The sequence below is a fragment of the Mesocricetus auratus genome, unplaced genomic scaffold (genome assembly GCF_017639785.1).
Source record: "Mesocricetus auratus isolate SY011 unplaced genomic scaffold, BCM_Maur_2.0 Super-Scaffold_100004, whole genome shotgun sequence".
NCBI lineage: Eukaryota > Metazoa > Chordata > Mammalia > Rodentia > Cricetidae > Mesocricetus > Mesocricetus auratus.
Window position 1 is genome coordinate 85,991,989 of NW_024429189.1, and position 144,179 is coordinate 86,136,167.

Below are 144,179 nucleotides of genomic sequence, written 5' to 3' on the forward strand. Positions count from 1 at the left end.
ACATGTTGTCACTGCCTTTGTGGTCAGTACCCTCATTGGTCTGGGTGTCCCCAGCAGGGTCAGTTCTGACCAGCTGAGCAGGCAGCGTGCCTGGGAAGAATGTCTTGCTGAGTTGTGTGCCTATGTTTTGATGGCCTCGTGTCTTGGCCATTGATGAGAAAAGTGTGGACTATAGCCAGGTTCTTCTGGAACCTGGTCAGGATAACGCAACAGGAGGGAGGTGGTGATGCAGAGATCTTGGCATCCATGCCCTGGGCCCTCTGGGGCAAAGCAGGACCCAGCTCTGCCTGCTCTGGAATGGACGGAGCGAGAAGGTGTGGAGAAAGCTATGTGACAGCACATATAGACCACCGTTCTTTTCCTTGTTTTGGTGAAGAACGGGAGAGTGAACCCAGGCCCTTGTACATACTAGACACGTGCTCTACTGCCGAACCACATTCTCAGGCCCATTTATCTTTTGCTTTGAAACAGGATCTTAGTAAGCTGTCCAAGCTGGTCTTGAACTCACCTGTAGCTCAGGCAGGCTTTGAACTTGCAAAACCCCTGCCTCAGACTCCAGAGTAGTGGGCAGCCTATCCTTTGCTACTTACGCTTAAGCTACCATTCTTCAAGTCATGTGCTATAAACAGTTCTAGACATGTTGGGGATGCAGCCTGAAGGAATTCCCCTCGAGGAATATGGAGTCTGGAACTGGTGGTGACAATTCTGCATGAAATGTGACCACCTGAACAGGTCCTCTGACTCAAGTGAATGGACAGCTAGGGAAGCCTGACTGGGTGGAGGAGCTCCAAATGATTCAGGGAACACTGTGTGCTTGAGGGGGAGACAGGTCAGATGGGCTAGTACACAGAGGGAACATCGGGCCAGACAGGTGGCAGCCCAGGGGCTGCCCATCAAGGTGAATTGTGCCAGGCTGTGGCTGCGAACTCCTCCTGAGTCAGCGGAGGGCCCTGGCAGATTGTGACTAGGGGAGGAATGTGCATAGAAGAAACCCTGACTGGTCAGACTGCAGGGAGAGCTGCTGGCTGGAGGTAAAAGTGACATGAACCAAGGTTGCTACAGGACAAAAGTGGGTCTGAGGGCAGCTTAGGGGTGAGACCAAGAGGGTTTGGTGCTAGGTTGGAGGAAGCAGAGAAAAGGACTGAAGACAAGAAGAGAGAGCAGATTAAATGCAGACTCCATTTTCCTCTCTCAAACTCTCCCACCGTGCTGAGGGGAGAGTCTCAGGGCCTCAATGCCAGGAAGCTCAGGAATGGAACATTGGTAGGGAGGCACAGGGAAGGGCCCTGGAGTCAGGGGGCAAGTAGGTATTCAGGAAGTCTGGGGCCTGCAAGGAGAGAGAAGCAGACAGCAGCTGAGGGTTATAAACAAAACTTTGTTGAGCAGCACAAGGGAGGATAGAGTTGGGTGGTGGCGTACGCCTTTAGTCCCAGCACTCAGGAGACAGAGGCAGGTGGGTCTCTGTGAGTTTGAGGCCAGCCTGTGAGTTCCAGGACAGCCAGAGCTACACAGGTTGTAGTGATATATTATTTATGATTTATTAAAGCTTGCCTGAGGATTCAGAAAGCAAAGTCAGTCACAAGCTATAGAGATCAGGTGGTGGTGGTACACACCTTTAATCCCACCACTTGGGAGGTAGAGGCAGACTGATCTCTGTTAGTTCAAGGCTACACTGAGCTACTTGAAATTGATCCAGTTCTAAAGAGAAACAGCTCACACAACGATGATCTCAGCACCTGGGATCACATGCCTTTAATCCCAGCCCTAGAGAGGTACAGAAAAGACAGGAGCTCAGTATCTCAGACTGCATTTTCTGAGATAGTCTCTGGATTCTCTCCAGCCTCACTGAGGAGAGCTGGTGGATCAGCCCTTTCAGCCTGAGCTAGAGGTAAGAGCTGGCGGCTTTGCTTTTCTGATCTTCAGCGCCACCCATTGGCTCCCGACCTGTCTCTGCATCCACTCTGTTGCAAGTACTCATTGCCACTATATCCCTGAGGAAACGGGGAAAATACTTCATAGATTCCCTGAGAAGCTCAGAGACCCCTGGTCCACACTCTGGAAATTCCTGATGGAGGAACATTTCTTTTTTTTATGAAAAAGTATTTTATTAAACAATGTTAGCCAGGTGTGGTGGCGCACGCCTTTAATCACAGCACTCGGGAGGCAGAGGCAGGCGGATCTCAGGGTTCCAGGTCAGTCTGGTCTACAGAGCGAGTTCCAGGACAGCCAGAGCTACTCAGAGAAGCCCTGACTTGAAGGTTTTCCTGTGGGTGTTTGGCCGCACATGTGTGCATCACATGCATGCAATGCAGGGTGCCAGAGGCCCCGAGAGCTGCAGCTGCAGCTCACTGTGACCTGGGAATTGAACCCAGGTCTTCTGGAAGAGCAGTCAGCGCTCGAACCGCTGAGTTCCAAAGACAGGTCACACTAAGTAGCTCTGGCTGACCTAGAACTTCCAAAGATCCACCTGCCTCTGCTTCCTGGGTGACTGAAAGTGAGTGCCTCCACGTCTGGCCTCAATGACAAATTCCTTTTGGTTTCTTTCTTGGTTGGAGGAGAACAGGAGGTGGGAAGGTGGGGTGTCAACCTTACAATTTCAGAGTTTTCAGGGTTCTCCTAAATCATCCTTCCCCAAACAGTAATTTCAGTGTGGCTTGTTGAGTCTGCAGCAGCCAGAGGGCCCTTGGCCTCCCCTGCTGGGGGGCAGACAAGCAGCCCATCCTCATGCTTGGGGACTGGGACAAAACGGCTTAGTTTTGGTGGGGCCCTGGAGAAATAACAACACTCACAGGTAGAGGAGGGAGTAAAACTGATGACATGAGTGTTCCGTGACATGGTTAAGGGGAAGGTTTTTGTTGTAGGTGAGGCAGAGAACAACCCAAGACATCTGGAAGAGTTCAGAGCAGAGAGGAAAGAGCAGACTGAATATGGCCAGCGGACGACTGAACGTGGCCAGCGGACTGAACGTGACCCGGGCTATCTTTGAGACAGGAGAAAACAGCAGGGAGTAGAGGAGAGAGAAAACAGTATGAGAAGCAGGACCAGAGAGAGAGAGAGAGAGAGAGACAGAGACAGAGAGAGAGAGAGAGAGAGAGAGAGAGAGAGAGATCGTTGAGAATAGCAGGGTTATAAGGAGAATGAGTAGCTGGGGGAGCCTGGGGGGGAGATTTGGGGGAGGAGGTGAGAAGGGCTAGGATGGACTCTGAAGTATGTAACAGGCACTTGAGATATTGAGGGAGTCTGGTAATAGGCACCGCAGACAGCCACGTGTTCCTTCTGCCAATGATAAAGAAAATGGAAATGACTTCTTTTGGTAGATGGGAACCAGTTTCACAAGTTCCTGAGGGATGCTGGCTTCCATCTAACTGCCAGAAATCCCCCTACAGTCCAGGTTGAGCCCACTTGTGGAATTTTGGACTGCCTTTTGGGGTTTGGGGGATTGGAGTTCTTTGGACCGACAGGGATTTACAATGCTTCAGCAGCTGAGGATCCAGATACCACCTTAGGGTGAGATAAAGGAGGAAGTGTTGTTTGTTTTGGTTGTTTTTTTAAACAGGGAAGTTGTGTTCTCTGGTGATGTTTTTGTTTTAGCATGTTTTCCCTCCCACAGAAGGATCTTTGTTTTTGTTCTTTTAGTTGGTTTTGTCTTCCTTAAAGGCACTTGTGTTTATAGTGTGAAAAGATACATTGAGGACGGGAGCTGGCAGGAACCTATTGTGACCCACAGTCCAGGCAAAGGCTGTGAGAACTACAGGAAATCCAGGGCCCAGAAGGCGGTGGGGGCCTGCCTCTTGGTTAACAAAGCTGAGGCAAGCAGGAGGGAGGAGACTGAACACTTGAGATTTGCTGGGGAGGGGACGCTGCCCCACAGGGCCATGGCCCGAGGAGGGTGGAGGTCACAGTTGATCTTGGTGAGCACTGCCACCATTCTGTAGCTGGTAGTCTTTGGGCAGCTTCCCTGTGTGGCCCACACCAAGTAGCAGGCAGGATCCCATTCCTTTGGGCGCTGCGTTCTCCTGAAGAGAGTGGGGGGTGCCTGTGCTGGACAAGCAGAAGTTGTGGAGAGAAGCCCACAGGTGGGAACACTTCTGGCTCTACCCCAAGTCTGGCTCTAAAGAGAGTCCTGGTACTCCAAAGCCTGAATCCCACTTTAGTGCCTAAGACTGAACCAGGGGTGGCAGAACCAAAGGAGAATGTCCCGAGGGCCGGGGGGAGCTCCAGGCACAGCCTCCTGCCGACGGCTGGTTGACCACATACCCACTATGCCCAGAACAGGCCTACTCTACTCTGTCGTCCTGCGGTAAATTATTTGTCCTCAGAAGTATCCCAGTTAATACCATGGTGGCCATAGGCTACTGGATCCAAAAAGGGCTACTTTATTAGCAGATTCCGATGTTATCAAAGGAGCTTAGCCAAAGCCAGCATGTGGCAGTCGTACTCTGCCCCCCTCGCCATAGCCGCCAGACCTTCACCCACAGCCGAGGGGCACGGGCCCAGCTCGGGACACTGAGTCTGGGTGGGGCCTGGGACGCTCTACCCCTGTCCTTCCTCCTGTAGACCATGCAGCGTTTGCGCTTCCTCCTCAGGCCCACCCCTGGCATCACCCTTCACCCGCCTCCAGGCACTTCCTGGGTTATGAGGAGGGCGACACACCTGCAGATTCAAACAGAACAGGGCTTCCTCCGTCTTGTATTCTTGTTGGGGCCATTTTAAGTTGAACTAGAACTTGATCTCCTAGATGGAGACCACCACAGAAAATTAGGAACCAAAGGTCAGCATGTTCAAGCTACCTTGGAACCTGAGGTCAAGATGCTCCGGCTATCTTAGCTTCAGTTAAACCGCCTGTTTGTCCAGAGTCCCCACCAGCCGCTGAGTGAGCGACCAGGACCTGGCCTTTGTTCAGCGCCTGGAGCTACACTACACTTGACCCTGAGTACCCGTGTGTACCCCAGCCAGAAACTTTGAGCTGACTATAAACTGTGTCTGGTGGGCTCCCGGCCACAGCACCATCTTTGCCCGCCCGTGCCTCCCTCTCCTCCCGTCTCCTCTGCAGAGGGACTGCACTGCGCGCCCTCGCTCCTCCTGTCGGCTCCTCTGCCCGGCACTTTGGGCTTTACTCTTGGCTTTTCTTTGGCTGCTGCTCGGCTAGGGCTCTCCCTGGGAGACTACTACTCCACTGCTTCAGACCAGGCTGCCCACTTGCCTCTGGCATGAGCCAGGGCAGGTCTCTAGCCCATGCAGTAAAAAAGCGCAGCCTGTCTCCACCCCCTCCCTATCGGCCCGCCCCTTCTCATCCTCACCCCGTGACCCCAGACGACTGCTGAGACCTTTGGACTCATTTACCTTCACAGCTCGTGTATGAAGTGAGGACAGACTGCTCCAAGACACGGTTGAGGGAAAGGTTTTATTGTAGATGTGACTGAGAGTTCAGCCAGAGGCATCTGGAAGGGTCCAGAGCCGAGAGAAAGGAGTAGACTAAGTATGGCCAGCAGACTGGACCAGGCCATGACGGGAGGGAGGGAGGGAGGGAGGGAGGGAGGGGGGAGGGAGGGGTGAGCAAGAGAAGGGCGAGAGAGAGGAAGACAAAAAGAGACCAAGAGAGCGCTTGGCCAAAATGGCAGGTTATATAGGAGTGGAGAGCTAGGGGAAGGGAGACCCGCGAGCTGGAGAAGCTTAGGGTAACCGGGTGGGTGAGATGGGCCACAGGCCCTGAGTAAGCCTAGAGGCCGGCCTGTCTTCCCTAGCTAACAGGCACCCCAGAGAGCCATTGTCCCTGTCCCAGTTTCTTTTGCTGACAGCTCTGAGGTTGGTGTATGTATTTTCAGTATTATTCTACCTGCAAACCTACCCACTCACACTGTCAGCCTTCAAGTTCCTGGAGCCTGGTCCTTGCTCCCGCTACGGCCTCAGCCTCTTTGGCCCCCACTCCACAATCCAAGCTTCCCGATGTCACATCCTGCTACCTCTGACCATCCAGCTCCTCCCAGCCAGGTGCCCGCTGATCACCCTTCACCCACCTCCGTCCCCTTCATCACCCATCCTGGTGGCCCACTGCTGCTGTGCCAGGCTGGCTGGTTCCCTTCTCTGGGATCCTCCTATCGGCCTGCTTACTTCTGTCTCGTGCCCATGTATTAACATGGCCTGCTTGGGTCCATTCGCACTAGTGGAACACTCCCGAGAGTAGGGAGTGCACCCTCACTTGAGGCACAGTACTGAGTCACACAGAGGACATGCGGGAAATGAATGCAAAGTCACTTACTACCTTGGAGGGAAGGAGCCCAATGAAGTCTCATCCAGAGGCAAGAACTCTGAGCCACCTCTCCAGGGTCATATTTAGTCTGTGTCATGGCAAGCCCAGGAATGTGGGCTGGGAGACGGGGTAAGGGCAGACCAGCCAGGCATGGGCAGTGCCTGATTCTCTCCTTCAGTCTGTGTGAGACCATGGCCATGAATAAGCCCTAGGAGTAGAGGAGCGCTTCTTACTGTCAGGTCCAAAGGGAACCGTTTCCCCCTGAAGATGGCAGGCTCATTGATTTAAGTCCAAAATTGGTTCAGTTCAAGCTGCACTATTAGAAGGGTTTCTGGCAGTTAGATAAAGGCCAGCCTTCCTTGAGAACTTGTGAAACAGGCGCCTGTCAGCCCAAAGGAGTCATTTTCCTTGCCTCTGGCAGAAGGGTCATAGGGCTCTCCATTGACAAATGCCTGCCGTGGTGGTTGCATATCAAAGTCTGCTCTAGCCTTCAGGCCCCTCCTACTCACACATGTTAGATATCTCAGAGCCCATCTGTCTCCTGGCCCTTCTCATCTCCACTATGCTAGCCCCCAGGTTGTTCCAGACCCTCCACATCCCCATTTATAATGCCTCCTGTCCTGCTAGTCTCTACTATTCCCTTTTTTTTGCTATTTCCTATTATTCCCACCCCCTCAGCCCTGGTCATGTCCCGTTCACTTTCTCCCTCTGCTCTGGACCCTTCCAGATGCCTCTGGAAGTTCTCTCATACCCACGGTAAAACCCTCCCCCAATCATGTTTCTCATACCCACAGTAAAATCCTCCCCTATCATGGAGAGGCAGTTGGGTGGCTAAATTGTGCCCCTCACTAGTCCCAAAAGTGGAGTGCTGAGCTGGAGCAGAGCCCATGCTGGGTGAGTTCATCTCCCAGCATGCCCAGAGCAGGTCTTTTGTCCTGCAGTAATCACTCTGACTGTGGCACCACGCCACCCCCCCCCTTATGGTTTCTTTTCTTGTCCTGTGTAGCCTGCTGGTGTTGGGGGAGCAGAGGACTTGGATCAGTACAGTATCCAGCTTGTGACTTTTTCCTTCACAGAGCCTACAGCCTGTTCCTGTCTTGTCCCCAGCCTGGAGAGGGCAGGAGACAGAGTGGGCACCGGCTGGGAGGGACACTGAGTCAGGGTGGGGGGAGCGAGTGCTGAGCTGTACCAATTACTATGCCACTCGTTCCTGGCCTGGGGGTCCCAAAGGGGCAGAGATGCAGGCCACTCAGAGTCTAGGAGGTGTGAGAGAACTGACTGGGATGCCGGGTTCTTTCCGTTCAGAATTATGCACCTCTGTTCTCGTTGCGAATGTCTCCTTCTTGGCAGTGTGGCCTGGGTGATCAGTCACGTACATGTCACCCCCCTTGGGGAGATGCCCTTCAGTCTCAATTCCCCACAGCCACCAAGGTCTGGTCTTGGTCCTGACACTTGTCCCCTCTCTTTGACATTGCCCACATCTATCTGGTTGGTTCCTATCTGTTTGGTACTGTGGGTGAAATTTAGGACCTTGAGACTACCAGGCAAAAAAATCTACCACTGAGCTACGCCTGGGCACCTGTCTCTACGTTCTTGCCTCCTCAGCAGACTGTGAACCCTGATGGGGGAGACTAAGTCTGTCTTCAAAGGTCCCGGAGGAGCCCGCACATAGTAGGGGTTCATGTCTTACCATTGGTGAATGAAAGACCACTTTCCCAGCAAGAGTAAGGTGGGGCAGGAGGGACATTCTAGGTTGCCACTCTGAAGAGGAACTATGCAGCAGAGGTAAGCTGGGTAGGGTTTCGAGGAGGAGAGGCAGATTTACCTAGGAGACTCACTCTGGACCCTGGACCCTGGACCCTGGACCCTGGACCTGGGCCCAACTACTGATCAAATGCGGAGAAAGGGAACCCGCTGAGAGTCTAGAGGTTCCTGCTTTAAGTTGTGGTTTGGGGTTTGTTTGTTAGTTGGTTAGTTTGGTTTTTCAAGATTAAGGTTTCTCTGTGTAGCCCTGGCTGTCCTAGAACTAGCTCTGTAGACCAGGCTAACCTTGAACTCATAGAGATCCGACTGCCTCTGCCTCCCAAGTGCTGGGATTAAAGGTGTGCGCCACCATCCAGCTAAACTTTCTGACAAGCACCTTTTCTCTCTGTTCAACTCAATTGTAAACTGAAATGCTGGACCAAAACTATTCCCTTTAGATTTTCAGTGCCCCCCCACCCCAACCCCAGGAAAGACAAGGGCTCTCACTGGGTGCTGTGGACGTGCCTTTAGTTCTTGCTATTAATGAGGCTGAGGTAGGAATATAAGGCAGCCCGGGCAACTCAGAGAGACCCTGTCTCAATAGTAGTAGTAGGAGGGCTAGAGGGGAGGGGGAAGAGGAAAGAAGTGGGGAGCATGGTTGCTCATGAATGTGACCCCTGCACTTAAGAGGCTAACGATGGAGAATAATGAGTTAGAGGCCAGCCTGGGCTACGAAGTGAAACTGTTTTCCAAAAACAACCAATAATCTCCCATAAGACCCACTTACCAGCTGTAGGTCTTGGGTGGGTATAACGATGCACACTTGTTATTTCAATAGTCGAGGCAAAGGCAGGAGGTTTGCCATAAATTCAAGGCCAGTCTGGGATACATGACAAGTTCTAGACCAGTGAGGTGTCTTATGAAACAATGTTTCAAAAAAACAAACAAGCTGGGCAGTGGTGACACACACCTTTAATCCCAGCACTCCTGAGGCAGAGGCAGGTGGATTTCTATGAGTTTGACACCAGCCTCATCTACAGAGCTAGATCTGGGATAGCCAGGGCTACACAGAGAAACCCTCTTGAAAAAACCAACAACAAACAAACAAACAAAGCAGAAAACAAAATGAGAAGAAAAAAAAAAAGACAAAAACTCCAAACCAGCTTTCAGTTATTCTGGGCTGTGATGTCCTCATTGGTAACATAAGATTGCTAACCAGGATTGTTCCAGGTTCTTGGAATGAGAAACCCTGTTAGTGGAAAGCACTCCCTACACTTCCAACTGCTGTATGGACTCGGAGCACTTTTCATGCCAGTGAGTGCCACGATCCATCTTACTACAGTGACACTCCATGAGGGCAAGAGCTGGTGTCCCCTTATTTGTTACTGCATCCTTGGTGTCTAGCTCAGAGCCTGGCTTATCTCAGGCTCTCAAAGGTTATGCTGAACAAATCGATGAGTTGGCTGGAACACATGCTACCTGAATAAATGAATCAACTCACTCATCAGGGGAGCTAGTTTTGACTTGGCTGGTGAGAGACAGCAGAGAGGGAGGTGACAGGGAACAGGGCTGGAGTATTCCCTGCTCCTCACTCCCCAGCCCAGGCAAAGGGGAGAGAGCCGGTTGCAGCCCGAGGTTTTTGCCTTGTTTATCAACAGTAAAGTTGTGGTTACCACACAGCCAGCAGCATCTGATGCTGCTAAATATATCTTCCTGGACCACACAGCCAGCTCTAAAGGCCACACAGACCAGAGACCACACTGCTCATTCTTCTGACTTGGGCCCTGGGCCTTGTCTTGACCCCAGAACCCTGCTGTCCCCAGGGAGCAAATAGCCAATCCAGGTCCTATGTAAACTGGAGTGGCTGAGTCCGTGTGGATAGTTTCATCTTGGACAGAGTCAGAAGATGAAAGGGCAGGAACTCTGTAACTGTTCAGCTGTGGGAGAGCAGAATGGCTCATCTCCCTTTACCCGAGTGTTTGTTTATGAGGAATATTCATTAATTTTCAGATGACATTTTACTTTTAAAAATATTATTTTATATGTGTGAGTGGATTATTTAAAGATCCATTTATTATTATCTTTATTTTGTGTGTATGGTGTTCTGCCTGCAGGTAAATCTTTGTATCATGTGTGTGCAGTGTCCATGGTGGCCAGAAGAGGGTGCCAGGTCCTCTGCACCTGGAATTACAGACAGTTGTGAGCCACCATGTGGGTACTGGGAATCAAACCCAGGTCCTCTGTAAGAGCAACCACCACTCTTAATCACTGAGCCACCCCTCTGGCCCTGTTAGTTTATTTTTGAGGCAGGGTCTAATGTAACTCAGCCTGGTCTTGATTTTACTGTGTATCCTAGGGTGACCCTGCCTCCACTCCCAAAGTACTAGAACTATAGGTTGTTGCACACCATACCTAGTTTTATGTGGTGCTAGGGATGAACTCCAGGGCTTCATCCATGCTATAAACTGAACAGGCTCTTGGCTAATGTTATTACTATATACTGTTAAGCAGAGGTTAAAAGAGCTGACTGCTTTTCCAGAGGATCCTGATTTGGTTCCCAGCATCCATGTGGCAACTTCACAACTGTGGATGACTCTAGTACCAGGGGATCTGGCGCCCTCTTCTGGCCATGAAGACACTAGGCAAATGTGATAGACTTAGTACATTCAGGTAAAACACCCATACATACAAAAGTGTAAGAAAAAATAGCCTTTCTTTATTTTTTAAAGGTGTGTGTGTGTGTGTGTGTGTGTGTGTGTGTGTGTGTGTGTGTGCGGCACATTTCTGCTATCCTAGAAATTGGAAAGTGGAGGCTGTTAGCCATGAACATGCCACTTAGCGATGGCCCTCCATTTTGACTGTTCCTAAAACTAAATGTCTTCCCAATTAAATGCTTTCTTTATAAGAGTTGCTGTGGTCATGGTGTCTCTCACAGCAATGGAGAGCCTAACTCAGACAAGTCCGTTATCTTCATGGCAGGAGGCATGCTGGCAGGCAGGCAGGCATGGAGCCGCAGAAGCTGAGAGTGCTACCTCTGGATCTGCAGGCAGCAGGAGACTGCTTGCTACACAAGGTTGAGTGTAGGAGACCTCAAGCCAGCTTCCACAGTGACACACTCCCTCCAACAAGGTCACAACTCATGACAGCACCACTGCCCATGGAACAAGCATTCAAAACACCACACTACAGGAGCTTGGTTTCCAGAACTGTAATAATTTATCTAGGTTCTTATCCTCCTTGTCACACCGAATCACGTGACACTTGTCACCTTATTTCCTCAGCTACACCTAGCAATGGTCAATCATGGGCCAAAATGAAAGGAAAAGTCAGTGCCCTCCCCTTCTCTTTCCTGTAACTACCCTCCCCATCTGTAATGATCCCAGCCTACAAGCTGCTACCTGCCTTCCTTCTCAGACGCCCATCCTGAAGACCACCACCTCCTCTCTCTAACAGCCCTCTTCCTTCTGCTGCTGTTCCTCCCCAACATTTCACCCACCGCCCTGCCAAGGCCAAACCTTTACTGCCTCTCCCTTCAGACCTGTCCACCTGTCCTTCCGCTGCTCCTGCTAGCCAACCCCACTCCATTCTTCCCCTCCAAGAGGTTGCCATCCCTGACCACCCCATGCCTGTCCACATTCCACAAATGTTCGGAATCCTCTGTGTTTAACCCCAACTGCTAAGAATGTCAGTGTCTTACTCAGGCCTGTGACCTGACCTTGCACGATTGTGTCACTCTTCCCTCCACTGTTTCTCTTGGGGATAGGAAGTACGTGCCAACACTCTTCATGCTGGTTCTCCACATGATCACAATGGGAATTACTAACCCCATTCAGATGATCTCCAGCAAGGGTCTATGACTGCATGCCTCCAGGAAAAAATGGGAAAAAGCTGCCCTTTCTGGTCAATTATGATAACATCAAAGCGATTACTCAGGGAGCTGGTGAGAATCTGGCCTTAGTTTTTTACTCGCTGACCTGAAACTGATTAAATAGACTAACTTTTGACAGGGAAGAGCGGAGATAGCAGCACTGATTGTTAGAACACAGCCCTGAAGGTTAGAGGTGGGCCACATACTCTTCAGAGACCTTATGAAAACAGGTTTTAAGTCTTTAATAACAGAGAGGCGGACCTTAACCCTCAAGTCTCAATGAGATCAGGCCAAATATCAAATTCTGGAGGCCAACTCACCAGGGTTCATTGCAGATAACTCAGAGAGTGATGGCCTCCACACTTTAGTGTGGCCTGTGCAGGGCCTGCCGCAGCCCTGCCCCGTGATAAACAGGGACACTGGAGATGAGGCTGTGATCAGAGGCACTGGTTCCCCTGAGAATGCTGTTCGTGCCAGGTCCCAGTCACCGGACTCAGGCTCGACAAACTTGCTGGCACTAACAACTACAGACAGTCGAGGAGGTCCAGGAGTTGAAGCCCCTACTGCCATTATTCTCCCCAAACCCAGGACAACACTGTAGTAGCTGGTGAAGCTTTTTCTTTCTCTTTTATTTTTCAAAAATTTTAATGTGTAAGGTATTTTCTGCCTGCATGTGCATCTGTGCAGTATGTGCACGCTTGGTGCTTTTGGAGGTCAGAAGATGGAGTCAGATGCCCTGGAACTGGAGTTACAGACGGTTGTGAGCTGCTGTGTGGGTGCTGAGAACTGAATTCAGGTCCTGTGGAGCTCTTGGACACTGAGTCAACTGTTTAGGTCCAGATTATTCCTTGTTATCCATATGAGTGAATTACTCAGTTCTGTCTGAATTTGCTGGACCTCACCCTGTCATAGGTAGAAGGCATTCCTACCTAACCCAAGCAGGTTGTTCCATTACTGTTTGACCCAGCCATTTTGGGCAAGCCTTTCCCATTCCTTCCTGGTCATTCTCTGTTGTCACCTACTTTTTGTGAGATGGAACATTCTAGAAGAATTCCATGTCTCTGTATCTTCTATCACAAAGGAAGTAACTCCTGTTCATTGCTTATTTTAATTTTTAGATTTTTGAGACGGTGCTCACTGTGTAGACCAGGCTGGCCTTGAACTCAGAGATATGCCTGCCTCTGCCTCCCTGTTGGAATTAAAGATGTGCACCACCACTGTCCTGCATTATTTTTATTTTAAAATTAAAATGTGACTCCATCACATTCTTCTTTCTGCAGTCCCCATGCTCTCTTCCTTGTTTCTCTGGCTATCATGACCTTCTTTGTTATTGTTACACATATAAATATATAAATGTGACCTACTCAGTCCATTTAGTGTTACCTGTATGGATATCCTCAACCACTGTTAATCTTTGGGTGTGTGATACCTTCTCCTGACCCCTACCATACCCCAAACTATAGTACTCTGCCACTTTTGTGTCCCTGCCTGGACCAATATTCCCTTGCCTGCCTCCTCCCAGCTGTAAGGGACTTGAACCTACAAATTATTACATCCCAAAACCAAGACCCTACTAACTACCAACTACTAGCAAGACCCATGAGCACGCACTCCCCCAATACTATTTTAACAGTCCAAAAGTCTAAAGGTTTCTACCCTAGTCCAAGCTTTACGCCTAAACAACTGAACTGCTGTTCTATATACCTGGGTGGTCTCCCACAGCCTTCTTCCACCTCTTCCACCTTCCCTTAATCAGTCCTAGATCTCAAGATGCTTTTTCTAACCATTCCCCTTGACCCTTCTTGTCAAGACCTTGTCATACTGATGACCTGGACACCTTTGTATAATAGCAACTCCAGGCTGTTTCACACACTTGAGATTCTCCAGACTGTTCATCCGGAACCTGATGCCTCTTTCTGCTACCTCATCTTCCCATCCTCCATGCCCTTGTCTCTTCTCAGCACCCCTGCCCCAAGACTCTCCAGCTGAAAGAAAGGAGAGCCACCCACAAAGACTTCTGGTATGTTCTCAATAACTACCTTACTTGCCTATCTGCAATGGGAGAAGGCCTCCTTTCCACTCTACCCAATGCATTCTATATGGGACATTAGCCTCTGCTTACCTAAGACATCTCTCTACTTGTTACAGACTGTACCATCACCTCCCATTGTACTGTTGGCTCCTGAGTCTTCTAGCAAAGGGTGCTCAGCCTGCCTCCCTTCCAAGCTGCCAAGCCTGAGGACATAATCCAGGACAGTCCTGCCAGCTGTCTTCACATTGGTGGCCATTGCTCAGGCTGTAAAGAAGCCCTCCCCACTTAGTCTGAGAGGGCACAGCAGTCATTCATGACCACTTTTTCTCTCTCAAATCCTTCTTCACTCTGGCTGGCCTTCCTCTCTGCAACTAGAAATGGACCTGCCCTATTCCAGATTGTTTTGCCTGTTGTCTTCATTTTGGTTTAAGTAGGAAACCCTTTAGCACAGCATGGTAACATAGGCTTAAAATCCCTAGGTACTTGGGACGCTGAAGCAGCATGGCCATGAGTTTGGAGATGGCCTGGACCATTAACGACCCCCAAATCTAGCAGTCAGATACTGTGGCAGCCGTCAGAAGCAGAACACTCAACTTGTCACTGGGGAGGGGAAATGGAAGCAGGTGGATGGTGTCAGCTTCTACAAACAGAAGCCAGCTAAAGTAAGGAAGAAAGGAACCACAGGAAGGGGCTGAGAGCTTGGTGCTAAGTGGGTTTCCCAGCATCCTCAAGGCTCCTTAAGTGGGCCTCTACCATGTCCCCTTCTTCCTTCTCTTTCCTTTGACACTTGGTTCTGGGGACTGCCACTTGGGTTGTTGTCTCTAAAGCCTGGTCCTGGGGCTATTTGTCTGACACATCCTTCTGACAATGGGTGGGCCAGCATTCTCACAAGGGCTGAAATAGCATCAAGTTTCTACTACTCCATCTTTCAAGACCTTTCCCAGGCAGACACACCTTCCTTAGCATCATCATTGCCTCATCCAGGAACTGGCACAGCCAGAGGCCCTGCTTTCTCTATCTGCCCTCTCCTAACGAGGTGAATGTGCATGGCGAGGATGGCTGAACTGGGAAACCAGCACTAACCACACTGCTACTTGCACTGTAGGGTTGCATCACCCTGGAGCTGTCTCCAGGAAGCACGATGAGAAGCCACATTTCTCCATGTGCACAACAAAGAGTCAGGAATCAGCGAAGAAAGCTGACCCTGAAGCAATTTGGTGGTCACAGTAACAGGCTTCACCATGCCTGGAGTACAGAGACGGGCCTGCAAATGACAGCAATCAATCAGACAGGTTGCCTCTGGGGACAGGCCACAGAAGCTCAATGTGTGGCTAAGGGAGAGCCCACAAGACTGTCCATGGAAGGAACAGCTAAACAACACATGCCAACATTCGGGGTCCTGTTGGAAATTGATTTAGACCACTTTCCTGAAACACAATCTACATTTTAAGATCCCAAGGTAGGCTGGCATGGAGGTGTGCTTGGAAGCTGGAGACGGGAAGACCAGGAGTTCAAGGCCAGCCTCCTCTATATAGTGAGTTTGAGGTAGGGCTGAGTTATTTAAGGTCCTGTTTGAAAAAACCAAAACCAGGAAAACAAAACAAAACCCCCAAATGACTCAGTGTAATTAAAAACTATCTCCTGATGGGATGACTCATGTTTCAATTGCTTTTTCTACTCAATAGCTTCACTCTCAGGCAGATTCCTTCCCTGGCATTAGAAGCAGAGTGGTTATATGCAGCCTGAATAGGACTAGCTGATCTGACATCTGTAAAACTCCCCAGAGCAGGCCTTTAATCCCAGCACTTGGGAGGCAGAGGCAGGGGGATCTCTGTGAGTTCAAGGCCAGGCTGGTCTACAGAGCGAGTTCCAGGCCAGCCTCCAAAACAATATAGAGAAACCCTGTCTTGAAAAACCCAAAACCAAACCAAAACAACAACAACAAAAACTCCCCAGACCCTAACCCTAGTGTAAGTTTCCAATTGCACATTGAAGGGAACCAAGCAGATTGCTTCTAGGGGCCAGATGGCGAGGTGCGCGCCTGCACGGGAAGCAACGCCTGCAAACACCAAGGCTTGTACTCAAGAAACACAGCTCATCAATCATGCTGCATGGCCTACATACTGGGCCTAGCCCAAGCTCTCAGGCACATGCCAGTCCAGGAAGTTTCCAATTAAGCCCTAGGCGGGGAACCTGTCAAAACAGGTACAGCACAGACCCTGTTTCCAAGGCTGTATACTTAGACCCATGATCTTAAACACCCATTTCCGTGGGCCTTCATGGCTGACTGCCGTGGTGAGACAACATTGTCAATGGGACTGCTATACGGATCCAGCTCACACCTTTATCTGGGCTTGCTGAGGAATGCACTTTTATCCCATCTGTTATTCTCCAGCCATTTTTATTTTTTTTCTGCAGTGCTTATTTATTTAACTTTTCATCCCATCTTCAAAGCCTTTAAAGACCCCGCCCCTTGGCCAGTTGCTTGTTTCCGGTGTTGTCCCCATCAAACACTACTCTGGGGGGTGCTGGGGCTTGGGTGTAGGGTGCTTGTTCAAGGCACTGGTTCAAGGCCCAGTGCTGAAAAGCCCAGACCAAACTGCCACAACCACACAAGCCACCCCAAACCAGCACCAACAGCCATTTTTATTTTTTAAGGAAAAATTGCCCTAGAGAGCTGGGATGCTTTTACATGTAAAATAGACATGTTTTGAAAGTGGGCAGATGGGGTATGAGACACTTGTGTTCAAAGTCTTCGATCTAAACACCCCAATCCTCTAACCTGGCAGAGGAGAGACAGGTGTGTAAGGACTAAAGCAACGAGCTAGCCTCGACATGGCATGTTAGGTCTGCCTTTAGGGGCTGCACTGGTGAACGAGGAACACTGTGGTATGTCTGCAGGTCCACACTGACCCAGAACTCACATCAATATGAGTGAAGCTGCTCACGGATCTCAGCTGTCAGATCCCCAGAGGCAGTCATTGTGGATCTTGGCAAGACCAGAAAGCTAGCTCTGCTGGGATGTAAACTGGAGGCCTCAGTCTGAAGGGTGAGCTGACTCACTAGGTCACAACCGCCACAGCAGGGAATGGAGCAGGAAATGGTTAACTGGGAAACTCATGCCAGTGAGCTTCCTATGAGGCCTCGGTCACGTTTACCAGCAAGAAAAACAGGACCCAGGTTGAAATGAAGGTCCCCTTTTTTAGGACTGGGACAGCAGCTGTTCAGCAGCCACTCTGTCTGTCTCCATCAAAGAGTACAGGGTGAGCCAAGGCTAGGGGGCCATGCTGAAGTCACTGGGAATAATGTTATGAGCCCTGCTCAGAGGTGATGCAAGAGCATGCTAGTGTTACAAACTCCATCACAGAAACAGCGACTGCCAATCTAGGCAGGCCGCTAGTGTTCCTTTCTCAACTGACCAGTCAGTTGTCAAAAGCATGGGTGTCTAGAATCCATAGGAACTCATTCTACTGTTTTCTTTAACAATTCTTACAAGTACTTTGGGACACTGTTAACATTTAGATTACTATCTAACTCTGCTAGGTCACACTGTCCACATCTTAGTCCTGAATCACAAGGAACCCACACCCCCAGGACCAACACTGCATGCCAGGCACTTGGTCAAGCCTTCTTTGATGGGTGGAGGCAAAGCAAACACCCACGGCACACGCCATGTTCTATTACCCTATCCTTTTTGGTCAGAGTAAAAGATCTACATTCTTGTGATCTTGTCAAATTTCTGAGGGCGATACTAGAAAGGCAGCTGCAAAGACCACAGACACTTTAATTTACATAAAATTATTTCACTCCATTTTATTTAAGATTTTTTTATCCAGTTAGTAAAAGAAAGATGTGTCTCTCTTTATACATATGTACAAGTTCAGCTATAAAAATAGACAGCACATTCAAAGAGAAAAAGGCTTGGCATTTTTCTGATCCCCTCTAAAGAGCATCTGTACACAGGAGGCAGGGTTTGGGTAGGGGAATCTTTATGATTTAAATTAAATGATTTCCCCTACACCTACTCCAAAAAAAAAAAAGTTTAAAAAATCAATCTATCTAAACTCAATTCCGCGATTTTCAGGTGTGCAAATTAGAGGCTGGCCCGCCCAGAAGCACCTGTTCCACCAGGGACATCAGGTGGAAAGTCCTCCCAGCCGCCCCTTTCCCCTCTCAGAGGGCAGCAAGCTCAGGCAAGTGGGGCCGGGGCTGGGAGGGGTGGTGCTGAGCTTGCTCCCTCCCCATCTCACTCCTGCTGTCCCTTCTTTCTCAGTGCAATACAGACAGTGCATACAGCCAAGCAGGGGGCTGACGGGCAAAGCCAGGGAGACTGTGCATTCAGGACGGACAAAGCATCCGCAAGAGGGTGGTGGGGGTGTCCTGCTGATTGAGGTGGCTCCTGGTCTCTTTACTGGCTTCTGGGAAGTCCCTTGAGTGGGGGCTGCTGCTACTGTTGCTGGTGGGAGTAATGCTTCCCTGGTGTGAACGTGCTGGACAGTGGAGGAATGCTGGGAAAACTGCCTGTGGGTCTGCTTCCTCCAGCCTCTGTCATCCTATAGCCACCGTCTTCTCTGGCATCCACTGCACACTTAGTAATGACACCGTGGCAAATGGGGTTTAGAGACCCAGCAGCACTCCAGACAGTGAATACCAGGGAACCATTTCCTCCCTTTCTAGCCCTATAGGAAATCATAACCTTTAGAGAGGTCTCCACTATAGAAGGCTCTTCACAGCACCGGTGGAGCCTTCATAAGGGACATGGTCAGAGCTGAAGAGTGGATGTGGATGGAGACTGTGCCTGAGCATCTGAAAGGGGTCTGTGTCAGGCCCTTTCCCAGAAAGAGGTTAAGACTTGGCTGCAGAGTTCATCTGGGTGCTGTGGGACAGCACCCAGGACACTCCTTTGGAAACAGGTGATAAAAGTGCTCACACCGACTGACCACCTGCCTGTCCTCTTCTGCTGCAACTGGTCTTTTCCACTCTCCAGATAGGATGCAAGATGCCACACTGGATAAGCCATCCAAAGACCACCTGTGGCCTGGGACTGCAGCCCCTGGTTTGGTTGAAGGAAGCTAGAGGGCAGAGATGGTTACCGTCCTCCAGCGGGGTTGGTGCCTTTGCCCTGTTTCCGGATCAGGGAGTCTGAGGCTAAGCTGCTGGTCATGTGGAGGCTCTTAGGAGTCCCAGGAATATTATTTCCTTTGTTCAAAGGGGAACTTAAAGGAGAAGAGGCGCTTGAAGGTCCAAAGTCTGCAAGGCCAGCAGGTCGGACAAGGGATGTCTGCAGAGGACTGCTTGCGGAGATTCCTGTGGGGATGGGGAAAAATCACAATGACCCTTAGTGGCAGTTGTCTGTGAGCTGCCCTGGCAGTCTGCAGTATTGGTCTAAGGGTGGGCTGGAGGAAAGGGCTGGGAACTCCTCTCTGCTGTTCTTTGCCAACATCTTTGAGGTGTATTTGCTAGTTTTCCTGTTAATGGCTTTCTGTAAAATGGCTGGGTTGTTAAGAAATGGTGACACACTGGTTCTGGAAAGGGCAAGTGTCCAGGGCAGGAGGCCTGGCTGCAGCATGAGCCAAGCACTAGGCACTAATGTTTTCTTGTCTTCTTCTGGAAAGCACTTCTGTGCAACAGTCCTGGCTGTCCTAGACCTCACTATGTAGGCCAGGCTGGCCTTGGACTCAGAGATCTGCCTGTTTCTGCCTCTTGATTAAAAGTGTGTGTCATCATACCCAGTGCCTCTTCCTTCTTTATTTCAGAGGCCTCTACTCCTCAAGTCTGGCCTGGGGATACAAGGTGACCCAGCCTATCATATGTCTATACCCAGTACATTCTCTAGCACCAGCCAAGTCCACCTCTGTTCTCCAAGCTGTGTCATATCAAAGACTTTGGTGACTGTTCCTTGGACAACAATGAACTTTCCCTTCCCTAGACTGAGATAAACGTACCTACTTCTTATAACTCCACACTGTCTAGTATGCTTGTTCTGTTTATTTGCTATTCCTTTTTTCAGGAGCCCAAGCTGGTCTTGTCAAACTTACTACACAGCAAGGAGAACCTAAAACTCTTGATTCTACTACCTGTACCTCCCATACTGGAATTCCAGGTGTGTACCACATGCCTAGCTCTGTTTCTTCTGCATTATTTGGTGGGCAGATAGATCTGTTTCACCCCCTCCATGGATGGGGCAATATGATGCACACCAGAGAAGCAGGCTGGAGGGATACAGGAGATGGAATAAGGAGATAGACTGGCCCAAGAATAATCAACAAGGATGGCAGCTGGGAGGGAAAAATGAGGACTGGTCTAGAACTTGCCTCTGGGTGCTGAGGCTATGGATGCATGCTACCCTATCTAGCTGAGACCAGGTTTTGCATAGGGGTGGGGAGGCTCACAGCTCTTGCATGACTTGCATTCTGACTCCAATGATCCTTCTTATGTCTCTCCAGCTGTCAACAGTCTATTCTCATACACCTGTTAGGCTCTTACCTATCAGGTCTGGCATGTCTTTCCAACCTTGACTTCCATTGCTCCTCTTCAGTGTAACTTGGCAGACACAGCTCAGTGAACCACAACATGCCATCCATGATGGATGCCAACTCTTACATTGCCTGAATCCTTTCTCACACATATTCTCCTCCATTCTGAATGATACCCCACAATCCTCCCCGCTTTAACCTGTAACCACAAGTAAGCTGGCCTCTTTGTACTTAACTTGTATTGTTTATAAACCAATCCATGAAATGCTTCTTTTTCCACTTGTTACACTCAAGGGCAGGATCTACAAGCCTTATAACTTTACTCCTATGAGCCCCAGGTGTTCACTGCCTAAAGTGACAGCTCAGGTAGCTAGCTTGATGAATGAACTATCCTTGTTTGGATTACTAAAATGTCTCAGAAAAAAAAAAAAAACACCAAACAAACCTATAATAAAAAAAAAAAAAAAAAAGAAAGAAAAGAAAGGAAAAGTGGATTGTTTCAAGTGTAGTCCCCAATTCAGCTTGCTCTGGCCAAAGCTACTTCTACTCCAAAGATGGTAATTTATAAAGCAGAGAGGGCAAGGGATGCGTCAGAACTGCTCAGTTCTGGGGCTCTGGGGTTCTGGCCTGGAGTATCCTGTACACTCTACCTTGTAAAATGCTAAAGAGATTCTCAGACAGTCATTGAACACGGTCTGTAGCCACCCTGGCCTCCGCACCTTTAGACACATTGTACCCGTATGCAGCATAAGCAGCTGCAGAAGCCGCTGCAGCCCCGGCTTTGGCTCCGGCCATTGCAGCAGCACTGCCTGCTGTGGACTTGCGGCTCCGGCCTTTCCCTGCTCCTTTGGCTGTGCTTCCTGAACCTTTGGGGCGGCCACGGCTTCGAGCTGAGTGACCACGTCCTGCAGCTGGCACTTCCTGAATGGAAATTCCTGTGGAAACAAATAGTCAAGAGGGAAAAAAAATAAATCTCTTAAAATGTTAACAAATATTCCCTTGACAGGGAATGTTGGCCCTCAAGGTATTCTGTTTGAGACAGGGTTTCTCAAAACTGCTCAGGCTGACCTCAAACTCCTGATCAAGTAATGTAGTCTCAGTCTCCTGAGTTCTGGACTATAGGCACAGGGTAAGTGCCTGGCTCGCTGAGTGTCTGAGGACATCTGGGGCTGTCATTTAGCACAGTTACGCTTTCCTAACTAACGAGTGGCTCTACCATTGTTATTTTATTATTTTTTTAAAAAAATTTTGACACTTATTAAATGAAATTCAAATTAGTGTTTCTGACTTGGATAATCCCACCCCCTACCCCCACCCCATCTGAGTTTGTGAGATGGCTAAAGACTGGATACCAAGTCCCATGGCCTGATTTGATCCCTAAGACCAAGGTGGTAGAAGGAGAGAACCAACTCTTATAACTTGTCCTTTGACCTGCACATGTGTGCACACACTCAATAAATGTGCCTGATGTAGTGGTGCATGCCTTTAAGCCCAGGATTTGTGAGTAAGGACTTGCAGATCTCTTACAAGTTTAAGGCCAGCCTGGCCTACATAGTGAATGCCAGAGCCATGTGAGAGACTGTGTCTCAAAAAAACCAAACCAAAATGAAAACAGTAAAAAAGAAAAAAGTCCCTTATCCTAAAAACAACTGGACCTCACTCACCACCAACGAATGCTTCCTAGAATGTAGAGGAGCAGGCTGGGGCTGCAGGGGACAAGGCTGGGGCTGTAAGGGACAGCAGCATCACTTACCATTCACAGTGTCCGAGACAGAGCCTGTTATGGAAGCAGGAGAGTTAGTGGCTCGAGACTGAGGAGCTGAGGAGGCTGGGTCATCCACGATAACCAACATGTCACTGCTGCTCTCATCAGGGGGAATGGAGCCAGTGTGCAGCTCACTGCTGATGGAGATCTAGAAGCAGAAAGGTTGAGATAGCATCCTCATGTTCAAGTAAGAACAGCCTCAGGGGACATACACGTATGTCTCTCCTGCCTGTCTTCAGTGGTGATTCTGTCTTGGGTTCTGAAAGCCAGCCTGTCCTATGCAATCCTTTCCTACAAGGCTGAAAGCTGCACAGCAGTCCAGCATCATGTCCCTGCCACAAGGTCAGAATGCAGTCCCAGTGCTGTGATGAAGACATCCAGGAGCCTCACCTCACTGAAAGGGCTGGGCATGGCCGAATCTACACTTATGAAGGAGTCATCGCCATCAGCAGAGAGGTTGGAGTTATCAGCAGAAGGAACAAATGGGATCACGAGATTCATACCCTCTTTTCTCCTTTTCCCATCCAATTCATCTTCCTTTTTCTTCTGGGAATAAAAAGATCAGAAAACACATAAGAGACATGAGCATTTGCCCCAAAGAGAAAACTGAGTAGGAATAAACTAATTACAGGCAGAGTCTTGCTATACGGCTCCAGATAGCGTGGTCCTTGTTATGTTTCCTAGCTTGGTCTCATTGCCCTGCCTCAGCCACCAAGTGCTAGGACAAGCAGCATACACCACTGCAACCATCTCGAGACAGGCTCCTACTGCACAGCTCAGGCTGGCCTCAAATTTCTTCCTGCCTCTAATTTCTTGACAGCATCACCGTTCTGGCTCAATTCCTTGTGTGTGTAGGTTATGTGTGTACTGAGGATGGAACTAAGGTCTCTCACATGTGAGGGAAGAATTCCAGCACTGAGCCACATCTCAAGCCCTGAATCACCATATCTTTTTTCGAGACAGGGTTTATCTATGTAACCGTCACAGTCGTCCTGGAATTTGCTTTGTAGACCAGGCTGGCCTTGAACTCAGAGATCTGTCTACCTCTGCCTCCTGAGTGCTGGTATTAAAGGCATGCGCCACCACTGCTGGCTCTGAATCACTATATCTTAGAGGAAGTAAAAATTCACAAAGGAGAGGAAGGTAAATTATCTCTCCACACCCTCTACTAAGCCAGTCTGTTTGTCTGTGTCTGTCTGTCAGCCTGTCAGCCAGGCCCTTTTCTGGATTGTTGAGACAGTCATGTTGCTACATCTATTAAAGAGTTAAGAGTGTACAACACTGTGTAGTTCATGATGTCATCGAGTACTTCCTGTTCTATACTTGGAACAGGGATGACATCTGATTGAAATTGTTAATTTACAACAGGCAAGATGGCTCAGTGGGTAAAGGTGATTGCCACTGAAGCCTAAGGATCCCAGTTCAAACCTCAGAGTCCATGTAAAGGAAGAAGGAGAGAACCAATTCCACAAAGTTGTCCTCTGACCTTCCCACACCCAGCGTGGCATGTGCACATGAGCACATACACACTAACACTCAGACAAAAGAACTGTTATTTTCTGTAATATCCTATGTGAGAAAGCCACCATTTGTTTGGACAGGTTCTCTGTCCTCCCTTCGTTGTTAATACCCCTTTTTAAAGGAATAGGGACGATACCCAAGTACTCTAACATCAAGCTACAGACCTTGACCTTTTTCTGAATGTTAAGTCATTTTAGGATTTCCCAACTCTATAAAAGAAGCTAGTACAAAGTGTCCACAGGCTAAAACGGGCTCTTCATTAAAGGGGCTGTAACAGACCAGCTCTAGGCTGCTGACCATCAAAGGCCTGTGACCAAAGGGATCCAGCCCCAGCCTTTTATTTTGGAGACAGTCTCATTGTGTAGCCATGGCTGGTCTGGAATTCAGACATCTGTCTACCTCTGCCTCCCAAGTGCTGGGGTTAGGGGTGGGTGCCACCATGCTCGGCCAGTCCTTCCAGAAGATTCTATGAAAGAAGTCAAGCATGGCTGATAGGTGGTAGTGCATGCCTTTAATCCCAGCACTCGGACCTCTGCTGGGATCTGTGTGCCTGGTCTATTGAGTTCCAGGATAGGCTCCAAAGCTACACAAGAGTAACCTTGTCTCAAAAAAACCAAAAGTCAAGAGTGGTAGCACAAGCCTTGAACTCCAACACTCCTGAGGCTCGTGCAGGAGGATTTTGTGAGTTCCAGTCCACCCTGGTCTATACAGTGAGTTCCAGCCTGCCCAGGGTTATGTAGACAGACTATCTCAAAAAACAAGATATTTTATAAAAGCTAGTTATGTAAGTAACATCACCTTAGTCATCATAGTTATCTCTGACAGATTACCTCATTAAATGTGTATCAGCACAGACCTATTTCAAATCACACAGATGGGATTCGTGAGACAGCTCAGCAGATAAAAGTGCCTGCTTGCTAACTGGAGGACCTGACATTAACCCTCAGAACCCACATGAAGGAGAGAGATCAGCTGTTCTCTGATCTCTTCATGCAGGCCATGGTTTACCATGTATGTGCAAATATGTATGTACATGCATGATCCAAAGGCTTTTTTGTACTTCTGAAAGTCATTCCAGGCCTTGCCAGTCCCTGTCCAACCCCAGTCTGGAGATACCTTCTCTGCGTATTTTTCTCGTTTGCGTTTTCGTTCTTTCACTCGGTTGGTCTCCTCCTGTTGCCGTTTCTCCTCCTGCCGTAGTCTCACTACCAAGAAAATATAAAAATACTGGAGAGTCTTTGCGAATCAATCTTTATGCCCTGAAATTTTGGGCTATATCCTCTAGTGGCTCCTAAAGTATAATTTTGTGTTGTTTAAGAAAAATACTGGTGTTGCTGTGTGACTTTAATCCAACTCATGGGAGGCAGAGATGGACTGCTGGGGTAAGCAAATCCCAGGAAGTTCAAGGCTGGCCTGATCTACAGAGCAAGTTCCAGGGCAGCCAGGGCTATATAGAGAAACTCTTGTCTTGAAAAACAAAAAAGAAAAGGAAAGAAAAATACTGGTGTTTTCCTAACTTCAGAAACAGTAATGATTAGTGTCTTAACAGGTTTTAGGTTTAAACCAGGATTCCATTTAATTATTATGGCTTTCCTTGTCTTTCCGACTTGAAAAGAGCTTATTCTTGGGTGTGGGGCTATGGGGCTGTGGACATGCTCATAGGAACTCACAGTGTAAATCTGAAACTCAGTATAAACTTAGAAACTCTAGGTTAAAGGTCTTTATGGCTATAGAAGCTTGCTGTTGAAATTCTGTATAAAATATTTTTCTGGTCTAGTGGGAGGGCTCACCAGGTAAAGGTACTTGGTGACAAGCCTGACAAAGTGAATTTGAAGTTAAAACCCACAGAGTGGAAGGTAACCACAACATCATGAAGGCTATCTTCTACTACATGTGCTGCGGCATGCTTGTGTGCATGTGCATACACACACACATACTTAAGTACACAAATAAACACATACACATAATTTAAAATAAAAATAACTTCTGGCTTTGGCATACACAGTGCTCATCTCATCGATGAGTCTGGGGAGGACAGAATGCTAGCTGCCAGAGTACGTACGTTTCTTCTCCAGCTCTTCATCATCCAGAAGAAGGCTAACCACCTCTTTGGGTTTCAAGGTATCTGGTTTGAAGTTCCCACCAGAAATCACCATTCGCTGAATCTGCACAAAGTGGATTGAAATGTCACTTCCAGGTATCCATTCCCAGATAGCAAACATCAAAACCTTCCCTCTGAACTAGCTCCAAAGGGAGGCATTGGCTTTACCACTTCTTGTTCACATGGCTGACTCCTCCACAATACTTGTCCCAAGCAAAGGACAGTTGGGGTTCTTTTGTTCGGGACTATTAACAGGAGTAATTACTCTGGCAAACTGAGGCAGACTGAAATGTTAGCCTTCCTCCTCTAAAACTGAGCATGACACACTCCGAAGTGTCAGTGTGCACATAGCAGCCTGTCTATAGGCTCTCATGTTTACCATGACTAATGAAAGACAAGAATCTTAAAATGGGGGCTGGAGAGATGGCTCAGAGGTTAAGAGCACTGACTGTTCTTCTAGAAGATTTGAGTTCAATCCCAGCACATATGTGGCAGCTCCCATCTGTCTGACTCCAGTTCTAGGGGATCCAACACTCTCACACAGAAGGCAAATCACCAATTTATGTAAATAAAAACAAACAAACAAATAAATAAATAAAAAGAACCTTAAACAGCCTCAATCCAGTTAGTACAGCATGATTCCTTTCTTCCCCTTGCTTACCTCACTCTTTTCCTTGGCTCTCTGCAGAATACGCTCCTCAATTGTGCCTTTACAGATGAGCCGGTACACAGTGACTTGCTTTGTCTGCCCTAAGCGGTGGGCCCTATCCATGGCCTGCTGGTCTACAGTGGGGTTCCAGTCACTATCGTAGAAAATCACCTGCAGAGGCAAGAAGAGAATACAACAAAGACTGATGTGCTCTGAGTGCTGGACAGAAATTATGAGAGCAGTACAGTCACTGATCTGTCTGTAAACACTGGTGCTAGCCAGGCCAGATTTTTTTCCCCTATCATCTCCGTAGTGACAAGAAAGTAAGTCCATAGAAGACCAACATGCTCCTGGTCCATCCACAGTTTCCATTGAAAAGATGGAAGTATGGACTGGAGAGATGACTCAGTGATTAAGAGGATAAGGACCAGTGTTTTATTCCCAGTACACAATAGAGGTTGATAACCACCTATAACTCCAGTTCTAGAGGATCTGACACATCCAGCCTGCTTGTGCATGCACACTTGTGCACACATGCATGCACATGAGATTAAAAATAAAATAAAAGGAGGGATAAGACAGACCCTATCTCATGGAACCCAAGCTGGTCTTGAATTTGCTATGTAGCTAAGAGTGACCTTGAATACCGAAAGTCTCTACTTCCCAAGTGTTAAATATTACTCATAAGCAATTTATCTGTGTACAGAGTGTTGGATCTCCTGGGATCAACGTTACAGATGGCTGAGCTGCCATGTAGAAACAAGGTTCTCTAGAAGGACAGTACATGCTCTTAACCACTGAGCCATCTCTCTAGCTCCCTGATTCTATTTTTTTTTATATAGGATGTCATTATGCATATTAGGCTACCCCTGAGCTTACAGTGATTTTTTTGCTTCTGCCTCATGAGTGGTAGGATTATAGGTGTGCACTGCTATGCCTGCTATGGCATCAGCATCTTAAATTTTTTTTAATTATTTATTTTATGTATTGGTGTTTTGGGCATCAGCATTTTGATGCTTTTGGATGTGTTACTTGAAACACTTCACTGGCTCATTTATATAATGTCCTATTTGTTTTGGTGTTTCATTTTTTTTCAGACAAGGTCTTTCTATGCAGTACAGGCCAGCCATGAGTTCACTGAATAGTCTTATGATCCTCCTGTCTCAGTCTTTAAGTCCCAGGACTACAGATGTATGTCACCACACCTGTCTGGTCTTACCCTCTACCTCCACCCAGGGTTTCTCTTGTCACCTCACTCAGTATGGCTTTTTCTCGTTTCGTCCATTTGCTGGCAAATTAAAATGTCATTGTTTTTTACTGCTGAGTAGTAATCCATCGGGAAAATGTACCACATTTTCCTCATCCATTCTTTGGTTGAGGAATATCTAGGGTGAATCCATGTTCTGCCTACTAAGAATACTGCTGCTATGAACAAAGACGAGCAAATGTTCTTGTGGTGTGACTGTGCATTCTTTGTGTATATGCCCAAAAGTAGTATTGCTGGGTCTTGAGGTAGATTGATTCCAGAAACCACCATACTGATTTCCAAAGCAGTTGTACAAGTTTGCACTACCACCAGCAATGGAGGAGCATTCCCTTTACTCCACATCCTCTCAGCATAAGCTGTCATCAGTTTTTGATCTTGGACATTCTAACAGGTGTAAGACAGTATCTCAGAGTTGTTTTGATTTGCATTTCTCTGATGAATGGCTAAGGATGTTGAATATTCCCTTAAGTATCTTTTAGCCCTTTGAGATTCCTCTGTTGAGAGTTCTCTTTTTAGGTCTGTACCCCATTTTTTTTATTGGATTATTTGGGCTTTTGATGTCTAGTTTCTATAGTTCTTTGTATATTTTGGAGATCAGTCCTGTCAGATGAGGGTTTGGAAAAAAAATTTTCACATTGTGTAGGCTGCTGTTTTGTTGACTGTGTCCTTTGCTTTACAGAAGCCTTTCAGTTTTTTTTTTTTTTTGTTTTGTTTTGTTTTTTGAGACAGGGTTTCTCTGTATTGTTTTGGAGGCTGTCCTGGAACTCGCTCTGTAGACCAGGCTGGCCTCGAACTCACAGAGATCCGCCTGCCTCTGCCTCCCGAGTGCTGGGATTAAAGGCGTGCGCCACCAACGCCTGGCGCCTTTCAGTTTTAGGAGGTCCCACTTATTCAATGTTACTCAGTGTCTGTGCTACTGGTATTATATTTAGGAAGTTGTCTCTTATGCCAATGTGTTCAAGGCTGCTTCCTACTTTCTCTTCTATCAGGTTCAGTGTGGTTTTATGTTGAGGTCTTTGGTCCATTTGGACTTAAGTTTTGTGCATGGTGTTAGATACGGATCTATTTGCATTCTTCTACATGTTGATATCCAGTTTTGCCAGCACCATTTGAAGATGCTTTCTTTTTTTCATTTTATAATTTTAGCTTCTTTGTCATAGGTGTGTGGATAGATATCAGGGTCTTTGATTCAATTCCATTGGTCCACCTGTCTGTTTGTATGCTAATACCACACTGCTTTTATTACTGTAGCTCTATAGAAGAGTTTAAGTCAGGTATGCTGATGCCTCCAGAAGTTCCTTTATTGCACAGGATTGTTTTGGTTATCCTGGATTCTGTGTTTTTTATATAAAGTTGAATATTGTCCTTTTGAGGTCTGTGAAGAATTTTTCTGGGTATTGAATTGCATCTACAGACTGCTTTTGGTAAGACTGACTGCCTTTACTATGATAATCCTACATATCCAGGAACGTGGGAGATCTTTCCATTTTCGATGTCTTCTTCAAAGACTTAGAGTTCTTGTCATATAGGTCTTTCACTTGTTTGGTTAGAGTTACCCCAAAATATTTTATTTTGTTTGTGGCTACTGTGAAGGGTGTTGTTTCTCTGATTTCTTTCTCAGTCTGTTTATCATCTGTATATAGGAGGGCTACTGATTTTTTTTTGAGTTAGTCTTGTATCCTGCTACATTAACTGAAGGTGTTTATCAGTTGTAGTAGTTCCCTGGTAGAATTTTTGGTGTCATTTATCTACACTATCATATCATATCATCAGCAAATATTGAAAGTTTGACTTTTCCAATTTGCATCCCCTTGATCTCCTTTTGTTGTCTCATTGCTCTAGCTAGAACTTCAAGTACTATATTGAATAGACATGGAGAGAGTGGATAGCCTTGTCTTGTTCCTGGTTTCAGTGGGATCATTTTGAGTTTCTCACCATTTAGTTTGATGTTGGCTGTTGGCTTGCTGTATATTGCCTTTATTATGTTTAGCTATGTTCCTTGTATCTCTGCTCTCTCCAAGACCGGTATCAAGAAGGGGTGTTGAATTCTGTCAAAGGCTTTTTCAGCATCTAATGAGATGAGCATCATGCTGCTTTTTTCTTTCAGTTTGTTTATATGGTGGATTACACTGACAGATTTTCCTATGTTGAACACCCCTGCATCTCAGGGTGGTCATGGTGTGTGCCACGACTGGCCCTGGTTTTGCTTTTATATGATGTATGATTCCTCAGTTTTGGCATAGGTTAAATCCTTGGGAGAAGAAAATACACAATGCTGGCCAATGCAATTGATGTCTATAGACCTGATGTGGAAATATACAACGTATGCCACTTACAGAGGAACACAAACTTTACCAGAATACATACTGGAATTTTAATTTGAACCTAAAGATTTTTAGAAAATCTACTTACCTATCTATATATTCCCCCACCTACCTTTCCATCCCTCCTTTCCATCTATTTACCTATCATGGTACAGGGGATCAAACTTTGTTATATGCTAGCAGCTAGGCAAACACTCTACCAGTGCCCTACATCCTCAGTCCCTTTATTTCTTTATCTTGAGACAGGGTCTTCCTATACAGCCTGGTCGGCCTGGGATTCACTAGGTACATAAGACTGGCTTTGAATGTAAAAAGATCCCTTGCCTCTGCCCCCACAATATACACCACCATACCTTTCTTACAATATCCATTTAAAATTTTCAGGAAGAGCAAAATAAGGAAACAGACTTAAGAAAAAAAAAAAAAAGAGATTTGGATGGGGCCAGAAGGATGGAAAAGATGCTCTTTCAGAGGACCTGGGTTCAATTCCCAGAACCCACAGCAAACAACAGCTTACAACCTTCTGTAACTGTGGTTCCAGGGGATCTGAGACCAATGCAAGTGGCACATGAAACATACATGCAGGCAAAACACCATACACAAAATGTTTCAATATTAGAATTATCATACATAAAAATGACAAACACTTGAAGAAATCAAAGCTAAAAGGAGTATCTTGAAAGGCTGAAGCCTGGGAAGTGGTTCTGCATGACTTCACAGCAGACATGCTTACACCATGAATCATAAGATTGCCTTAACAATCGGGCATTGGTGGCACATGCCTTTAATCCCAGTACTTGGGAGGCAGGGGAAGGCGGAACTCTTTGAGTTCAAGGCCAGCCTGGTCTATAGTGCGAATTTCAGGACAGCCTACAAAACAATAAAGAGAAACCCTATCTCGAAAAACAAAACAAACAAATAAAAAAAGAGATTGTCTTAACATTTCATTTTTCCCTAGACAATCAAACTCTGATTCAACTTGGGCTCTTCTGGGCTTATAAACAGAAGACTAAAGCCTAAGAAAATTAACTTAAGATGTATTTGGGAGAACAGAACAAAACAGGATTATGTTTAGAAAAAGAAAAAAAAACCACAGGAAAAAATAGCAATATATATAAAAATTAATATGTTAAAGAAATAATAAGAGTGAAAAGAATAAAGTACAAAACAAGACAGATGACCACTGGGATCACCATGACATGACCTAGTGAGTGTGCTGGGGATGGGGGTGGGGACAACAACTGAGACACAGGTGACACGCATAGTTCAGGTTTCTGGTGCTCAGTGAGACAGTCTAGAGACAATCAAGCAACAATTACAGGACTAGAGCTGATTTATCTAGGGATGATGAAAGTATGTCATGCAGGATGTGCGACCCAGCAATGACTAAGGTGAACTCTATGAAGAGTGCCTTCATGAAGCAGTAAACACCAAGTCAGGCAGGCATGTGGGGAGGCATGGTGAGAGTTGGCATGGTGTTCTGGGATTGGATTACACAGGTCAAGCAATGAGGGAGTGAAATGGAAAGAAAACTCTACAGGAACAACCAGAGAATTTTCGCTAAAAACTGGAGCAGGACTGGGGAGAGAGGGGTTTCTTCCAAGAAAACCCATTAGTTCAGTCCCTTGAGAGAGCTAAAAGCTAACTCTATTGGGCATAGGACGTATGTTGCTACTAAGAGATTAAAAAGTTCCTCTCTTTACATGTAATCTGAAACAAGTCAACCAGAAAAAAAATATACATATATCTATATCTGGGCAGTTTATTATAACAATACCTCCCTAAAGATATCCTTTTTCCATAGAGATATGCAAAGAACATGGTACAAATCACCTGTCTTTCATCACTGCTAAAATCATGGTTCTAGTAACCAAGTAGACTAGATAGTTCCCAGTGTTTACAGATATATGCTTACAATCACTTCCTGAATCATTAAGACATCAAGTCTTTCCCCAATGAGGCACACCATGTGCAAACAAACACTCAATGAGCAGATCAGGAACTCATCCAACTTGCTCATCAAACCAGAAAAGATGCACTGGTTTTTTAAAACAGTGTCAAATGCTCCATTAGTTTTAAGTTGTTCTATTTATTAAAAAAGTTTATTATGTAGGTATATTCTGTACTTATAATGACTGCAAACTTGGTGCCAACTTAATAATTTAGAAATCTTTTTCTAATGGGACACTTGTGGTTACAAGTCCTATGTGGACTTTTTGTTGCTTTGTGGTGGCAGATAAAAGTGAATGTTACTGATAAGACTTTGTTTTGTTTGTGTATTTAATGAGTTGATAAAGACAATTCCTTGTTCAATGTGGCCCAAAGAAGCCAAAGGGTTGGGTAGTCCTGTCGCAGACCAAACCAAAGACAGTTAAGCTATGAAAGAAATACATTTGTTCTTAAAATTTTTTAGATTTATTTATGTGTATGAATGTTTTGCATGCATGTATGTCTGTGCACCACATGCATTCCTGGTGCCTGCAGAGATCAGAAGGCATCAGATCCCCTGGAACTAGACTTACAGACAGATGTATGCTGCTATGTGGATGCTGGGAATCAAGCCCAAGTCTTCTCTTAACTCCTGAGCCATCTCTCCAGCCCAGGAATACATTTTTAAAAAGTTAATTATACTGAACTTCTGCAAGGATTTCATCAAAACTCACACTATTAAACATTATCTAGAATCTGATGATTCCAAAATATGTCCCAGGTGTAGCCTTTCTTCCAAGCACTGTCACTCAAGTCAGATTTCTTCGGCCCACTTGTATCTTTCCCACTATGGCGTTCTGGACATGTTTCTTTCTTTCTTTTTTTCTAATATTTATTTATTTATTTGAGAGTCTGGCCTCCCTGTTTTTGGCTCAGGACTGGTTCTTTCTTTTTATTTATTATGTATACAGCCTTTTGCCTGCATGTACTCCTGCACAACAGAAGAGGGTACCAGCGTCCATTACAGATGATTGCAAACCACCATGTGGCTGCTGGGAATTGAATTCAGAACCTCTGGAAGAGCAGTCAGTGCTACTAACCACTGCACCATCTCTTCATCCCCCTTACTTATTTGCTTTTATGTATGTGCTTTGAGTACATATGTATCTGTGTACCATGTAAATGCTTGGTGCCCACAGATGTCAGAAGAAGGAGTTGGCTCCCATAGAACTGGAGTTACAGATGGTTATGAGCAATCATGTGGGTATTGGGAATGGAACTTGAGTCCTCTACAAGAAGAGTAAGAGCCTCTAACTCCAGCCATCTCTCAAGCCCCCAGAGGGACAGGTTTAAAACTAAGCTGAGCCAGGCACTTGACTGCAGTTCCAGTACTTTGGGAGGCTGAGGCAGAGAGGAATCATTTGAGCCCCTTAGTGTGATGCTAGCCTGGAAAATAGTGAAATCCTGTCCAAAACAAAATAAAAAAACCCCAAGCTAGCCCATGCTAATCCTTTGTTCCATCTCAGAGTCTTGTTATCACCTATCAAGCCTTGCATGATATGCTTGTGTGGCACATTGCACACAATTCTATTCTACCACTCTCTCTCCTTGCTGTTGCTTGATTATGCCAACCAAGCTCATAGTCCAGGTCCCTAGACTTACCTCCTCTGCCTGAAGTGTTTTCTTTCTGTCAGACTAATGCTTGGCTTTCTTTCTCACTCTCTTCAGATCTTGGTGTAAATGTCATCAGTGAGAGACACTTTAACATCCCATATGACACAGCAACCTGGGACCTTCTATCACTTTCACTATTGTATTTTTATTATAACATTCAAATTAGTTGTTCTACTTATACTGTATCAACTACCACAGCTAGCAATGTAATTACTAGTAGAAAAATAGAACTTCATTTTATTCAATGTTGAATTCTTGGTGCCTAAAAACAGTGCCAGGCCCTTGCCTGATACACATTAAGCATTTGTTTAATGAGCGAATGAACAAATACAAGAACTGGTCCAGGTACTAGAAAAAGGGCTTCCTCTCTACTGATGAGGTAGGTCAAAGCCTAGCATGTACAATAATTACTTACAATATAACATGATTGAGTAGAGGGAAGGAACTAGGAAGGAATGTGATACTGGACTAGGGATTTTGAAAGGAAATACAAACAGAAGTTTACTAGGTGGAAAAGGTACCTCAGTACATGATCTAGTCTCAGGTAACAAATAACACAGTAGTATAATATATGTAATGGTATACCCTAAAAATTACAAGTCAGTTATTTACTTCTAGGAGGGGAAGGAATCTGGCAATCAGGCTGGCAAGGCAGATACAGGCTGGCAAGTGAAGAGGCTCCTAAGCCATGGATAGGAGCTTTAAGAAGGTTACAAACAAACTACTAGAGTGTCGGCAGAGCCAAGAGGTGTATGTGCTTGAAAAGATCAGCTAGTTGAAAAACTGACAAATGTGTAACTGTTGGTACTATATGACATCTTAAAACAACAACAACAACAAAACCCAAAAAGAAAAACTAGGTCAAGGATAAATTTCTGTCATGTAATAGGACACATGTGAGCAACACATCAGAGTAACCACATGAACAACATGTCACCACAGTCAGTCTTCCATGATACGGCAGGTTGGTATACTTTTCTATCCAGCGAAGCCAACAGTCCTCAGGCCCTTACACCATGTCCCACTTGGTAGTAAGCACGGCAAGTTTGAATCTTATGGTTGATAACTAGCACTCCCATATTATTTGATTTTCATACTTCAAGGCACACAGCTTGAGGACACCAAGGTTGTTAAAGAGAAAAAGTGGGCCTAACTTAGGAGTGGAGACTGAGACACAAGATGGAATTCCAACTCTGGCACTCAGTTTCTTGAGACCTCTTCATCACCCTGACCCTCATTTCTCCATGATTTCAAGAACATGAACCATCCTCACACTTGTGGGGATTTCGACACAAAACAGCCACATTGAGTGCCATTTTTAGAGTCATGCCTTTTATAAAACATTTTCCACTTATACATTTTTCAATGGAAATGTTACTATAACTGCTATATTTGAATCCATGGAATAATGCTGAGATTCACAAGAAAAGCTCTTTCCTTTCCCTTCAGAGGCTTAAGTATTTTTACCAAGAGACTGGGAGTGAAAGGATGGAAAGTTTTGCTAGAATATAATTTATTTCATTTTTGGGGGGGACAGTTGAGACAGAATTTCTCTGTGTAGCCTTGGCTGTCTTGGAACTAACTCTGTAGATGAAGCTGGCCTCCAACTAGAGATCCACCTACATTTGCAGGGGCTTCCCCTCCCCAAGCACTGGAATTAAAGGTGTGTACCACCACCACCTGGCTTATTTACTTTTTTAAATTATCAAGGTCATTGATATCCAAACAGCTCCTGAAGTTCAGAACACAAAAACATTACGTTTCCCAGTAATGAAACCACATATTTTCGACATAAAACAATTGTTCCGATTTGTTTAGTTAGGGATCCTCAAACAAATCTGACCACCACTCCATTTATTTTCACAGCTTTATCTCGAAACTGTCAGGAAAGTACTTGACACATAGTAAGCAATTCATTAATTTTGTATTGATTTAACGTGTAAAGAAGTCATCCAAAGAAATGGATAGGAAAAACAAAGAGGAAAGGTAAAATGCTCGATGAATGAAATATTGATGAGAGATCTGCATATCCAATGCATCCTGCTCTCTCTCTCAAATCACTTACTGTATCTGCAGCCGTTAGGTTGATACCCAGTCCTCCAGCTCGTGTGCTTAACAGAAACACAAAGATGTCATTCCTAAAGAAAAGCGGGAAGAACATGTTAGAAGGAAAAGGAATAATGTAATGTGGGAATAGAAAGGAATTTCTACAAACAGAATCTAGGGCTAGAAGAGTGCTGGAGATACAGCACCTGACTGATGCTTTCTTGATTGAGATACTGCAAAGGTGTTCTGTCTTTAAAATTTAAATGATGGAAGTCATCTTCCAATGTGCACATAAGTTTTTGCTGCCACACCAATAAAAGTACAAACATGAAGCTGATATAACAGAAATTGTCACTGTAGAAACAGACCTCTGGCTATACCACATTACAAACACACTGGTTTGTCTTCTTTCCTGGGATGCTCCTGGGCACCGGACCTAGGAACCTGTGTATGCTCGGTAATTGTTCTGCCGCTGAGCTACCCTTCAGTCAGTCCAATAGCTTTCTCCCCTCTTCTGAGATGCTTTCTTGTATCCTTGGGTAGACTAGAACTTACTATGTTAGCTGAGGATGTCCCTGGAGTTTTTGGTCCTCTGGCTTCCATCATCCAAGTGCTCAGATTACAGGGATGCACCACTAAGCCTAGAATTTCCATTAGTACATTTCCTCCCCTTAAGACAATGTTTTAACTATGTATTCATGGCTGGCCTGAAACTTGCTATATAAACTAGGCTGACTTTGCATTCAGATTCCCCTGCCTCTGCTTGAGTGCTGGGATTAAGAAAGGTATGCGCCACCATGTCTGGCCTGTTTTCTAGTTTGTTTTCATTTATGTATTTGTGTATACACATGTGCCTCCATTTGGAGGTCAGAGATCACGCTGGGTGCCTTTTTTTTTTTTTTTCTATATTTTGTGAAACAGACTTTCTCAGTGAACCTGAAGTTCATGGACTGGGTAGGCTAGCTAGCTAACAAGCAGCAGGCTTTCCCAACACTGGGATTATCGGCAAGTGCTTTCATACCAGGATCTGAAACTCACGTTCCCATGCTTGAGTAGAAAGCACTTTACTGACTGAACAATCTCCCAGCCTCCCAATAGGCCTATTTTTTTCCATCTTTCATTTGTGTGGCTGCCTTGAAACGATGTAGATCAAGCTGTCCTCAAACTCACAGAGATCTGTTTGCTTCTGTCTTCTTAGGGCTGGAATTAAAGTTGTGAACCACCACCACCCAGCAAGTTTGTTGCTTCTTAATTAATAACCTCAGCAGTTAAGAGAATTGGCTGCTCTTCCCAGCATCCACTTGGCAACTCACAGCCATTTATAACTTTTGTTCCACGGATCAGATGCCCTCTTCTGGTTTGCAGACATATATGCAGACGAAGCACCCATATATGCCTTGCCAGGCCCTATTTAAAAATAATTTATTATTATTAGAGAGAAAGTGTGTGTGTGTGTGTATGACATGTGCATGTGTGGCATGAATGTGTGTGCGTAGGTCAGAGGATGACTTTCAGAAGTCAATTATCTCATTCCACCTTAGGTTCTAGGGACTAGAACAAGCTCAGGTGATCAGGCCTACTTGACAGGAGCTACTTTACCACCAAGCCAGCTCCCAAATGTAACTAGTCAAGGTATTATTCCTAGATCATGCAGAGGCAACAAGTCAGAATAGAATTATAATAGTTTTAAAGATTTTCTTTCTTTCTCTCTCTTTCTGTGCATGTGTGCATGAGAGAGAGAGAGAGAGAGAGAGAGAGAGAGAGAGAGAGAGAGAGAGAGAGAGAGAGAGAGAGAGAGAGAGAGAGAGAATATGCACACAAGCTCACGTGTGTCACATCGAATGAGTGGAGATGTGGAGGTCAGGACAGTTTTCAGGATCGGGATTCTAGTTTATGTTAGGCTTGGTGAACAAAAGCTGTTTTCCACTGGCTTTAAAGCACTCACTTTGAGATGACACAACTTAGAAGATAAGCACACACTGGGAATTCAGGCCTGGTCATGACTTCTGTGCACTAAGCTGACACAGGACTAACCCAGGGAAGACATTTAAGATGGATACACTTTTTTTTAGATAAGGCCAACACAGTCCTTACATAGAAACAAGTAGATACAACCTTGATTCCTTTTACATTCTAAGTCTTTTTAAAGAAAGAATTACAAATCAGCAGATGCGATGGTCACTTATTAGGCAACAAATTATCTGTCAAATAAAAAAGGCCCAAGCCAGATCACAAGGGATTTTCACTGTAAAGCTTATTTTTATAAACAAACAGGTGTTCAACTGCAGCCTAGTTCCTGCAGATATCCTAAACACAGTCCAAGATAACCTTTCATTTTCATGTTCTCACATTAGGTTTTTTTCCAAAGCAATTCTAACAATCTATTAAAAAAGATTACTAGTGAAAAATTGTTAACTTCTCTGTATGCAGTGAGAACCACAACTGGAAATTCAGTTCACATGGTTTTCTTTGAACCGTAGCCTATACTCATTCATTCTCTCATTACACCCCCCACCCCGTTTTTCTTTGTGCAGCTTTGGAGCCTCACATAGATCCTCCTGCCTCCACCTGGCAACACTTTATTTTTATTTTATGTATATGGGTGCTTCGTCTGCATATATGTCTGTAAACCAGAAGAGGGCATCTGATCCGTGGAACAAAAGTTATAAATGGCTGTGAGTTGCCAAGTGGGTGCTGGGAAGAGCAGCCAATTCTCTTAACTGCTGAGGTTATTAATTAAGAAGCAACAAACTTGCTGGGTGGTGGTGGTTCACAACTTTAATTCCAGCCCTCAGAATACAGATCTCTGTGAGTTCCAGGCCAGCCAGAGCTACACAAAGAAACCCTGTTTTAAAACAAACAAACAAAAAAAAAGCAAAAGAACAAAGAACCACACTTCTAAGATATGTGATTCAGAAATGGAAGGAACATTAGAAGCTGATGGCTCATTTACCTTATTTGATACAGGTTCTTACTCTGTAGCCCAGGCTGGCCTTTGACTCATAGTAATACTTTTGTCTCAGAGTGCTGGGATTATAGGTGTGGTCACCACCAGGCTTACTGTTTTCCTTTTTCATCTTTAAACTCACCCATTATTATATTTCAGAAGTTTAGTTAATTTATAACATCAATTTTATGATTAAAATACAAAGCAAACAACAAAAACTGCAGGACATTTGTCAGTTTACAAGTGCATTTTCCCGGGGATACAGGCTAATGTAAATGAAAACTTGGACACTCACAAGAGATGTGATCCTAGGAAGAATAATAACAACAAGGTTTCAAATAAAAATTGACTAGGGATTTAGGGACCAACAAATGTCTAAAGAATGCCCTATTATTCCACTTGAGCCCTGAGACTGTTCTGGCTCCATATAACTTCCTCTCCTGCTCTAATACCTGTGTGATGTCCACCAAATGCCAAGGGCTTTCAGCGAGTAATTCCTGAAGAAGCCTAGCATATGAACACCTGGTGGACTTCAGGAAAGTAACTAGGTATGTGATGGCAGAAAGGCAGAAGGCAGCTGGGAAGACGAAGAAATGAAAGAGCAGAGAGATCACACACTCACAGTGATCTGGAGGGCTGACGAAACCAGACCCAGATGCAGTAAACACTCATAAATAGGAAACACACATACACACAGAAAGATAGAGTGAGAGAGAGAGAAATTAACACAAAAACCTAGAACTGCAATTGGAGAAAAAATTGTCTTGCCCACATTATGCTATGGAGCCCTGACTAGCCTCAGACTTGCCATGGACTGCCTCTGCCCCCACAACACCAGAACTGTAAGTGACCACTACCAGTGCTAGGGTGAAAATGCTTCTTTCAGATATAAATTTTGTACTGAAAAGACAGCTTCTGGTCACACAATATTTATTATAGCCAAAATTTTCCTACAATCAATGTAATTTAAACACACACAGAAAACAAGGATTAGAAAAATCTTGAGTTGTAATTATCAAAGGAGTTAGTTTCCATTCTGGCCTATATTGTCAGATTATCATAAATAAAATATTTACAACTGCTGAGGTCTGTTTTACTAAATATACTTAGGTTTTAAAAGTTCTGACTAGACAAGACAAACTCCCAGAAGGCAACAGTGTAGCCTGACTGCCCTCTAGGGGCTGGAGAGAAGTTATACTCAAGACTTGCTGAGTAGCAAGCTCCTTAGGGGGTAGAGCAGGGAGTCTATGAAACCCCACATTGCATAGGCATACCTTGGCCTCAATCTCACCCTTTTAAAACATCCCACTAAGTCCCTTTTGCACCAAGATGCCCAAGCATGAATGGATGGGAGTGAAGCTCCTTGAATGACTGAAAAAGCAGCACAATGTAAGAAGATACTGTAGCATCACAACACTTTCATTCTGAAGAAAACAAATAACAAAACCCACGCTATAGTCATTTCCCTCCATGTTTTCCAAAGGGCTACCCTAACTGGTCAGATATCTGGGTGCAGGGAGGAGTGGGAAAATCCATCTGGTAAGGTGAACGGGTAGGAGAAAGGGAGGCAAAGGCCAACTCATCACAGAGCACAGACCTTGTGAATGACTCCTAGGATCACACACTGGTCACATGTTCTGAATGCTGCCAGGACATCCTGGCCAAACAGTCTTTAGTCTCAGCCAGACTTTTTCCTGGAAGGATCCCTCATAAATAAGCCTTGTATGAAGGGAATGTAAGGGAATGTAAGTGGCTTTTTATAGGAGTTCTTGTTTACTCTGGCTGACCTTTGAGCCACAGGGCTTTTGAGTTGAAACTGCATTTTTTTTCTTTTGATGTCTTTTCACTAATAATAATGAAAATATTTGGCAAAACATGCCTTTTGTTTTGAAAAACACCTGTCTTTTTCTCTAGTTTAAGATGCCACTCAGACTTACAAGCTGAAAACATCTTATGCGGGAAACGTGATAATGCAGTATGTATATTTCTGCTGCCTTTAGAGGTCAGAAGAGAGCACTGTGTCTCCTGGAACTGGAGTTATAGTTGTGAGTCACCACATGAATGCTGGAAATCACACCTGGATCCTCTGCAAGAATAACAAGTGCTCTTAACAGGCTGAGCCTTCTCCAGCCCCTCCAGGAAACTTTTCAAAATGCCTGGTGCTACTGGGCATGCTCAAGGAACTCACTAAGTCAGGAGATTAGCTGAGAATGATCCATAATGCCTATTATTTTAGCACTTAGGAGGCCTAGGATTACTTTGAGTTCTGGGTTAGCCTGGGCTGCATATCAGGACCCCCCTAAGTCCCCAAAAAGAACAACAATAAACAAAACAAAAAACTCAACACTGGAAGAAATGGCTGAAAAGATAGCTCAATGTGTAAGCAGCTGCTGAGTTCAAATGAAGACAAGGACCTGAGTTTAAATTCCCTACAATTCACATAAAGAGCAAGGTGCAGTGACACCTCTGTATTCCTGGAACAAGAACTCGTAGACAGAGACAGGTAGATCCCAGGGCTTTCTGGCCAGGTAACAAGTACCAAGAGTGAGCTCCTGGCTCAATGAGAGACCCTATCGAAAAAAATAAATAAATAAAAGAATGGCTGATTGTCTTGTTTCATTTGAAGCAAAGTCTCTTGCTATAGCCTAAATTGGCCTGAGATTTGTAACATGTTGACATCTGATAGTGTCAGATATTTTAGCTGACTCAATTCCAGAAGTGGGGAAGGAGCGAGGAGAGAAGGAGAGAGGGAGAGAGGGAGAGGAGGGAGGGAGAGAAGGAGAGAGGGAGAGAAGGAGGGAGGGAGAGAAGGAGAGAAGGAGGGAGGGAAAGATGGAGAGAGGGGGAGAGGGAGAGAGGGAGAGAAGGAGGGAGGGAGAGAAGGAGAGAGAGAGAGAGAGAGAGAGTCAAAGACATGGGCTCTATGAGATCTGTCTCAGGAAAGCAAACAAACAAGTAGAACAATAAATTTTTCTTAATTTTTAAGCCTTAAGCTGGATGCCATGGTGCACACCTTCAATCAAGCACTCAGGAGGCAAAAGCAGGTAGACTCTATAAGTTTGAGGCCAGCCTGGTCTACATAGTGAGTTCTAGGACACTAGAGCTGTTATATACAGAAACTGTCTTGGAAAACAAAAAATTAAAAAAGAAATGTGGTTAGCCTGCATGTAAGTCTGTGTAATGAGTATATGCAGTACCTAAGAGGTGAGAAGAGGGTGTCAGATTCTTTGGGACTGGAGTTACAGTCTGTAGTGAGCCACCATTTGGGGGATGGGAATCAAACTCAGGTCCTCTGGAAGAGCAGTCAATGCTCTCAATCACTGTCACCTCTCCAGCCTTCTACCACATTTTTCAACTCTCTGAATGTAAGAAGGGGATTTAACAGATCTATCTGCAGAAGAATGGGGCTTTCTCTGAGGAGAGCAGTCACTAAACTCTGCTTAGCAATAATTAGAAGCAAGCAGCACACAGGACAGTAATGACTCTTGTAAAGCCCCCAAATTAACATGTTGTAGTTAAATTTCACAAGCTCATTAGCAGCTGGGAGAGGTACTGTGACTGAGAGCTCCAAACAGGACAGATTGAACTCCACTGCAATTTGTCATATTGTTTTCTATAATATCAGAAAGCTCATAGGAAATGAAATGCAAAACCAAATTCAAGCCAATTCTGAGAGATAGCTGCTGCTGCTGGCACTTCTCTTGCACATGCTACATGAGCACCGTCACTGAGCTGTGTCTTTTAGCCTGACATGTAGTTTTGCAAAAATTTTTCTTCATAGACACCAATATTCTCTTCTTTGGGGTCCTCATTCATATTCAGAAATCCTTTTATTGCTGTAAGTAGCAATGCCTGTAGTCCCAGAGCTCTAGGGGTGGAGGCAGGGATTTCAAGAGATAAGGTCAGCATAAACTACCTGTGACCTTGTCTCTATCCTCACCTTAAAAAAGAAAAAAAAAAAAAAACATCTTCACTTTCCAAAATAGCAGACAATGATGTTGTGAGAAAATAAACGGCTGTGTGTGTTAACTCATGCCTGTAATCCTAGCATTCAGGAAGAGGCAAAGGGTCACTGTAAACTCAAGGCCAGTCTGGTCTACAGAGCTAGTTCTAGGACAGCCAAGGCTACATGGCCATATGATGTTTCATATTAATACTCATATTCTCTTTTTGATCTGAATCACTCTAAGCAGACCTGGCAAACTCTGAGAATAGTAGGTTCTAGCTGCTATGGTGTTGCATACCTGTAACCCTGGAGCCAGGGAAGTGGAGATAGGAGGATACATAGATCTCACTATCTAGCTACTCATACAATCAGTAACCTCCAGATTCAGCGAGTCAGTGGAGAGCAACTGGTGAGGAAGATATGTAATGTTGATCTCTCTGATACCCACAAACACATAGGAACACATATCAACACACACACACCACACCATAGGTGTACTATCGTGTTGCTTAATAACCTAAGATGTGCTAGCTTAAAACAAACTCATCACTTAAAGCACCAAGGAAAATCAAAAGAAGTTTTGTAATTCCCATTAATGTTACCTGGTCTGAAAATCAGCAACCATGTCCCGTCTCTCTGAGATCTTGGAAGAACCATCCAGCCTCATGTAGGTATGCTTTCTGTAAACCATATATTCCTGTCAACCAGGATAAAAAAACACAGTAAGTCTGATGCCAATCACAGCACTCTACTTCTTGATAAAAACAACCCCCTCCCCCCTCGGACTGGAGAGATGGCTCAGAGGTTAAGGGCACTGGCTGCTCTTGCAGAAGTCCTGAGTTCAATTCCCAGCAACCATACGGTGGCTCACAACCATCTATAATGAGATCTGGTGCCCTTTTCTGGTGTGCAGGCACACACACAGGCAGAACTCTATATATAAGTAAATAAATTTTTTTTTTTTGTTTTTACGAGACAGGGTTTCTCTGTATTGTTTTGGAGACTGTCAGTCCAGCCCGGCCTCGAACTCACAGAGATCCACCTGCCTCTGCCTCCCGAGTGCTGGGATTAAAGGCGTGCGCCACCACCGCCCGGCAGTAAATAAATATTTTAAAAAACAAAACAACAAACAACAAAACAAACCCCACAACCTCCCCCAAATAAAAACTAAATCCCCAAACTAAATGGATTTTCAGTCATTAAGCATATATTTTTCATAGCTATGAACACAGTCAGCTTCCTTTCAGTAATTAACATACCAGTGTCCCTAGGCCCCACCTTGGCAAATCCCTTTGGATTAAAGTTCTTGAATTTACAGTCTTGGTATCAAAGTGAAACATATGACAAAGTAATTTTCCTAAGCTGAGTATGTTCTTCATATCACCTTTGAGAGGAATCACAATTTGAAGAATGGAGAAAAGATTTTAAGAGATCCAACTGGAAGAATGTTTCTCTTGTTCCAAAAGTTGTGGTTCCTCAGAGAAGATCAAATTCATGCTTATTTTCCCTTTTGTTAACCAAGATCATATTTCAAAAAGTTCACCGCAGAAAAGCTCCGATCCAAATCTCAACAGGGCAGCATATTTATAAACAGACATGTGGCCCGGTGAGGTGGTGCAGGCTTGCATCCCCAGTCCTTGGGAGGTGGAGGCAGAGGATCAGGAGTTTTAAGAACTACCTCAGCTACACAGCAAACCCAAGGCCAGCCTGGGCAATACGAGACCTGAAGCAGGCAGGAAGACACAGACACCACAGACACAGCAAACAAAGAGTAGTCCTTCAATCTGTGGTTTACTTTCCTTGCTCCAGTCTACCTACAGTAAAGCTGCAGTTTGAAAATAGGAATCAGAAAACAAGAAACAAGTAATTAATAAGGTAGGGTTTCTTTGTGTAACCCTGACTGTACTGAAACTTCATCTGTCAACCAGGCTGGTCTCAAACTCAGAGAGCCCCCTGCCTCTGCCACCCAATTGTTGGGATTTAAGGTACACGCCTCTCGGGTTTCATTTTTGAGATCAGGTCTTACTATATAGCCCTGCACCTCTTTGTAGACCAGACTGCCTCTTAACTTCAAAAGATCTGCCTGCCTCTGTGTGCTAGGATTAAAGGCTTGCAGCATACCAGGCCAATTAGTAATTTTTTTTTTTTTTTTTGGTTTTTCGAGACAGGGTTTCTCTGTATTGTTTTGGAGGCTATCGGTCCAGCCCAGCCTCGAACTCACAGAGATCCGCCTGCCTCTGCCTCCCGAGTGCTGGGATTAAAGGCATGCGCCACCACCGCCTAGCTCCAATTAGTAATTTTTAAATAACTTTGATATCATGTTTTACATTTTATTATTAGCTACTGGTAAATTCTTACTTGATAAACCTTATTAGGTATGTACAGAAAAAAAACAGTGTATTTGTCTGAAGGTTCTGGGCAGTCTTAGAATAAACATATCTATAGGTACAACTATATATAGTTTCTAACATAACTTTTCCCCACTGAGAAAACTAACCAGTCTAGCCTTGTGGAATAGCTCTGTAATCTCAACTACTTGGAAAACTAAAGCAGGAGGGTAAGTTCAAGGCCTGCCTGGGATACAGAATACATTCATGACCAGTGTGGGTTGCTAAATGAGATTATGTTTTATAATAAAAATCAGAAAGAGAAGCGGGGCTATAGTCAAGTTACTACTTCAATTACTAGTACTATAAAACAGCCAACCAAAACCAAAAGGCCAGTAAATTCTACATACTGGAAATATTTATACTGATTTCCTGTGGTGGTAACCACTTTTTCCCATGGAGCAACTTTCTCTAAAATAGATCATATATTAGGACACAAAGTAAGTCTCAACAAATACAGGAAAATGGAAGTAATTGTTTGTATAGTATGTGATTACAATGGAGTAAGGCTGCAAGTCAACAACAAATAAAAATCTAGTAAATACACAAATTCAAGGAAATTAAACACACACTAACAAAGAATAAGTAAGGTCTTTGAAGAAACCAAGATAAAAATAATGGACCTGGAGAGATGGCTCAGTGGTTAAGAGCACTTACTGCTCTTGCTGAGGACCAGAGTTTGGTTCCCAACTCCCATAAGGAGAGGCTCACAATGAGGGCCTGTAATTCAAATTACTAAGGGATTTGACACTTTCTTCTGGCAACTGGGCAACTTCACTCAGTGCACATATGCCTACCCCCACATACACATAAAAATGAAAGTATTTAAATGCCAATTTGAAATGAGAAGTCAGTTATTGCCTTTTACAAAGGAAATGAAAAGTTCTTAGAATCAATCGGAAATGAAGGACATACCACAACACAGACTTATATACAAGTAGTCCTAAGTGCTTCCATTAAGAAATCAGAGAGTACTCAGAGAGATAACTTAATGATGCACCAAACCAAATCCTAGTCAGTAGACAGAAAGAAGTCCAGCAGTGGTGGTGCGTGCCTTTAATCCTATCATTTGGGAGGAAGAGGCAGGCGGGAATCTGAGTTTCAGGACAGCCTGCTCTGCAGAGTTAGTTCCAGGACAGCCAGGGCTACACAAAGAAACTCTGTCTATAAAAACCAACAACACAAAAACAAAATCTTCTATAATAAGCAATGAGATTGAAGCAGTAATTAAATATTTCTGGTTCAGATGGATTTACTGATGAATTTTACCAAACCCCCAAAGAACTAAAACTAATGTTTCTCAAACCATTTTATAAAACAGGAAAGGGACATGACAAAATGTTTTTATGAAGCTAATATTACCCTGATACCTAAAGCAGATGTATACAATAACAAGTAAAATTACTGATCAATTTCCTTGAACTTAGATTAAAATATCCTTAATAAAATACAAGCAAACTGAATTCAAGAACACATCAAAAAAAAAACAAAACAAAACAAAACCCATTCACCATGACCAAGTTGAGTTTATTCCAGAGATATGGGCATGGTTCAATACTTGACAACCAATAAATTGGATAGATTAATGGACTCAAGAGACAGGAATCATACTGTCATCTTGAAAGGTGTAGAAAAGGTTCTTGGGGGCTGGAGGGATGGCTCAGCAGTTAAGACAGCTTGTTGCTCTTGGAGAGGACTAGGCTAGATTCCCCGCATTCACATGGTGGCTCACAGCCATTCTTAACTCTAGATCAGGGAACCGAAGTCCTCTTCTGACTTCCCTACGCACCGGGCATGCGCATGGTGGCTCACAGCCATAACTCTAGATCTGGGAACAGAAGCCCTCTTCTGACTTCCCTATGCACCGGGCATGCGCATGATGCACATGCACATATGCAGACAAAACATTGTTTTTTTGGTTTTCGTTTCATGTTTTTGAGTCAGGGTTTCTTTGTAGCTTTGTAGACCAGGCTGGCCTTGAATTCAGATCTCCACCTGCCTCCGCCTCCTGTGTGCTGTGCCACCCCCCAAACATTCTTATACATAAAATAAAATGTAAATACATGGCTGGGTAGTGCACGCCTTTAATCCCAGCACTCGGGAGGCAGAGGCAGGTGGATCTTTGTGAGTCTGAGGCCAGTATGGTCTACAAGAGCTAGTTCGAAGACAGTTGGGGCTACATAGAGAAACCCTGTCCCAACCCCCCCAATAAATAAATAAAAATTAAAAAATGTAAATACATGTAAATGGCTATTGACAAAATCCAACACCACTTCATGTTAAAAAGCCCTGAAGAAACTTGGAACAAAAGAAACGTAACACAATAAATGCTATATACAATAAAACTACAGCTAACCTTAAATGGGGGAAAACTCAAAGAATTCTATTAAAATCAGGAACAAGATAATAGGGCCCACCTTCTCCACATGTATTTAATACAGTGTTGGAATAAGACAAGAGAAGCAAACAAAAAGCACACAAACAGAAAAAGAAGGCAAAGCACCCCTGTTTGCAGATGACAAGATTCTAATCTAAAAGATCCTAAAGACTGCATCAGAAAACTTTTAGAACAGGTAAGTATTTTCAGCAAAGTGGCAGGACACCACGTTAACCAAGATACCAGGGAGGGGCTAGCAAGATGGCACAGCAGTTAAGAGCACTTAACAGCTCTTCCAAAGGACCTAGGTTTGATTCCCAGCACCTACAAGGCAGCTCACAACCACTTGTTGTAACATCAGTTCCAGGGAGATCTGATGCCCTCTCTGGCCTCCTCAAGCACTACATGCACATTAATGCAGGCAAGATACCCCAGACAAAATTAAACAAAGGAGAAAAACAGAGAAACAATCCTATTTACAATAACCTAAAACAAACAAACAAACAAACAAAAAAACAACAGCTCTAAAATAAACTTAATCAATGTGGAACACTTCTGCAATGAAAATTACATTAGTTTATTTTGTGTGTGTGTGTGTGCGTTGTGTGCGCATAATGCTCTCAGAGGCAGGAAGGCATCAGATCCCCAGAGCTGAAGTTATAGGTGGGTGCTAGGAATTGAACTTGGGTTCTCCACAACAGCAATGTGTGTCTGTGTCCTTAACCATCTGTTGAATCTATTCAATGAAAAATTTAAAACACTGAAGAAAAAATAGGAAGACACCAGAAGATGGAAAGACCCTCCCATGTTCATGGATGGGAAGAATCAATACTGTGAAAAATGCTGCCTTGCCAAAAGCAGTCTACAGATTTAATGTAATTTCCATCAAAGTTCTAGTGGTATTCTTCACAGGGGAAAAAAAAGTTAAATTTCATATGGAAGCACAAGAGATCCTAGACAGCCAAAGCAACCTAAACAAAATGAATACTGCTGGAGCTGTCATCATACCCAATGTCAAGTCACAGTATGGAGTCACAGAATTTCAGGCAGCATAGTATCGACATACAAACTGACTCACAGATCGAGGGAATAGAAGAGAAGATGCAGTCACGAGGCCGTACAACTACAGATGCCTGATTTGTGACAAAAAGGTGAAAAATACACATTGGCGAAAATATAACATCTTCAACATATAGTGCTGAGAAAACTGGCAATCTACATGTAGAAGAATGAAATTAAATTCTTATCTTTTCAATCTGCACAAAACTCAACTCCTAATAGATCAGGGGCCTCAATATTATACTTGAAATTCTGAAACTGCTAGAAGGAAACATAAGGGGCACACTTTGAGAAAAAGGCACAGGCAAGGACATTTCTAAATAGCACCCAGACTATAAATAAAGCTGATAATTAACAAACACAATCACATGAAATTATAAAGCTGCTGTACAGCAAAAGAAACTGTTACATAAGTTAACAGACAACTCACAGAATAAAATGCCAGTATGTACCTGACAAAGGATTAGTATGTAGAATATAGAAAGAACTCCAAAAAAAAAAAAACACTAATAAAAGGAACAATCCTATTAAAAAAGGGGGAGGGAACAGAACTAGAATTCTCAAAATAAGAACTATAGCCAGTGGTGGCGCACGTCTTTAATATCAACAATTGGGAGTCCCAGGCAGGGGGATCTCTGTGAGTTAAGAGGCCAGCCAGGGCTACACAGAAACTGTCTTGAAAAACAAAAAAATAAAAGAATTATAAATGGTCTCTAAACAATTTTAAAATTGTTCAATATCATTAGCCACTAAGGAAATGCAAATTAAAATTACTTTGACACTCCATCTCACTTCAGTAATAATGGCTATTAACAAGAATACAAACATCAGCCAGGCGGTGGTGGTGCACGCCTTTAATTCCAGCACTCGGGAGGCAGAGGCAGGCGGATCTCTGTGAGTTCCAGGCCAGCCTGGTCTACAAGAGCTAGTTCCAGGACAGCTTCCAAAGCCACAAAGAAACCCTGTCTCAAGCCCCCCCCCAAAAGAATATAAATAACACCTGCTTGGTGGCATACATCTTTAATCCCAGCACTCAGGAAGCAAAGGCAAGTAGACTTCTGTGAGTTTGAGGCCAGTCAGAACTACATAGAGAGTTCCACAACAGCCAAGGATACATAGAGAGACCCTGTCTCAAAAAACAAAACAAGAACACAAATGCCAGCATGTATCGAGAGAAAGGGGAACACTTATCCAATGTTGGTACCAGTGTAAACTGGTACATCAATTATGGAAATAACTTGCATATCCATGTTCAATGCCGCTTTATTCACAATAGCTAGTTAATGGAATTAGAAGAGATGTACATCAACTGATAAACAGATAATGAAAATGTGGCAAACAAACACAATGGAATTTACTTTGTGGTAAAGAAAAATGAGTATTTTTGTTTTTTTGGAGACAGGGTTTTCTATGTAACAGCTCTGGCTGCCTTGGAATTTGCTTTGTAGATCAGGCTGGTCTCAAGTTCACAGAAATCCACCTGCTTCTGAATCCAGAGTGCTGGGATTAAAGGTGTGTGCCACCACTGCTCAGCTAGTAAAATAATTTTCCCCCCAAAGACAGGGTTTCTCTGTGTAGCCCTAGCTGTCCTGGAACTTGCTCTGTAGACTAGACTTCATGTTCTCACTCACATGTTCATCCTAGCTTCACACTCGTAGATATGTATCTAATTTCGAAGGCTTGTGGAGGTCAGTAAGCTAGAAAGGCCCACAAGAGGGGTGGTGGGATAGTAGACGCATAGGCTATGAAAGTACAAGGAGAGGGTCAAATATTTAAGTGGGAAAAGAATAGGGAGGGGTAAATAAGATGGGAGGAAGAAGATGAAAAACCCTTATGGAAACCTATTATTTTGTAAGCTAATTATTAAAATCTCAGTGCCATGTGTGGGCTACCTCCCTATGGAGTTAGTTGTCAGAGAAGTTCCAGAAGTCACCCAAACAAGGCAGACTATTTGCCATTGCACACCATAACTACACAGTAAGACTCTGCAGCTGAAGACAGCACACTTTGGTTGCAGGACAGAGAAAGTAAGTTGGGGCTGATATGAAAACCTATTCCTTGTTGGCTAACTTTTCATAGTGCCCAAAGCAGTATATAAATGACTAGGGAAGAATAGGCATCAATATACTACCCTGCCTCATGTGAACCCTGAATGTTACAATATTGGCCCGCTAGACAAGATGATCACTGGTACAAAAACAGTATGAATATAACCAAGGTTCTGATTGTATATGAAGACTGATCCACAGGAGGGAATGCATGCTTGGTATTATAAACCTGGACAAAAGCCCATTGCTCTGGAGGTCAGATGCCCTAGTGAGGAACCTATTACTGCTGTGTTGCTAAAAGACATGCCAAACCATCTTCTAAATACTTAAACATTCACAAGCATAGATTAATACCACTCTCAACTTTGGCCAGAGAAGCTTCTTTTTGTAATGGTCAACAGTTAATGCAGCAATTCACAGTTGGTAAAGGGATGATAGTGGCTACAGTATACTTGATACTAAATGGGACATCTCTGTAACTCACCTCCAACATCACAGAAAGGGAGGCAGAAAGAAGCTGAGTGCTAGAGAATGCAGTGCTGCCTCTAGACACAACATGGCCGGTCTACTCATTACTCACTGCAGCTGCGGCTGCATGCACACAATCAAGTCAACATTCCAGTAGGCAGCACTAACTAGACTCCATGGGTTATCATAAAAAGAGGGGTGTATGCAGGAGCAGGGCATGCTGGGGAGGCAAAGAGGGAGTTGAGGGTGTGTAGGTTCAAGATTCATTATATACATGTACAGGATTGTCAAATACATTACACATTAAAGAAATTTGATTGCTCCCTAACAAATAAATATGTATATATTATAGCTAATATATAAACATGTATATATACACATATATACATACACACACAAAAGCAGAAAAATAATAAAAACACACTACCTTAAATATGGTTTTGAGCTGGGCGTTGGTGGCGCGTGCCTTTAATCCCAGCACACGGGAGGCAGAGGCAGGCAGATCTCTGTGAGTTCAAGACCAGCCTGGTCTAATGAGTGAGTTCTGGAACAGGCTCCAAAACAATACAGAGAAACCCTGTCTCAAAACAAAACAAAAAAAATTGTTTTATTTTTGAGACAGGGTTTCTCTGTGTAACAGTCCTGGCTGTCCTGGAACTGGCTTTGTAAACCAGACTGGCTTCGAACTCACTGAGATCCGACTGCCTCACAAATGCTGGGTTTAAAGGCATGCAAAACCACAGCCCAACCTATGATTTTTACTTGTTAACTATACCTTAAGTAAAGTTTCAAAAATGAAACTAATATATACCCCAAATCTACAGGTGAGAATACACCAGAGAGCAGAAAGAAAGGCAGGGTCCTTTTGAACCCGGTATTGGACATGATCCTAAAATGACATTCATCACTAGGGACACCTGGAGGTTGTCAGAAATGCAGGAGTGAAGGTAGAACCAGAATCTACATTTTGATAACACTGCTGTAGAGAGTGAGAAGGTTTGGAGCACTCAGTCCTAAATGGGATGCCTTCATCAACCAATCCCAGCCCGAGTCTTACACAGGTTCAAGCTAGATGGGGTCCTAGCACCGAGGAGGAAGTGGACATATGGACTCCCACCTCTAATCAAGAAGCTATCTGCAACCAAGAGCAGCTGGCAAAGGAAAAATCAGTTTTCTCCAAAGGAGTTACATTGGTTGGACCAAATTGCACTTCAGGTTAGGTCCCATGTCCAGGTGTATTTGACCAACACAAAATGGGCTTAATGGTATTTTTGTAGACTTTTTGACTCATTTTGATTTGTTTGGGTATTTTTTTTGGTATAATAAGACTAATAAGTCTTTTGTTTGTATATCTTGGTTTCAGTTTTTTTCTGTGTTTCTTTTGTTGGATATTTTAAAGACAGTAAAAGAACAAATTTGGGTGGGTAGGAAGGTAGGAAGGATCTGGGAGGCATGGGGGGAAATGATCAAAATATATTTTATGAAAAACACTAAAGAAAATGAAAGAACACTGTGGCAGAACACACTGTTTTGAAAACACTGGCACTTTGGGGGTTCTTCATATTTATATCTCAGGAGAGCCTAGAATTCAGGGCAATCTTCCTACTTCAGCATCCTGAGTACTGGGATCACAGGACCCTGCTACCACATCTGACAAACGCTTCAAACTTTTTCCAAATTAGAAGTTAAAGGACTTACTCTAATATGCAAAATTGATAAAAGTATTATTATTCTGGTTAGTGAAGACAGGTGGACAGTTCAGGGTCCTATTTGCCCAGACTCTAGCCTGTCCTCATCCTACAATATTCCTCCATTTTGAAAGCTCCTATTTCAGAACACAAGTTCACACCAGTTCTGGGTTATATCCATAAGTCCCACTTATTATTTCTCAGGTCTCACTTCATAACTCAAGAAGTAGCCAAACACTTTCTATGTGGTGAGGGACTGATCACAAACTTGTGGCAATCCTCCTGACTCAGATCTAAATACTAGTAGTATTAAAGGCATGAACTACCAGGCCAGGCTCTACATCCTACATGTTTAACCAGTGACTTGCAAACAAAGGTATCAGCACAATGAAGCAGTTTCAGCAAATGCTTTCTCAACCATTTAAAGCTCACCAAATAAAAACAGATATACAGATACACTAGCACAATACAAAGGTAGTAGGCAAACTTTGCAGTAGCAGTGATGTATTGTTGATAGCTGGGATTTCCTGAGCATTCACTAAGTATAGTCAGTGTTTTATATATATTTACCTGGTTCAGCTCATCTAATCCTCAGGATGGCTTTAAGATATGTGCTACTACAGTCACTCCCACTTTACTGTGGATGTTAAATAAAGTCTATAAAGAGACCTAGGGCTAGAATTGAGACTCACACAGAATGCTTCGCTCTTCTCGTTTCCCAGGTGAAAGGATGCTCACTGTTAGGTGGGGAAGGGAAACAGGGCATGGCCAATCCATCCTAAAGTTTATTTCAAAATTGCCTTTGATGTTCATTTTAACCTAATTCCACTTCGATAAAGCAAAATTAGAGAAAGAGTAAGTGTCGAATTATAAACCTCCAGACATGGTGCATGTATATTTTTTGGAATTGCTTCATCTTTCACCAGAAAAGTTAGGCTCCTCTACGTCTGTTACAGATTCTCTGTAGCCTAAGCATACTGCACCAAGAGAATAAAATACGATGGCTGTATTTCCCTTACAAAATACAGATCACTTCCAAGCACATTCTTTCCTAAGATTCTCATGGGTTCCAGGCACAGTGGACTACCTCCCCAAGTTTATACTTTCACAGCATTACCTTTTAAAATCGGGTTTCTTTAGTTTTAAGTTTCCTTTCTTCCTGATTGTTAAAAACTGATTTAAACTCAGTTCAGATATTACTCTATGTAGCCTTCTGCAAAACTGACTGAGCTACAAATAATCACATTGCCTCTAGCTATCCTTAGTTTTGCTAATGCTTCATTTTGACATTAGTATCAGGGTTCCTTTGGCAAGTATTTGTATATGTAAAGTCTATTCCATAATGCCTTGCGCACAAGTGCCATGAAAGTAAATTTATTTATAGATTTTAATTTTATTTCTTTTTTGTTTGTATGTGTATTTCCAATGTACATGTGTGTGTGTGTATACACTCATCTTTATGTAGTGGACAACGGAGTATGTTAGGTGTCCTGCCCTATCTATCACGCACTATCCACTTTATTCCCGTCACAGGGTCTCTTATTGAACCTGGAGCTAGGCTGGCAGCTCGAAAGCCCCAAAGATCCTCCCATCTCTGCCAGCTGCTCCTCTCCCAACAGAGAAGTGGTGGTAGTGATGGGGAGGGTGTATACACACAAGAGAGGGCCCAGGACTATCTGTTCACACTCCTTTCTTGTATGGGTACTAGGGATGAACTCAGGTCCTCACGTACAGCATGCACTGTTTACCCACAGGGCCATGGTCCCCAGGCCCTACACAGATTTTAAATAGTGTGTCTGTAAGATAAAACATTTCCTATCACTCTTAAGACCTTATGAAAATTCAGTTTGATGGTGACACAAATTTGTTTTTCATTCTTTGGGGACAGTTAAGAACATGCTAGCTTCCCAGAATATTCAAACCATAGTTCCCAAAGGTAATCTGGAGTTCTAAAGAAGCCAGTACTCAGATGACAGAGTGTCTGTTTAGGATGAATTCTTCTCTAGTACTTGGATGGCTTGCCCGGGCAAGTCACACAGCCCAGTGGTCTCAGATGTCACAATTAGCTGTGGACTATCTGGATTTAGTTCTATAGTTTACTTTTTTTGTTTTTTTTTTTTTGTGACAGGGTTTCTGTGTAACAGTCCTGGCTGTCCTGGAACTTGCTTTGTAGACCAGGCTGGCCTCAGACTCACAAAGATCCACTTGACTCTGCCTCCTAAGGTCTGTGACATATTTTACTATTTTAAAACATTAGTTCAGATGAAGATCTATCTGAATTTCAGTACTTATTGATCATGTCATTATAAGCATGAGCTAACTAACTTGTTACAAGTACTTTTATACTGAATCGGAAATAGAGTGGCATGCTTCTTTTAAATTCAGACCCAGTTGCTTATATAACAGGAGTGAATCTCCAAAGAGGAAATCCAGACATAATATAAGTTGACTGTAATAAATTAAAAGCTCTCTTTAACTATGAAAATATCAAAAAGAGGGCATCCTTCCCCCCAATAAAAAAGGTGGCAATAAAAGAGTTCTGTCTGACATATAGCTGCATAACATCATCCCAACTGCTCAGGGATACGTCCTACTTCTATACACTATAGGTGACTCCAGGGATATGAGAGAAACCAGAATGCACTTAGTCATCTACCATATTCCCTACTTCAGTCTGTGGAAACTATAAAATTCTTTGCTAAATTCAGAAATACAGAAGCAAACAGCTGAGCCAAGGCAAAAGACAACAACAGGTAGGGTAAAAAGCTACTGAATGAATGAGAAATGTTATGCTCCCCAGCTATGCATTGGAATCCCGGTGGCCAAGAATGTCCTGCTCTATTGGAAACTTTTCTTTCCCTCTTTGTACAACTGTAAGATATTTTGACAGTGGGGGTGGGGGTGGGGAGAATCTTGAAAATGAAAGACTTTCTGAGCCTGAAGACACAACATAAGAAACATTGTGTCAGAGAAGTCAGGTATACTGAAGAAGCATACTCTTTCTATAAACGCCCATCTTTAGACACAGGGACTGGGATTTCACAAATGAAAGTGACTGGAAATATTCTGACAGACACAGGAATACAGACCTAATGCTGCATTATTCTGAGATCCACAGGATATTTACAGTAAATCACCAGCCAGACAGTATTACGGGTACTGTCACTTGCTGCTCAGAAGCACTGTGAGAACCAACTACTTGGATGCAGAAAATGGCTCAGCGGGGGAACTCAGCTTGTGAATCTGCTCTTTCTTAATTTATAATTCTCCATAAAGAGGCATCTGCATTTTAAAGTTCTCAGCCACCTTGTTCATAAATACAACCCACTCAGTCCACTCCAAAACCCAGGGCTGTTTCAGACTTACACCAATCACATTCATCTTCACCTGTCACAGCTAGCTTACAGCTTACTTTGAGGTCACTCACTCTCTCATGATCCCTGGAACTTCTTTGAATATAAATCAACTCTATATAATTCTGGTATAGCCCTAGAAAAAGAAAGGTTCTTGCTACCTTTACTAAGTCCACTGTGTATTGCTCTTTCTGTAATTAAAAAAAATTCTGTGTATGACTGTTTTGTCTGCATATATTAAAATCTGTGTGAACCACATTTCTAGTATGCTGGTGTAGGTCAAAGAGGATCCTCTGACACTTCTCTTTCTAACTTTTTTTTTAAGCTTTATTTTTATCTATTATGTACAGTGCTATGCCTGCAGGCCAGAAGAGGACACCAGATCTCTTATGGAAGGTTGTGAGCCACCATGTCAGTGGTGGGAATTGAACTCAGGAACTCTGCAAGGAGCTCTGTAAGAACAGCGAGTGCTTCTAACCCCTGGGCCATCTCTGCAATTCTTAACAGTTCACAATCATTACTTCACTTGTACTTCCCCAACTCTTCAAGATGAGGCAAGAAGACAAGAAAGAACTAAGAAGGGCCTTGCCGTAGGACTGGCACTTAATATTGTTCTGGCTACTGGCATCATTTGGTCTGAGCAGAGTATGGGAGGGAGGTACAACAGTTCTTTTAGTTGAACTGCAATTAGAGCCTTACTGTATTTAAGATTCACACCACCAAACATGGCTGAGGATATCACTTCCCTAGCATACATAAAGCCCTAGGTCCTACTTTCTGAGCTATATGTGGGGAAATGGGAGACTGGGGCAAACACCAACTAATCAATAGGAGATATTTACAACAGTGGCTTAATCACCTTCCTCTTATGCTCAAACTTGTTAGGACTTTCCACTCATTTGTAAATAGGTGATGTTATGAAACATTTATAAATAGGTGATGTCATGTTAAAAGTACCCCAAAATCTAAGCACTGTATGAAATCTGAGATAAAAATTGACTCCAGATGTTGCTTATTACATCTCTTGCTAAAAGAAGTTGCCGAGCCGGGTGGTGGTGGCGCACGCCTTTAATCCCAGCACTCGGGAGACAGAGGCAGGCGGATCTCTGTGAGTTCAAGGCCAGGCTGGACCGGACAGCCTCCAAAACAATACAGAGAAACCCTGTCTCATAAAACCCCCCGCCCCAAAAAAAGTTGCCGAATTATTAAAAGGAGCCTGCCCACAAAACGGATAACTCCCCTGCAAAATCTATCAAGCTAACTTTGGCATCCAAATAACCCAAATTGTTCCCACTCCTATTCAAAATAATGTTTTACTATTTGTGTTTGTGTGCATGTGTCTGCATGTATAGATGTACGTGTAGAGGTCAGAGGACAATCTGTGGGTTCTTGATATTGAACGGAGGTCATCAGGCTTGGAGGAAAGTCCTCTTACTGGCACAACGCTCCTTTTTGCTATCTTCATTTACTCTGTATTGCCATGGTCCTCGCTCCTTTATTCTTAAATAGGGATGAACATGGCAATCTCTGCTTAATACTACTCTTGAAGTAGTAGGCTAGAATACAGAGCTTGCCATATATTAAAGCCAAGTAAAAACATGAGTCATTTACACAGTTCTGATCACCAGATTCCTTAGCCTCTCCCAACTTTCCTGTAAGAGACTTAACTCTGGTGGTTTGTGACTGCCTGTTCTTTTTTGCTCCTATGTCTAGGACCTCCACTTCCACAAATAAGTCATCATTCAGAAAACGAAACAGACCTAACCATGTAATTAATGAAACAAACAAAAACTGCTTCCTTCACGCAGTTGTCTATCATGGTTAACCATCGCTGTATATTAACACTATCTCAGATTTTAAATGTCCCAATGCTCAGACCTCATTCCAGTGTCTGCAACATATAGTCAAGATGAGAACCATTAAATTTAATCTGCTTGAGTAGCCGTTTCCCGGGTTACCAAAACAAAAACCAGAATCCTCAATTTTGACTTCTATATAGAAATTCAGAAGCTCCCCAGACTGGGATCTGCTTTGAAATTGTGCAATTATCTTCACTCTTAAAAGGAGAGTACTGTGCTGGGTGGTGGTGGCACACGCCTTTAATCCCAGCACTCGGGAGGCAGAGGCAGGTGGATCTCTGTGAGTTCGAGGCCAGGCTGGACTGATAGGCTCCAAAACAATACAGAGAAACCCTGTCTCGTAAAACCAAAAAAAAAAAAAAAAAAAAAAAAAAAAGAATAATACTGTATGTATTTCATTGGCTAAGGAAGGAGAACAGACATCCTCTGATTACTGGGGGATAGGGTGCTCTGCTCCTTCTATAGAATATAAAACACAAAGAAGAGTATGGGTGTTTCCAGTAATTATGGTTGACACTACAGGGACATCAGATTCCTATCAAGGACTCCTAGGTCCCCAAGGTTCCTTTTCTCCTACCTCCAGCAGGTCTATCATCCTGGTCATCTGAGAGTAGATAAGGACCCTATGTCCTTGAGACTTGAGTCGAGTCAACAGGATATCAAGGGCATACAGCTTTCCACTGTCTGTGATGAGGCTCTCCTTGCCTGGGGAGAAAAAAAGGGGCGGGGGAGGAAACTATTTAATTGAAGCATCAAATCATCCACTGCAAAGCTGTATGCGGCTAAAATTTCTATAATCAGGATGCTTGTTTTCCTGACAACAGGAAAGTGCTTGAGAAGTAGATTGGAAAGCCCTGTCAAGCCCTGTCAAGCCCTGACTCCAGGAGTGCTAAGGCACAGCCTGAAGAGCTGGAGACAACCTCTTGGCTGACAGAGTCGATTACGTGTTTGGTCCACATTCTTAATGAGGGGACACCAAGCATACAAGGCTATCTACCAGAGACAAATATCTAGAAACCTGTTGCTTCTAATTCTGTGCTCATGCTGGTTTGAGACTCATAGGAATGTTTGGTCCTCAGTTAGTGAACTGTTTTGAAAAGATTATCAGGTGTGGCCTTGTTAGAGGAGGTGTCACTGGGGGTGGGGTTTGAGGTTTCCAAAGGTCAAGTCAGGTCAACCCTTTGCCTCTCTGCTTCCACCTTGCAGGAAAGATATAGGTTCTCTGCTACTGCTCCAGCACCACGTTTGTCTGCTGGCTGCCATGTTCCCTGCCAGGTGGATCACAGGTTCATCTTCTAAAACTTGAAGCCCCTATGTAACTGCTTTCTAAGTTGCATTCACCATGGTATGTCTTCACAACAATAGAATAGTTACTAGGGCACAGGTTATGTCCTAAAAGTATGAGACTAGACAGAGACAAGGGAATCTGTCTGAAGATAATGTAAACACCAAGTAAATGTGTCCACCCTTGACACCCAGTTGATAACTGGCTATCAACTCCAGGGCCATGTGTCCAGCATGTATTCTTTCAATGAGCCCTACTCCCAGTTTTTTAAAAAGAACGGACTTTAAGCTTCTGTGAAATGAAATTGTTTTCACTCACTATCTTGTGTTTTCTCTTTCCTCTTCCCATATGAAACACATTTCAGTCACAGATCTTTTAAGAACACTTAACTCACAAGTTTTCATCTTATCCATTCAGTACCATTCATTCCCATCATATTCCAGGAAGCAGAGTTTCCTGTTTGCAGACCGTTCATAAACATGTCCTGAACAATTGTTGCATTAAGAAGGGAAGAAAGGAGGCTTGAGGGGTTGCATAAGAGTATATATGGAAGTAGCTGGGGAACATACACATACATACACACCCCAAAAAGAAGAGAAACAATACAGAGAATTATACACAGGCAACTACCTCCCAAAAGTAAAAGAAAAAACTATTAAGTCAAATTGTCCATCCTTAGTTTCCGGGGTTGAACCATGCTCTTTCTTCAGAACTGCAAAGACCTAGTACTGACAGCAGTCCAAGAATTCTCAACTGTCATTCTGGCCACTATTTGCCAAGTACACAATCATTGTCTACACTGAACAAGAACGGATGTGCTGACAGCACCACAACAAATCACCAGCTGCTGTGTTTTTGCTACAAAGCTATGGTCCTGGATGTTTACTCCTCTGCACGGCACCCTTTTCCCACCTTCGGAATGCTGCCAGGACACGCTGCCTTCCCTCCCCGCCCTGCTCCACACCTTTGTTCAGCCTCTTTGTTTGCTCCTGTTTAGATTACTGAAAGGCTCTTCTCGATGCTGTCTCCTTATGAGCACAATCAAATGACTACAGCAGGACAAGAGCGAGTGCTGAGCTTTCTCCCTGGCACCAGACAAGGAGGCCAGTGGAAATTCCTAGTCTGGTCAGGCAGCAATGTTTTCTGACAACTCAAGAAATTCCCTTCTCCTCATAATTCCTTCTCTGCTGTACTGTCAGGAGTTTCTTTTTCTTTCTTTCTTTCTTTTTTTTTTTTTTGGTATTTACAGACAGGGTTTCTCTGTATTGTTTTGGAGGCTATCGGTCCAGCCCAGCCTCGAACTCACAGAGATCCGCCTGCCTCTGCCTCCCGAGTGCTGGGATTAAAGGCGTGTGCCACCACCGCCCCGTGAGTTTCTTGATTTTGATAGCTTTTAGTATTTCTCACAGAGCTAGTCATCTTTTTTTCTTGTTTTTAAAGCCATACAATTTTCAGTCACTGAGTGGGAGTGGGCAAGCTAAGCCCTTCGTGCTTTTATAGCCTTCTTATGTCCTCTCTCCCTTCAAAACAAATCACCAGCAGAGTACACATAAATCTGTATGGTGTCTAGAGTCTGAAAAGCATCAATTGACTTTGTAATAAAAGATTTGTTTGTTTATTTTATTTTTTTTTTGTTTTTTCAAGACATGGTTTCTCTGTATTGTTTTGGAGGCTGTCCTGGAACTCGCAATGTAGACCAGGCTGGCCTTGAACTCACAGAGATCTGCCTGCCTGCCTCCCAAGTGCTGGGATTAAAGGTGTGTGCCACCAACGCCCAGCAAGATTTGTTTATTTTTATGTGTATGTGTCCTGGCTAGTATTATGTCAATTTGACACAAGCTGGAGTTACAGGAAAGCAGAGAACCTCAGTTGAGAAAATGTCTATGTAAAATCTGGCCGTAAGGCATTTTCATAATTAGTGATGGACAGCCCATTGAGGGTAGCATGTGACACTACAAGGCTGATGGTCCTGGGTTTGATAAAAAGCACGCTGAGTAAGCCAATAAGCATCACCTTCCACAGCCTCTGCATCACTTCTTGTTCTGACTTCTTCCACTGATGAACCATGGTGTGGAAGCATAAGCCAATAAACCCTATTGTCTCAAGTTGCTTTGGTCATGGTGTTTCAACACGGATGTTTCAACAGTAACCTTAAGACAGTAAGAATATTTGCATACATGTATATATGTATGTGCCTGGTACTTATGGAGTCAAAGGAGAGCATCAGAAATACTGAAACTGGTGATATGGACTTTTTAAGTCACTATGTGAATGAATGCTGGGAACAAAACCTAGGTCCTTTGCAGGAGCAGTGAATTCTCTTAAGATGGGCGCTATCTCTAGCCCCATTAGAAACCATTATTAAATAGTCTTCACACTTCCCTGCTCCTCAGAGTATTTTTAGTTTGATAACTAGAATGAACGGAAGCTAGGATTAGAAAAGTGCAGAGGTAAAGACACAGAAACACATGAAGATGAATTCAAATACACAAAAGCAACAAGCATTGCCAGCTTGTCACTGTGTTTGAAGAAAGTGGAGGCAGGCAGACCAGATCTGGGTTATGGATTTTTTTTTGTGGGTTCATATAAGCAAGGTAAGTGCTATTACCATTGAGCCTTAGACCACAGGGACCTGTTTGGACTGTTTTGAAAGCAAAAGCCCCAAAGAAACTGACTTGAACCAAGAGGATAAAACACTTTTGCAAACAAAAATATTTCTGAGTTATCCAGTGAGTATGCTAAATAGACCAAATCAGTGTCTAACATTTGTCCTTAGTGATATATGCATACAAACAGACTTCTTTCCTTGTCTATACTGGCATCTTAGGGCCTGGTATACATCATTCAATTTTTAAGAGCTACTAACTGTGGCCAAGCGGGGCACAGAGCCAGAAGTATAATTCCCAAGAGATCAAGCAGCTTCTGCCCAATCAAACCCAGCCCCAACCCATTCTTTAGAATAGGACCGCAAATGATACTGAAACAACCAGATCTATCCTCTCTCATAATCTTTCCACCAATTCTATGGTATTCACATACTGTCCACAACAAAGGACTCTGTGCAGTAGCAAGACAAAAAGACTAAATATTGCTCTCTTCCAGGGAAAGAAGCCCTCTGAGAGGCTGGAGCTTGCAAAAGCAATCCAGGTATGAAACTCAGGAAAAATTGGTCAGTCTTTCAAACTCTACCTTTCCCAGGAAAACAAAAAATGTAAAAGTATAGAAGAAAGAGATAAAACAGACAGGTTCAAGTGATACCCTCCCTGTCCCCACCCCGCCCCTGCTAGTCCACAGAGCACAATGGGGTCAGTGAGGAGCTTGTCGGTTCTCACAGTAAACAGCCAGTGAGGCTGGTGCTTTTTATCGATGCGAAAAGAACTCAGACACTTCCTGCTATTTAAACAAGGTCCATTTTTCTTTCAAAGAACAGGAAAAGCCACAAGAGATTCCCACAGCGCCAGCAATAAGCCTTCTACTCCTATACTGGGAACTAAAGAGTCAGAATGAAGAAAGAAGAAACAGGGTATACTTGCTTCTTTTGGTACCTATGCTTCCTTCCTACCTACATGTCTGTGGTATCCATTCTGTCCTGCTTTATGCTTGGGCTTTCCCCTTAACTTTCAAACACTTTTACCCACTACTTTCACGTATTCTAAGTCACTCCTGAGACCATGTGCAATATGGAAGTCACATACCTAAACAGACATCTTATAGTCAAAGCACTCCAAAGGACTATCAATAGGAAAAGAAAGCCTTCAGACAAGAAACAAGAAAAGTCAGCCTCTGCAAAGGAATCCAGCTGTCACTTATAGCAGATGCTCCCTTTGAAAGCATAGTTTTATTATGCTTCCATTAAATTTCCATTAAGAATACAATCCAGATATCAGAGTTTAGACAACCAAGCTAGCACCGTAGAGCTAAGCTACACTTTGCAGCAGGTGTAAAGTGCATCAGTCTGAACCCTCTGTGTTTAACTTCCTTAAGTGCAGTCTCACTGAAGCAAAGATGAAAACGGAGTTTCCTTTCAACCCTGGAACTTGACCCCAGGGGGTCTGGGAATTGGCTAGTGTTTTGGCATAAAACATACTGTTTTTCCTCTTGTTATCATTTAGATCTCTAGGCCTTGTGCAGGACACTGTTTGTGCTACTTAAACTAGGCTCTCTGAGAGTGACGACATTCTCATTCACTCCACCAGCAATGGCAAAGACAACCGTACTCGTTCGACCTAAGACCTTTTGGGGGGGTCTCTCTGAGGTGGGTGGAACCCAGGTCTTGTGTATACCAGATAAGCACTCTACCCATGAGCACCCCAACCTCCTCCCTTTAAAAAGTGGCATTACTTTCTATCAAAGGAGAGAACTCAAGAACAAATCTAGAAACATTTCTCTTCCCATCTTTCCACACAAGTTACATCTTTCCACACAAGTTACCTGTATTTTTACTTATAAATTACATGTGGGAGGAGAGACAGAAACTTCACAAACTCTGTATATCAAACACTGGAAACTATCACATGGGCTTTCTCCATGGTTTCTTACCAAAGCTGGGAACATGCTCTCAGGGAGCGGAAAACTTACCTGGAATTCTGATGAAAGACCAGCCGTTCTGGGGCCTGATGCTCCATAGCCCTCCAGCTGGCTCTGGGAAGAACTGTGACCTGCGATTTAGCCAATCCGTAGCCAGCTCAGGAGCCCCATTCAACAAACACTGCTTGGCAGTAAGACTCCCTCCCTCTTTCAGAACTCTTCTCTCATACTCTGCACTTCTGTCGTTACAGTAAGAATCCAGCGGCACTGCGGTGACCTGCAGAGCAAAATTCACAGATGATAAAATATCTCTTCTGCCTGGGCGTTGGTGGCGCACACCTTTAATCCCAGCACTTGGGAGACAGAGGCAGGTGGATCTCTGTGAGTTCAAGGCCAGCCTGGTCTACAGAACGAGTTCCAAGACAGCCTCCAAAAAACAATACAGAGAAACCCTGTCTCGAAAAACAAAACACAAAAAACAAAAAAACAAAAAACAAACAAACAAACAAACAAAAAATATATATGTATATCTTCTGTATTTTTCACACACACCAAGTCTTGAGGGAACTTCAACGTTTTTTGGGGGGGGGCTTCTAAGATAGGATCTCATGTAACCTAGGATGACCTCAAAATTCTCAAGAAGTCAATGATGACCTACAACTAGCTGGTCCTATTACCTTCACTACCTAGTGTGGGATTATAGGCAAATTTCAGGCTTGTGAATGCTAAGCAAGCACTCTACCAACAACTGAGCTTTAGGCCCAGAACTATGAAATCAGACCAACATGGATAATCTCAGGCTGTTGACTTTAAATTTCCTCAACAAAATAAGACAGTGCCAATGACTCTGGGTAAAATGGAAATCTCTAATAACATGAGCCTACAATCACAAGATACAAAAAGAAACCGGAGCATGAGGATAGATTAGGGTGCAAGTGGGATAGTATTCTAATCTCAATAAACATTTATGACTCACACTCATTACTAGGTGTTGTTCTCAGCAAAGAACAATTGGCCACACGATGGTGATGCTAGAAAGGGAGCTGGAGATGCACAGACATCATTAAAGGACTACAGTATTGGTCTGACACACATGAAGCTATCTTTGTGTTTTTCGAGACAGGGTCTCACTATGTAGCTCTGGCTGTCCTAGAACTCTCTTTGTACACCAGGCTAGCCTCAAACTCACAGAGAGCCTTCTGCCTCTGCCTCCTGAGTGCTGTGACTAAAGGCATGGGTCATCATCACCTGGCTATGACTGGCGCTATCTTTAATGCTTTCAAGGCAAGACTTCTTTATTTACCAATACTTCTCATGAACAACCCTAATGGAAAAGAAGAGAAGCCTTCTTTCAAGCCATGCTGGAGAAGGAATATGGGACACAGGGGGTAGAGAGAAGTAATCACCAGCAAGCCGTGTATTCATTTCCTGGCTAAGGCAGAGGCTGCACAAAATTCTTAAATCATTATATAGTACAACCTAACAAAACTAAAATGTGGCCTTCCCAATGGAGAAAGGGCTCTTTGCCAACCTTGAAACACAGGTTCATACTTTCTCAGCTGTCTGTGAAGTCATCTGATAAGAAGCCTGTTGAACTAACTTCTTGTTAAAAGTAAAAGCTGTGGTGATTCACCAAGTCCAAGATGATGAAAACACTAAAAGCCCATTCACTGTAAGCAGTACATTTCTCAGATGAAGATTAAAACTAAACAAAGATGTAGTGGCACATGCCTTTAATCCCAGCACTAGGGAGGAAAAAGCAGGCTGATCTCTGTGAGTTCAAGACCAGCCTGGTCTACAGAGATAGTTCAGGACAGCCTCCAAAGCCACAGAGAAACCCTGTCTTGAAAAACAAACAAACAAACAACAACAACAACAACAAAAAAAACCCAAAGGGATGGAGTGATGGTGGGTATAAACAGCAGAGTATAAAGAGCCAAGGTGTGGGAGAGATCAGAACAGAACATTTGTTGTACCTAGTTAGGCAGTTCTATTACTTCTTGGAAGATTTGGGAAATCTGTTTTGCTATTAACTGCTGTATTTTCACATGAATCAACCTTTATAGCAGTGATCCTTAAGTTTGGATATGCTGAGGAACCTTGATAGGAACAGATGACAGATGTGAATCTAGAGGAGGGGGGAACCAAACTTGATCTAGGTTAACAAACACCCCAGGCTATGAAGTCAAGCCTAAAGAATACTGCTAGCTAAACATGGGGATGCAGGTGCTTCTGCTAAGAGCCACAGGGTACCAAGGGCAGATAAACAGTCTCATTTATCAGTAGTCAGAAAATAAACAGCACTAACTGCAGATGGAGAGAAACTGAATTTCTTAGGGAGCAGTGCCATCTGCAGTTCAGTTGTAAAACTACCTAAGGCCACAGCAAAGGGCCTAGAGCTCTAACACTTGCTCAGGTTAACCCAGTTTATGCAAACAAGTGTTATGAAGTCTTACTACCTCTGTTTCCTCCAGAGTATTTTTGTTATTGTTTTCCTTCTTGTTCACTTTTTCCCTGGATACTTCTAAAGATGGAAACACAAAAACTGTCTCTCTCTTTCTCTGATGGTTTACCTACTCGGCAATCCAGCAGACTTTGAACCAGAGCAGAGCTCTCCCGTGTAGGATGGAAGTCACATCGCCCCAAAATCTCTTAACAGCTGTACTTCCATAAAAAATGATTAAGGCAGTGGTTCTGACCTTCGGGGAAGGTTCTACACATGCTCAAACAGCACATACTCCTTAGTGTGTAAAACACTTAATTGCCCTTCCTGACTTGCTCATGTAAGTACTCTTCCACTAAGCTACCTCTCCCCCCTCCCCCTTTTGTGAGGCAGGTCTCTCATGTAGTCCAACTATCCTGGAACTCATAATCCTCCTCCCTTAGCTTCCTGAATTATGGGATTACAGGCTTGAGTCACCATACCGGATAGTGGAGAGGATACTGGCATATTCTATTTTTAAAGCCAATCCCTTTAGCTTCCCCTTATCTTCTAGTACTAAACAGAACTCAGACTGGAATCATGACTCTGGGTCATAATCTCAAGATGGAAACTCAGAAACTAGATGCTCAGAATGAAGGACAATGAAGGTCAGTGACTCAGGCAGAATGTTCTCCTGCCAAGGACTTGTTGTATATAGGCACTCCCAACTGTTTAAAAAGCAAACCATTTTCAGTTATAAACTTTCAATGTTGCTGACATCCTTCCAAGTCCAGTGCTAAACATATGCACTATGTGTGTGCCTGATACCCATGGAGATCAAAGAGGGTATCAGATCCCTTGGAACTGGAGTGATCAGTTATGAGCCACCATGAGGTGCAGGCAATTGAACCCAAGACACAATTCTCTCTCTCTCTCTTAGTTTTTGATAAGCTTTGGTGATGATATATATGTGGAATTATAGAATGCCATAGTCTAAGTATGTGAGCCATATACTTTTGGAACTTCAAAGAGCAAAAAGGTCCATTTCTCCTTAGAATAAATCCTACATGTAAGTTAGCTCCATCCTAGACAGCTTGTGCTCATTCTGCAAACCCTGATGATATAGAAATATCAGTGATGAGACATGACATACCAACCTTCCCTCCCTACAAATGAAAATGCATCCTGCATCGAGCCCAGGCATACCCAACCTGTGCTTGCAGGCCAGGTGCATTCATGGATACCTAAAAAAACCCAACTGTTGTACACAACAGCATCCTATCACAATGTCAAAGGTTATACTCCTTGCAGTTCTTACATGCCAATCCCAAGCTGTGCTTCATTAACCTCCTAAATTACTGTAGTTAGAGGAGCTGCTTTGTCAAGCATTTAGGGCGTCCTTCCTGACATGTGTATTCCTGCTCTGGCTATGGGAGCGTGACTGCTCCAAACATTTCTGGGTTTTGGTGAGGTGACTGCCCAGAATCTTCTTTACTCTACTAACCTTGTAGAACTATTTCTCAGCTATTGATAAACAGCTCCTTCCTTAGTGGCAGTCACCCCAGAACACACACCATGGAAATGACTTCTAACAGTGGTCGGCCAGTCAATTTCTTTCCTCCCCAAATGTTTACGGTAAGTAGAAGGAAAGGCACCTCATGAAATATCATTTTATTCATTCTCAGGACTGATATGAAAGGTGAAGCCTAGGTATGTGTGAATTACATATTCAGACATGGTTAGAATTCTCGTGTCCTCAAAACCATGCTTCAATTACTCCTAGTTTCAGGTTCAGTACATGCTACATGAGAAAAATGTACATGAGGAAAGAGACTGGTGTAGGAAAAGAGGGTGGTGAGTTTTCTACTATTTTCTACTATACCGTGAAAATCACCACATTTACAGTGATTACAACTTCTTCCAAGTGACATTTATTATTCTTTAGAGAAAGGGCACCAACAGACATGGCAGTTCAGACTTATGTCTAGCCTCTGTAAAACACTGTTTTGTTTTTTTCTCTCCTCTTTCCGTTGTGAGACAAGGCTTGACTTGAACTTAGAACTCTCTTGCCTTAACCAACCAAATGCTAGAATGACAGAGATGCAAGCCACCATGCTTCAGCCCAGGACTGATGCTTAAAATTTCTAATTTTGGGAAGACTGTTCTAGAGTACAGTTGGTCATAGATATTTAGGGAGTCTTGAGAGGTAGCAAATATTTCTTATGTGTATAAAGACAATTTTTACATACATAATGATTTAATGGCTTTTATTGGCTCTATGACACAATAGGAGTAAAGTTTTATCATTCCTCTCCCAGAATGACAAAACTCGCTTAGGATCTTGGTACAGAGATCAGGCTAAAAGAGAACAAAACGAACCATTCAACAGAGAAGCCTGAAGACTGCTTTCCACACAGTACCCAGTTTTAGTTACTTCTTTATAACTTTGGTCCTAAGAATGCTCTGGAGGAACAGGGTATACACAGATTCAAAATATTTTCCCATAAATATACAGCAAAGTGTCCAAAGTGGCATGGCAACTAAGCTCACACAGCACAGGACCAGTAGACAGAAATCTAGGTGGACAGTAGTCCATGGGACTTAGTTCTTCATTTCTGTTCTTCATCTTTCTTTAGACCCTTTTGTCAATTCTCTTTTGGTACATTTTATAAAGTATGTAAAACTGATAAAAATAATGGCAGACAAACGTTTCCAATGAAGACTTAAAGTTTCCTTTTTAGACAAAACTGCGAAAATAGATGAGTGGAGGAACAAGACAAAAATACAAAAGGGAAAGAGCTCCTTGGCTAACTCTGTTGCTCCAGAAGCAGATGGAAAGAGCTAGCTAGGAATCAGCAATGTGTTCTTTTCTTATTAACACTGTCTGGTCACATCACTACTCCACCTTTCTCCCTTCACATACTTCTTACCGAGCAGGGAGAATTCTTGTCTGGCTATGACCAATGAGGAAAAGAAAGGAAGCAGAAGAAGAAGGCAGAGTACCCTATCTGGGGAACAAAGGAAGCCTCCCAGGGCTGTTTGTCAGCAATCTTGGAGAACTGTTTGGATAAAAAGGGTATGGGAAGATAAAGAGAGATACTCAAAGTTGAAACCACAATAGAAACACCACCACTTTCACCACACCTACAGGAAAAAAAAGTTTAACTACTGAATGGTGAGTAAGATGCAGCAGCCACTGTTCAGATGGAGCACACCTGGGAACCACAGTCCAGGTAAGCCTGTTGAGTGAGAACACACCAGACTGGGAAACTGCCTGGTCCTGGAGTGACTGTACTGAAATCAGCTACCATCCTATGACAAACTTAAGAAAAACAACCTCAAACAGGTGACGAATGGCTCCCTGTTCTCCTGGCACTGCTATTGGGTACTGATCTTCCATACACATGGCTTGTCCCATTACAGTTTATACCTTCTGATTTAATCAAAAGCAATCACCCAACATATGGTAATTCTCAAATCTACACATTTCAATCTGAGGAAGTACTGTCTTGGGAAGGATAGGATCATGGACATTTTCCTGCTTTTAAATTTTCTTTTGAAATAAGTCTTCCTATGCAATTCAGTCTTGCCTTGAACTCACAAGCCTCCCATGTCCTGGGATCACAAGTGAATAATCATGCCTAGCTCCTTTATTTTTACAAATTATAATTGGTATGCTTTCAAGATCTAAACAGCTTAGAAACTACCCCCTACCCAGTACTGGTTCATTTTTTTAAAGTATTATTTATTTCATTTCTTCCCTCCTGTGGTACTTACTCGTGGACTGGCCACACACAAAAAAGATGGCAGCTCAGTGAGCAGGCAGCAACGAAGTGAGGAGGTAGCTGATCTCCGCTGATGGACGACCTGGTCTGAGTAGCCACTCACTGCTTTACAATGGCTGCTAAAAACAAGAGACTGAAAGAAAGAAAGAAAAAATATATATATATAGTTAATAAAGCAAAACAGAAAATGTGTCCCATACTGAACATTCAACTTAACAAACTTTTTCCTGGTCAATACTATTAATTCTAAATAATCATTAATCAGAACCAAATATGTAATACATAGTTGAGGTCCATGTTAATTTCAAAATGAGGTTTTATTAGTATACAAAACCAAGGATCATTTCTAATTCCACTTCTAGAAGAGATACTTCAGACAAAATACTATGTCTGCTAGGTGGATAACTGGTGTTATGACTATGGATGCAAACTCAAAACCATAATGATTAAGACAGGCTTCTTCTAAATTTTCACTTATACTTATACTTACTTTCTGACAATCATCATTTCTACCAAGGACTTCAATGAAATATAGCTTTAAAAAAGATTTTGCCTGCCGGGTGGTGGTGGCACACGCCTTTAATCCCAGCACTCGGGAGGCAGAGGCAGGCGGATCTCTGTGAGTTCGAGGCCAGGCTGGACCGACAGCCTCCAAAACAATACAGAGAAACCCTCAGCCTCCAAACAATACAGAGAAACCCTGTCTCGTAAAACAAAAAACAAAAACAAACAAACAAAAAAATTTTGCCCAAAATTGATATTTCCTATAGTTCTAGGCTTAATCTTTAAGTGAAAGATTTTTTAAAATATCTGTATGTACAAGATTTATATTCTTCAGGACACATTACCACTTAATAAAACAATCCTTGGGAAGTGCTCTCAGAATACACACTAATGGAGCTACATTGACAGTTGAAGCCAACCTTCTCTTTTCCTGTTTTCCCCATGGACATGACTAAATACAGACAGTAGGAAGTTTCTTCCTCTGCCTCTCCCCACCAAGTCTAACAATAAAAGTAAAATTTATTTTTACCCTAAACTGAATATGTATCTTCATTAAGAGGCCAAGAAAGTACTATTCTACTATAGCTGTCTGTCTGTCTGCCTGCCTGCCTATTAAATCAATCAATCATCTGTATGTTTGGTACATATATGTGTGGCTAGGTATATGCCAGAGCCTGAAACTCCTCAACTGTTCTCCATCTTTCTATTTTTGCAATTAAATATTTATTTTTGTGTGTGAGTGATGGACAACTTGTTGGGCTTAGTTCTTCTGGTCTATAATGTGGGTCCTGGGATTATACTCAGGTTCTTTGGATTAAACTCGGGTTCTCAGTCTTGGTGGCAAGAACTTTTTCCTCTGAGCCAACTTGTTGGCCCCGTATTACAGTATCTTCCCACTGAATCTGGATCTGCCTTAAATATACATGTACCAGGAAGAATAAAAAGAAACAGAAGGGGGTGGGGTGGGGAAGAGGACAAGAAGGAAATAAAGGCAAACTACATATAAAGGTATAATGAATATTTTCTCCTACAAGTTTATACACACAAATTTTGCTATATGTATACATATTTATCAGATACTTCGATAACTCGTTTTTCTTTGTTGAGATAGGGTTGCAAATAGCATAGACTGGCCTTATTCACTATGTAGAAAAGGACAAACTTGAACTCCTGTCTCCACCTGCAAAGTATTGGAATTACCAACATGTGCCATCATAACAGCCAGCACATTCTTGCCATAGTCATGACCAAATTTTAAAATCCTCAGATATACTGTGCTTCATACATTTTTATTGAATTGTTATACCTGGCCCTCAACAAAGTAATGCCTAAACAAAACCAAAACTGGACAAATGGTATGTCATTACAACAGCAACAGGCTTGTTTTTATTTGCAGACTGGGTCTCTCTAAGTTGCCCAAGCTGGCTCTGAACTTGTAATCCTTTTGCCTCAGTCTCCCAAGCTGCAGAGGTGTACAGGCAGGCAAAATTCCCATACACGTAAAACAAAGGATAAAGGGAAAATTAAAAGAGACCAAGCCAAGCAGCTCTTCACAGTAACAAAGCTATATACAAAACATTTACACAGGAAAATACACACATAATATATGTGTAACTCAATACACAGTACAAACCCCTCAGAACACTGGGATTGTTTGCATTTTATTTTTCAAGAGATAGTTTCTCTGTATAGCAGTCATAGCTATCCTGGAACTCACTCTGTAGACTCGGCTGGCCTCAAACCCACAGAGACCCACATGCCTCTGCCTCCCCAGTACTAGGATTAACGGTGTGAGCCACCACTGCCCAGCTGATCATTGGGGTTCTTGAGGACGACACAATTTAACATTATTTTTACCAATGCAAAGAAATGGGAAGCGAGAGCACTAAGTAGACAATTTATGCACAGGTAACAGCTTACCTTTAACAAAGGGCAGCTACAAAGGTTAGGGAAGGAAAGTGGAAAATCAACTCCAAGAAGAAAATCCTTATTTCTCAGATATCTCTGATGGCTCTCCCTGTCTGGCTCTTCCCAAAAGCGTAGCTGATGAAGCCTGTAGGAGGCTTTCAGAGACAGGAAAAGAGCTAGCCACCTGAAAGAAACAACAGACATATATGTATGCTTACTCAATGCTCCTAGGAAATCTGGTAATTTACAGCAAGGACCTATCTCATTATCACACAACATTTGTAAATCTTGAGCATTTTGGAAACAATTCTTTCTTACCTTCAGATAAAATTATTGCCTACTTTTGTTTTATATATTCCCTGATATGTTTTTAACATAAAATGCTCTATACAGCTATAATAAAAAGCAAATAAATGTGAAATATATTCAGAAATATTTATCTCTACTTCAAAATTCTTACTGAAGCTGGTGCTGGAAGGCAAAGGCAGACAGATCTTTGTGAGTTTGAGGTCAGCCTGGTCTACAGATCAAGTTCCAGGACAGGCTCCTAAGCTACAGAGAAACAAACAAACAAACAAAAAAAACGTAAACAAAAAAACTCTTGCCATAAAAACCATCCTAGCAGGAAGACAATCATTCCTAATGAGTTATCTATTACAGTAAAACACCATAATAGGGGCTGGAGAGATGACAACAGTTAAGAACACTGGCTCTTCCAGAGGACCCTGATTCAATTCCCAGCATCTACATGGCAGCTCACAACTGTCTGTAACTCCAGACCCAGGGCATGACACCCTAGCACAGGCAAAACACCAATGAACATTAAAAAAAATATGTTAAATAAATTTTACAACAGCATAATAAAATCAGTGAAAGTCATTTTGCAAAGAATAAAATCACACAGCTAAATCTCCCAGAATGCTTGAGGTAGTAGTATTCATATCTATATGCACCCATACCAACACACACAAAGATTATAATAATTCTTTTTTATTAGGGATTAAGACAAAGTTTCATGTAGCACAGACAGCTTCTAATATCTGATTCCCCTGCAAAATGCTGGGATTATAGGCATGTACCACCACCATTGCTAGTTCATAAAAAAAATTAATAGAGGCGGGAAAAGGCTTGAATAATATAATATTAAATATTTAATCTCATATTATATCATTTTTGTTCCTGCCTATTCCCAATTCTTCTATCAAAAAACAGTAAGCAAACTACTCACCTGGCCAAAAGTCCCTGAAGCATGAGGTTTGCCATTTCTGCTGGCGACACATCAATAAATCGAAGGAAAGAAAAACAGCTTCCTTCATTAATACCTAGAAAATCAAAGAACAATGCTGAGCCTGTTAGCAAACCAAGACAAACCAACTCAACTTAGCCTGCTGACCTGTTTAATTCTTACAAACAAATTGTACAGATTCTGATCTAGCCAGAATAGCATATTGTGTACTATAGCCACAGACAGAAGCCGTACCCGTGAAGTATGGCACACACAGGATGGAGTGGAGGTGGCTCATTAGTTTGGGGATTTTGGCCTTTGGTTAATTTCTATGATTTGAAGAAAAGGGAAAGGACCAGAAGAGAAAGGTTTTGAACTTTCACCTTAATATTTTAGACAATGCTCAGGGTCAAGCAGCTTAGGATAAGGAAGAAGAAAGGAATTCTGATTAATAAAAAGCATTAATGTCAAATTTCACCCGAAGAAATTCTTTGTTTTGAGACAAGTTCTCATATAGACCAGGGTGGTCTCAAACTTGTTATATGCTCAAGGATGACTTTGAACTTCTGATCTTCCTGACTCACTCTCCTGAATGAAGGTTATGTGCCACCAAGTCGGGTTTACTAGGTGCTAGGGACTGAACCAATGGCTTTGTGCATGTTAGGCAAGCACCCTACCATGCCCAGGCTATTACTGTATTTTTGAAAGAAGTTCTCATGCTAGGCTAGACTGGCTTCAGTTTCCTGAGTACTGAGATTACAGAGGTGAATCACTGGACCTGGCTTTAAGGTTGAGAAACTTCCAAAAGACAGAGAGGCACAAAATGAAGATAGAAAGTCGCTATTTTGTACTGCTTCCTGCTACATCTACAAATGACAGAAACTAGATCTGCATAGTGACACATGCCTTTGATCCCAGAACATGGGCAGAGGCAGGTAGATCACTCAGTTAAAGGCCAACCTCTTCTACATGGAGAGTATGTAGATTAACCCTGTCTCGAAAAACCAATAAAATAAAATAAAAATTACAGAAATTATAGCTGGAGATGACTAACTTGTAATCTTTTTTGCCTTTCATTTGTCTTGAGTGGTACACAAGCAGCATGCATATGTACACGTTCACATGAGTGTAGGCAAACGCATGTGCAAAGACCAATCTCAGGTATCTTCCTTGGTCCCTTTCTATTTACTGAGGCAAGGTTTCTGGCTGAACATGGTACTCACTGATTTGACTAGTTTAGCTAGCCAGCTGCTTTAGGGATCCTGTCTCTCCCACTCAAGGGCTAGGGTTACAGTAGGGCTAAAACACCCATCCAGCATTTAACTGGGTCCTAGGGATCTAAACTCTAGCCCCCACACTAGTGCGGCAAATGTTAACGTTCCATAGTCTAATTTACCTCCCTAACTACTAACTTACTCATTTATCGAGACATTAGAAAATAAAAGCCAAAACCACTACCGTCACAGGCAAAAAGCCAAAACAGTCACAGACAAAACAAAGAACATCCTGGTAAAACCCCAACACTCCTTCAAAAGACCAAAACTCCTACCTTTTCTGTGGAAAAGTGACTGCTGGATATAGTCTGGTGCAAATGGAGAAAGCAGAACCTTTAACCACCTGTAAAGAAAGTAATTAAAACAAATCTGAAGGGAAGACAAACACTGCGAAGTTAACTAAACTGGAAGCTCCAAATTAAGGAAAATCTTTTAATACTATTTCTATATGTAAGAAGTTTCTTATAATATTACTATGCAAATCATGACACAAATATCAGAAAATACAAAAATAATGTAAATCTCTCCTCACTTCACAAATTCTCAATTCTAGCCTAAACAAAAAGTATAACTCTGGTCTGTTTCTCTTGCTCAAACCTGTTAAATTAGCTTCAATTATAGTTTCATTAGGTCATGTTGATGGAGATTTTTATAACAATGCTTTGAACTTTCAGAAAGTTAACAGAAATGACTAAGGCATTTATGGCCATCTAATGGAAGCCTTAACAGTGCTTCTCCTATCATAACAGCCCTCAATAACTGTACACCACTTGTGTAAATATCTCTTTATTGGAAACTTACATATTCAACACTGAATTTATCTACTTCTCTAAGGCTATAGCTCTACAGTAGATCATCTACTTAAGCATAAGGTCTTGGGTTCAATCCCTAGCACTACTAAATAATAAACATGTCCATTGAGCCAAATTATAAAAGCATTCAGAATCAACAGATATCAGCATTTGCTCACCTATCTCGTGAATGGTTGAAGACCCTGATCTGTCCATGACGATAGATAAACTTTGAAATTTCATATGGCTTTAGGGAAATATGAAATGGAGACCAAGTTTCTTGCCGTTCAAATAACTCTGGGTGATTACACACCTAAGATGAAGGGAAATAGTAGAACAACACTGTCATTTACAGATATAATTGCTGAATGTTAAACTTCATGAATATTTACCTTCCCATTTTCATCTCTAGTGGTCTATCTGGCATCAAACCTAGAGCCCTCTTCACGAAGTAGGTTAATAGAAACATCAAAGCAGATGTCCTAAGCCTTACCTTCCTGAACTGCATGACAAGATTCATGAGGCTGCTGGTGGTGGTCTGTGCTTGCTGAGTAGAGCCCATAGAAGACTGCAGTAAGTCCTCAATGGATATTTTATTCTTTAGTGCCTGATATAAGAGCTTTTGTCGACTGGTCAATTGGCAGTACATTAGAATCTCAATCTAAAAAGAGAGAGAGGGAGAGAGAGAGAGGGAGAGGGAGAGAGAGGGGGGGAGGGAGGGAGGGAGGAGAGAGAGAGAGAAGAAAAAGAAGAAAAAGAAAAAAGTCAACAAAAACATTCCTATTTGTTGTAAAACTCAGGTGAAAAAAAATCAGTATAAACTTAAATGAAAAAATGTTTCCTAGACCCACTTCTCTTGTTACACACAGGCTGTCCTCTCGAATCCTTTCTGACTTCCAACAGCACCAATTATCACCCTTCACAGTAATTTACAAAAACTTATTCCAACTGTGAAAGGACTACTCAGTCTACAACAAACACATTATGTGGCATGTCAAGGGGAAAGAGGTCTCTTCTACAACTTACCAAACTGGTTAATAGCATTACCATTCATTCAGTTGCCCAAAGATTTAAAAAGACCAAATCTATAGGGCATGATGGTGCACGATCAAGCCCAGTACCTGGGAGGCAGAAGCAAGAGAATCTCCGTGATTTGGGGTCAGCCTCAGCCTGGGCTACAGTGAGACCTTATCTCACAAGAAAATAAAAAATCATTGAGAGATATGCATGGAACCTTTAAAAAAAGATCCAGTTATTTAATGTAGACTGGTGTTTTGCCTGTATACATTCTATGTTGGTGTCAGATCTCCTGGAACTGGAGTTACAGACAGCTGTGAACTGCCATGTGATTGCTCGGAATTGAACCCAGGACCTCTGAAGAGCAGTCAATGTTCTTTTTTTTTGTTTGTTTTGTTTTTTTGTTTTTACGAGACAGGGTTTCTCTGTATTGTTTTCGAGGCTATTGGTCCAGCCCAGCCTCGAACTCACAGAGATCTGCCTGCCTCTGCCTCCCAAGTGCTGGGATTAAAGGCGTGCGCCACCACCGCCCGGCTGCAGTCAATGTTCTTAACCATTGATCCACGCTCCATCCTTCATAAAACTATATTTAAATAAAATAATTGTAAGATTTATTTTACAATATACCAAAGGAATGGCCATGAGCTGATGATCACTGCTGATGCTATACCATGGATACAACTGGAGTCATGACATCATTCTATTTTTGTAATGTTTCAAATTCTCCATTAATAAAAGTACAGCCAGGTATGATGGCTCATACATATAACTCAACAGGTGGTCAGAAGGGTAAGGCAGGAGAATTGTTTAGAGGAATGTTCATAAGTTCCAGGCCACCCTCGCTTACAGTGTAAGACATGTCTAAAAACAAAACAAAACAAACCGTGTGTGTGTGGGGGGGGTAACAAAAGGAAAAGATTATTACTTGCCTTGCTCAGGCACCCATAACCATACAAGTTCAAAGATTTCAATCAAACTGAGTATCTTTCAACTAAATATATACCAAGGAAATTTCCTGACAAAAACCCTAATTGGGTATCACCTGAGGTTCAAACACATTAAAAACACGATTTTATTTCTTACTTTGTCAGATAATTCATTTTCTACATCTTTTTTGATTCTTCTCAGCATAAATGGCTTCAAGATCATGTGTAATCGAGAGAGTTGATCTGAAACAGGAAGTTCACAAATAATGCACTGTACACTGATTGAAGACAGTCAAAACAAGCATCATGTTCCTCCCTACAAACCCTCCAAATGCCACTGGGCTCAATGATTTTCTGAAAGAATGAAACTTCCAAAGTAGAAAAACAAGCATCTTGTATAGGCTCTATTTATATTAGAAACTACTTTCCGAGTATATCTGGAAAACTGTATTAATAATAAGGTTTTCACAAACATCTAATGAAAGCTAGAAGGGACTCTCAGTGTGAACTATTTTTTGTCAACTTGACACAATGTAGAGTCACCTGGGAAGAGAGCAACTGAAGAATTCCTTCCTATCAGATTTGACTGTGGGGAAGCTTGTGGGGTATTTTCTTTTCTCTTTTCCTTCCTTCCTTCCTTTCTTCCTTCCTTCCTTCCTTCCTTCCTTCCTTCCTTCCTTCCGTGTGTGTGTGTGTGTGTGTGTGTGTGTGTGTGTGTGTGTGTGTGTGTGTGTGTGTGTGTGTGTATTTAGTTGTTGTGTTTGTCCCCTCCCCAACCCGACAGAGTTTCATATGCAGCCCTGGTTGTCTTGGAACTCAACTCTATAGACCAGCCTGTCCCTGAACTCACAGAAATCTTCCTGCCTCTGCCTCCTGAGTGCTGAAATTAAATGCATGGGCCACTCTACCTGGCTACATTTTCTGGATTAATAATTGACTATTAAGGGGGAGTCAGCCAACTGTGAGAGGTACCACCCCTGGGCAGGTGGTCCTGGGTAATACAATAGAGCAGGCTGAACAACTCATAGGAGCGAGCTAGAAAGCAGTTTTCTTCCATGGTCTCTGCTTCAGTTCCAGCCATGAGCTTTCTGCTTCTACTCCTGTTCTAACTTGTATGATGGTGTAGGACTGGGATGTGTAACCCAGATAAATCCCTTCTCTCCAAACTACAACAGAAGGCAAACCAGGACACAGTGTTTCCCAAAAATTATCTTTAAAGAAATGTCAAAAAATTGACAACTTCTTAAAATCACTTAAAGAATTTATTTTACTGCATGTCAGTCTGAGCACCATGTGTACATGCAGTGCTTAATGTGGTCAGGAGAGGGTATCATACCTCAAATGACTGGAGCTGGGAGCTGCCATGTGGGTACTGGAAACTGAAACTGAGTCCTCTGTCTGGAAAAGTGGCCACTGCTTTTCCCCACTGAGCCATCTCTCCAGACCCTACTTAATTTTTCTCATAATTAGTAGATGTCAAGTTATGTCTATATAATAAGCCACTTGGCATGTTCTTAATATTAGGCAAATAGTACAAAACTACTGACAAACATTAAAAATGTTTGCAATAGAAACAAATCCTAGGGCTCATAAAATAGATCAGTGGGTGAAGAACCTTGCCAAGCAAGCCTAGTGACCTGAGTTCGATCCCCAGAACACATACAAAGGTAAAACAAAGAAGAGAATGACTCCACAGTTGCCCTCCAACCTCCACAAGCTCACTGTGGCAAGTACCCACCGGCCCAATAATAAGTAAAATTAAAAAAAATAAAGAAATCCTAAGAAAAACAATTTCCCATGTGGTGGCTCTCATCTGCAATCTTAGCACTTGGGAAATTAAAACTGTAAATGTTTGAGGCCAGACTACATAGCGAATTTCAGACCAGTCTAGAAATCTGTGAAGTCTGGGTTAGTCTCAGAATTCCACACACAAAAGAGAAAAGCCAAGATAGTACTTACTCTCATCAATAGCAGATTTGTTTTCAGCATGACTTTCAATGTCCTTGGAAAACCATTCATTGAATTCTTCATGTGAATCAAATAATGTTGGCATAATGAAATGTAGCAGAGCCCAGAGCTTGAAACAAATAAACAAACAAACAAAAAAATTAAACAGATATAGTGTCATAAAATAATGCTATGTGACTATGTATTAAGTTTTGGGGAGTGAAGAACCAAATGAACACATGTACATAAAGCAGAAAGAATAAATGAATCCAAGAGCTTGCTCAATTGAACTCTATACAATTAGGTGTTGTAATGAAAAGTTATGACTTTTCAATTAATTGAAAACTAAAAGCTTAATAATACAAGCCCTGCTCAGCTTTTAAAGTAGTACAGATGACAAACAACTAGTTCCACAACTGAACACAGGTCTGTGGTAGAGTAACTAGCTGCTAAAAACTCTAGAGAAGGAGCCAGACAACTATGTGCTTTCATGAATAAAGTTTTATGTGAACATAGCCAGATCCATTCATTTCTACCCTATTTATGACTGCCTCCATACTGCATAAGCAAAAACAAGCATTGTCAACAGTGAATGTATTGTCTACAAAATGTAAAGTGATGAATTCTAAAGAAGGAATTGAGTCCCTCAGAGTTAGAGAATATCAGCTTCCAATTCTAGAGTAAAAACTTATCCATATTAGACGGGCAACATTTCCTAATGTGCTCAATAACTAATAAGAAATAAGAATGGTGCCTACAAGACACTTAGGAAGCTACAATTCAATTTTTCTATGGTGGTGAATATAATTTGTGCAGAATTGTAGTTCATCATGGGTACAGTTGTCTTAAGAAGATATAAACTGTGACCTTGACTAGTGCCTACCTCTGCCATGGTATTCTGAATGGGGGTTCCAGTTAACAAAAGCCGATTCCGACACTGGAATTGTAAGAGAATCTTCCAACGAACACTGTTTAAGAAAATGAGTTACAAATTCCAAGTTGGCAATAAGTCTTTAATTGTCCTAAGATCCAATATTCTTAAAAATGTTTTTGAAACAACATTTAAGAATCACATACAGTATCACACAATAAAAATATATTTTAACAAAGATGAAGATAAAAAAGTCCCAGCAGAACTAAGACTCATCAATACCAATGGTATTAATGCATGGGGGGGGGGAATCTCTTAAATAGGTAAAGTGGGTGACCTTTGACTTTTCTAGCTTTATAGTCTCCTGCTATTCTTGACTTTAAGAAAACTAAACATGCCGGGCGGTGGTGGCCCACGCCTTTAATCCCAGCACTCGGGAGGCAGAGGCAGGCGGATCTCTGTGAGTTCGAGGCCGGGCTGGACCGATAGCCTCCAAAACAATACAGAGAAACCCTGTCTCGAAAAACCAAAAAAAAAAAAAAAGAAAGAAAGAAAGAAAGAAAACTAAACACACACATGCACACAAAACATAAGGCATCTATTTAGAAACCACTTATCTGAAACACAAAGTATCAAAAGTATTAATCTGTGCCTTTCCAGCTCATCTGGTAGAGCAATGGAAGAGGGTTGGACATAACTCAAGTCATTAATCATATTAGCCAGGCAGGTCTTCCTTCAATGAGTACATGAAAAATCCTCCATAGGCTGGGACTTTCCACTTGTCTATTACATGAACCTCTAAGAGGAAGTCCTGCAGATTCACCAGAAAAAATACAGCAATTCCAATGCTGAATAGCACCAAGTAAAATTATACAGCTAAGCACTATTCTATTTCAGTTTCGGAATCACTTTACAAATGTAACTTACAATAAAAAGACTCTGAGATCTAATAGTCATGCAAGGACTAGAGGGGGAGTGATAAAAAAACAGATCATTTTGCCAGGCGATATTGGTTTGCACCTCTAATCTCAGCACTTAGGAGGCAGAGACAGGAGGATCTCTGAGATCAAGGCCAGTCTGGTCTACAGATCAAGTTCCAGGACAGGCTCCAAAGCTACAGAGAAATCGTTCCTGGAAAAACTAAAAGAGATAATCTCTAAGCCCCCTAGAGTAATATTCTACCTGCGACTTGGAGTTCTTTATAAAATAATCCCTCAGAGGAAAGGCCAAGATCACGTCTCCTATAGATTTTCCTTAACAACAAAAGTCACAACTGAGGAGATTAACATTGAGAAAAACCTATATATTCTAAGCATATTTGAGTCTCAAAGAAAAACATACAAATAAGAATTTCTGCATTCTGGCCAGGCAATAAACCATGCTATGTTATGCTCTGAAATTTCTGGCCTTTGCTGATTCTGTGTGTAGACTCCCACCCATGAAGTCTAGTTTCTAATACACACATTACCTGGAACTGCTCTTCAGTGCCTGAGCTTCATCCAGTACCATGTATTGCCACTTGACCCGCTGGAAATACTTGACATCCTGTACTACCAGCTGGTAGCTAGTGATGACCACATGGAAGGGGGCATCCTGAGTGTATAAAGTCTTCTACAATTTAAGAGGGAAAACATGGAAACGGATTTGTTTAAAATTTCAGTTTAATGTATGTGGGTGTGCAAATATGAGTAAGCACATACACATGTGGAGGTTAAAGGACAATCTTCCAAAGTTGTCTCTTTCCTTCCACTGTTGATTCCAGGGACTGAGCATACATTATCAAGCTTGCTTAGCACCCACTGAGCATCTCTCCAGTCCAAATAACAATTCTCCATAAGGAGCAAGGTGGTGGTGGTGTACACCTTTAATCCCAGCACCCAGGAGGCAGAGACTACCAGATCTCTGTGAGTTCAAGGCCAGCCGGATCTACAGAGCAAGTTCTAGGACAGGCTCCAAAGCTACAGAGAAAACTGTCTCAAAAAACCAAAACCCCAATTCTCCTTAAGGTAATGAAGGAAGCCTGGTGTAGGAGTGCAACCTTTAATCCCAGCACTGGTGAGGCAGCGGCAGAATGATCTCTAATTTTTAGGCCAGCCTGGACTACATCATGTTCCATTCTACCTAGTGCTATACATAGTGAGATCTTGTTTTTAAAAAAGGAAACAAAGTATGAACAGCACATTAAAAGAGGTAAACTGCCAACATCCAATATCTTTATTTTCTTTTATAATCAAAGAAACAATTAATATCCAGTTCATGAAAGAAAAGGGAAGATGGGACTGAAGAGATGGCTCAGTAGTTAAAGCCTAGCTGATCTTGCATGGTGACTCATATAACTTCAGTTCCAGAGGATCTGACGGCTTCTCCTCTGGCCTCTTCAGGACCCTGCATGTACATGGTACACATATACTCATGCAAATTCACACATACACATAATTTTTTAAAAAGTAAATCTTAAAAGTCTCTTCATAGTAGACTGTCAAAACAAATGCCTGTACAGGAAAAACAATGTATCTAAAGAAAAATATATTTGCCCTATAAAACAATGTATCTAAGGAAAAATATATTTGCCCTATATCGAGAAATGTATTGTAGACCTTATATACATGAGGATTTATTCAAATCAAAGAGAACTCAGACAGACAGACAGACAGACAGACAGAGACACTGAAGTTACCTGACTCCAGAATCTCCGGATGACTTTCCTATCATGAGGATTTCCCCAATATGGTAGCACCTGGAAAATGGACCAATACATACATTATTTTCTTTGAGAATAAACTAAAAACATTATCAATAGTTATTCTGAATGATTTAATATAAAACACTAATAAAAGAGGCATTTCTTTTTTTGGTTTTTTGGTTTTGTTTTCTTTTTATTTTTTTGAACTAGCTTTGTAGACCAGTCTGGCCTTGAACTCTGAGAGTTCCACCTGCCTCTGCCTCCCAAGTGCATAATACCCACACACAGCTATGACAGTTTAAAAAAAAAAAAAGAGTCAGGAGCCTTGGCACACACCTTAGCTAACGGTCAGGAGGCAGCGAAGAGGGAACCACAGTGAGAAAATGACTCCATAAAGTTGGTCAGTAAACCACATACAGAGGCACACCCCTTTAATCCCAGCATTCTGGAGGCAGGGAACAGTGAATCTCTGTGAGTTCAAGGCCAACCTGAACTACACAAGGAATTCCAAGACAGCCAAGGCTACATATAGAGACCCTACCACAAAAAACAAAAAACAAACAAACAAAAAGCCCTGAAAAGTTTGGCGTATAAGCAAGTCTTTAAGGCACTGTCTTGACTGATGTGGGAGGTCCCATCCCACAGGGGGCAGTGCCACGCCTGGTAGGCAGTACTTGAAAAAGCAGGCTGAGCAAGCCACTAGGAGCAAGCCAGTAAGCAGTGCTCTCCCAAGGCCTGTTTCAGCTCTGCCTTCAGGTTCCTGCCCACGTGGGTTCCTGCCCAGAATCCCTTGGATGATGGAGTACAAGCTATGAGGTGAAAATAAACCCTTTCCTCCCCATGCTGCTTTCAGTCAGTGTTTAAGGCAGCAAAAGAAGGGTCAGAAATCTTAAAGAAAAGCTACTTTACCTTAAATTTAGGAACAAATCTTGTAAACTCCTGGTGCCAATTATTGAGTGTAGAAGCAGGTGAAATTATTAGGAAAGGTCCCCAGATGTTTTCTCTCTGCAACAGAAAACTGGGTCAGTCAGCTGTTGGAAAACTGAAGATATTCAAATAATCAGTGACAAAGTTAAAAAAGAGGAAAAAAAAAAAAGAGGAAACACAGTAACAATAAAAATTGTGCATATCTCCCAACTGTCCACACATATGCATTCAATCAGAAGCAACGTTAGTTGAGGCAAGCCTGGCCTACATATAGAGCTAGTTTCCAAGACAGCCAGGACTACAGAGAAGCAGTCTTGAAAAACCAAAATAAGTTAAGTAAATATGAAAATAGAAAAGAAGCAGTATTAGCGTAATAAGAACATACCAAAGAGGTAAAATATTAAGTCACTCTCTTGTGACTTTTAGGTTTTAACTTTCTTCATAAAAAGTATATGACAATACTGATTAGTTTTTATTATTTTCTACTGTTATAATTTCACTGTTATTTAATTGGAAGAGTATTAATTTTTTTCAATGTATATACATTTTCCACTCTGGTTTGAAAAAGGTAGAAAACTAGGCCTCGGAGATTTAAAGTGAAATCACTTCAAAAGAGGTTAAGTGAGTTGCCTACATGACATGGCTAGAAAGAACAGTGTTGAGATGGGAATCTAGTACCGGTTCCTTCAATCCAACAATCAAGTCCTTGCCACTACACAGGCAGCTCTTAAAACGAAGTGAAAGGCAAACATTCTGGTTATACTTGTTAAAATATTGTTCTGGGCCCTTAAAAACTAAATGTTATACCATTCTGTCCGCTATGATAGGCCTTCAGATGTAGCAATGAAGGGACCAGACCCTCACTCAGGCCCTGCTTTAGTAGCTATGATAGGCTACAGGAAAGATGCGTAGGACTCTAACACATGGAAACTCCAGATCCTCTGGCCTCCCAGAGCCTAGGACCAAATCTGAACACAAAGAAACTCTAGACCGTCCCCCAACCTCCTTAGATGCTTGTTTCCTGGGAACTGTTTGGACACAAAAGAAATCCCAGGGGAGATCAAAACCTCCCCTGTGGTCTCCAGGATATAGTTCTGAAAACTACTGGTATGTATGAACAACAGGCCACCTACAAGTAACAAGGCAAAGCCATAGAAAACACAGAATGCTCCCTCTCAGCACTGACCAATGAGAATAATTGTTACACAGGTATTTCATGCCAAAATATGACTTTGAGAAATTCTCCTAATTGTTCCCAAATGTCAACAAATCAGAAACCAAACCGTACCTACTGCTGTAATCCTGTAACTTTTATCTTTAAAACCTAGCAGTAGACAGGGAACTTCGTTCTATCTGGAGGCTGCTACATCAGCTAGCCAGAAGGGGCCCTTGTCATAGTTGGATGAACAATAAAACCTTGTTTTTTACAGTTCAGTAGGTCTGTCTCCCTTGGTGGTCTCTGGTGATCTTCACAACTTGGGCACAAAACAACAACAAGCTCTATTACTTTGATGTGGTACCATGTATACCATTGTTTTTAAGTGGCTCCCTGAGCCTAAATTCAGGAGAGAGGAAGACAGACTGAGAGTTCATTTACTCACCTCAGCCAGATGGGCCAGGAGGGCAATGCTCTGTACAGTTTTACCAAGACCCATTTCATCAGCAAGAATTCCATTAATACCCTGTATAAGGTGTATGAATTACAGTTATGAAGGTCTGAGGATAAAAGGACTTAAATGATGACAAAAGAAGTGAGTTGAGACATTAAAAATAAAATATGTTCTAGCTTTCTCTCTTTCATTATGCTACTGTTCATAGTCTTAATATTAGTAAAGTTCTGATAAGCTACTAATCCAACTCCAACAGTCTACTAAACAACTACACCACTATACGATCGTAACTGCAAGGTAACGATTAAGGTATTTTTTTTAATATATTAAAAAATATCCATCAGTTCTAAATGTTATACTTTTAGCCAAGTCACTTCTAACATAAATAAATATGCTAATGTATCTAATATGTAATGTCTTCACAAACTCAATGGGTTCTTCTAAGTTCCAGGGAGCCAAATTAGACCCGTCCAAACAGGTCAGATTCACTCCAAATAAATATTACTCAACCTCTCCCTCATCCCAGGATTCCCTTTCCTCATCTTGGGACACCTTGTGAATCCCTCCCTCATCTTACAATCTTCCCCTACTGCGATGGAGCAACCACTACTCTAGGAAAGTGACAACTCCTCAGCTTTCTCAGGTTCCCCCAAAGATGGTTGATGCCCCCCCAGGTCAGCAGGAAGCAGTCTTGAGAACTCCAACGGCCTTATTCCCTGACTTGTCACGTCTAACACCCCACCGACAACAGGCGGGGCATGCACAGTGATGTGGCTACATCATCACTACGTCACTTATTACGGGACTCAATGCACATCTGCAGCTCCCCCTTTTTAAGCTCCAGCTCTCTTGCTGTTTCTCCCCCGCCCCCAATATGGCTCACACCCAGCTCTAACTCCGGTTCTAGAGGACCGGATCCCCTCTTCTGACCTCCACCCGCATTGTGTGCCTGTAGTATATTTACATACAATAAAGGTAAATATTTATATACACAAAATAAAAATAAGTAAATCTAAAAAGAAACTCACTTCGTAATTAATCAAAAGAAAAGTAATAGTAAAATAAAAAGAATAGGTTTGGCATATTTCTAAAACTTACCTGTTCATAGAGATTGGCTAACCAGTTCATGCCTTTCAGCTGGTAACCTTTCAATTTGCCATTGAAAATAGTGGGTTGTGGAATATCCTCACCAGCACGGATGGATGGATTCGCAAGGCTGTAACTCTCCCCAAACCCAGAGCCAGACTTGTCTGCTGCCCTAAGGGCAGCTGCACGACTTTCTTTTGCATCTTCATCAAATGACCTTGTCTGGAAAATAAAAAGTCAAGAAACATATAAGAAAAAAATTCCAAACATAAAATTCATTAACTTATTTTACATTATGCTAAAAATTTGAACAAACTCTATATTACTAAGCTAATAAAACAATTATATTAAAGTGTTTTTAACATTCTAAGCTATATTATGTTACTTGCTAATTCAAAGATCTTGTTAATTTTTGTTGTTATTGTTGTTTTTGTTTTTCAAGACAGGGTTTTTTTTGTGTGTGTGTGTGTAGCCCTGGCTGTCCTGGAACTCCCACTGTTCTCAAACTGGCCTCAAACTCACAGAAATCAGCTTGCCTCTGCCTCCCGAGTGCTGAAACTAAAGCTATGCACCACTAGTACCTGACTAGTTACAAAGTTTTGATACAGGGGAGTGCCTAGAACATGATGCTGAGATTAAAGAACAGGATATACTTGAATAAAAATATCATTATGAAATTCATCACATTGTACAATGAACACATCTAATAAATATTAAATCTACATAGTGTTGGCTATCCTGGAACTCACTACATAGACCAAGCTGGCCTCAAACTAGATCCTCACACCTCGGCCTCTGAATGATGGTATTAAAGGCGGGTACTACCACACCCAGTACTTGTATCTGTTCTTAATCCTGATAAAGTAACAGAAATGCTCCCGGCTGCACACTAAACTGAATTTTTTCACTTATTTCAACCCAAATGCAGTTTCTTACTACTTTTATTTAAGATCACTAGGTCCTAAAGGGCTGGAGAGATGACTCAGAAGAGTACTAGCTGTTTTTGCAGAGGACCTGGGTTCAGCTCCCAGTACCCAATGGAGGCTCAATCATCCCTACTCCAGTTCTAAGGGACCTGACACACTCTCTTCTGGGCTCTGTGGCTACCAATTATACACACAGTACAAACAGTCATACAAAGAGTAAAAACAAATCTTAAAAAAAAAAAAGCCTAACTCAGGAATAATAGAACAAATTAGTGCTTGAATGAAAGAAACCAGTGACTTAGTTTTCTCAAGACGTAAGACTACTCAAGAGAATACAAAACAACAAAACAGTTTGTAGCTTAACTGTAACCCTTTCAACTTTAATAATAAAAATTCTACACAACTAAATATTTGTTAATCTGCCGTATTAGTACTATTCTGAAGTACAGATGGGACCAAAGAATGGCTCAGTGGTTAAAAGCACTGGCTGTTCTTCCAGAAGACCTAGTACAATTACTAGTACCCACATGGTGGCCAATCCCACATGGTGGCCAATAACCATCTGTTTTTGAAGTAAAGAAAGATCACTCTCGGTGTGATCAGTCACACAGACACAGACACACCAGGCCCAACTCGTTTAACTGAAAATAACGAGCATAGAATAAAGTAAGAAAGAACATGCAAATGAAAAACTATGGGGCATTTCCTGGGCCTATTACAATATGCCTGCCTTTCTTTCTTCTTTCCTTTCCTTTCTTGTTCTCTCTTCCTTCCTTTCTTTCCTTTTTTGTTCTGAGACGGTCTCACTATGTATCCTTGGCTGTCGTGGAACTGACCTTATATATACACCAACCTAGCCTCAAACTCTCTGCCTCCTGGGTGCTAGGATTAAAGGTGTGGCTACCACACCCAGTCTGCTATTTCACTTGAAGACTTACTCGAGCTTGGTGAATATGGTAAGCATTTTCAGCATTCTTCAGGGCCTGGGCTTTAAAATGGTTACTATCTGAAAAGAAAAAACATGTAGATTATCACACTTTACCTCCTTCAAAGACACAATTTATTTATCCCACACATAAGTGGGTCCCCAGTTATCTACTGTATTTATCCCAAGGCTAACAAAGGACAGGGAGGAGGAAAGACTAAAGTCCTTGTCAGAGATAAGAAACTTGAAGCAAGTGGGGTGCACCTTAAATCCCAGCACTCAGGAGGCAGAGGCAGATGATCTCTGGGTTCCAGGCCAGCCTGGTCAACACCATGAATTCAATGGCAGCAACAGCTATATAGTTTGACCCTATCTTGAAAAAGCAATCAAAAGAACCTGGAAGTATAAAGAAGTTGTGGATGTCCCTGATCTCCAGCAGTGAAAGCCAGCACACACTAAACTATCTCTCAGGCCTAGGGTTTCTTTCATACATTGATATCAATTGCTAAGGCAAGCAAATCATGCAGATTCAAATGAAACAACTTAAGCAGATGAAACCTAACTATACATGTGTTAACATTCAAGATCTCTAAAATACTTCCATTCTCCTGCATTTCTAAGTCAGCATGATCTTGAATACTACACTGTAGAAATTCTCTTACTATGTGTAACTGAGGATGATCTTGAACTTCTGATCCTCATGCCTCCAAAGTGTTGAGATCACATGATGGCACTGCCATGCCTGGTTTATGTGGTGCTGGTTATCGAACCCAGGGATTTATGAAGGCTAGGGAAACTCTCCTCTTCTTTAAGCCTCTACTGAAAATTCTTTCATAGGCTTCCTTTGTAAAAACACACATACTTCCTTTTACAATCTCCCTTTTCTGTTCAGGACAAAACTTTTAAGAATTGTAACACATGCAACCTAGATATGAAAAATAGAGGCTACCTGCTCCTTCTACTTCCTGACTCAGAACTCACCATAATCTTCCTGGGTGATGTTAACGACTACTCCACCACCAATGTCAATTTGCCTCTGGGTAGAACTATCTTCCAGTTTCCTTAGGATTTCTTCCTGGATTCCATCATGACCCATGTCACGTTTTCGACTCATGAAATGAGCATACAACTCTGTCTGAGTGATTAAGAAGTTGAGTTTTCGCTGCTGCCTCTTAGCCTAAAGTGGGGGGGGAGGATTGAAGGTAAAAACATACAAGTCATAAATTATGTTGTCAACAGAACTTATGAAATCTTTATATAAACCTGCATATAATTCTTTTAAATAAGTTTTTATTTTTAAAAAGGCAAATACCGTTGAAGAACACATAAGCACACACACACACACATAAAAATAAATATAAAAGAAGGGAAAAGAAGAGAGTGAAAACTAAAGAGAAAAGAAAAGAATGAGCAAGGGTTCTGAAGAGGCTCCAAAGCTCCACTCTGAGAAAACTAAGGGCCACGCCTGAAAAAAAGCATCATCCAATCCTGATTCTCATCTTTTGTTGACCCTAACTTTTCATTCCAAGTGTTTCATCAATGACATATAATTCCTTATTCTCTACTCCTACATATACAAAGTCTAAACTAGTTGAGAGACATTACATTCAGCAACAGAAATGGCTAAAGTTTAAAATGGTAGATGCGAAAGTGGATGGGTCTCACAAAACTGTATTAATTGTTCACTGTCCCCTATGTAACAAATTCTGTTACTCCAGCTCAAGGGTATCCAATGCCCTTTTCTCATCTCAGCATGGATCCACATGGTGCACACATCCATGAAGGCAAAATATCCACTCACACAAAATAAAATTCTTTTTTAAGAAATTAAAACAAGAGGTTGGAGAGGTGGCTCAGAGATTAAGAGCACTGGTTGCCCTTCCAGAGGTCCTGAGTTCAATTCTCAACAATCACATGGTGGCCCTCAAAACATCTGTATTGAGATCTGATGACCTCTTCTGGCATGCAGGTGTATATGCAGACAGAACACTGTATACGTAATAAATAAATCTTGAAAAAAAAATTAAAACAAGCCGAGTGGTGCTGTTGCACGTCTTTAATTCCAGCACTAGCGAGGCAGAGGCATGTGGATCTCTGAGTTCAAGGCTAGCCTGGTCTGTAGAGTAAGTTCCAAAATAAAAACTAAAATGAAACCAAAACAACAATGATGAAATCAAGTCAACAAATGAAAAACAAAAGGGTTGGACATGCAGGAGGCAGACGCAAGTATATCCGTGAGAATTTGAGGACAGTCTGGTTTATATTACCACTTCCAAGAAAGCTAGAGCACTATCTCAAAGGTACAAGGCAACAAGCCCAATTCTTCGTGCTTTGGTACTAAAAAGGCTTTTAGAATTGGCTTGCTTTTGCCTCACCTCCCTCATTTCCTCATCCAACTTCCGCTGCTCCAAAGCTTCCTTCTCTGCTCGTTTGCGGTGCTCTTTCTCCACCTTCTCATACTTCTTCCAGTACAGAAGCATCTCCTTGGTTAGGCGTCGAGCACGAGGCAAAGTCTCCTTACAGTTCTTCTGTGCTTGCAAGGCAGCTCGACGCACTTCCTTCATGCACTGGTGGGCAAGCTGCAAACAGCAGAATTATCATAACAGGGAAGGACCTAATTCCAGCAAAGGTTCTGCCTGGACTGTAAACTAGTGTTCCACATTTTGTTTTAGTATCTACAGTCCTGCTAGAGATAATGCCCCTGAATTAATCTGTCATGAATTACATGTAGTCAACAGAATTTATCAAATCTTTATACAGGCTGTATATAATTCTTTTTAAATGCTTTTATTCTTAAAAAGGCAAATATTGCTGCTCAACAACACATAAACAGCAAAAAAATAAATGCAAAAGAAAAAAAAGGAACAGAGGAAGGGAGGGAGTGAAAATTGAAGGGGAAAAAACAAAGGATGATCAATCGTGACTATGGTCCTGACAGACCCGAGGTCAAATCTCCTAATTAAGAAACCTATGTACATCTACCACTTTAATAGCCATCACTGCTTTTTTTACATGAGGCACATTTTAACATGTACTAATGCATCCTTTGTTCACAAAAACCCTATCTAAGCAGTATCATCATCATCATCGTTGTCGTCATCATCATCTCCTCTATTTTATACAGATGAGGAAATAAAGGATGGAGAGCCTAATAATGGAAAAACCACACTAAAAATGTTACCTCATCTGATCCTTACAACAAGCTGCTATTTTCCTCTCAGAGAAGTTTATTCACATCAACATTTTTCTTTTTTTTAGTAACTATTATTGTGTGTGTGTGATAGTTGGGTATAGGTGTACATGTACATGGCACATGTGTGGGTATTCCAGGACATCTGTGGGGAGTCAGCTCTTTCCTTCCATCAACAGTTCCAGGGATTGAACTCATGCTGTCAGGCTTAGCAGAAAGTAGCTTTACCCACTGAGCCATCTCTCTGACCCCCATCACTGCTTAAATGGAAAGACTGAGCACAGATCTTAAGGATCCTTTGATCTGCCCAAGTACCAGAGATTAATTAGTTGGTTTGACAAAATAGTTCAGAGTTTTGAGAGATATGATGAAGAACAATTTTACTTATTAAACAGAATGATACCACCCACTTAGAAGTTCCCTTCCATACTATCTGATTCATGATGAACAGAGAACACACAAAAATAGTGAAAATAGACCCAGATGAAAACACACACTACGCAAAATAGAAAACAGAAATTACGTTACCTTTCGGCTATTGGTGAGAAATAAGTTTCGAGCTGAAGATTTCTGCTTGTTGGCCTAAAACGTTTAAAAATAAAACTTCATTTCTAATAGGACTATGTAGTATTATTTTAATTCCTGAAGGAATGAAAAATAAAATGTAAAGTATATACAAGACAAATTACTTCCAAAAGTCATCAAGAGAGACTGTCTAGCATACCATAAAACTACCAAAGGAGCAAGAAGAAGCTACTATTACAGCTGCCTCAAGGGCCTTTAGTTTAGTGTATATATAGTATATGCATGTGTGTATTTTTGAATGTATGAGCACATGTCTGCACATGTATGTAGACAAGAGCAGTAGATGTTAGGTGCTTTTCTCTACCACTTTGCTACTTATTTTTTGAGACAGGGTCTCTCAATGAACCTGGAACTCACAGATTCAACTAGACTGAGTGGCCAACAAGCTACCTGTCTCAGCTGCCCATGAGCTAGTATTCTAAGCCCAGGTCATGATACTTGGCTTTTTTGACATGGGTGCTGGGTACTAGATCTCAGGTCCTTACACTACCTGAGTGTAAGCAAGCAGTTTACCAACCAACGTATTTTTTCTAGCCCTTTAAATAATCGCTATTCTTGTAGAAAGGATTTATGTAAGGATGGAATGGACTAGAACACTGTAATGAATGCAAACCTGAACTCTACCCTGATTCAAACATGTTGTTTTCCAAGTTCAATGTGCAAAGCTAAGGCAGCAGGACACTGAGATAGAAGAATCATTATAAGGAACATACTAGCTCTACCTCCAACAAAAGCAAACTGTTTCTACTATTACTCATATTTTTGTCATTACCCAAGCCTCATTTCACTTAAAATAAGAAAAAAATTACAAGGCAAACCTAACTCCAGCTCCAAGTCTTCCTCTACCATTTAAAAACAAGCCTTCAATAAAGTAACCTGACTTTTCACTATGTGTGATGGCACCTTCCTTTAATCTCATCTCTTAGGGAGGCAGATGCAAATGGATCATGTGACTTCAAGGTCACCCTGGTCTACATGGCAAGTTCCAGGCCAGCAAGGACTGTATAGTAAAACTATGTCTCAAAATAAACAAAGTCAACCCAACTTCTAGTCATGTCCATTTAATTATGGAAAAGACAGAAAAGGCAGCTCTCTGCCTATTGCATCTTCTCCCATGCTGAATAAGGGTTTAAAGTTAAAGAGAATGCCAGAAAGCCTTTTTTTTTCTGGTGGGGGGGGGGGCGAGACAGAATTTCTCTATGTAGCCCTGGCTTTCCTAGAATTCACTCTGTAGAACACGCTGGCCTACAAATCAGAGATCTGCTTCCAGAGTGCTAGGTTTAAAGGCATGCAGCAGCACCCCCCAAGCTGAAATTCAATTCTAAAGTGGTCCTACTTCATGGATTTTTTTTTCAGCCTTTTCTCAGTAACTTCCTCTAATTCATATGTTGCTTATTTTTTCATCAAAGCCAAAAATCTCAATTGCTCCTACTGAAAAGTCATTTAGCATCAGAAGGGCATCATCTGAAACTTCCTCAGATACTAAAGTGTACTTTCCCTATCAAGAACAGCTCACACATAAATCATCTCTTAAGAAAAACTTAGAAATTGCTACATGAAAAACCAGTTAACTTAGCTGGGCGGTGGTGGCACATGCCTTTAATCCCAGTACTTCAGATGTAGAGGCAGGCAGATCTCTGAGTTCGAGGCCAGCCTGGTCTACAAAGTGAGTTCCAGGATTGTCTAGGCTATATGAAGAAACCATGTCTTGAAAAACCAAAATAAGCAAATGAATAAATAAAAACAAGTAGTTAAGACAAAAATCAAAACTAATATTATCAGCAGTGGACAGAAATGTGTATGTCACCTGAAATGTTAGACAAAGGAGAACGCATTACTACTGTGATAATCATGAGCAAATGCATAACCCAAATCGGCCCACTTAGAAACACCAGGTACAGGTCTATCCTCTTCAAAAATAACAATGTCACAAAAGACAAAGGTTGAAAACTCAGATGAAAGAGACTAACAACTAAATGCAACATATAGTCCTAAAATTGGATCCTGCTTCAATCAGAAGAAGCCAACAAAATGTTATTGTGGACTACAAAGCAGACAATACTCGGTCAGCCTGTTAAAACCCGAGTTTGACTGCATTGAGCTTACAGAGAGAATCTTTTCTTTAAAAAAAAAAAAAACGAACTAGGAAAGGAAGTCAGGAATCCAAGGTCATCCTGGGCTTTCCACTGATAGCTAGCCTGGAACACATGATACCCCATTTCAAAAAAACAAAAACCAGAATCCATATGGTGGTGGCACATGCTGTTAATCCCAGCACTCAATAGGCAAAGACAGGTGGATCTTTTGAGTTCCAGGCCAGCCTGGTCTACAGAATGAGTGACAGGATAGCTGTGGCTACACAGAGAAATGCTGTCTCAGAAAAACAAAAAAAAAGTCAGGCATTGGTGGTGGTACACACCTTTAATCCCAGCACTCAGGAAGCAGAGACAGGTAGGTGGCTCTCTGTGTGTTTGAGGCCAGCCTAATCTACAGAATGAGTGACAGGAGAGGCTCCAAAACGAAAAATGAAAAAAAGAAAAAAAAGAAACAAACAAACAAAAGAGGCTTTGGCATATAGTTCAGTGATAGAGCAACTTCACTTATACTTTCTGTAGCTACGTAAGTGAGTCTCCAGGAATTCATCCTAAAATCTCTAATTGTAGTCAGATTTCACAGGCTTCAGCTCAGTTTTCCCTTTCCCTTATATGTAACATTCTGACAATGAGAAAGTAGTGCTTATCTGTAATATATTTTGACTGTATAGTATAGTATACTCGTGTAATTACAAAATCGCTAATCTGCTCACTATCCACATTTATAATGCCAACCCCATGGCAGACAAAGTTTTAAAAACTGTGTGTGTGTGTGAACATGTGGAAGTCAGAGGACAACTTTCAGGAATTGGTCCTCTTCTTCTACCATATAGGTTCCAATAATCAAACTGAGGTTCACAGACTTGGAGGTGAGAGCATTTACTCACCGAGCCACTAACCAGCAATGGATTATTTTAGTCTTTAGTTTTACATAATACATACTACATACTCCTTAAGTATAAAATCATGGAGACACACACTTAGCTTCTATCCCTAAAAATACGACTGTTATTTGTGTGTTTATTTAGGTTTTTTGAAACAGGGTTTCTCTGTGTAGCTTTGGAGCCTGTATTTGAACTTGCTCTGTAGACCAGGCTGGCCTTGAACTCAGAGATATGCCTACTTCTGTCTTCCCAGAACTGGCATTAAAAGCATGTGCCACCACTGCCTGGCTGTGACTGTTGACAAGTAAATACATCTGGTCCTCTTCCTCTCATGACTAATATCCCCATTCACCCACATACTGGTCAGTTGAGGGTTTGTTAAATTTTTTTAATGATTTATTCATTATTATTTCATGTGCAGACAAGTATGTCTATATAAGGGTGTCAGATCCCCTGGAGTTACAGACAGTTGTGAGCTGCCATGTGGGTGTTAGGAATTGAACACAGGTCCTTTAGAAGAGCAGCCGGTACTCTTAAACCACTGAGCCATCTCTCCAGACCCATATTCGTTTGCTTACTTTTGAGGGTTCTAAGAATGTCTGAACGTCTGAAAGTTGGCCATACAACCAATCAAAACTCCTTCCCCATCCTGCTACCTTGTTCCCATCCCTCCCTTTCACTCACTTACCTTTGGTAGTTCCTTCTTCACGATGCTAAGCCATACTTTCCTGCGGCGAGCATTAAGCTGCTCAATGGATAAGTGTTTTTTCTTGGTGCCAGGGGGAGGTGCATCATGAGAAAATTTAGCAAAGACTTTGGTCTGGTGATGGTGGTGACGTGGAGATTCCTCAGATGAAAGCTCTTCATCTCGTCGTCTTTTTTTCTTCACCTTTTTCAACTTAGCTACAAAGGAAAGAGATGCTTACAAGGCTGTGTTTTCTCCTTCCAGAGGTAGGCAATGTTTCTTTCTTTTCTCAAACCAATAAATATTTCAAGAGGAAGAACTCACTAATTTGGAAAGAACACTGGACATTCCCAGCTGTTCACATGAAAAAAAGCGACTAAAACTCAAAACCCAATAACTTCTGAACTCTGCACTATGAAAGGTTTATAAAGCATCGCTGGTCTCAAGTGACAGTCACAGCATGAAAACATACTTCTATTTGGTGGAAATGCAAGACAACTAATGAAAATAACAGGAAAAAATGCATCAATTGATAGGACAATAAATTTTTGAGGAAAAAATATTATAAATGGCACAAATGCTTAATTTACATTGGGAAGGAGAGTGGAGGAAGAGTAAAGGAGGCTGTGAAAAAGAAGGGAATACTAAAAATAAGCTTCTTGAGCAGAGAAACAAATCTGCCTTACAGATACTTTCAACCTCTCTTCCTTTGTCCTTCCAGCTCTCCAACTGCTTAGCGGATCAGTAGGAGATGAAGACATTTTCCAGCAAACATGCTCATCAGGAGATGATCTGCTTTTCTGTTATTCCTCACACTCCCCTATGCACAACCAACTTTTCTCACCCCAGACTACTCCCAACAATGGCACAGTTTGTAGAAGAAAAAAGGAAGGAAACTATTTTGCCAAAACCATTGGCTAACAACCCATAGCTGTAATTGTCTTGCTTTCTTGGGTTGGAAGTGAAAAAGGAGGTTGTAAGACAAGACGTTTCCTGTAGCCCAAGCTGGACTCAGACTCCATGCAGCCAACAGTGACCTTGATCTCCAGACTCTCTTGATTCTACCCACCAAGTGCTGGGATTACTGACATGTTTACAATCTACAATTCTTAAGTCTTTGTATTTCTAAAGAAGACCACAAAACAAATATGAAATAACGTCAATAATGCCACTAACCACAAAAAGACTGTAATATTTCAGATAAAGTAATTTTCTACTACATTTAAAGTCCAAATGCACCACACACAATTCTGAAATTAAGAAAGAATAAATATGGAATAAATGCTTACCTTTAAGCTTCTTGTCTTCCTTGAATTTCTTTTTTTTGGGTCCAAGTAAATGACGCTGTTGCTCATAGAAAGGGTCATATGTTGAGAGCAGGCCTGCACTGTAGTACTGGTATTGCTGCAACTGAAGTAGGCAAACACTGTGATAGTCCTCCCTGCATTCCACAGCACAACCTTGCAGTCATCTTAATTAAAAAAAAGCTAAGCCAGATGAAATCATAGCTCTTAAACATTGCTTCCCACAGGGACCAATAAGAAATCAGTACATTAAAGAGAATTTCTTTAACTTAGAAGCAAAACAGGTTCAAGTGGGAAGGAAAACCTTTGGAAATCTATTACATTTTCTTTTCTTTTCTACCTTCTTCAACAGGAGCTCATGTAGCCCAGGCTGGCTTTGAACTCCTTATTCCAAATACTAGATCTGCTAATGTATACCACCATGCACATCAGATATACATTTAGTATGAAATTAATTATTTACACTGGCTTAAAGGGAACAGGAAAGTGGAGGCAAGGAGATCAGGAATTCCAGGCCAGCCTGAGCTACGCTACATAAGACTCTGTCCTTAAAAACAAAACCAAAAAGTGAAAACCAAAAGGTCAAGAATTGTTTCTCTTTAGAAATTCATCAAGGGCTGGAAAGATACCAACAGGTAAAGGAATTTGCCACCAACCCTGAAAGCCTCCAGACAGATCAATTACTGGAAACCAAAGGGTAGAAGACAGCTAAATGCTGACCTCTGACATCAATCACATCCATATTCTCCTGTGGAAAACACATGGCCACACACACACACTAAAGAAGTACATGTTAAAACAAAGCAACAGAAATTCATCAGTAAGAAATAAACATATTTCCACTACCAATTGGTCTTCAGATATACTAGGTTCCTAATATTAGCTCCTAAGGATTTTACCTTTTTATTTGCTTTTCGTTTTGAGCTGTTTTTGTTCATGGTAACAAGGCCTCACTATGTAGTCCTGGCTGGCCTGACACTCACCATGTAGACTGCTGGCCTCACTCCTGAAGATGACCCTCCTAACTGTGCTGGTTGCATACGTTGGAATTATAAGCACATGCGACTGTGTTAGGTCCCTCAAAGCATTACCAACCTATCATCTCAGTCCTTTAACCTTTCAAGTACCCCACTTCTCATCAAAAGAGCTTATTATTTAGGAAAAGTACCTATGATTACAATTAACATGAATAATCTCGTTCTTTCCATCCATGTAGTAGTAAATCCTTCCAAACATTTTGTTTCAACTGACTCTCAAATACCACAATAATCTTATTTCCCATATAAATTAATATCTGTTGAATTGTTTTCTGAGATTATAAATCATGGAATAACATATAGGACTAAAATAAAGCTTATCAACTGTCAAAATTAAGTGAGCATGCATCAAGCTGTACACTTACAATCCAATGTATATATGTTTTATTATAATTTTAAAAAATGTAAAGCAGATCATGCCTGTAATTTCAATACATGTGGCTGAGACAGTCTGCCAGGAATTCAAGGCCCATCTGGGCTACAGAGTGACATCTGTCTCAAAAGAAGAAAAAGAGAAATGAGTAAATATATGGAGTACTAAGTACCATGGCATTAGGTTTCAGAATCAAAATTGTTTGATATTGCTAGGCAGTGATGGTGCACACCTTTAATCCCAGCACTTGGGAGGCAGAGGCAGGTGGATCTTTGTGAGTTCGAGGCCAGCCTGGTCTACAAAGCGAGTTCCAGGACAGCCTCCAAGACAATACAGAGAAACCCTGCCTCGAAAAAAAAAACAAAAAACAAAAAACAAAAAAAAGAATCAACTCACTGAGTGAAAAATAAAAACACCATGTTCTATAAATAAAATTTGATTATTTGGCAATAAAAAAAATGAGGAACAAACATGAAAAATCTTGTAAACATTATACCAAATGAGAAGCCAGAGTAAAAAGAACTATTTGATTTCTTTTGTAAATGTCTACAATAGACATATCTACAAAGAACATGCATGCACAAGGCCCTGGATTCAATCTCCAACAGCACCCAAAAATAAAACAACCACAGCTGTTATGTACAAAAAACATGCATGCATGAGACCATGATTCAATCTCTAACAACAAACAAATAAAACCACAGCTGTACGTGGTTGCACATGCCAGCACTTGGAAGGTGGAGATAGAATTTCAAGGTCACCCTACTAAGCAAGTGTCAATACATACATACATACACACACACACACACACACACACACACACACACACACACACACACACACACAAAGTCGTATCAAAAAAGAAGGTAGACTGATGGCTGCCTGGCACCAAGGAAGAAAAGAATGAGAGCAGAAGCTAAGGGTTAGGGTTCTTTTTAAAGTGGTGAGTGGGCGGGAACTGAGATGGTGATGATGGAAACACAACACTGTAGGCATATTTAAAAGACACTCAATTACCTACGTTTCAAAAGCTGGATTTTTGTTATATGAATCCTATCACAATAAAGCTATCTATTAACAATTATTGTTTCATATACATTAAAATAACTTGGTATAAGTGTTCTCTTGAAACTCTCACCTCCTTATCTTTACTATATTTATTTTGGTGAAGTTTCTTATATTTGTGTAATCGAAGCATGTTGTGAAGTTCTTCTCTGCTGAGACTGAGTTCTTCTTCTTCATCATCATCGTCTTCACTCTGAGAATCTGCCTCACTGGACTCATCACTTAAAAGAATGCTCTAGAAAAAGGGTGAAAATTGAATATAACTTTTGTTGTGAAGCAATTTCTTTTACAATCCAATCAGTTTTTTTCCCAGATGCTAGAACAACGGCCAAAACAGAGTATAGTCATTTTAGAATCTTACACTACTCTTTATCATTTTAACTAACAAAAAACAAACAAACAAACAAAAAACCTAAATGCTGATATGTCAAGGCAAACGAGAGCATTTAGGGTATAGGAATAAAGAAAAGGAATATAGCATATAAGGGAACAAGAACAAAGCAAGGTATGACAGAAGGAGAGAAATAACTCAAATTCAAATATCTAGTAGTTCATGAAATGATAAACAAAATGCAGCACATTAGGCCATAAGTAGAAACAAAATATTAAAAAGTACTAATTTATACCATCACATAATAAACCTTCAAATATTATACTAAGTAAGAAAAGCCAGTCACCAAAGACCCCATACTACAATTCAATTTATATGACATGTCCAGAATGGGCAAATCAACAGAAAGAGAATTAGATTAGTAGCCAGCATCCCATAGGATGGGAGTATCTGCTAATGAGCAAAGGGTTTCTTCACGTAATGATGAAATGCTCTCAAATTAGACAGTGGTAATTGGCAAGAATTGTGAATATATTAAAAGCTACTAAGTCTCACAGTTAAAAAGCTTAGATTTTATGGTGTCTTGTATCTTTTTTTTTTAAGATTTATTTTATGTGTGTTTTGTCTTCACGCACTTCTATGAACCTTGTACATACTTGGTACCTGCAGAGGTCAAAAGGTACCAGATCCCCTGGAATTTGAGTTATAGTTGGTTGTGAGACAAAATATATGTGTTGGGAACAGAACACAGCTCCTCAGCACAAGCAACAGGCATTCTGAACCACCTCTCCAGAGCCATCTCTCAATTTTTAAAAATGTGATAGTTGCTGGGTGTTGGTGGCGCACGCCTTTAATCCCAGCATTCAGGAGGCAGAGGCAGGTGGATCTCTGTGAGTTTGGGACCAGCATGGTCTACAAGAGCAAGTTCCAGGACATCCAAAGCCACAGAGAAACCCTGTCTTGAGGGGGGGGGAAAGAAGTGATAGTTAAGCATAAAGGTTTCTCTATTTCGAACTTCCTAAATAATCTATCAGATAGAAAGCAAGTTAGAGCCGGGCGTTGGTGGCGCACGCCTTTAATCCCAGCACTCGGGAGGCAGAGGCAGGCGGATCTCTGTGAGTTCGAGACCAGCCTGGACTACCAATCGAGTTCCAGGACAGCCTCCAAAGCCACAGAGAAACCCTGTCTCGAAAAACCAAAAAAAAAAAAAAAAAAAAAAAAAAAGAAAGCAAGTTAGACTTTAAACACTTGAGTTTTAAAGGACATGGTTGTGATATTAAAGAATTTTGATCTCATAGCAAAAGTAAGAAATAGTAAACTAATTTTTCTTTGTAATTAAATATTTGCACATGCTAAGTGAGAAACCTTTTTAAAAGAAGAAACATCACCCTCTGTTCACTGTGGCCATTCACAGTAGTAGTAGAAATACAATGAGACTCTGTTTATGACTGTGCCCTATGTAAGTGCATCCCTAACAATGGAATGCAGCCCACAACACCAGGTTCTAATCTCACTTCTACTACCCATTCACTACCCAGCCACACTACCTCTCCTTCTCCCCAGAAGTTGCTTCTTAGTGAATAATTCTTGTGCCTGTCTCATATGATCAATGGCTCTTACCATAAGACATTCACATGGCTCGCTCTGATCACAGAAATCTGGTGAAATGTTCTTTTAAAGAAGTTGTAGTTATTTACTTGTTTAGACTCTTACTACCTTCCGTAAGTAGAATGTAAATGACACAGAGAAGGACACTTGTCTACCTATAACAGTACTTGGCACATGGATGGACTCGAGATATTTGATGAACTACTCAAAAATTCACAAAAAGTAAATTGACATTCCTAACTATAAGGTAAGCCAATGAAGGAACTATCTAATCAATTTCTGCTCTTTCCTCAGTGTCTCATATTTAATAAAAATTACTACTACTAAGTTCTCTTCACTAAACAAATTCCAACAGTAAAAACCTGTCTCTGAAAACATCTGTCAATATGCCCGAATGGACTGGTAGCATCCCTTCTAACTGCTATTTGGACTGAACGTTAATGTTCTGAATGTTCTGTCTCATTTCTTACCTTTAGCCACTTTCTGCTTTTCTTCAACTTAGAGAAGTTATATAAATTCCCCTTGTCAGATTTTGATTCTGGATAAAGAAACATAAAGAATAAAAAAAAAAAATGAAAGGATGACTGCCCCCAAGAGAACTCAAGGTCCAGAGGAATCCCACTCCACACTGACCTGACTGAAGAACTCCATTCAGTGAGTACGGGTTCAATAATCCAGAATTGCTTGCTCCTGAAGTTTCACCAAGCAATGAATTTGGAGGTTCTTCTTTTACTTGTATTAAGGGATCCCCAGACTCTGGTAATAAGGGATTATTGTCATCCAGTCCATCTTCACTGTCATCACTATAAATTGAAGAATAGTAGGTCCATAATTAAAGATTATCCAACAAAGCATATTTGAGTCAAGTGTGGTGGCACATGCCTATAAGTCTAGCACCTGGTGAAAGCAGGAGGATCAGGAGTTCAAGGACATTTGAGACTAGTATGGGTTATATGAAATCCTATCTCAAATATATGTATACATACACGAACGTGTGTGTGTGTGTGTGTGTGTGTGTGTGTGTGTGTGTGTGTGTGTGTGTAATCTAGGTGGTAGGGCAAGACGATACACAGACCTTTAAAGCTGGTGCTTCAAGGGTAGAGAGAAATTTGTGAGTTCTAGGCCAGCCTGGGCTACATAGTGAGACCATGTCTCAAAAAAATTGATTGACTGATTAATTTAAGGTTATTATTATAAATGAACACTTAAAGAACAAAGTCTTTGAAAAAGTTGACTGCTTTATTTAAAAGAGAAATAGCAAAAATAAAAACCATACAAAAAGTTTAACTTTAAATTTTAGAGACAGTAATCAGAATGTAATAATACATTATTAGAGATAAAATAACAAACCTAGAGATATTCCTGTTGAAGATGGCCGATGTTTGTCGCAGAAAATGGTCCAACCGCAAGGCCCTCTCCAGGTACTGAAGATAGAGGGGCTTTGCCAGCTCACTGCAGCTGCCATCGTCCCCGGCACCCAACTCCGAGGCCATAGAACAAATTTGTCTTCATGCACGAGGACCTCCGACTGCACAGCTGCAGAATGAAGTTTAAAAGAAAGAAAAGGAAGAAAGAAAGAAAGATGAAAGGCTATTCCTCTTCCTTCTCCTGCCTGCTTGCCTTCTGTATAAAAAGAAATCAGGCTCTCTTGAACACAATACACTGAGACAACAGATTATAGAAAGTTCACTAGATACTGCCTTCTAGTGCAAAGGCAAAGTATAGAAACACTATCAACTGCAACACAATTTATAAAACACTTTTTCAAGCAATCCTTTGATACTCACCTTCCTGTTTCTCCTCCATTAATAATTACAAGAATGAATAACAACTCTCCAAGTGAGGTGCTGATTGTGTGCACCTTGCAGAATACATACAGTATTTGTTTTCAACATCACCTTTTTATACTTATATTCATTCACATGTATGAAGTATCCTATTTGTCAGGGAAATATATACATTATTGGAGTTTTCTTAAAAATTTCTCCTCAAACTCTCGTAGGTTTACCTGCCTCTACCTCCCCAGAGCTGGAATTAAAGGTATGCACCACCATGCCCAGCCATTTTTTTTTTTTAAAACAGGGGGCTCACAGATTAAGGAAATTCGTAAACTTCCCAAGTATGGAAAGACTCCAAGAAGGAATACCTTCTTCTAAAATTCTGTCAAATCTACTCCAATCTTAAAGTGAAGAGCTCTTCAAAGTTTATATTGACTTACACTGCCATTTCTAAGGATGGAAAACTATTGCTACATTGACAGTGCAATTAACCACTGACTGCCCTGTTCCAAGGCTCTCTATCATCCTGGTTATACTCTGACTATACTTCAGCTCCTCCTAACAGTCCCATGTCCATGTTAAGTCTATATATGTGCACATACATACATACATACATACTTAGACAAACCTACTAGTGTGAGGATTGTAATATATTCCAAGTCCATTACTAGCTCAGATTAGAGTTTTCTTGGACTGTGAGAGGTCCTTGGTTGGATACCCAGTATCAAAAACTTGAAAAATAAATCAGGCAGTGGTGGCTGAGGCAGGGACAGACAGATGTGAGTTTGAGGCCAGCCGGGTCTACACAGGGAGTTCTAGAACAGCCAGAGCTGTTACACAGAGAAACCTATGGGGGTGGGAGGGCGACTTGAAAAATAAAATGGCTGGAAAGACAGTTCAGCATTTAGAGCACTGGCTGCTCTTGCAGGGGATTCCGGTTCAGTTTCTAGCACCCATATGGAGGCTCACAACTGTCTGTAACTCCAGTTCCAGGGACCCAACACTCCCTTCTGGCATCTGTGTGTACTACATATATATATATATATATGGTACACACACACACACACACACACACACACACACACACACACACAAATTTCTTAATTAAAATAAATAAGCAAAACAAACTAGCTCATTTAATCTGTATAATAATAGAAACTCTGCTATGACACAGTAGTGCACATGTATATCCCAGAACATGAAGAGAGGTACAGGAAGGAGGATCTAAAGTTCAAGATCAAACTCAGGTACATAGCTAGTTTGATGTCACAGTGGAGGCTACATGAAACTGCCTTTTTCTCATATTCATTCCTAACAAAAAAAGTGTTACTCTCAGCCAGGTGGTGGCAGTGGGTAGTCAAGGGTAGATAGATCTGTCTAGGCCAGCCGGGTCTATAAATCATGTTCCAGGACAACCCAGACTACAGAGAAACCTTGTCTCCAAAAACAAAACAAAAAGTTACTCTCCTTTTAGTTTAAACAACTAAGCAATGAAATAGAATTTAGATCTCCTATCAGTGACTCTAAAGCCCCGGATCTTTACTATCAGCTGCTGCTACAAAACAGCAAAACAAGGAAGTCCCACCATTAGCTGACCTGTCTCCCAGTAATCTGATTTATGCCTTCTCCCTTCACAATCCAAAGCATCTAGGTTTGAACTGTAAACTGGTTACCTTATCCTGGTAAATAAAGTCACAAAGCTGTTGATTAAGAAGAGATAACTATGTACCACACACCAAATTAAGGAGCAAATACAAGGAGAAAAACTGTCTTGCCCTCAAAAGCAAAAGTAGGTAGAGCATTCAACCATGAGGACCAGAAACACTAAACTCGCCTAAGGGGTCTCTATAATACAGAAATAGTCTAGGAATTTAAGAAGTCAGTTCAACTCAAAGCATAGTGTTCCTGAGACCCAAAAGAAGAAAAAAAAAAAAAAGAGGAATACCTGCATTTTAGAAATGAACTTAAGAGTCGGGCGTTGGTGGCGCACGCCTTTAATCCCAGCACTCGGGAGGCAGAGGCAGGCGGATCTCTGTGAGTTCGAGGCCAGCCTGGTCTACAGATCGAGTTCCAGGACAGCCTCCAAAGCCACAGAGAAACCCTATCTCGAAAAACCAAAAAAAAAAAAAAAAAAAAAAAAAAAAAAAAGAACTGAAAAAATTCTGGTTAAAAAAGGCTGTCCCTTCCACAAATCCCTAAAGTATATTGTGATTATGGATTCTTAATCCTACCTTTTCTTCCTTAATGAAACTTGCATGCTATTTTTCAAAATGAAATATACCTAAGTGTACACAGGATATTGATTTTAGAATCCCTGCAAAATCCATAGCTATGGATGATCTCACATTAAAATGTCACATAATCTGTTTATGACCTTCATCTATTGTTTACTGTGAATCTCTCAGTTACTTATCTCATCACTGCAAATGTTACAAACATTTACACACTGTATTGTTTAAAAAGTATGTAACAAGAAAGTCTGCACATGACCTGACTTTTCTAAGTATTTTTTAATATGGATGAATCTTTAAAACCAACCTTGAGCATCAGGCAAGGCTGAAAGGAAAAGCACTTAAGAACAGCAGCATCTCAGCTGGGATGAAATTCAGGCGGTACCCTGCTGCCTTGCACACACAAATTCTCTTCAGTCCCCAGCACAGTACCATATGCCTCTAATCCCAGAGTCAGAAAAGTGCAAGGACGGGACTGGAGAGATGGCTCAGCAGTTATGAGCGCTGGCTGCTCTTCCAAAGGACCCGGGTTCAATTCCCAGCACCCACACTAAAGCTCACAACTGTCTGTAACTCCCATTCCAGGGGATCTGACACCTTCACATAGACATACATGCAGGTAAAACATCAATGTACATTAAAAAAAAAAGTGCAAGGCTATACTGAGTGACACAATGAATTCAAGGTCAGCCTGGGGCACATGGAAATCTGTCTCAAAAACCAGGACTTGCCAGATGTATCAGGTGGCTAAAAAAAAAAAAGAAACAAACAAACACACTTGCCACATGCCCGATGACTTGAGTTCAATCCACAGGATACACACACAGTAGACAGAACTTATTCACTCAAATTGTCTTCTGTCCTACACACACACACACACACACACACACACACACAAATAAATGCTAATTTTGTTTTAAATTAAAGAATGTCATTATTGAAAAAACAAACAAAAAAGGGCAGCAGCAATAAATCCAAATTAACAGGGTACATCAAAGAAGCACCATAACCACTGGGAAGAGACCCCAATAACCAACTCAGGAACTTGTTTTTTTATCACAATCACCTTACTTATAGGTATCTTATCTTAATTAGGTATATTTCCTGCATCAACTCTTTAATTGGTCATTTCTCCAAGCAGTCTTAGTTGCTGTTCTATTGTTACAAAATGACCAAGGTAACTTAAAAAAGAAAGCATTTAGTTGGTGCTTACAGTTTCAGAGGGTTAGTCCATGATCATCATGGCAGGGAGCATGGAGGAAAGCAGGCAGACTGCTAGAGCAGTAGCTGAGCCTGTATCTTGATCCACAGGCAGGTCTCACTCAAACACCACACAGACCTTTTTCATTTTATAAAAGACCTAGGTACTAGCTGGGTAGCAGTAGTGCACAATTTTAATTCCAGCACTAAAGAAGCAAAGACATGCAGATCTCTGAGTTCCAGGCCAGACTGGTCTACAGAGCGAGTTCTAGTACTAACTTTATAGACCAGGCTGGTCTCAAACTCAGAGATCTGCCTGCCTCTGCCTCCTGAGTGCTGGGATAAAGTCAAGTGCCATCACCAGCTGGCAAGAGTATGTATACTAATGTTTCCAAGTATTAATAATCAGTACTTACATATTAAGCTAAACTTGGGTTCATACTGAAATCCTCTTTGCCTTGCTTGCCTATAAATTCCCATTCAAAGCCAGGCATGGGGGCACACAACTTTAATCCCAGAGCCTGGAAGGTAGAGCAAGCCAATCAGAGTTCCAGGTCAGTCTGGTCTACAGACTGAGTTCTAGGACATCCAGAGCTACTCAGAGAAACCCTGTCTGGTGAGGGAGGAGGGAAGATTCCCATTTCAACATTGAGAAGCCTGTCTCAAATCACCCATATGGTTAATTGTCCAGCTGTAGTATGCATGCACATCAGTATCAGAACTGTTAACCTGTAGCCATATGGAATATGACTTTATAATTATAAGTGCCCCAGAATAGCTAGTAAATTTGAAGGATTATCAGCTCTTTTTATTTTATGTCATCTATTCAGAATATGTGTGTGTATACATGTTCATGGCATGAGTATGAAGGCCAGGGGACAACTTGCAGAGTTGGTTCTCTCCTTCCACCATGAGAGTCCCAAACTCAGATCATCAGCTTGGATCCCAGAGCCTTAACCTACAAAGCTAGCTCTCCAGCCACACACTATTATTGAAGTCCATCAAGCATTATTCATCTTCAAGCAATGCTAATTTTCAAAGTTCTTTTTTTTAAACAAATTTACCATTAACATTCTATTTTATTTTGGTCTGAAGATATAACCCAAGGCCTCATACAGGGTAGCTGAGTGTTTTATCACTTAGCCACAGGAGTTAAATTTCTTCATTACATGAAAACCCCACATTGCCTTCATCATTTTCTGGAAACTCTCTCTACTCAATGTGTTCTTTTTTGAACTATAATCACTGCAAACCATGCAAAAGTCTGAAAGTAAAACCTGGCAGTGGTGTATGCCTTTAATCCCAGTACTCAGGAGGCAGAGGCAGGCAGATCTCTGAGTTCAAGGCCAGCCTGGTCTAAAGAGGGGGTCCCAGGACAGCCATGGCTATACAGAGAAATGCTGTGTGAGTTGGGGGATACGGGTAGGGTGAAGTGGTGAACACAAACACACACACACAAAAACAGGAATGATAACTTACACCTGTAACCTCTGCCCTGGGAAGGTAGAAGTAGGAGGACCTAAAATTCATGGTCATCCTGTGCTACACAAGGCCAGTCTGGTCTACAAAGGACCCTATCAAAAAAAAAAAAAAAAAAAAAAAGGCAGGAAAGAAAAAAATGCCTGAGAGTAAAACTGTTGTTCCTTAAACTAGAAAATGTTTGGGCTATGTGTGCACATATGGTCATGAGTACTGAGGACTGAAGTAAGGGCAACTGAGCTGCACTTATAGACTACCACATTTTTATATCCCCCACCCCCTTTTCAAGATACGGTTTCCCTGTGCAATCCTAGAACTAGCTCTGTAGACCAGGCTGGCCTCAAACTCATAAAGGTCCAGCAGTCTCTGCCTCTCTAGAGCTAGGATCAAAGGCTTACACCATCACTGCTCAGCTCTTCCTTAAATTTTATTTACTATGCATGCACATGCCTCCATGAAGAGGAGAAAGCACAAGTTTTGGGAGTTAGTTCTCTCCTACTGTAGGTTTGGAGTTAGAACTCAAGCTGACAGACTTGCACAAGCACTTTGATCTGCTGGACCATCTCATTCATGGGTCTCAACTTTTTTTCATAGTCTTGGAAATTTTCGAGACAGGGTTTCTCTGTGTAATAGTCCTGGCTGAACTGGAACTCATTTAGTAGACCAGGCCAGCCTTGAATTCACAGGCATTCACCTGCCTCTGCCTCCTGAGTACTGGGATTAAAGGAGTGTACCACCACCACCCAGCTGGGAATTACTTTTATAGACCTTTCTGGTAACATACCTTAACATTCTGAAAGATAAACTCAACACACACACACACACACACACACACACACACACACACACACACACACACACAGGATTTTTGTCTTTTTGGTTTAAGACAGGGTTTCTCTGTAGCATTGGAGCCTATGCTGGCACTTGCTCTGTAGACCAGGCTGGCCTCGAACTCACAGAGATCTGCCTGCCTCTGCTTCCCAAGTGCTGGGATTAAAGTGTGATTAAAGTGTGAGCCACCAACGCCTGGCTATATATATTTTTTAATTCTACAGAAGTTTATTATCTATTTTTCTGTTTCCACACACAGACTTCTAAGATTTATCTGTGTTTTAATCTACTCAACAACTAAATTCTGAGCAGAAAAATTATTACATGCCAAACTGGAGGTAACTCACTTGTTCTTTAATAGGAAATATAGTAATGGTGGCACACCCCTTTAATCCTAGCACTCAGGAGGCAGAGGCAGGTAAATACCTGGGAGTTCAAGGCCAACCTGGTCTACAGAGTGAGTTCCAAAACAATCAAAGCTAGACAAAGTGATGGTGTATGCCTTTAATTCCAACTAAGGAGAGGCAAAAGTAGGAAGATCTCTGAGTTCAAGGCCAGCAAGGTCTATAGAGTTAATTCCAGGACAGCCAAAGCTTGTAACTCAATGAAACCCTGTCTTCAAAAAAAAAAAAAAAAAAAAAAAAAAGAAAGAAAGAAAGAAAAGAAAGGAAACCCCAGGAAGAGAGGGATTTATAGCAGTATTCTTCTAAAGATACATTCTAACCCTAAGTGTCTCAGAAATTCCAGACTGTATCAGTTGTTCCCTCTTACTACATAAGCCAAGAGCACCTCCTCCAGCAAAACTGAAACATTATAGCCATTGGTGTACTTATTTCCTAAAGGAAGACAAGAAATAACTAACGTTCACTAATGTGCTCAGTACTTAACACATGATTTAGTTTCAGAGGTATAAATTGTAACTTCCATTTTACAAATTAAAAGCTCAAATTTTCATAATGGCTGGGCTTGGTAGTGTGCACTTGTAATCTTAGTCTATAATCCCAAGAAGCACTCTTGAGGCATATGTGGGACACTCAGATTCCAAATCAACATAGGCTACAACATGAGGCTTGGTCACACATATTCAAAAGTAGTCACATAACTTGCTCGGTAAATGAGATTAAACTGAAGTCTTATTCTATTTCATTTTGCTTAGCTGGTTTTGTTCCTATGTCTGACTTTTTGTTGTTTTTGTGACAGTTTCTCTACTTAATGCTGCCTCTGCCTCCCCAGTCCTAGGATAAAGCTCACCATCATATGCAACAGGTTTTGTTACTGCATTTGGATTTTATTTTGTGTGGGCTTTTTTTTTTGTTTGTTTGTTTTTGCTGGGGTGGATAGAAATTTATTTTAATTTTTACAATGGTAAAACAACAATCTTATGTGTAATCTTCTATCCCAGAACTTCCATCCACCTGCCTTTTAAACAGTAAGGTGATGTCCATGCTGACATAGGAGCCCTTTCAGGATGACCTTTGTATAAAACTTGCACAGTGATTTTAATCAAGCTGACTCTTGACACCTTCATTTAAAAGGTCTCCACAATCTGAATCCAAGCAAGCCATCGAAATGAAATCATGCAACTAATAGTAAAAATGACCTTGAATGGAGGAGCCTCCTACTAAATCCCAAGTAATTAATATTGTGGTTTCTTTTAAGATTTATATTTATTTGTATGTGATTGCTTACATGTATGTCTGTATACCACATGTATGCCTGGTGCCTGTGGAGGCCAGAAGAGGGTGTCAGATCCCCTGGGACTAGAGTTACAGACAGTTGTGAGCTGCCATGTGGGTGCAGGGATTTGAACCTGAAACCTCTGCAAGTACAGCAAGTGCTCTTAACAGCTGATCCACCTCTCCAACCCCCATAACATAGATCTTAAAGCATGGTTTCACTATGCAGCCTTGGCTGGCCTTGAATTCATTTTGTAGTTCAAGCTGGCCTCCAACTCCAAGCAAACACTATCCCCCTACCCCTCACTACACCCCAGTTTCCCAGCAATTTGAATTACAAACACTTACTGTTAAACCCAGCTGTCAAACCCAAGTCTTTCAAGTAGAAAACCTTTTATTTATTTATTTTGGGCATGCTGGCCTTGAACTCACTATGATCTTGAAAGTTTGGTCCACCTGCTGTTATCTCCCAAAGCCTGAGATTACGGGTGTGTGACACCACACCCAGTTTATATGTGGCTATGGATCACATTCAGAATTTTATGGATGCTAGATAAGCGCTTTACCAACTAAGCTATATCACCAGACCCTATATATACACTACCAAGTTCTCTCTAAACTATTACTGGCTCTCAGTAGGGTATGACCTTGAATTCCTGCCAAGAGCTGGGATTACAGCCATGTGCCACCAAGCCAGTTTATGGAAATGTATTTTATAAAGAAACCTAAACTTTTCAGTGAGATTCTTACTGCTTTTTTGTTTGTTTTGAGGGTGGTGGCACATGTCTGTAATCCCACCTCTTCGTAGGTGGTAGCAGGACCAAGAATTCAAGATTAGCTTCCAATGACAGCCTAGCCTACAAGAGAACTTACTTCAAACAAACGAAAATGCTCTTTAGAATATTTCTGGGAATGAAAGAAGAGAACACTGCCACTTACTGGCCACCTGATTTTACTGAGTTTTATTTTATCATCTGTAAAACAGGGATAGAAACCAACCAAGCTTAGTGAAGACTGAAATAAAGTACTGATCATGTTAACTAGCTTATATGTTTATCCATTTATATAGCTCTTGCCTTTTGCTCCTGTTGCTTCACTGGCAATAGGTCCTAAGTGTGTGTGTTCTTACTTTTCCTTCTCCTAGAGCATACTTGATATTTGCTACCTTTGCATATAGTTTTTTGTTTTGTTTTGTTTTGTTTTTTTGGTTTTTCGAGACAGGGTTTCTCTGTATTGTTTTGGAGGCTGTCCTGGAACTCACTCTGTAGACCAGGCTGACCTCGAACTCACCAAGATCCACCTGCCTCTGCCTCCCGAGTGCTGGGATAAGGCGTGTGCCACCAACGTCCGGCTTGCATATAGTTTTACATCAAGACTAAATCTTTTTCTTTAGACTAAAAGGGAATTGTGGTGAGATATCCACCCCGCCTGCTCCTGTGGTACTGACCATGCCCAACATCATCTTTTTTCTTTCTTTCTTTTTTTTTTTTTTTTTTTGAGACAGGGTTTCTCTGTGTAGCCCTAGCTGTCCTGGAACTAGTTTTGTAGACCAGGCAGGCCTCAAGCTCAGATATCCACCTGCCTCTGTCTCCACACCCAGCTCATTTACTTAATTTTAGAGACAGGGTTGGAAATAACCCAAGCTGGTGGCCTTATATCAAGTAGTACCCAAGACTTTGTGCATCCTTCCAAACTACATCCCCAGCACTAACTGGTTCTTAAAAGGTTTTTTAGTAGCAATGCCTAAGCTTTTCTCATCTTCTGAATGCTAAACATCCAAATTCTGAGTCTTATCAATCAACTTTAAAACTTGACTTTGGAATACCAGATGGCTCAGTGGGTAGATGCGCTTACTGAACTCCCTATGTAGCCCAGGCTGACTTCAAGCTTAAACTTGATTCTCAGGGTTGGAGATATGGTTCAGCCATTAAGAGCACTGCCTGCATGGCAGCTTACAACTATCTGAAACTCCAATTCCAGGGGATCTGACACCCTCACACAGACATATATGCAGGCAAAACACCAATGCACAGGAAATAAATAAATCATTAAAAAAAAAACCTGCCGGCCGTTGGTGGAGCACGCCTTTAATCCCAGCACTCGGGAGGCAGAGACAGTCGGATCTCTTGTGAGTTCGAGGCCAGCCTGGTCTACAGAGCGAGTTGCAGGACAACATCCAAAACAACACAGAGAAACTCTGTCTCGAAAAACCTAAAACAAACAAAAAAACTTTGGAGGCCAGGTGGTGATGCACATGACTTTAATGCCAACATTCAGAAGGCAGAGACAAGTGGATCTCTGAGGCCAGTCTGGTCTACAAAATGAGTTCCAGGACCGCCAGGGCTATTACACAGAGAAACCCTGTCTCAAGAAAAACAAACAACAACAACAACAACAACAAAAAACTCTTTGGATTTTCTTGGCTTTAGGCTCCAATATATTGGGATTATGAGCATGCAATCACCAGTGTTTTTTGGGTTATTATTATTACTATTGTAGTGTTATTACTACTGTTACGGATCAAATCCAAGGCCCTGAGCATTCACTCTACTACTGAGATACACCCCAGCCCAGTCAGAGAATTTTTTTCTGGTTACATTTCCTATAAAAAAAAAAAAAGATATTAAACTCTAGCTTGAGAACTGGCAAGATGATTAATTAAATGGGTAAAGACAATTGCCTCCGAAATGGACTGAGTTTGACCTCTGGAACTCATATGCAGTGAGCATGACCCCTACAAGTCGTGCAAATTGTCCTTTGACTTCTGCATGTGTGATGTGGCATGTGCAAACAATCACTAAGTAAAAATTAATAAACACACACACACTAAACTTGAATTCTTCTCAAAATGTAGAACAGTGGTTCTCAAACTGTTGGTTACAACCCTTCAGGATAATCTAAGACCATTGAAAAACACAGATATTTACATTATGATTCCTAACTGTAGTAAAACTGGTTATGAAATAGCAATGACAATAATTTTAGGATTGGGGATCACCACAACATGAGGAACTGTATGAAAGGGTGGCAGGTTTGAAATGGTTAAGAACCACTGATGTAGAGGAAAGAACACAGTAAACTAAAACAATGGAATTTAATCTCTTAAAAACAAATTTTACATTAGAACATAAGTAGAAGTGAGGCATGGTGGTTCACACCTGGGACTGCTGAAAATTTGAGGCTGGCACAGTCAACACCATAAGTTCTAGACTATCTCAAGCTAAAAGTATGACATATTTCACCCCCCAAAAAACAACAAAATCTAAAGATATGCAGATTTTACTAGACACATACATGCATCATTTAATGACAAAGATACATTCTGAGAAATGTGAACTTGAGCTACTTCTGTTGTCATATAAGCATCATACAGTGGGCTTATATAAATCCAGTTGTATAAACTACTACACTCCTGAGCTATGTGGCAAAGGCATGGTCCTATATGTATGTAGTTCCCAAATCACTCATGATTGCACTGCATAATTCAGTATCCTGGGATCTGGTTCCAGTGCTCTCTCATACCAAAATCCACAGATGTTCAAAATGACATAACCCATACATATACATATACCATAAGTCACCATTAGGTTATGAATAAGTGTAACATGTAAGTATTACATGAATAGTTGTTTAGGGAATAGTAACAAGGGAAAAAAAATTCTGCTTTTGCAGGACAGACAAAACCACCATAGATCTAACTACCCAGCACAGAAGAGACAGATCAAAGTGAACAATGCTCAGATGAGAGTGAGGCAGAACAGGGTCTGTGAGAGAGGATGAGACAGCCCCTACACACTGTCATTAGCCTGCATTCACCATAATGCAGCCCAAAGCAAATCCAAGTTCTGCGCTTTGAAATTTTTTGAAGGTTTTAACCAAAGATTGGTTAAATACAAAGATGCAGAAGCCATTGCCAAGAAAAACCAACTTAACAATTTCAAATTGTTGTTTAATAGGAAGATGGAGCTTGTGAATTTCCAGCATTTAAAAAAAGAAAGAAAAAAAAAAAAAACAAGAAACCAAACAACAAAACTAACAAAACTGGACAGCTCATGCATGCCTTTATCAGGAGGCAGAGGCAAGAGGATTATGAGTTCAAGACTACCCTGGGCTAGTGAAAGCCTGACTCAAACAACTGGAACAAGGAGAGGAGGGCTTAATAGGAAAGAGCACTAACTGCTCTTGCACAGGTTCGGCTCCCAGCACCCACACAATGGCTCACAGCCACCTGTAACTCCAGTTCCAAAGGGTCCATACCTTCTTCTAATCGAACTCCATGGCTTCTGTATACACATGGGTACTTAAATACACTCAGGCTCACATACACATACATAAAATATCACTTAAAAAAAAGGAACAGCAATAAAAAAGCAGCAAAGCGTAATGTTATACCATATATGAACCTCGAAAATATGTTACATGAAAGCAGCTAGTAAAAAGTGGGTACATATATTAGCATCCTTTTATATAAAATGGGAAAGTCAAGAGTAGGCATATCTGCTGGACACAGTGTTGCACTCAGAAGGCTTAAGATGGGCAGATATCTGTGAGTTGTGGAGAGCTGAAGACCAGCTTGGTCTACAAAGTGAGTTGCAGGAGAGCTACAGACTCTAACCCTGTCTAAGAGAACCAGTCTCAAAAGAAAAACCAAACAAAAAAACAAATCTATAAGACAGAAGTAGATTGGTTGATAGGTATACAACTCTGCATATACTGAAAATTTCTGAACTGTGCCTATGTGTCTAATTAACTGCGATCATCTCTGAAAAAGGGTGGGGGGGCATGGACGTGTACAATCTCAGCACATTGAAGGCTGAGGCAGGAGGACCGCCAAGTTCCAGGCAACACCGGCCAAAAACAAAAACAAACATAAAAAACAAGAAAGACAAGACCGGAAGGAAGGGGAGGGGGCGGGAGGGAACAGAGAGGAGGGGGCGGGGAGAGGGGAGGGCACACGACTAAGACCCAAGGACCAGGGACCGGCATCACTACAAAGCCACAATGAAAATTAGGAACGTAAATCAACTTTAAAAACTAAGCTCATCACCAGCGATGTTTTAAAGAGTTCAACCTCAAAATTTCTTCCCCTATTCCTAACAAGTACAAAAACGTAAATCAAAGAATCCTGAGCACAGTTGGTTCTTAACTAAAATAGTTAAATGCCTTCTTCGGCTCTATCCAACTTCTAAACTGTAGGGGGCTTCCATCCTCCGTGATTACGGAAGTAGTACTTTTCAGCAGCAAGATCAAGAAGGAATTGTCAAAATAAGATGACACTTGCTTAGCCGCGATGCAAAAGCTTCAAAAACCCAGAAGGGACGTCACAGACACATTTCTAAGTCTGTGCACGTGTTAGCCTGTCCCTAACACCAACCAGCAACTTGCACCATTCACCCGTATCGCGGCTCGCTCCCTATAAACTGATACTTGTACTATCAAGCCCATAGATCTCATTCGTTTAAATTGACAGGTAGAACCCTCAGCCGGCTCCCAGTCCAGCCCCACAAGCCTCCGCCCTGCCCCTCCCCACCTCCAAACCCACACACGTGTTAGCACGACACCGCCCCACCGGGTCCCACGTGCACCTGGTCTAACACTCCCCACGTGTGGGTGCTCCACGGCCTTCCTCGGGTAGCTGAGGTCACCCATGACCCCAAGTCTCCAGAGGTAGGAGAGAAAAGCCGAGGCCCAGGTCTCTGAGGTCCCAACCCTATGGGGAGTGTCCACACCCATCCTCTCTACTAACCCCAACAAATCCAAGGGCCGGGGGCGACGGCCCCTTTAAGACGCGGCCCAGTCGTAGCCCGCAGAGAGGGGCGCATAGGGGCCTACACTACACCCCCTCCGTTCACCCGCCCACGTCTACTCAACCTCACCTCGGGCCGAGGGGCCCCGCCGCCGCGGCGGCGGCGGAGGGGGGGTGGGGTGCGGGCGGGGTCCGGAGGGGGGGGTCGCCCCGCCGACTGTGTAGCCGCGGTTCGCTCTCTGAGGCCGAGGGACGGTGACTGCGTTGGACGGGAACGCTCCTAGCTCGCTCCCTCGGCGGCTCCTGGGACCCCAAGATGGCGGCGGCGCTGAGGCGGCTGCGGGCGCTGGGCCGGCGGCGGCGGCGGCCACTTTCACTCACTGAGAGGAGCGGAGCAGGGACACGGGGAGCCATGGCGGGGGGGAGGAGAGGCGCCATAGCCAGGCCAGAACAATCGAGCAGCTACTCGGCTGGCTTACCCCCGCCCCGCCCACGCTCTCTGCTAGTCGCCAGCTCGTGTCCACCCACAGTGCCGCTAGGGTCGGCCTCGTGCAGCTTGTACCCCGCCGCTGCCGCCTGATGCCCCTCGCGGACCGAAGTTCTGGGGGAGACCCTCATCTATACTATCTGAGTGCAGATTGGTCGGGGCTGGGACTGGCGAAGATTGCCGAAAGGCGACGGGGAGGAGGAGGATGTCATCGCTGGAGTGAGCAAGCACATCTCGCGGGAGCAAATGTCGCGAGAGCTCAGCGGCCCAGCAACCGCCAAAGAAAGGTTACTTTTCCCGGAAGTAACGTCAATGGAACCCGCCCAAGATCCTAGGAATAACTTTGTACTTGCGGGCAGCCGGTGGGAGGGGCTACCTGACGCTCCCTCTGAAGTTCGCTCCAGGTAGTGGGCGGACCTTGAAGTCAGCTTGGGCTTACCCTTGTAGGTGCCAAGACAGTTGTTAGCCTTGGGGATGTCCCCAAGTCGTGTTCAGGAAGGCGTTGCCGACCCTTGGCTCAAAACTGTTGGCACAGAGGCGCTTGAACCTTCCATGCACTTTTCATTTCCCTAGCGGGGTGAGTCGCCACCACACGTGCGGCCGCAGAATTTGGGGGCGAGGGGAGATTGTATGTGATTTTGTTTAGTTGTTATTTGTCTGGGTTTGTTTTGACACAGAGTCTCGCTCTGTAGCCCAGGCTAACATCAAACTCAGGGAGAGTCTCCTGTCTCAGCCTCCCAAGTGCTGAGATTACAGTGTGCGCCACCATGACCAGCTCTCTTCCCATCTGTATTTGATAGATACTGGGTTTGGAGAAGTATAAAGAATTGTTGGTCTCCACCCTTTCGTTTTTGCAAGAATCGATTGTTGGATTAATATTGTCCGAACCGTGCATTGAGCGACTCCAATTTGGTTCAGTTCACATGCTTTGGAACTGAACTGTTTATAAAAAGAAAGACTGGTAAAAAAAGAAAATTTCTTAGCCGGGCGTTGCACGCCTTTAATCCCAGCACTTGGAAGGCAGAGGCAGGTGGATCTCTGTGAGTTCGAGGCCAGCCTGGTCTACAGAGCGAGTTCCAGGACAGCCTCCAAACAATACAGAGAAACCCTGTCTCGAAAAAAAAAAAAAAAGAAAATGTCTTTCCTTTTTATTATTATTTTGAGACAGGGTTTTTCTGTGTAGCCCAAGCCATCCTGGAACTCACTCTGTAAACCAGGGTGGCCTCGAACTCGTAGAGAACCGCCTGCCTTTGCCTCCCGACTGATGGAATGTTTCTTGGTCTCCAATTGCCTGAAATTCGGGAGAAAAAAATTACCTGTAAACGAGACTTTAAATTATACAGTTAATAGTAACAGTTATTTTGTAAGAGGGTCCAGCGAGACAGTGAAGTGGATAAAAACACTGGGTGCCAATTTTGACAAAGTGTGTTCAACTCCTGAACCCACATGGTACAAGGAGAGAGCTGATTCCTCTTTATTGTCCTCCGACATACACACACACAGATGTAATTTTTTTAATTACAAGAATGATTTTGCAAAAATCAAACCGATTACAGAGGGAAGCCCATATATTATCTTTGAAAGAGAGAAGACAAGTGAAAAGAAGACCTCCAAGAAGCCTTGTTTTGCAAAAAAAAAAAAAAAAGCTTGCTCGGTAAAGAAGCAAAAGTCATGTTTCTAGAGGCAAAAAGCCTAATCTTGCCCCGATTGGTACCAAATGCGAAACAACTACAAATGCTCAAAGTCCGCTAGTGGCTCCCCCACCATAAGCTCAACAGCAAAAAAACTGTTGAGAGAATGGACCCCCACCTGTCATGGTGCCCAATGAATTGGTCAAGGTGCCAGCAATGCCCATGCAGAAAAAAAAAAAACGAGATTTAAACTGAAGGTGTGCTTTCTCTCTCTCTCTCTCTCTCTCTCTCTCTCTCTCTCTCTCTCTCTCTCTCTCTCTCTCTCTCTCTCTCTCTCTCTTCTCTTCTCTCTCTCCCTCCCTCCATCCCTCCATCCCTCCCTTCTCTCTCTCACACACACACACAATTATTTTCTACTTCTGATCAATTTAATTCTAAAAGTAATATCCATAACAAGATACCCATCCCACACGAAAAATGTTTGCCTCCATTTCAGCTACCTAGCACCTCATTTGAACTGATTCAGGTGCTCCTGAAACTATAAACTATCTAGTGTGTCCACTGAATCCTGCTAGAGGCAAATGAATCTGTCCCTGCAGTACATAGTGTATGATACATAACTGACTATGAATTGGCTCTTAAAATGTATAGAAGATACCTATCCATAAAACTTACAGAATCTTGACAGAGCATTAGAGGTTATTCAAAAACTTCTGGATGACCCTTCAAAAAAAATTGGAGTGTAATCTGTCAGACATACTGGTGACGTCTAGATGCCAAACCTGAGAATCCCTCCCCACCCAAAAAAAGATAAACATCAGTTTTATCAGCCAAAACATTCCTGATGATAAAATGAAAACTACAAAAGGTGGCTGTTACTTTAACAATGTGCTTATGGACTAGAGAGATGGCTCAACAGTAAAAGAGCACTGACTGCTCTTGAAGAGGACCTGGGTTTGGTTCACAGCATCCACAGGGTGACTCACAATCATCAGTAACTCCTATATGCATGCCTATAATATACATACATGCATCCACACTCATGCACACCAAATCTGGGGGAGTTTTTATGTTTTTATAATGCCTAGGAGAGAATGGCTTTTAAAGTTCACTGTAACAGGTCAAACACAGGATTTGAAAGAGCAATGGAAAATAAAGTGACAGGCCTGGCTTGCAGGAGCATTCATATTTTAGGGTGGAAACAAAGAATTATTAGAAACTAGAGGATAGAAGCAGTGATGAGCCCCTCTAAGAAATCAGTGCAATACTGTAAGAGAGAAGGATGCAGAATTAAAAATTGCCGAAGGTGAAATAGGTGACTCACTTGCTCTTCACACATGAGGACATAAGTTCAGATTCATAGCACCCATGTGAAGGCAGGGTTTAAATGAGTTCACTAAACCCAAGATAAATAATAAATAGGTGTTTTATTGGGGAAGAATTTACACAGATAAGAGTAAAAAATTGCCGTGGACTTCCTGCTCCAGAAGATGCAGTCTCTACCCTTCTGATGGATGCTCTTGGAGACCCAAGAGAGCATGAGCCTGCAGCTCCTCTACCTTAAAAGGGTTATATCTGTACCTGAAACCACACCCAAAGGGTGTGGCCACTACCACAAGTTCACTGTCGAGGCAAGATGCCACTACACCCATACCCTATATATATGTCGGTGTATGTTTGTAATCCTAGTGCTGAGGGATAGACAGGCACATTCTAAGTCCTCACTGGTCAGCCAACCTACCCAAAAACTTCCCATTCTTTCAATAAGGAACCTTGTCTCAAACTGATAAAATGGAAGGTAATAGAGAAAGATATCTGTTGTCTGTTCTGCACTCCATGTGATTGAAGCAGGTCAGACATCCATGTGCATACAATACACACTATACAAGCACAAAACGTCAAGCTGAAGAATCTAAAAGAATTGTAAAACAAGGTTAAAACTTTGCTATTCAAATAACCCAATTAGAAGGAGGAATTTCTGGTGAAAAATGAAGAACCCCAACAGTTTTCTTAGATCTTACATGCCCTCTTTTGGTCTGGAAAGGTGACTCAGTGGTCAAGAATACTTGTTGTTCTTATAAGAGGGCAGGAATGCAGTTCCTAGCACCACTATCAGACCAGCTCCATGTTATTTAACGCCATCTTACACATGCATACATACACATGAAAATAAAGTAATTAGGTATGGTGGTGAATGCATTTAATTCTAGCACTCAGAAGGCTTTCTGAGTTCCAGAGCAGTTAGGGCTATATAGTGAAACCCTGAATTAAAAAAGAACAAAATACTGGTATTGGTGGTGCACACCTTTAATCCCAGCACTGGGGAAGGTAGAGGCAGGTGAATCTATGTGAGTTTGAGGCCAGCAGGGTCAACAAAACTAGTTCTAGAACAGTCAGGGCTACAACAGACCCCTGTTTGGAAAAGCCAAAAAATAAAAATTTAGATATTTTTTAAAGATGTATTCATTTATTATGAATACAACATCCTGCCTCTATGTATGTCTGCATGCCAGAATACGGCACCAGATCTCATTATGGATGGTTGTGAACCACCATGTGGTTGCTGGGAATTGAACTCAGAACCTCTGGAAGAGCAGTCAGTGCTCTTAAACTCTGAGCCATCTCTCCAGCCCCAAAAAATTTAAATATTTTAAATGGCTTCCCATATCGCATAAAGGAGCTTGTAGAACAAATGGGCAGTCAGTGAGGAACAAGTTATATGGGAACTACTAATTCTGCCATGACCACACATCTCTTAATTTTAAAAAGTAAGGTGTTGCTCCGGCGTTGGTGGTACATGCCTTTAATCCCAGCACTCAGGAGGCAGAAGCAGGCAGATCTCTGTTAGTTCGAGGCCAGCCTGGTCTACAGAGCTAGTTCCAGGACAGCCTCCAAACAATACAGAGAAACCCTGTCTCGAAAAACCAAAAAATAAAAATAAAAAAATAAGGTGTTTCAGTGGGAAAAACACTTGGCATGCAAGCCTGACAAATTAAGGTCAATCCCCAGAATGTGTAATGGAAGAAGAGATAAAACTTCTGAAAGTTGTCTTCTGACCTCCACATGTGTTCTGTGACACGTATACATATACATTTATACACGTTATTAATAATAAGCTATGTGACTATGAGGGAGCCAGTGGGAGGCCTTAAGCTAGCTTTTCTGTAGTGTTTGGGGTGCCTCCTTGGTGATATGAGCTTTAAACATAACTTTCTAGATAAGCCTGAATGCTCAATTCCTCTACTTGACGTGCTCACAAAATAATTGGGTAACTTTTCACCAGTCTGAGTAGGGGTAGGAGTATGACCTGAACTTGCCTGTACCCTGAAGATTCTAAGGCTACAGAAAACTGAGTCTTTAGAGTAAGTAGGAGACAACTTTGACCAGGTTAGAGAGGTTATAAAGCAAATAGAAACTAGGACATACCCAGACTGCTGTAAGTTATTGGGTAATCTTAAAGGAAGGCCATGAAATACATAACCTCACAATACCCTTAAGAGGAATGTAGTCAGTCCTGGTGGCCTTTAATGTTAAAATAAGTCATCATAAGACCAAGCCATATATAACATCCCCATCTTTTTTATTCTTTGTCTCTGTGTAGCCCTGGCTGTCTTAGAACTCATTTTGTAGACCAATCTGATCTTGAACTCACAGAGATCTGCCTGCCTCTGCCTTCTAAATGCCATTCCCATCATTCTAGTCCAAACACTAAATTACAAAAAAACAGTTTGTGTCTATGGACATCTTCTTGGAAAGTTTTCTTTATTTCCCATGAAAGTGTGTCTGCTTATTTTGTTGGTAAGTTTTGCCTGTCTGTGTTTTCTACTGTATCTGTAAATTTTGTTGCAATATTTTTGCTGTCTCTGTGACAGCCACCAGTCAACCACCACAGCCATGGCTCAGAATTTATCTCTGAACTCTCTCATCACTGGATTTGGGTTACCAGTAGTTAAGATGTCTTTTTGGTGTGCATAGCATTAAAGTTGTTTTATGCTGTTCTGTTTTATTGGAAAACTAGCTCTGGTGGCTGCCCCTGGTTCTTTAATCTTCCAGGTTTTTACTCCAGTATCTGGCTCCTGGTTTTTATTGATTAAGATTAATTAAATGTACACTTTAATACCCTAACTCCCAATCCCCAAAAAAAGAAAACAAAGAAGGTAATCCCACCACTCAGAAGACTGAAACAGGACAATCTTGAATTCAGAGCTGTCTTTCAAGCCGGGCGTTGGTGACGCACACCTTTAATCCCAGCACTCGGGAGGCAGAGGCAGGCGGATCTCTGTGAGTTCCAGGCCAGCCTGGTCTACAGAGTGAGTTCCAGGACAGCCTCCACAGCCACAGAGAAACCCTGTCTCGAAAAACAAAAAACAAAAAACAAAAAAAACAAAAAAAAAACAACCAGGCAGGCATGGTGGTGTATGTCTTTATCCCAGCACTCAGGCAGAGACAGGAGGATCTCTGTCAGTTCCAGGTCAGCCTGATCTACATATTGAGCTCTAACACAACTAGAACAACATAGAGAGACCTTGTCTCAAAAGAGAAAAAAAGTTAGCATATGGAGCTGGAGAGACAATTCAGAGTAAGGAGAACTTACTGCTCTTCCAGAGGACTGGGGTCAGGTTACTAGCACCTATGTCAGGCAGTCCTGTTAATCCCACTGATCAAGAATAAGACTACTACCACAGCTTAAGCCAGATTTGAAGCAATCTTGATTTTTATTGGGGTGTACCCAAGAGCTGACCAGCAACTGCCTCCTAAGTCTACAGAATTTATTCCAAGACAACCAGGGCTGTTACACAGGGAAACCCTGTCTCCAAAAAACAAAACAAAACAAAAAACCCAACAACAAAAATAAGTAAAGGTCATGGGTTGCTGTTTTCGGTAGGATTTTCTATTGCTGTAAAGAGGCACAATGACCACAGCAACTATTAAAGAGAACATTTAATTGGGGTGGCTCGCTTAACATTTTCAGAGGTTCAGACCATTATCATCCTGACAGGGAAAGTGGCAATGTGAAGGCAGACATGGTGCTGAAGCTGAGAGCACTACATCTTGCAGGCAACAGGAAGTTGGCTGGCACACTGGATGGTATCCTGTGCATAGGAAACCTCAAAGCCCACCCCTACAGTGACATACTTCCTCCAACAAGGCCATATCACTCCAACAAAGCCACACCTCCTAATGCCACTTCCTATGTGATTATGGGAACCAATTACATTCAAACTAACACATTCCACTCTCTGGCTCACAAAGGATTATAGGCATATCATAATGCAAAATGCATTTAGTACATCTTCAAAAATCTCCATAGTTAATAACAGTCTCAACAATGTTTTAAAGTTTAGTCTCTTTTAAGATTCATGTAATCCCAGCCGGGCATTGGTGGCGCACGCCTTTAATCCCAGCACTCAGGAGGCAGAGGCAGGTGGATCTCTGTGAGTTCGAGGCCAGCCTGGTCTACAAAGTGAGTTCCAGGACAGCCTCCAAAGCCACAGAGAAACCCTGTCTCAAAAAACCAAAAAAAAAAAAAAAAAAAAGATTCATGTAATCCCTTAATTGTAATCACTTGTAAAAATAAAAGTAAAGCAGATCACAAATTTCCAACAAGTAATGGCACAGAATATATATTACCATTATGAAATGCAAGGAAGGAAGCATAGCTAGGAAATACTGGACCTAAGCAACACCAAAAATCAGCTGGGCAAACTCGAAATTCTGCATCTCCATGTCTGATGTCAAAATACCCTCCATATCTCCAACTCTATTCAGCTTTGCTGACTGCCACACACTTCTTTCTCAGGCTAGTTCCACTCCCTGTTAGTAGCTCTCCTAGATAATATCCCATGACACTGATATCTCTGATGTCTTGGGTTCTCCAAGGCAACCCAGGCTTCAACTTCACAACTTCACGCAATGGTCTCTATACTATACCTCCTTTCAGGGACCCCCCTGATACATGTCTGGCCTCAGTGGCTTTATTCCATAACTCCTTTCTTTTATTCTTAACTCTAAACCCAGAATCACATGGCCAAAGCTTCCAAGTTTTGCTGCTTACTGGGGCTGGAACATGGACCCTGTAAGGATTCAGGCATTATGGTGGTCTGCCGGTCACTTGACGATGCACTGAGGCAGTTCCCTGTTCAGCCCAGGGTTCCATGGCTGCATAGTCTGCATGCAGCTGCAAAGGACCCTTTAAAAGAAAGACCCCACCCATTTCCGATCCCTTCCCGTTGTTCCCCTGGGACACCCAGGACTTTTCCTGTCTCCCTCTTGTCTTCTGTTCTCTCTGTGTCTTTGTGACTGTTTACCCACCCTCCCTCCCCTTTCTAATAAAACTCCTTACTTAAGCTCTGTCTGCCTGGCACGTTTGTCCCTCACCTGCCATGGACTCTGCCAAGGTCCCGCAGGCGCTTTATCATAACAACCCTCTTTCATTGACATCTTCAGCAGTTTTCTGTATTTCACTGCCTAAGAGTGGCTGCCAGCTTCTATCTTCCAGTGCTGGGATTAAATATGTGCCCCACCACTCCCCAATCTAGGCTTTTCTTTAGTTCCTTTTAAAAAGTTGGAAATTTAGCTGGGTGGGAACTTACCCTGAGGTTACCACTCCTTTTATTCCATTTCTTAATCCTTTTATCTCCTTGAACACAGGATTTAGCTCCATTCCACTTCCTGGTGCTGTTTTTCTCCTCAAAGTTTACTTTTTATAATTTACCCTGCTCAGCTTGCTCCCTTGCATTCTAAATCTTCATTAGAGTTACCACTAATATCAACATTACAGTCTACACTAGGCTGTTTTGTAATTTCTTCCACCAATTGAATTAATCCAAAACTCTTCCCTTTAGCCTTAGGCAGACTCTTCAGACGAGGGCAAAAGACAGCTACTTTCTTCACCAAAATATCATAAGAATGACATAGGCAACGTAGTAATATTTCTTTTCTTCTGAAATCTCTTGTGTGAGCCCCCAAAAGTTCAAATAATTCTTAGCATCTCTTTCTTCCAGGCTCCTACTAGTATGGCCCATTAAGCAGCACCTAAAGTGTTCCACTGCATTCATAACCCAAAGTGCCAAAGTCCAAATTCCTCAAAAAAACACATGGTCAGGTCTATCATAGCAATATCCCAGTCCCTGGTACCAACTTGTGTCTTAGTTGGGGATATTCTATTGCTGTGAAGAGACACCATGACCACAGCAACTCTTATAAAGAAAATGTTTAACTGGGGTGGCTCACTTAAAGTTTCAGAGGTTCAGTACATTATCATTTGACAGGGAGCATGCAGTGTGAAGGCAGACATGGTGCTGAAGCTAAGAGTGCTACATCTTGCATGCAACAGGAAGTCAGCTTGAAAAACCTCGGCATCAAAGCGCCGGGCACTGAACCAAACCCTCTGCCCAAGAACCGGGGCCAGACCACTGGCTGCAAATGCAAGAGGTGATTTATTGAGTACACAGGCACCTGCGGATGCTACTGCAACTCGGGTGCAGAGCATACCGGGCTTGCAGGGAGCACAATATTTGTAGAGTTTTAATGGTTACATAAGTAACAGGCATTTCATTGGCTCATCTTGGAGGCAGGGGTAGTTCCCAAGGACTAAGTTTCCTGGTATTACCTCATGAGAGACCCCGGCATGCTTCAGCAATTATTATCCGGGTCCCATGACTACTATGGTGATCATAGACACAACTGGGGGCAGGGGTAGTTGCCAAGGACTAGGTGTCCTGGTATTGCCACATAAAAGACCCTGGCACACTTCAGCAATTATTATCCGGGTCCCATGACTGCTCTGGTGACCACAGATCCTGTTTGACATCCTGCCAGCTGGGCGAGGCACCTGGTCTGGGTTTTTTTCATTAGGCAATGGCCTGGCCTTGCTTTTCTTTTCCTAGGGGGTCCTGGGTAGGGGTCTTTCAAGCTGACATAGTGGGTGTTATCCTGACCATTGGAAACCTTGAAGTCTACCCTTACAATGACATACTTCCTCCAACAAGGCCAAATCCACTCCAACAAAGCCATACCTCCTACTAGTGCCACTCCCTATGAGATTATGGGGGCCAGTTACATTCAAACCACCACAGTTGGGGAAGATCAGGTTCTAGAACTTAAAAAGGGCACTCAGTGTGCAGTGTATTTGATCACACTGTGAAACTCTGAGACTGTTAATAAAGTTAACCTTGAATCAGGACAGAATCATCGACTAGCTAACTGGAATTAGTCATAGAGAAACCAGGGAGACATGGAGGGAGTCAGATATACAAACTGGAGGACAGGTAAAAGCCCATGTAGCAGAATGTAGATTAATAGGTTAATTTCAGTTATAAAAGCTACTTGGGAACAAGCCTAAGCTAAAGGCCAAGCTTTTATAATTAATAAGTCTCCATGTCATTACCGGAGACTGGCAGTCCAAAGAAAGTGCAACCAGCCGGGTGTCGGTGGCGCACGCCTTTAATCCCAGCACTTGGAAGGCAGAGGCAGGCGGATCTCTGTGAGTTCAAGACCAGTCTGTTCTACAAGAGCTAGTTCCAGGGCAGCCTCCAAAGCCACAGAGAAACCCTGTCTTGAAAACCCAAAAAGAAGGAGAAGAAGGAGAAGGAGAAGAAGAGGAGGAGGAAGAAAAGAGGAAGAAAAGAGGAAGAAGAGGAAGGAGGAGGAGGAGGAGAGTGCAACCATATCTCAGCTCTTACAACAAAGTACGGTTATTTTTAACAGTACTGCATAATGGCTCCTGCCTTCAAAATGGAGTCAGGCAGGTTCCTCATTTCTCCCTTGAGGGTGCCTTAATATCATCAAGCAGTAGTGATTCTAAAATTGTTTATCTGATGGGTGATCAAGTTAGTGATACATTGAAGGGCACAGGGCCTGATTAGGATAACTAATAGAAATATTATTAGAGGGCCAACGAAGGAGCAAAACCATCTTAGCCATATTAGCCAATCAAAATTTGTCTGAAAGATTTTGTCTCTTTATGTAGACCATCAATTTGGTTGTCAATCATGTGAGAGAAATTCGAGATATTGAAACAGCATATTCCAGTACATTGCTGACAACTAAGAATATGTTTAACTAACAGGAAATCAATTGTAGCTCTATGTTGTAGAACAGTTGTTCTCAGTTATTCCATTTGTTGATTACTTTCCGCTAATATTTCTGTTGTAATATTAGTATTTTTTTAATTAGACAGGCTATTTCAGAAACCTCTTTGTAATTTAACAAATTACCTGAGACAGGTAATTTCTGTGACCTGACATAGGTAACAGAAAGGCTGCAGTAGCCCCAAATGATGGGGGATGTCCTTCTGTATATATGTTTCTCTTATTGGGTGATGAATAAAACACTGACTGGCCAGTAGAGGCAGAAAGATAGACAGGACTAGAAGACAAGGAGAATTCTGAAAAGAGAAGGCAGAGAGAGGTCACATGTAGAGATCAGGAAGATAGGACACGCCAGGCATTCACTGGTAAGATAAGGCCGTGTAAAAATACATAGATTAGTAGTTATAGGATAATAATTAACAGAGAGCTAGCAAGTAAGAAGTCCTAGCTATCGCTGGGCGGTGGTGGCGTACACCTTTAATCCCAGCACTCAGGAGGCAGAGGCAGGCAGATCTCTGTGAGTTCGAGGCCGGGCTGGACCTATAGCCTCCGAAACAATACAGAGAAACCCTGTCTCGTAAAAAAACAAACAAACAAAAAAAAAGTCCTAGCTATCGGCCAATGGTTTAATAATATGTCTCTGTGTGTTTATTTGGGGCAAAGGCAGTTGTCAGAACAGGCAGGACAGAAACCTCCATCTTCAAGCAAATGTAGTGGGATCCAATGATGAAAGGAATCATCACAATTTTCAGGAAAAGCTGTTGTAATTCTATTAATAGATTGTAAAGATTTGCTGAGTAAAATAGGTGTAACACATCCTATCCCATATAAACCCTCATATCCTGCTGGAGTGCAGAATAAGTATTATTTTCACAGAAGAACGTCCACCCTAAGGGTGATTGTTTACCAAAGGAGATGGTGTGAGAAGTGAAATTACAATAAGACGGGACATCAGTACTGTCAAAAAATAGTCAATGGAGGAAAAAGACATTATCAATGGGAACAGCTTCTAAAACAATAGTGGGGGCATGTTCCATTTTGTCCCCCATTATCCTAGTGTAATTTTCATAAGAAACCCCTTTACCATACAAATTTCTTTTTAAGAGCCCAGAAGGAGTTTTCTCCTTGACTTTTTAGTGCTGCATGTACCCAGAGATTATATTCTACATTATTAATTACAGACAGGGTTACTATGGGTATGTTAAGTTCAATTGAAGTAATTAATGAAACTTCCCTTTCCCTTCTTATTTTAACACCTGCAATTACTTTATCAGAAGCTTTTAAAGAATACTTGATATGCTGACATCTATATTATTACATTGTGATTAGTCAGTTAAATTAGTCCATCCCAAGTATCCTCCATCCCTCTGGCTAAAGACTTTTTGTTCACCTTTTTTAAATTTTTTGTTTTGTTTTGTTTTTCGAGACAGGGTTTATCTGTATTGTTTTGGGGCTGTCCTGGAACTCCCTCTGCAGACCAGGCTGGCCTCAAACTCAGGCTGGGATTAAAGGCGTGTGCCACCAACGCCCAGCCTTTTTTTTAATTTTTAAGACATTATTATTTTATATACCAATCCCAGGTCCCTCTCCCTCCCCACCTCCCACTGCCCTCACCTTCTCCCTACCCCAATACCCATCCACTCCTCAGAAAGGGTGACACCTTCCATGGGAAATCATCAAAGACTGTCACATCATTTGGGGCAGGACCAAGGCCCTTGCCCCCTGTATCTAGGTTGAGCAAGGTATACCTCCATAGGGAATGGGCTCCAAAAAGCCAGTTCATGCACTACGGATAAATCCTGGTCCCACTGCCAGTGGCCTCATAAACTAGGCCCCCCAACTGTCACCCACGTTCAGGGGGCCTAGTTTGGTCTTATGCAGGTTCCCCAGCTGTCAGTCTGGAGTCAGTGAGCTTCCCCTTGTTCAGGTCAGCTGCTTCTATGGATTTCCCCAACATGATCTTGACCCCTTTGCTCATATTATTGCTCTTTCCTTTCTACAACTGAACTCAAGGATTTTGGCCCAGTGGTTAGGTGTGGATCTCTGCATCTGCTTCCATCAGTTGCTGGATGAAGATTTTATGATGGCAATCAATCTGATTATAGGGGAAGGTTGTTCCCTTTATTTTCACCAATCTATGGACCCTAGTGGGTAATGGCAATTTTTTGCATATCAGGGTGTTTCCTTATGATAGGTGATGGGGAAAGTCCTTCTGTGTATATGTAAATAAAGCACTGTTGGCCAATAGGGAAGCAAGATAGGTGGGACTAGGATTCTGGGAAATGTAGTGAAGAGAGTCATTGCCATGTGATCTCCCAGGAGGAAAGATACTCCTTATAAAAACATATATTAGTAATTATGGGTCAATAATTAAGTCAGAGCTAGCCAACGAGAAACAATAGCAAATGTCCAACAGCTTCATAATTCATATAGTGTCCTGACGTGGCTTGGCTCTGGGTCAAGGCTAGCAGAAAAAAATGCATGTTACAGATAGGGGTGCCCCAGTGAAGATCCATTTAGGTTCTGTTTACATAGGTTGAAAACAAAATAACAAAATTGTTAGTCATAGACAATCATGATACAAATTTCAACAGCAGGAACACAAATTTATCCAGGTGTTGGTGATGTGCATGCCTTTAATCCCTGTAATTGGGAGGCAGAGGCAGGAAAATATTTGAGAGTTTGAGGCTAGCCTGGTCTACAGACTGAGTTCCAGGACAGCCAGGACTGTAACACAAAGAAATCATGTCTTGAAAAAGCAAAGAAAAAATGAGGAGGGTGCTAGAGAGATGGCTCAGATGTTAAAAGCACTGGCTGTTCTTCTGGAGGTCTGGAGTTCAATTCCCAGCAACCACTTAGTGGCTCACAACCATCTGTAATGAGATCTGGTACCCTCTTCTGGTGTGCAGGACGACAGGCAGAACATTGTATATAAAATAGATAAATAAAAACTTAGCCAGGTAGTGGTGGTGTACGTCGTTAATCCCAGCACTCGGTAGGCAGAGGCAGGTGGATCTCTGTGAGTTCCTCACAACGTTATGTTAGACAGTCAGACCTTAAAATACTTGATTTTTAACAGTTCTTTTTCAGTCACTCTCCACTTCTGGGGGCTGGGCTTCTCTTCTGTGGGTTCCTTGGGTGCTTTCTTAAGCTGTGTGTGACGGCAAAAATACCAGCACCTTTAACAGCAGTAGGCTTTCTGAGAATGAGAATCATGAAGTAAGGTCCTTTCCATTTAGGTTCAAGCTGGTCAGTTTTGAAGCGGTGAACTAATACAGAATCTCTAGGTTGGAACAGGTCATCAGGTAGGTGGTACCCAACAGGTGGAACAGCCTGGACCTGAGGGAGAATCTTATGCAAAGTTAATTACAATCCCTTTGAGGACTCAGAGATTGGAGTGGGGAAATCTGATAACAGGCTGGCATGTACCCAAGGCCTCATGGTTGCCCATAGACTATTTCATTCATATGGTGTGAATTTTTCTCAGTAGGGAGTACATTGAACTCTGGGAAGGGAATAAGGCAAGAGTCAATTCAGTTACCACCAATTTCAAGAATATATTTAATTAAGGTCTCCTTTAAAGTTCTGTTTATCCTCTCTACTTTTCCTGAGCTCTGAAGATGATACATACAACGAAGTTTCCAATTTATGTTAAGAGAGCAATTGAGATAACTTAGCTGTGAAGGTCAGACCATTGTCAGACCCCCAAAATGTGGGGAGGTCAAATCTGGGAATAATTTCCATTATTAATTTCTTAGCTACCACTTGGGGCATTTATGTTCAGGATGGAAAGGCTTCTATCCAGTCTGTGACAGTATCAACAAAGACCAGCAGGTATTGGAAGCCATACAGCCTGGCTTAACTTCAGTGAAGTTCAGTTCCCAAAATTCACCAGGTACTGTACCTTGACCCTGTTGGCCTTGGGAAAGTACTTTCTTCTTTGCTTTTACCTGATCTGAAATGCTCTGAAGTTTTTCTCGGTGTCCAAGTAGCCAGATGTGAGGGGAGATGAGTTCTGAGATTTTCTTAGGTGTGCATGGTGTGATGCAAAGCTGGTTTTGGCATATAGATTCTTCCATCAGGCAAGATTCACCATCTGTTGTGGCTCTCCTGAGCCCACAAGTCTGAATATGACTTGATCTCTTCTGGGTGGTACTCAGGAACATCAAGGCAGATGTTAGTTGTACTATGATGGGTGGCACATGTTTTGCCAAGTCATGAGGGTTACCCTCTGCCCCAACTATAGGAATTTCCTGGATCAGCAACTTTTCAATTACCCTTCCAGGGAATGGGTTGGACATTGGAGGAAGAGATAGTCCTCACTTATTGGACTGGTTATAGTTAAAGCCTTAACTAGCAGGGCCTCCCGGTTGCAACCTAGGAGTCTCCTGAGAACAACATTGCTGCCTGGAACTTGCTCAAGAGTTTCCACCCCAGAGAAGAATAGGGACATTCAAAAATAATAATAAAATAATGAGCCAGCTGTTGGTGGTGCAGGCCTTTAATCCCAGTACTCAGGAGGCAGAGGCAGGAGAATCTCTGTGAGTTCAAGGCCAGCCTGGTCTACAGAGCGAGTTCCAGGACAGCCTCCAAAGCGATACAGAGAAACCCTGTCTCAAAAAACATAAATAAATAAATAAATAAATAAAAGAATGAGTCACTGTTCCTTGTCCAAGGCTAACAGTCTGGTCAGTGGTCCATTTATGTTCTCTGGCATCTTCTGTTGACCCCTGTACTTCCATTGTTTCCTTAATAAAGGGTCCTGGGGCTCCTGTAATACTGCATAAGTAGCCCCTATGCCCAACAGAAAATTTATAGATTGGGCTCCCTATGGTGAAGGTTACCATAAGCTCTTGGGGGCCTAGTTTGAAGACACCTTGGCCTTGCTAAACCTCCATAACTAGGACTGGCTTGGGTTTGAGAGTGTGGCTACCTGTTTCCAGTGTGAACATTCATTTTTTCATTGACCCATTTCTTTGCAGTACATGCATTGGTCCTTTTGTAAAGGTCTGCTCTTTTTTTTAAGTCATGGTGTGCATGGGCAGTTTAAAGTGGCTGGGGCTTATAGTGAAGTTGGTGGCACATGCCTTTAATCCCAGCACTGGGGAGGTAGAAGCAGGCAGATCTCTGTGAGTTTGAGGCCAGCCTGGTCTACAGAGCTAGTTCCAGGACAGCCTCCAAAGCAATACAGAGAAACCCTGCCTCGGAAAAACCAAAAAAATAAACCTCACAAGCTGTCCCTAGTGACATGTTTTTGCTACTAAGGTCACAACTCCTAAACCTGTCCTAAGAGCACCAGCAACCAGGACCTGAGTATTTAAACGTTTTGAGCCTATGAAGAGCATTCTCATTCAAACTACTGCACCATGACAGAAGGAAGTAGCCTATCAGTCACTGTCTCTCATTCCACAACACCGAGGAATGGTAAATAGAATTGGAATTTGTAACTGGGCTCTGTAATGAACTTAACAAAATACAATGACTGGTAAAGTAGCAGATGCCTGTCACCCCAGCACTTGAGAAGTATAGGCAGGAGGATCAAGATGTCACAGAGGTCATTTTCAGCTAAATAACAAGTTCAAAGGCAGACTGGGCTCTGTGAATCACTATCTCAAGAAAACTATTAATACATAAAAATACTACATATTAAATAAATTGTGTATATATAGTAATAAAGCAGTTCTCTTTACTAAGAATTTTGAACCATTTTCCTTTCTAAAGTTGATTCTCTTCTGTTTTTTGTTTGTTTTTTATTTTATTTTTTTGAGGCAAGGTTTCTCTGTATCACTGACTGTCCTGGAACTCACTCTGCAGACCAGATTGGCCTGAACTCACAAAGATCCACCTGCCTCTACCTCCCAAGTGCTGGAATTGGAGGCGTGCACCACCACCAGCAGGATTCTTTTCTGTTCTGTTCTGCAAATGGAACTTGACCTTGTTAATGCTAGTGTTTTAGGCAAGCACTCTACCACTGAGTTCCCTAAAGCTAACATACCAAACAAAACACATTCTTCCTATGGTCTGACTACCTCACATTCCTTTAATTATGGACAGCAGGCCTGGTCACAGAGTGAGTTCCAGGGCAGCCGGGGCCATACAGAGAAACCCTGTTTCAAAAACCAGAGAGAGAGAGAGTTTCTTGCTTGCGTATTTGTTTAAAATAAATTGAAGATGAAGGAATAAGAAGTTGGTGACAAGAGTAAGAAGTAAATGGAAGCATTGGTGGTGCACTCCTTTAATCCCAGCACTCGGGAGGCAGAGGCAGGCAGATCTCTGTGAGTTCGAGGCCAGCCTGGTCTACAAGAGCTAGTTCCAGGACAGCCTCCAAAGACACAGAGAAACCTTGTCCTGAAAACAAACAAACAAACAAGAAGTAAATGGAAGAACTTTTGTGTAGGACTGACTCTTTGAATAATAGTAATTAATTTGTATCACTTCACAAAGGTTTCTCTTAAGAACTTAAAATTTATTCAGCAGCCAAGAATGGTGGCTCATGAATTTAATACTAGTATTCAGGAGGCAGAGGTAGGTGAGCCCCTGTGAGTTCAACCAGCCTGGACTCCATAACTTATGGAAACCAGCAGTTCTCAATCAGTGGGTCTCAACTGCTTTTGCAAACCTCTATTTCCAAAATATTACATTATGATTCATAACAGTGGCAAAATTACAGTTATGAAGTAGCAAGGAAAATAATTTTATGGTTAGGGGTCACCACAAAATGAGGAACTGTATTAAAGAGTCACAGCATTAGGAAGGTTGAGAACCCACTGTAATATAGGGTTCTAGGTTAGCTAGGGCTACATGGTGAAACCTATATAAGAAAATAAAATCAGGGATTTTATACTCACTCAATTGTCTTTAACTCACTCCAGGTTGTGTAACTAAAATTTTGAATCCTTTGGCAACCTTCCAGTCCACTGCCGGAAACTTGCTAGGTGAACTGTGGGGCTCCGAGTACCATCTAGAAGTCTTTTCTCTTCAATGTAAGTATGGCTGATAATAATGAAAGTGCACTCCTTCTAGAATCAGGTGACTCCTGTAGCATACAGGTGGACATGGTGCTGGAGAAGGAGCTGCTACATGTTGATATACAAGCAACAGGAAGTAGACTAAAACACTGGGCAGTGTCTTGAGAATGTATGAGACCTCAAAGCTGCCTCTACAATGACACACTTCCTCCAACAAGACCACACCTACTCCAACAAGGTCACATCTTTTAATAATGCCATTCTCTTTGGGATTATGAGGGCCAATTACATCCAAGCTATCACAGGGATTCTTCCTAAAAATTAATTTTAGAAAGCAGTTTGCCATGTTGCATATTTACTCAAAACAAGTTTGGGCACCCTCAACCCAGACATAACCAAAGCACAGCTGAATAGAATCTATGTTTGATGATCATTACCAGGAAAAATTTATTCCATTGATCAGAGAGGGTTGTATATGAGCTCTGTGCAAGTAGGGGGTCCTAGTTTACTAACAGGTTGCTAGGGGTATTGTTCTGAGAAGGGTGTGTGTGTGTGTGTGTGTGTGTGTGTGTGTCTGTGTGTGTCTATGTGTGTGTGTGTGTGTGTGTGTGTGTGTGTGTGTGTATGTGCGCGCATAGTACATACAGGGAAGGATCTCACTTTGCCAAATGTGTTGTAAGAGAGGTATGTTTCCAGTCTAAGATAAATGGAGTCCCAGGTTGCTACCATATTCCCTATATTTTTCTGTCTCAACATGGTTACCCTGGTTGGCAATAGGATTATCTTATTCTGTCTGTCTGTCTGTCTATCTGCCTACCAAGACAGGGTTTCTCTGTGTAGCTCTGGCTGTCCTTGAACTCATTTTGTATACCAGGCTGGTCTCTGCTTCCCAAATGTTGGGATGAAAGGTGTGTGCCAACATGTTTGGTCCAGATTATTTTATAATAGAGAGTATGTGATAAAAGCAGAGTTAAATTGACATGGAGATAGATTTAAATATACAGAGAGAGTCTGGATGTGTTGGGGGAATCTTTAATCCAGGAAGGTAGAGACAAGCAAACATATATGAGTTGGCCAGGCGGTGGTGGCACACGCCTTTAATCCCAGCACTCGGGAGGCAGAGGAAGGCGGATCTCTGTGAGTTCGAGGCCAGCCTGGTCTACAAGAGCTAGTTCCAGGACAGCCTCCAAAGCCACAGAGAAGCCCTGTCTAGAAAAAACAAACAAACAAACAAAAAAAACAAGCAAAACTGTATGAGTTCAAAGCCAACATAACACATCTAGAGTTTTATGTAAGAGGATAATTTGGACTATTGCCTTACAAGTAAGTGGATCATGATATCTGTGGTTTCATCTTCTGCCTTCATTATGTGGAGTGACAATTCTGAGATAGCCAGTCATATGATGTCTCATCCTTATGTCCCCAGAACTCAGAAAGCACAGCTAGGCGGATACCTATGAATTTGAGGTGAGTTAGGGATAAATAGTGAGATCCTATCCAAAGTAAAAAACCAAGACCTAGATGTTTTAAGCCCAATCAAAAGGGTCAGAGGATGGAGGACAGGAGTGGTGAGGGAGGTTAATAAGTTAATGAACATTCAATTAAGACCTTCATGTTTTAAATATATCTTAAACTATGGTCATGGTAAACATAGATCCTTTTATTTTGATCTTAACTCTCAGACCACATGTTACGTAACACACACACACACACACACACACACACACACACACACACAGTGTAGGTTATAGAGTGGCCACAGGTGTTAAGGCTGCAGTGGGACATTTCACAGAGAACTAGTAGAAAGCAAGCAGAAGACTGATAGGATGGAGAGAAATCTCCAAGGGAATTTGATAATGAACACAGCTGGAGGTCTGCTAGAGGTCCTGCTCCAGATTTAAGCCCTAGGTGTTGTGGAATATTATTTTAAGGTGTGTAATATTTATGTATGGTGTAAAACATTTGTTTTAATGATGCAAAGATGTGTTGTATTCTGTTATGTTGTATTTGTTTTACTCTGTGAAGCTATGTTACTTTGCCTGTCTAAACACCTGATGGTGTAATAAAGAGCTGAACGGCCAATAGCAAGGCAGGAGAAAGGATAGGCAGGTGGGGCTGGCAGGCAGAGAGAATAAATACAAGGAGGAATCTGGGCTAGGAGCATAATAAGGGACAAGTTCTTTATCTGTCTTGCAGATGATAGCAAGCAAATGCTAGTATTTACATGACCAACAAGGTACAGTGTCACCCCATCTCTTATGTTTGCAATCAAAAGAGTGTCCAAAGCTGCTTGTAAAATGGAGTCTTTCAGGGAAAGACACGGTCTGGAAAACCACACAGTATGGAATAATGTAGAACGGAGCACAGCCTGATCACAACCTCTTGATACCTAAGAGCAAATGGTTTGGTTTTGGAGACAGGGTCTCACAAGTAGTCCAGGCTGGCCTCTGCCTCCCAAGTGCTGGGATTATGCATATACATACAAGGTGTGTACAGCATCACACTCAACCATACTTTGGCTTTTTGTGCAAACCTATCACTGAAGCTGCCAGTACAGGTTGCAAGTAGACTGATTTAGGCTTTTTTTTAAAAGATTTATTTATTTATTTATTTATTATGTGTACAGTGTCCTGCCTGCATAACTGCAGGACAGAAGAGGGCACCAGATCTCATTACAGACTGTTGTGAGCCACCATGTGGTTGCTGGGAATTCAACTCAGGACCTCTGGAAGAACAGGCAGTGCTCTTAACCACTGAGCCATCTCTCCAGCCCCTGATTTTGGCTTTTTGACCTCTATTTTTATAACTTTTATTAGTACATCTGATATTATCATATTTAGTTGTTTCTAAATAATTTTTCTGATGTGCTGTGTGTGTGTGTGTGTGAGAGAGAGAGAGAGAGAGAGAGAGAGAGAGAGAGAGCCTTCTTCAGTTGTAGGAATGTTACCTTTGGTGTTCAGAAGCTTTTTAGTATCAAGAGATCCTACTTGTTGGGCAGTGGTACATGCCTTTGATCCCAGCACCATAGAGGCAGAGGCAGTTGGATCTCTGAGTTCAAGACCAACCTGGTCTACAGAGTTTCAGAACAGTCAGTACTACACAGAGAAACCCTGTCTCCACAAACCAGCAGAAGGGCAGGGGATGGAGGAATCCCTTTTGTCAGATGTTGATTCTTTCATATGCCACCAGAGGCCCATTCAGGCTTCATAAGCTAGTCAAATACACTTCCAGAAACACCTATTTATTGGATGTATGTGGGGATTAAATTACCCATAGTCCTGTTGGAACAAGATTATGTTGCGTGGGCTCCTTGGTTCAGTGGCCGAGTACTGTAATCCTGTGCCATCATAGTTTCTAATTTTAAATATCCATTAGGTATTAGGTAATGTAGCTTTTGGAGACTATATTATGTATTAAGGTTTTTTATGTCTGTGAAGGCTTTGCTTGCATATGTGTGTGTATTATGTACATGCCTGGTGCCCAAAGGGGCCAAAAGAGGGCATCAAATTCTCTAGAAATTATTAGAGTTTTAGACAGTCATGAGCTGTCATATGATGCTGGACACTGAACCTGGATCCTCTAAAAGAGCAGTAAATGCTCTTAACCTCTTTTCTTAGTTAGGGTTTCTATTGCTGTGATGAAACACCAGGACCAAAAATCAATTTGGAGAGGAAGGGGTTTATTTGACTTACACTTTCACATTGCTCTTCATCACTGAAAGAAGTCAGGATAGGAACTCACACAGAGCAGGAACCTGAAGGCAAGAACTGATGAAGAGGCCATCCAGGGGAGCTGCTAACTGGCTTGCTCCCCCTGCTTTCTTATAGAACCCAGGACCACCTGCCCAGGGATGGCACCACCCACCAACGCCTGGACCCTCCCTCAATGATCACTAAATGAAAAAATGCCTCACAACTGGATCTCATTGAGGCACTTCATCAACTGAGTGAGGCTCCTTCTCTCTGATGACTCTAGCTTGTGTCAAGTTGATACATAAAAACCAGCCAGGCCGGGTGTTGGTGGCTCACGCCTTTAATCCCAGCACTCGGGAGGCAGAGGCAGGCGGATCTCTGTGAGTTCGAGACCAGCCTGGACTACCAAGCGAGTTCCAGGACAGCCTCCAAAGCCACAGAGAAACCCTGTCTCAAAAAAAAAAAACCAGCCAGTATACCATTGAAACACATCTCCAATATGGACATAATCTTTTTTTTTAAGATTTATTTATTTATCACATATGCAGTGTCCTGCCTACATGCCAGAAGAGGGCACCAGATCGAATTGTAGATGGTTGTGAGCCACCATGTGGTTGCTGGGAATTGAACTCAGGACCTCTGGAAGAGCAGTCAGTGCTCTTAACCTCTGATCCATCTCTCCAGCTTCGGGACATACTCTTTTATTGCTTGTAGTGTCTGTTCCTGATCTGCACACGTGAAGTCCTGTGACCTTGCAACTGTATAAAGGGTCCTTATTGTGATGTTTAAATGGGGTATGTGTTGTCTCCGATACTCAGATAATTTCATTAGTCTTTGTGCTTCATGTTAAAACACAGGTGTCCCTGTTGCCATAATTTTGTCTGTCACTGTCCTGCCTGCCATCTTATGAGCATGTAAGGCCCAACAATTTACAAGTGAATGTATCTGTTCCTGTTGTTTTATGTTGGGGAATATTATCTTAAGGTGTGGGACTTTTGTTTACGCTGCATTTGTTTAACTCTGTGAAGCTGTGTTACTGGCCTGTCTAAAGCATCTGATTGGTCTAATAAAGAGCTGAATGGGCAATAGCAAGGCAGGATCAGGGATAGGTGGGGCTGGCAGGCAAAGAGGATAAATACAAGGAGAAATGAGGAAGAAGGAACAGCAGGAGGAAAGGAGAGGAGGACTTCAGGGGCCAGTCACCCAGCAAGCCACAGAGTAAGAAGGAAAGGAAAGTATGCAGAAATAGAAAAAGGAAAAATCCCAGATGCAAAAGGTAGTCAAAATAATTAAAGATAAGAAAAGCTCACTAAAAACAAGCCAAGTTAAGGCTGGCATTTATAACTAAAAATAAACCTCTGTGTATCTTGGGAGCTGGGAGGTGCTCCCCCCAAAAGAGCCAAAAAGCCAAAAGATCAAGAACATCCGTTATAGTTTTTCCCTTGCTAGTTCTCCAACTCCTGTGCCTACGTTCCTCTATTACTTGTTTCTTTGATGTGTATGTACTATGTATATGTAGTTTAAATGTGTTCACGTGTGTGTGGCTGTATATGCATGGAGAAGTCAGAGGTTAACATAGTATCCTCCACTCTCACTCTCCACCTTATCTTTCTTGTTTTGTTTTAAGACAGATCTCTCTGTGCAGCCCTGGCTGTCCTGGAACTCACTCTGCAGACCAGACTCTGCAATACAGAGAAACCCTGTCTCATAAAAAACCAAAAAAACAAACAAACAAACAAAAAAAAGTATTCACCACCCCTCCCAGATTCCACTCTATCTCTTGAGACAGGATGTGATGTCTAGTGAACCCAGAGTGGCCAATTGACTAGACTGTCTGCCCATGTGCCAGGATAGGATTAACCATGAGACTAGCCTCTTGAGCACACCTGTGAGGGGTTATCTAGCTAGATTAAGCCAATTGAGCATGCCTGTGAGGTTGCCTCCCTTATTACTGGGTGTGTATGTGCATAGTTGGGGTGGGAGTTGGGCTGCAGCAAATGAGTCAAGGTGGACAAGTGGAAGTAGAACACTGTGGAGTCGGTCCCCCCTTTCTACCTTTATGCGGGGTCTAGGGATAGGACTTGGTTGAGAGGCTTGTTGTCAAGTGTGATTGCCCTCTGACCCATCCTGATTATATTAACTGAAGTGGTAAGACCCGCCCTGAATGTGGTTAGCACCGTCTGCCAGGAGAGGGTCAAAGGAAAGCCTTTGCTTCATGGCTGCTCCCTTTTGCCTCACTAGTGTACCTGGCTATTGTGTCTACCTTGCTCATCAGTTTCTCTAGCCTGTTGCTGCTAGCATCCGAACCCAGTTTCTTCAGCCTTCCAACACATACTGAAGGCAATCCTGGAAGCCTCTGACTCTTCTGAACTAGCCTGAGACTGTGGAAGCATCCAGCCTTACGGACTGAGCAGTTACAGGTTCTCAGCCTCTCCAATGTGAAGACGACCATTATTGGAGTACCCAACTCATATGGTGTAAACCGATCTAATAAATCCCCTTTTAATATAATATATATTTTCTCTATAGGTTATGTTTCAGTTGAAAACCTAACATCTATTCTCAGTGCCAGGGTTATAGATGTTTGTTACTTGGGAGCCAAGGATATAAACTCAGGTCCTCGCCTTTGCATGACTTTACTGACTGAGCCATCTTTTCATCTCCTCTATTGTTTCTTTTCTGTTCCTATTTATTACTTGTCTTATTATATAATCTACATATGACAGAATTAAAGTCTTTTTTTTTAGTTTTTCAAGACAGGGTTTCTCTATATTGTTTTGGAGGCTGTCCGGGAACTCACTCTGCAGACCAGGCTGGCCTCGAACTCACAGAGATCCGCCTGCCTCTGCCTCCCGAGTGCTGGGATTAAAGGCGTGCGCCACCAACCCCGGCCAGAATTAGTCTTAATTTACCTAATCTGGAGGTATAGTATGGAAGCTGCTCTCATTGGACTATTTAAAGAGCCTTGTGGGAGTCTCACAAACTTACATTGTTTGCTCTTCCATATAAAGGTGATGTATTCTTGGCTTTCATTACCCATGCATATTGCAAAGAGGATAACAACCCTATCTATTGTTATATAGTACTTCTCATTATATTGATATTGAGTTACTTTATGAATAACTTCTATATCTAGTAATGCACCTAGGAGTTTAGGAGATGGTCTCTATACATTTCTGTGAGCTCAGTTAATCATTATAAGCCATTAGGGTTTTTGTATGTGTATGAGTGCATGTGGGTGGGTATCACATGAGCTACAACATGCATATGGAGGTCAGGAGTCAGTTCTTTCCATCTTGGTTGAGGCAAGGTTGAGTTACAGCCTGTTGTGGATTGCCATGTGGGTGCTGGGAACCAAACTCGGGCCCTCTGTAAGAGTAGCAAGTGCTCTTAACCACTGAGCCATCTCTCTAGCCCCTTTCATTTGAGAGAGGATCTTGCTATGTCCCTGGCCAGCCTGGAACTCACTTGGTAGACCAAGCTGACCTTGAACTTGTGATGATTCTTCTGCCTCTACTTCATGAGTACTGGAATCACAATTGTATGATAGTGAGACATTGTCTTTAGTCATAGTGAGACATTGTCTTTAATAACAACTAATAATAAAACCCCATTCAGGAGCTGGGCATTGATGTTGCACACTTTTAATTCCAACACTTGGGAGGCAGAGGCAGGCAAATCTCTGTGAGTTCGAGGCCAGCCTAGTCTACAGACCGAGTTCCAGGACAGCCTCCAAAACAATACAGAGAAACCCTGTCTTGAAACCCCCCCAAAACAAAACAAAAAACCCCATTCAGTTGTAGCTAACACCTTTAATACTAGCACTTAGGGAGTAGAGTCAGGTGGATCTCTATGAGTTTGAGGCCAGCCTGAGATACATACCATATTCCAGGCCAAAAGCTACATAGTAAGACCCTCTCTCGCTTAATATAAATAAATAAAAGAAAAATTGGAAAATTCATTGAAAGGATGGCACACACTCAAGATTTTTTTTAAAGCTTGACTGCATACAGATATAAAAATATTTAATCCTGCCAGTAGGCCAACATTTTGAGAAACCCTTACATAATTTGTAACCATAAGAATTCCAGAAGTGACCTTGTTGACTCAGAGCAGTAAGTTTCATTTTCCTTTTACAGCACTGATTGTGCAAACTCTTTTCAAATTCCCATTCCTCGGACTCTCTCCCAACCCCCTCTCTCTCACTAATGCAAGTGGTCCTGAATCTGCATCTTTACAAAAGTTAACATTCTGATATGAAATGATTACTGTTTGCTCTGTGGCCCCTCATTTTTGAGCACTAGTTGCCTGCTGTCTATTGAATATCATGCTGATGAGGACCTCACCTGGCTCCATTTCTGCTCCTTTTCCTCTAATGAGGGGGTAGTCTTTTGCCTTGGCCTTGTGACTGTTTATCCTTACAGCCTGCATGGGTCAGTCTAGACAGCCTTACTCAGCCTGGATTCCTCATTCAGTCTCACCTCCTTTCAAGGTTGAATCTGATTTTGGAGCCTGTTCAGTGGAAGCATGGCCCCTTACATCGTTCTAATCGTATTTTTCTGTACTTTACGTTGACTTTTTTTTTTTTTTGGTTTTTTTCAAGATAGGGTTTCTCTGTATTGTTTTTGAGGCTGTCCTGGAACTCGCTCTGTAGACCAGGCTGGCCTCGAACTCACAGAGATCCGCCTGCCTCTGCCTCCCGAGTGCTGGGATTAAAGGCATGCGCCACCAAAGCCCGGCCACGTTGACTTTTTTAAAAAAATAATTTATTTAGTATATGCATTAGTATTTTGCCTGCATGTATGTTTGATTGAGGGTGTCAGGTCCCCTAGAACTAAAGTTACAGACAGTTGTAAGCTGTCATGTGGGTACTGGGAACTGAACCCAGGTTCTCTGGAAGAGCAGCCAGTGCTCTTTTTTTTTTTTTTTTTTTGGTTTTTACGAGACAGGGTTTCTCTGTATTGTTTTGGAGGCTACCGGTCCAGCCCGGCCTTGAACTCACAGAGATTCACCTGCCTCTGCTTCCCGAGTGCTGGGATTAAAGATGTGTAACACCACCGCCTGGCACAGCAGCCAGTGCTCTTAACCACTGAGCCATCTCTCCAGCCCCTACATTGACTCTTTTTTGTTGTTGTTGTTTTGTTTTGTTTTATTTTCGAGACAGAGTTTCTCTGTATTGTTTTGGAGGCTGTCCTGGAACTCACTCTGTAGACCAGGCTGGCCTCGAACTCACAGAGATCTGCCTGCCTCTGCCTCCCCCTACATTGACTCTTATGACCCTCTTTCTCCTGCTTCCTGGCCAGTATCTGTGCTAAGAGACTCTGCAACTACAGTCTTACATCTCCCTCTGATAACTTGAAAAATCCTCAGGTTCCCACTCAGGGCTTCATTCTAAGTCCCCTTTATTTATTATTGACATAGGATCAAGTTCAAATTTGCTATCCTGCCTACCAAGTACTGGGATTATAAGCATGCAGCCTTAACTGTCTATGTGGCCTTGAACTGTCTATGTGGCTTAGGATGACCTTGAATTTCTGATCCTCCTACATGTTACCACCACCTGGATTAGTGTGGTGTTAGGAATCCCAATCCAGGCTTCAGGCATACTAGGCAAGCATTCCCTACCCTCTCATTTGCATTTGGTGTAGCTTAAAAAACATGTATACATTGTAAAATTCAGTTTGTAGCTGAGTGGTAGTGGCAGCACACACATTTAATCCTAGCACTTGGGAGGCAGAGGTAGGCATATCTCTGTGAGTTTGAGGCCAGCCTGGTCTACAGAGTGAATTCCAGGGAA

At 42.4% G+C, this 144,179-nt stretch overlaps 1 protein-coding gene across 3 annotated transcripts; it reads right to left on the reverse strand.

Annotated features, from left to right (window-relative positions):
• Positions 1 to 17,680: 17,680 nt before the first annotated feature.
• Ino80 (INO80 complex ATPase subunit) lies at positions 17,681 to 117,322 on the reverse strand. 3 transcript variants are annotated; one of them, XM_040746059.1, is made up of 36 exons: positions 116,643 to 117,322; positions 102,922 to 103,107; positions 102,205 to 102,374; positions 102,042 to 102,109; positions 99,706 to 99,867; positions 97,143 to 97,263; positions 95,857 to 96,071; positions 92,135 to 92,188; positions 90,792 to 90,995; positions 89,398 to 89,593; positions 88,430 to 88,497; positions 86,578 to 86,787; positions 85,471 to 85,551; positions 83,852 to 83,947; positions 82,937 to 82,996; positions 81,728 to 81,870; positions 80,272 to 80,356; positions 79,401 to 79,518; positions 77,599 to 77,684; positions 75,992 to 76,159; positions 75,678 to 75,811; positions 74,983 to 75,050; positions 73,437 to 73,530; positions 72,221 to 72,392; positions 69,789 to 69,929; positions 63,641 to 63,866; positions 58,355 to 58,482; positions 43,141 to 43,235; positions 35,665 to 35,737; positions 26,418 to 26,576; positions 25,718 to 25,820; positions 24,772 to 24,860; positions 22,525 to 22,677; positions 22,123 to 22,282; positions 21,089 to 21,304; positions 17,681 to 19,200 (listed from the first exon to the last, which is right to left on the reverse strand). In XM_040746059.1, exons 2-36 carry the CDS (start codon positions 103,062 to 103,064, stop codon positions 18,983 to 18,985), a joined length of 4,677 nt encoding a protein of 1,558 aa, XP_040601993.1. In that variant the 5' UTR covers positions 103,065 to 103,107; positions 116,643 to 117,322; the 3' UTR covers positions 17,681 to 18,982. The 3 variants fall into 3 exon arrangements, with proteins under 3 accessions (XP_040601993.1, XP_040601992.1, XP_040601994.1); XM_040746058.1 differs by having other exon boundaries at positions 22,525 to 22,680; positions 116,643 to 117,321; XM_040746060.1 differs by lacking the exons at positions 102,042 to 102,109; positions 102,922 to 103,107; positions 116,643 to 117,322 and having other exon boundaries at positions 22,525 to 22,680; positions 102,205 to 102,367.
• Positions 117,323 to 144,179: the final 26,857 nt, after the last annotated feature.

Excerpts from the sequence above, each read along its gene's own strand:
- Ino80 (XM_040746058.1), bottom strand. The coding sequence starts at position 103,064 with ATGGCCTCGGAGTTGGGTGCCGGGGACGATGGCAGCTGCAGTGAGCTG. Across the intron at positions 88,498-89,397 it reads CATCACCCAGGAAGATTATG|ATAGTAACCATTTTAAAGCC; the intron begins GTGAGTTCTGAG and ends TTTTCTTTTCAG. Across the intron at positions 26,577-35,664 it reads ACCTAACGGCTGCAGATACA|GTGATTTTCTACGATAGTGA; the intron begins GTAAGTGATTTG and ends TTGCCTCTGCAG.